The following is a 144,179-nucleotide window of genomic DNA, read 5'->3' as shown; positions in this document are numbered from 1 at the left end:
TAACCCCTTATTGTGACTCTACTGTAATACAAGCGTTACCCGTCTTTGAGTCTGCTCCAGGAAATCGTGTGTGATTTATGCGACGCTGTAAAATAATCTTGCTAATAAAAAAACAAAAATGAAGTTTGATGCTCCAGACATCTGTGCGGTGCCCAGTCTGACTTCTTCTCCAGCCTGCTGACAAGCTAATCCTTCCCCTCTCATTTCAGCTTCTCCTCAAATCGTGGCTTAGCTTTTCATCAAGCTGGGCCGGCTGATGCTAATGAGCTTGGCATTTTCTGAGCCGCAACACTGAAAAATGTACACTCACTGCGCAGAGGTAATATATTTGCATGGAGAGATGACGGCTCGGTTTTTGTTGAAGTTGTATTAGCCTTCTTAAAGATTAGATTTCCCCCGTGGATGTGCAAACTGCTAATGGATTGAGTAACCGGCAATAAAAGCATCTATTAATCTAAAAGGAGATAAGTAATTGCAGCTATTTTTGGAGCATATTGAAGTGCCACAATGCAACACAAGCGGCCGTGTCTGTGCATCCGTCTTCTGTTTCTTCCTTTTTTCACCCTCTGAGTGCTGCTCTTAGATAAACCCAGCATGTATTGTATAAGCGCGATTTGTCTCTGCGTTTCCCAGCCAGGGCAGAGTGTGGCAGCTGGCGCCTCTGCTACGGTGCTGAGCAGTAGCGATGGCCTAAGCTGTGCTGATGGATGGTTTGGCTGCAGGCCGCCAGGCGCTGGTGCCTCGCCTCGGCTCCCAACAGCACAGCGCGACCTTTTAGCCCAGGGGTATGGCTTAGGATGTGGCTATTAGAGCAGACCGCAAGATTTCACAAGCTCATTATAGACAAGCATTGTACACACACAAAAAAAAACAAAAAAAAACATGCAGTGCCACATACGTGCGCCCAAACAAAGTGGCCACTTAGGAATGTGAGTCTGCGAGCATAGAAAGAGTCGGCGCTACAGGACCATGAGGTTGGACACTGTCGCCATGGTGTCCTCGCAAAGATTTAGAGGAAATTTGCGGGGTTTTTCCATACTGAGACAATTATAGAAGAGTGTCCTAGAAGAAGAAGATCAGCAGCAGCGTCGCTCCGCAGGCAGAACAGGGTTTTAGGGACTCTACCAGGTGCGCTGTCAGATTCGGTGTCTGTTAATTATGTTACTCTGTGTAAGTAGAGCTTGTAATTTTGTTTACTTCCGACGAGCGCAATCACAGATTCTTGCTTAAGTAGGAGAAAAGGATTTTTATCTTCGCAGAAAAGCAAAAGGGACACTTTAGGTCACTGTCACTGAAGTGCTTGAATGAGCTTGAAAGGACAGAATATCCTTACAGTAGTATTATTTCAAATGGCAGCTGTTTGGTTTTGTAAACCCAAATTAATTTGTTGTTATTTGGTGTATTTATAGTGTGTTTAGCAATTACCATACCTCATTAAACACAGATATAGTGTGTGTTCTCCACACACATTATTCCCAAAGCACATGTGATACAATAGCATGAATGTCACTAGAGAGCAGAGAGTGGAGGCTTGGCCTGGAAACACAGCGCACCAGAGCAATTAAGGGCTTAGTGTTTTGCTCAAGGAGACTCTGAGAAGAGTTGACACTTGCTGGGGAACCGGGACAACTTTCAACATGAAGCCCATCCCCGTTATATACTGTATATACAGTATGCCATGCACTTTATATCAAACAAGTTTGGTGAAAGACTTTGCAAGGATACAGAAACAATCAGTCAAGCTCATATTCAGACTTACAGCCAATGTGTGACCAGTTATTGTGTGTGCACCTCACCTGCTCAGTGCAACAGACGTTTTTACGTTTGAAAAGAAATAGACGATTGTTTTGAATTACTGACATTGGCAGTGTTTTGGTGACAGACGGTACACGGTGGAGCTGTAAAACATAACCGTCGTAGTCAGGTTCACAATGTGCTGCCACAGCTCCTCCTGTCCTGTCCTGTCCGGGTGGAATTTGGGTAGAATTCCTTATCCTGTGCAGTCTAATGGAGTTGTTAATGGAACAGAAGATCAGCGGGCATCACAGACAAAGCTTCCACTGGCCAAGGACCTGTCGGGTGCAACCACAGGTGATCTGCATCACATGCCTTCCCCTCACGCCCCAGTCAGATCCGTCTCCTCAACGGAGATTTGTTCCCTTCTCTAGTTTCCTGCACTTGCTATGTAATTCACAATGCACCACGTACAGGCGAATGCAGATGAGGGAATAACTGGCCAATGTGCTTAATTGAAGTTATGCCCAAAACACATGTAAGAACAATTCAGAGCGTAAACCCTGTGCAAACTCACTCTGCTGTGTCTTGCCCAGGTAAACACCTGCGTGTAGACCAGTGGCGCTGGGGATCAAATGCCTGACCTTTAAGTTAAAAGACAACACACTCTACCACAGAGCCACAGTTATACCAAACCTGATTAAAGACTGAAATATATCAGGTGTCTCAATCAGGCTTTGGGGCGAGGCCGCTTATCTCCAATGAAGGTCAATCTTAGCGCTTCAGCATACCAAGACATTATGGACAATGCTATGCTTCCATGCTTTGTGGCAACGGTTTGAGGAAGGCCCTTTTCTATTCCAACATGACTGTGCCCCAGTGCACAAAGCAAGGACGATAAAGACATGTTTTGACAAGGTTGGTGTGGAAGAACTTGACCTCAACCCCATCGAGCACCGTTGGGATGAACTGGAACAGAGACTGAGGCAGGCCTTTCTCGTCCGACATCTGTGTTTGACCTCGTAAATGCTCCCATAGAAACACTACAAAATCTTGAGGAAAGTCTTCCAAGAAGAGTGGAAGCTGTTATAGCTGCCATATTAGAGTCCTGTACAGTATGTATTTGAAGTACCACCTGAGAAAATATTGAGCTCTTGAACTAAAACCATTATCAGCAACGTTAAAATACCAGTGGTGTAAATAGTTTCAAGCAAAGTCAGCGACGGACTTTTCACAGGAGGCTGATTTATTCCCAATAAGATCGTTTGCTCTTTCATCATTCTCCTCTTCCTCATGTACTTCACACACTGGTGTATTGAAATGAGATTAAGATGGAGCAAGAGATAAGGGGACTCTAATTCTGGTCTAAATTCCTCAACTGTACATACCCTGGTTTATTCCATAAGAACGGCATTTCTGATTTTCCTCCAGGTACCACTAGAGGAAGCTTGCGTACCACTGGTGGAATACGTATCACAGTTTGAGAACCATGGGTCTAGAATGTTTATTATGCAAATGCACGACTTGCATTTACACATTGTGCCTTTGACTGAAAAGTAAATCTAACAGGAGCACAAACACTTCTGATCTCGGTGCACTTTTCTTTTTTTTTTTGGCACTTTTGACTGAAGGTCTTTTATTTCCTTTTACAGTTATGAAGTCTAGTCGACAAGTCCCAAGCGGCTCAGGACAGTCAATCCAAACGTTTCACAGTGGGGACAAATCAAAGTGGAGTGTTGATGCATTGTGGGTGGAAAGAAAAGAAAAAAAAGGTAACGAATCTGCAGTAAAGTTGCTTACAAGCTCAAAAGTGTGTAGATTATTCTCTGGCTCCTCTCCAAACTGTCACTCTGCTCTTTGTTGTCTTACCCAGCTGTAATGAGAAACACTCAGCAACGGCCACCCCCTGAGTCCAGTTAGCGTTTTGATTTATTGAAATCCACTGCTGGTCTCTGCTGAGTCACCAGCTCTGTGGTGGAAGCCAGACTGATACTTCGCCGTGCCTGCCCCTGCTTTTACTCTACACACTGTCAGATTTTTTTTTTTTTCCTTTTCCCCCCTCAGGAGGCAACAGTGCAGTCATTCATCTAGAAATAAACCACAATGGACAGTGGACATTTTAGCGGTGCGGCTGATGCATATCCCTCAGATATAATTACACTCACAAATCCACTGCGATTTTCAGGTTCAAAGAAAGCGAATTACAGATAATATTTTAAGATTTAACATATCTTTCAGGTGTTATTTTTCATCATAAGGCACCGGCTGACGTGAGTCCAGCTGTTGAGCAAAAGTCATTGCATTTCCACCTGGAAAACGTCTCTTGTGGAGTCATTGTGAGCCGTCAAATATTGCAGTGGAATGTGACTAAAAATACAAAGGCAAAGTGCATGAAGACCCGCTGAGAAGCCCGCTCTCCTGTGAAGTGCTTTCATTTGCAACAGGGATTTAGAGTCAAAAGGCTACATTCAGTGGGAATGGAGTGTGACGTTCAAGGCGAGCCGAGAGAAGCAGAGGTGACACGTTCACAATGACTTTTGCACGGGTTCACGACAAGTCTCATAAGTCAATCGTTTAAGTAACATTCCGGAGTCAAGCGTGAATTCAGTGTTTCTCGTACCTTGTCCAAACTGCACAGACATGACTGTAAATATTATTAAAACTTCAATTTCATTTGTTTTTTTTAAATGATCAGAAGGAGCGCTAATTCAACCCAAAGGGCCTTATCCATTATGAAAATCACATTCAATGCGAATACAAGGAAATGCAAATATGAGTACATTTGATCAATTATGGATTTCCAGTCAACATGTGATTAAGAGTTTGCTGAGCAAGCGAGCACACTTTTCTCTTTCTGTTTTCAATTATTCATGACAGTTTGATGTCATGTCTTTTGATATGATTTTTGAAATAAGTGAATAATTAAAGCTGCCATGACAGAAATCCGTCATTCCTTAATGCAGCCTCAGGAAACTCTTGCATGGGGGTTCACGTCGAGTCTCATAAATCAAACTTAAAACAAAATTCTGTTTCCGTAAACCCTCGACATGACCATAAAACTTTACTCAATATAATATAATTTACTCATATAATGGATAAATAATTTTGTGTTTGATAGCATGTATATATCATCTATTTTGCAGAAATAACATTAGAATCTGGTGTAATTCAACAACTAATACAGTTAAATGTAAATATACCCTTTATTAATTATACAATAAACTCAATATACATATAAAGTCTATAGGTTAGACTGTGCTATTCTTTGTTCAGGTAAAATTAAACTTCATGACGTCTTTTTTTTTTTACAACTTTGTACCAAGAATGATAAAATAAGGCCACAGTTCCAGGCCACAGAATCTCAAATTATATCTAAATGTAGCTTCAAAATCTGACACACTTCACTCACGCAGCTGTCATCTGTCATTCTGCTGTAGATTCTGTCAAACCCGTGCCACAGGTGGTCTCAGTCATGCATTGTGGTTTTTTGAGTCCAAATCCTGAAGTAAAATATTGGCAGTAACTCAACCACCATCCGGTAATAATAGTTTCTCCAGTCGTTATAAAAGAGTTGAATGTAAGAAAAGTCTAAAGAAACGTAGCCTCTTCTCACATAAATGCTCTTTTCTTGTGTAATCCTTTATAATTCCATAGTGTGTTTTCCCCTAACTGGACTTAACTCTTGTTGATGGCTCAGCCTGTGCCGTGTTTTAGTTCATAAAAGCCGCAGCGGTGAGATTGATGCTTCTATCATGTTGCTGCTGCAAGAGTGAAAAGAAGATAATTTCCTCAGCTTATCTTTTCTTGTCTGTTATGTTTCAATGTTCACCACAGTGCAAGTCCTGGCAAAGACTTCTACGTTCAGAAGTCTTATCAGTGCTTCCTGTTCAGCCGCGCTGGGCCTTTGTAGAGAAATCTCTGTGTGGCTCTTCCACTTGCTCCATCTTCCTGTAGCCTGAATCTCTGCGACATTGATGATAATCGGCCCAACCTTCGATCGGCGCCAGCGCCATCCAAATCCAAAAACCCCACATTAACATCTCCTGTTCCGTGAATCCTCAAATGATTATTAATCGTTTTGAGACGAGATCCTTCAAAGTCGTCATTTTGTTAACCTTCATTTGTCAAAGACTCCCCGCGCTGATCCGGACTATTATTCATTGTTGAGGACGGGAAGATGAGTGGTTCACAATCAAGTGTTGCAGAGTTAAGGAACTCTTTGTGATTGATGGCAGTTTTTCATTAATGGTAAAATAATAATGGCGCAGCATGCCACAGGGATGCTTGACAAGCAAGCATTCAGGAAAGATGAATTCATTTCAGTTTTTTTTCCCACTGAAAACGTCTATGATCCACACTGTTTCCTCTTTCCTCACTCATGTAGAGTGTTTCCTCTTTGTCCTTGAAAAAGTTTTACGACCTTTTACTGATGATCTGTGCGTGAGCACAAAACCAAAATCAGGGGAAGATACAGAATAATTGTGTGGGTTTTTTGTGTTTTTTTAACCAATTGAAAGAAATTTGGTACGTCCAAGTTCAATCATGATGGAGCCTTTATTCCTCCTACTGAATAAAACAAAGCTGGTTGTCCAAAACATTAAACTCTGCAACTAAACAGGGCGTAAACTCCCCAAATGCAAGCTGTATTTTTCTTTAAATGCAGTGATAAAAGTAAATTGGCCAAAAAAAAAAAAAAAGAGAGATAATTTACCATCAACAAACAAACGTGTAAAGATATAGACACCTGGCTGCATTAACTGTTGAAATACTCGAGAGAAAGTGTTCATGAAGCAGTTCATTAAAACCTGATTACACACTGAATCATGCAAGGGCTTGTGTGTGTGTGTGTGTGTGTGTCTGTGTTTCTACACAGACAATCAGTAAACATCCCATAAAACCTCAACATGTGCTTGTAAATCATGGGCTTTCGCATCAGTGTGATTTGATTAAATCCCACGGAGAATTCATTAAGATATGTAGTGTGGCGGTGGTTCGTTCCAAACTATGCAAATGAGTATAAACTCAGGTGTTATTTCTCCATTTTCTATCACGACTATTAACAATAGTTGACTCTAATCTGAATTTACATTTTTAATCTAATCAGGGTGAGAGATTAACCTGCGTCTGCAAACTTGAAAATATTTTAGAAGGCTTCCATGTTTAAACTTTTAGCACCATATAGGAGTATTTTGTTGAAAAAGTTGAAAATCCATTCACCTTCATTGTGTTGATGCTTTTTCCTCACAGCAGACATTTTGTCCAGTCATTAGTGGGAGAAGCAGAAGTGTAATTAATAATATGAATAACAAGCGTGCTGCTTCTTTGTCATGGTTTACTGGAACTCTTGATGGAACTAAGCCATCATTACGGGGATGAGACGCAGCCAAAGACAGACTACAGCGGGGGAGATAAATCAAACATAACTGTTGAGGTCACCGCGGCTAAAGACTTGTGGTTTTTATGCTTTTCCCCCCCCCCCCATATTGTATGTACAAATACAAGTTTATGAAATAAATGATGCGAAATATGCAGCTAAAGCCCCTTTTCCACTAGCGCGCCTCGCCTCGCCCTTGGCACAGCACGGTTATTTTGCGTTTCCATTTGCGATAGTACCTGGTACTTGGTACTTAAAAGACTTAACAATCCTGAAAACGTGGATTCATCTCCAACAACAAGCAAGGGAATGTCTAAAATCTCACCATTTAACAGTCTGGTGTATTTAGCGACAGCACAAACCTTGCCGCTGTATTTCAGTCCAGTGACTGTCAGACAGGAAGTACTGAACTCATCTTTTTAATGAACTGATTCTGATGATTCAGTTACACTGAAAACAACTGCTTTACAAGTCACTAGTTTGTGTGTGTGTGTCACATGTAAAACAAAGTCACTGCAGTTTCATGCAGCCGTGCAGTGATGACTCCGCCCACATTGAGTAGGTACTATATTGTAATGGAAAACCAACCAAACCGCGTAGAGTCGAGGCGAGGCGAGCTGGGACCATGTAGTGGAAACACGGCCTAAGGCTTCAGTAAGTTTCTGACCAACATGTTACAGGTGTATCATGGTCATTTTATTTATTTATTTTTTTGCTTGATTTCACTATGATTGAAATGGTATTCCGGTCTCGTTTGTTGTATTCATGATAGGTTTGTAAACTGCCTAATTTTACAGGATTATTAGAAAAACACTGGTTCAGACTCGCCTCGAATCATTCACAACTGCACAATTGTTGAGCAAATCAGACCTCTGAATTTAGCCCCTGGCACAACGCCGGTATTTAGATGACATAATAGCGAGTCATTACGACTTTTATATCCATTGTGAGGTTTGCCGGTTCCAGTTCAAAAAGCGTTCCATCAAAGTCAGCCCTTCTTCAGTATAGCTGCTCTCAGCACGGAGCTAAAATGTATGATACTTGATATTGTCATGAAAAGTCTGTCAAGAATAAGTGTCTGGGATACAGTTTAATTTCCATCGCCGTTCATCACTGACACTCCTCATTATTCTCTCCGTGAAAAACAACTTATATCTTCAATGATCGGGAAGAGGGAAATCACGACAAAGCAGTTCACAATCTCTCGTTCCCGGCGAATCCGCTGTCCTGCTACAGAGCCGCTAATGAGGCATTACTTTTTAAAGAGGAGAAATGTGAAAGCCCTCGAAGTTCCCGCAACTTTACATGGAGTTCAGTGTGTGCCTTTCATCAGGGCACGATCAACAACAGAAGCACAGCTGGGGGTAAAGCAAATAGTAATGCGTGCGCCGGGAGGAATCGCAGCGCGGAATACAAACGAGCGGCGAGGCCAGAGACTTGTGAAAGAACAGAGGTTGAACCAAATCTGTTTCAATTATGTTCAGAAAGGTCAACTGTTGTGATGACAGATTGTTAAACATGCAGCGAGAGTCTACATTATTAATAATCCATACGCTGATAGACCGGGCATTGGGTGCATGTTAATTGTTGAAATAAAGCGCAGTGTGTGCAGCTCGGTCGGGAACACCAACCCTCCCTCGGGCACCTCGAGTTCTGGATGTTTTTTTTGTTCTACGACACTTTAAAGCCCTTCAACTCTTGCCTGGTGAAGCTCCACCAATTATTTTGACTTGACTTGACATGTGGGTCAAATCTTGTCTGGAAAAAAAAAAAAAAAAAAAAAAAAAGGATCTCGGTGCAGTGGAGGCACTGAGAACGAGGGAGAGAATGATGGGCTGTACGAGGAAACGTGGCTGTCAGTACATTTCATGTCACATCTGATATAAATTTGCTGATTATATAACAATATCTTGTCTAATGTTTTGTTTTCTTTCCTTCCCTTTTCTCTTCGCTGTGCCTCGTTTTGTCTTGAACTTGTTTGTTTATTTGTTGTTTTTCCGCTGAACATTCCATCTGATCTCCATCGTGCTCTCTTTGCCTCCTCTTCTCCGTCTTCCTTCGCTGGCAGATCTAATTTCAAGACAAATACGAACGGAATTGGACTCATTGGTTTATGAGTAAAGTTGGGAAGCACTAATTAGATGCGGACTAAGCCTCTTGTGCGAGGCATATAGAGTAGATTTGGAAGCATAATTAATATTCATGTAGTTAGCGTATATAAGCTACAAATCCCTGATGAGCACCGGGCGCAGTGTTCTTGTCACAAGCAGCTGTTTATGCAGAGAAATAAGTGGGAAAAGGAGCCACAGTCAGCATTTACTGCTTCATTATAGTGCTTAAAAAACAAAACTCAGATTACGTGCAGCTACTTATGTGTAAATAGAGGGAGAGTGTGTGTCACAGATGATTTAGATTTTCAGATCAGGCTTTTTAATGCAGCAAATCAGTTTAATGAACAAAACAAAAACCACACTGTAGCTATTAAAGGTATGATGTGCTTGAATATATGAGCAACTCATCTTGGCCCTAGTAAAACTTTAAAGTTCCATTTTGAATACAATTGTGTTTAATTTGTTTGTTTAATTTTGATTCAGTTTATTATTATTATTGTTGTTATTATTATTATTTCCTTTGGCAAGTGAAGTGTTGTGTTTGATTTCCCCAGATCATTTGTTGCCTTTCTTCCTCCTTGGGTCACATGACAAAGCACATTTATTTGTAATTTGCGCAGCACCTTAGGTGTTTGATGTGCTTTAAAGAAAGAATGGCTCACAAAGAAACATACATATAAAATGTAGAGTGGGAGCAAATACAGAAAGTAAAACCATATGATTGTAAGTTTAAGTGCTAAACTTTTGATAAACAGCACTTACATATAGACCAGGCAAAGAGGATAAGGAATAAATGTCCTTAAATGGTAATTTGCCATGGGAATAATACACAACTCCTTATATGGACATCCTGAGGGTGGTGTTTATAGGTCACATATTCAGGCAAAAAAAAGCAGTGATTTAAAGTAGCAATAATTGTTCAGACGTCACAAAATATATAATATACATTTTTTTATTTTATTTTTGTTCATAAAAATGACGTATTTCCAATTGTCACAAATTCAATCAGATTTTGAACATTTTGAGTACTTTTTGCTCCGGCGTGTTTATATAATTGGTGATTTTTTCTTCGTTTTTTATCAGATTGTCTAGGTTTTGCTGAAAAAAAAGGATATAAGACACATATTGCACATTCTTATATCCTCTGTATATACTGTATATGTTTAAACATGGAAAAAAGCATCCCAAAATGCTCTGAGTTAGGGTTAAACATCACATTTTCTTAACCAACTTGGGGTTATTCGTTCACTTGGTGTGACACAGTGGACCAAACAGTTAATTAATTCTTTTAAAAAACTCATTTTCGATGAACATTTTGCCAAAAAGATCTGTGCGCCACATTTCTGTTGAACACAATCTCATCACCAATGCAATAGGAGGGTGTGTGCAACATCGAGATAAGTGCAATATGTGCTCACGTGTAACGTCGACTGCCGGATAATAGCGTTTTATTAATTTATCGATTGTGATGTATCAGCACCGCCGAGCCCGCAGCGAACGTCCACATGGGGACGATAAGGCGCATCGTATCGATCATGTGGGACATGAGAAAAGTGAACACATTAAAAATAAATTACAAATAACACAAAGGGGAATGTGGAATCAACCCTGTCTCATTTTTACAGAGCCTACATCTTGATTGTTTTCAGCATTTGAATTCACGCCGTGTCGGTACAGATGGATTCTCGTGGTGCTGCAGAAACGCTGCAGCGTCGAGGGCCGTGCCTCATAAATCCAACAGACTCGTGGTACACAGCTCAGGCTGGAAGCCACACAACTGGGGTGCAAGCATCACATGCCAAATGCACCCAACAAAAACAGAAAAAAAACATTCACTAGCACTAAGAGGTTAAATAGAGAGAGAGACAATATCAGGCAAGAACCCCTGGAGTTCCTTCTGGCCCGTGGAAGACCTGCGTGGCAGCCAAAGCACTATTGGACGCAGGGAAGCTTTTTTCTCGCACTATCAGGTTCTGCAGCATCGGATTATGAAGGATGTCCGTGGTTTGTACCTTGGCTGCTGCGCGAGCGCTTCCTCCAGAAACACCTGTACCAATAAATGAAAGACCTTCTCGTTTGGCTGAAGACCACGTAACCTTGGAAACGAGTCTATGGACAAAAACACATTCACAGCATATACAAATTACCTCCTTTTACACCTTAAAATCTTCTTTTTTTTCAATTTAAAACCTTTGGGGACTCTGTTATTTATGTTATTTGTCCGTTTTGTGTCCTGTTAGTCCAATGCTAAATGGGTTTATTCGCCTTAGTTTTACTACTATTTGTTAAGGATTGTGTTTGAATGAATTTAATTCTTTTTTTAACTGTAACCTTGTTATCCTGATTCTTATTCTGACTCTCTCCATTTCTGTGCTGGCGATGAGCAGCGGGTGTTGCACACTGGATGTTTTCTGAAATAAACAATAATCTTGTGATTTTTTTTTTTGTGTTATTTTTCATATCCAAGGAGAGGTTGTTGTCGTTGTTTCGGCCAGCTGCTCCACATCCTCTGCAAGGACTGTCGTTGTTCCCGGGGTTCCAGCGATGTGAGATTTGACTTCAGCCCATCTTTATATCAAAAGCAGACTGGTATCAAACAGTGATACACTCAGGAATCAGCTGGGCTACACAAGGCCGTCCAACCCAAACAACAAACATTCACTCGCACGCCTGGTACCGAATGCATGAAACATGCAGATATGAGCCAAGAAGAGATACACTTTAACTGCTTTCTTGAAAAACAGTGTCGCTCCACTCAGCTATGAAATTAAAAGTAAACTCGTCTAATGAACCACTTTTGTTTCCAAATTTTAAATTACTGTAGACACTACTGGCACAGTGGAAGTATGTTTTCCTTAAGTTTCACCCGTGAATGCACAAACACTGCTGTGGGACGTTGCTTTTACCACATTGTGTTGTGTGTTAATCAGATGACGCAGTGAGTATTGTGAGTATTTATCACACAATAAATTGAACAGCTGAAAAAGTCCACTCTTAAGTCTTAAGCATTCAAAATACAAACATATTTTCAAAGGAGACACTTGATTCCGTCCACCCATCATCTACCACTTCACCCTATAAGAGCAAAATGTATTATTCGGCCTTCTTTAAATTAGAAAATCACATTCCTAAAAGCACAAGCATAACAGACGCAACTGTGTGTAACCCTAGCACCCATAATTTGTCTGCAGAGTGTTCCTCATTATATCTTTGCTGAACCTAACCGAACTGGGGCAGAGGACCGACTCTAGGTATCAGCCGAGGAAAGCACCGGACATCTTGACCTGACATCTCTCTCCCTTATCCCCCATTTCTCCAAAACAGATATTAGATATACCATAACTATGGGATTCACCAGTTCTCCTCAGATCTGAACTGTTTCCAATAAAGCTTTTCAACTTAACTCATCCCTGACTCCAGAAACTAAGTCCATCGCAGGGCCAACACACAGAAATAAACAACCATTCACATTTACCTACATGCACTGTATTTGTATTTACTACTGGACTAGCTGCCAGGGAGGGAATAATCCCCCAAATGTCAAACTTTTTCAAACGAATAACACAGTATTTGTCAACAAAGATGCTTAATGTCACGTCAGGTTTGCTCTGTGTAGCTTTACTGCAATACGATGGACAGGCATTTATACTTCCCTCAGCTGGGCACAATTCCTAATTCCCATTTTCAGCCAAGATCATTTTTCTTTTCCAGCAACACAGCGGCATCAGGGGCAGCAAATCAAAGGCGACAAAGACTTATGCAGAGGTCTTTAATATATCAAAATCAAAGACACCCCGGTATGTTTTTTTTCCCCCCCCTCGACACTTGCCGACAGACACAGAAATGGAAAACATACAAGCTCTGAATACCTAATCATGCCCCATACGTTTGCGTAAATGGCCTTGAAAGTGCCAAGGACAAATTGACAATTTCAGGTGATTTTTCTCGCAAAGTCCACTGCAGACAACCGCGTTACATAATCTCATATTGTGCAGGGGTGTTCTGTTGTGCAGCTCCCTTCGCTTTCATGACCACGGATAAAAGAGAACCTCCGTGTTCTGTTGAGCAGACATAATTGTTTTCCAGATTTAATTAGGAAATAGATTGTTGGATTGTCGATTGTGAGATGGCTCTGACTTCACTTGGCAGAGACGAGAACATGGCACCGCACGTTGTCCACACTGTGAACATCCTGCAGACTTGACACTTGCCCAAAACAATTCTGTTGAACAAAAACACTGTGATTACACCATTTTTAACAAAAAATAAATAAAAATAAAACAATAGTCTACATCGAAATATGTTTCTGAAAACAGGGCATCAACCTGCGGAGGAGAGGCAACAGAGCCAAAGCTTTTTCTGCTTTATTCAGTTAGGACTCTGCTTGTGTACATTTAAGTAAAAGTGCAATTAAAGACTCATGTAAAAGTAAAAAGTACCACATTAACTTGAGTAAAGGTAATGAGTAAGAACCCTGCAGATGACGCCACTGAAAACACTATTATCATATGAATTATTAGAGTGTCGTTGTTATTAATAATTACCATCAGCGACACAGTAATGTAATGAGTGATAAATGGCAAAGAAGAAAAAATACTATCTGCAGTTTTGCAGAGTTTTTTATCGGTGTTTCTTCACCCGTGCTTAGCTCGTGTTGATCTGGGTTGAGGTCCAACATTAGCGGCCCACATTGACCGGATCACTGGACCGGTTTCCCTCTCAATGCCTCAGTGTGACTATGTAGTAACACAAGGTATAATAGAAATCCTGTGGAGTAGATACAACAGAGCTTTGCTAAGTAAAAAGTACCATGAAGATGTACCACTGGTGTTTGGACACGTATAGTTCTTCCTTCTTTTTTATGGAGAAAATAATGACAATAATAACAACAGGAATTGGCCATCCAAAATAACCACATCAATTTCTAAGTGACAGTAAAACCAAGTTCGCTGATGAAGTTTTAGCCACACGCATTTTAGCCGCAACAGATGGACCAATTTCATGCTCCTGTGATTAAATGATGTGGTTATGAATTTGCAAAAAGGGAAACAAAAAAAAAAAAAAAGCTAATAAGATGTCCACCGTTAGAAATCCAAATCACTCGTGTCCCTCTATCTCCACCATATGCTCAAACGTGCAATTAAATAAAACCACAGAGAACAGCGATGGCACTCGGCGGTACAGCGGTGCTGCTGCATGCAAACAAATTAACTGTCATATACTTATGTTAATTAATTAAACCAAAGGGCACGGTCAGTGCACAGTGCAATCAACCTGCCTCTGTTCCCCTCTGATTCCTGCGCTGTCACGGCCGGGAGAGTCCGGCTCCTCTGTGGTGAAAAGGTCATCCTGTGTCAGTCTCTGTGGATGTCACTGAAATGGAAATATCCACGTGTGAAGTGATAATTACACCTGACTGCTGTTAACAAGGGCGGCACGATTTGACGCGGACTCCTCCTCCTCCTCCTCCTCGTCATCATCATCATCCTCTTCTTCTTCTTTTTAAGGGTCACATGATAATTACCAAGGTTAATTTGCACGTTTGTTTGCACGCGTGTGATCTAAACGCACAGTATGTAATTTCTGCTGCTCGTGAATCTCTTAATCAAAACAATAACAAAAGACCTCGTTTGAAGACAGCGGGAAGCAGCATGGGATCGGGGGAATTATCGCCTTGTCTCATTTGCAGGGAGAGCAACGGTCCATTTCTATATATTTAAAAAGAGTTGGAGACAATATGGCTTGTAGGAGTTAAAAGTATTGTTTTTATACTGTTATTTAAAAACCAAAACCATTGTCTCCATGTAGTGGCTGTGGGTAGGAGGATAATTCCTTTTACGTCAGAATTCGTGGGAACTGGGAGTGACGTCACCTCCAAAGTTGACTGCCTTCCAGTTGAGAAGTTGGAAAAGAAGTGAGGAAGTGGGAACTCTGTCCTGAGGGGGTGTTCCAGCTGAAACTGGAACGCACCAAAAAAAGCAAGGGAGGCTGTCTGGAGGGAGGTGGACGGACCAGAGCAGCAAAAACTATCAGACTATCTCAAGTCCTCAAGGCCTGCTGATGAGATAAGTCCTGTTTAATTCATTTGAATCGAATCCTTACTTTAGCTTGCCTTACCTTTTTTGTTTCTAATAAATAATGCTTCATTCGTTACCCCCCTGCACATTTCATTCTTCTGGAGCTAGTTTTGCCCCACATATTATTTTCTCTCTGTCACCATTGTGAATAATTCAAATGTAACTTTAAGAATAACCGCCGCAGGCTAATGTAAGTGCACTACTCAACAAAATATGTAATGTAAATCTCGTCATTTTTTTATTTTTTTTTTGTGCAGAAATGTTACATATTATACATTTAACAAACCTGAAATGGCCCCTGTGAAATAAAATCTTTATTGTCTTCTTCCCTGTGTGTGTGTGTTTTTTTTTTTTTTTTCTCATCTGGGTTAGGTTGGAGTCCGTGACACTGTTTACCTCCATTTTCAAGGCCAATTATTTTGTTCGCGAAAATGTAACAAGGTGAGATACTTTTCCCTCGGTCCTTGTCAACAACTGAGCACGGTTAATTAATGCAGAGGCCAACATTTACCATAACACTCCTCTTTCTTGTTACTGTGTTCTCCGTGGCGGTACGATGATCTGCCAAGTAGCAAACCGGAGTCTCTCGTCTCCTCGTCTCCTCGTCTCCACGTCTCTTCGACTGTCTGCGAATGTCTGGACCTTTGGCCTCTTGTTTACCTCTCTTGACAAGATGTCAAAATGATTGGTAGTTGAATGAATATGGAACACCTGTAATTTGATCGCATTTCACAGGCAGACGACAGTGAAGAGAGAGCGGGCCTTGGCTCGCATGAGAATTACAAATGCTGACTATTGTTTTGGATGAGAACGACGTAAGCGATTCCGCTCCGGTACAATACAAGTCAGCGAGCAAACAGACAAACAACCAAATGCAGTGAACAAGGGCACAGCTTGAAAAGAAAAAAACAAACCCAAGACCTTTAAAGTAAATTGCACTGGGATTTCTGGTGAGAATCAATGACTCCAGCTGGGAAGCGGTAACAAGACCTTGAAAGTAAACATTAATAAATAAAGACTTAGCCTGAGTTTACTTTGGTTCAAGGAGAACTATAACAACAACAAAATACTTTTTTGATTATTGTCATAATCAAACGAGGGCTGCAGCTAATGACTATTTTGATTGTTGACTATAAATCATTTATTAAAACAATTAAAGAATTAACCTTAAAAACTCAAGTGATTCCCTTTGTGTTCATCAGAAGACAACAACGTGTTGTTATGTTGCTGTAATGGAGGACAAGAACTATAGTTAAAATCTGTCCTCCTGTGGGGACAATCACATCACCACAAAGTCTGAAAAGCCATTTGTGGAAGTGGAAGTGTTTCTGGTTCTGCTCCATAGATGGCAAAGTAACAAAATAAATCTGCAGACTAAGCTGTTAGCTTAGCTGTTAGCGCCAGTCTGTCACATTGTAACACTTTGTCACTGTCAGCAGAGACGGGTAAAAAGCAAGATGACAAAAAAACGAAAAAAAACTAATTTTCTCCAGCTCCACGTTGTGAAAACAAAATGCACACTGACATAACTGATGATTATTGTCAATTCCGATTTGTTGGCAACTGATTTTTGTCACTCAGTGCGTTCACATGCACAGTTTAATCGAGCTAAGGCCGTAGTCCGACTAAGACAGGCCATCAGACAACTTGCAGAGTCTGAGTATACATACGGAGGAGAAAATCAATTTATTGGCCGTGTACGTCTGACTCCACCTCTGTAGGTGGCGCTGTATCTCTCTATTGGCTAGTGCGCATTGAATCAGTTTCCCGTTGACCTTTACGTCAGCGAACGGTGAGATGGATCGTGCTGTGGTCCGACTAAGTATACATGCAGTATATGAATAGCATTATCCAGGCATGTTAGTCTGACTAAGACTAGCTTGATGTTAGTCAGACTAACGTGTTTACGCGACATTAACTGAATTGTTGTCTTAGTCCGATTAAAATCTGACTTCTAACATGCATGTAAACGCACTGATTGATGGCTAATCGTATTAGCTAATAAAACTAATAATTGCATCCCTAAATTGAAGAGTTGTCTACTCTGCATTTTCTTTGTCGATTCCTTTGTTGACTCCTTCACATTTGACTCATAATGTGGGAGAACAATGGGATAATAATTGCCAACCAATTCTTCCTGCCAATAATCCACTTTAAACTCACGACTCAACCACACAGGGTTCTTCCTAACGTTAGTATTAGCTCACAGAGCTCTGAGCACCTACAGCCTAAATTGGAGATGAGGAGTGAGACCACACAGTTTTCATAACTTCACACCTCTCCAACTTCACAATGTCCGATTTCCATTTTCACAACTCAACAACAGAGAAATAACTTGGAATTGATCAGATTTCTCTCTTCTCCCTGTGGAGCCACGAGAGCTTTTAAACCCCATTTTTTGTCCATTACTGAGCAGAACTGCCCAAGTAAACTAACTTAGACGCATAAAATCGAGTTCCTCTTTCAAGCCCAAACAAACCCTGTTTGTTTCCTGCAATATCCTGTAATTGTTTAGACGTACAGTAATTGCCTCTTTATATAGCCCAGCTGTCATGGTTACTGGCAGCATCCGCCATTACTGGACATTAATATACTCCGGGGATTCACATTTGCCGATTTGTAAACAGGCTTTAAAATACAGACCCTACAGTACATATCAAAGCAAAAAAAAAAAAAAAAACAAGTGACAACACCATATTGTGAAGGTGGAATCTGTGTTTTAGTCTTATCAAACTTTCACGGCATACAAATTAGACCAAAGTTTGCACGAGTAAAATACACTTTGGACAAAGTCGATTGGATACCGTGTGTGTGACCTTCTCAAAGTCAGATTCAATTTAACATAAAAATGGACCTGCACATGAATATATTATAATTCAACACTTAAACTGAAAATATACATGTATATCTCCTGAGACTTATTACTAATCAGCATGATATAATAATATCACAGCCAAGTTCCACATAAAAGGCTTTGCTCTGTTTTCCCCGTCTTAAAGAAATCATTTTGGATAATGAATCAAGAGCTCATGCTCCAAACGGTGATCCATCAAGATCAGTTTTTTTATTTTTTTTTGACATTGATGAACGTGGCTCCTGACATACAAATGAAAGTCAGAAAGACACCGTGTCATCTAAACTTTGGACATCCGAATGGTTGCAATGCAGATCCCTCCTCACTCTGTTGATAAAGCTATCATTGAAAAAAGAAACATCCAGCAGAGCAACATTGTGTTATATTATGAGCATCCTCTTCTTATAATGAGATGCTTTCATTATGAGATTATGTGCAGGGAATCTCATACGATGCAGCTGAAGGTTAGTCAGAAGAGAAATACAGTGGAGAATGCTATTCTGAAAAGAATAATGCAGCAAATTCCACTTTGCTTCACTCTCTGATAGACCAGACAAAGTCCTTTTGTCGCGTCCACATACTAATGACAATCCCATTAAATACTGTATTGCTTAGCGAGAACTCATTGCGTGTTAGATCTGAAAGAGAGACTTGACAACTCAATCATTGGTCTTGTCCTGTTTTGTACTGTACTGCTTTCAAACATGAAGCGTTGAGATGATTAACGAAGAAATCAAATGGAAAGTGTCGTGATTCTCGCCCGGTGGTGTCATCGCCTGTGTCAGAGATGTTTCAAATATTCAAGTCTTCTTGTGACAATGCATTTTTTATGATCAACTGCTAACCTCAGTAATGAACCCTGTGACTGCCTCACAATAACAGCTATGCTTCATTACCTTCACTTACATCCTGCTATGTTACCAGGGGCGGCGCAACAGGATAGGTAAGGCACGCAATTGCCAGGGGCCCCTAGCTGATGAGGGGTCCCCTTTACCCCGAGAACAGCTGAATAAATATGCAATGGCAAGATGAACAATAAGTGAGTGTTGAATTTGAATTTTGCCTTCCTGCATGAGCATCCTTGATTAAAAGGAATGAGGGGGGGAAAAAGGAAAGGAATCTAGCCATTTTTGCAATATGCTGTTTTTGTTGTTACTATAGTCGACACACCAAGAGGGAGTTTGCAATGAAGGAGCCTATTATTCTGTTTGGACCTTTTGTTGTTCTGTTTTCTTTACACTATAGGCTTTTAGTTCTCAGTCTGGTTTTCAGTTCCTTGTTTCCTGTTTTTTCTTGTGTGTACCTTGTCCATTTTGACTTCCTGTCCTGTCTTCCCTGATTGCCCTGCCCTAATGTGTTTCACCTGTGTCCTGTTTGTCACACCTGTGTTTGATTGTGCCCGCCTCCAGAGTGCATTTAGTCTGTGCTCCTCATGGGTTCATATTGGTTGGTTTATTTGGTAGTTTACTTCACATTTCAGTTGTGTTTCTGCTCCATGTTCTTTTTACATCTTTTTGTCTTTTTAAATCTGGGGTTTGGGTCCTCCTCCTCTGTTATTCAAAGTATTTGATATCATAATGTGTCTTTCAAACAAAGTAAAAAGTAAAGTATTTCTGTACAAGCAGACACAAAAACAGCCTGTTCCTAACCAATCCAACTGCTGCACGTCTTCCTAATAATAAAAGAAGGCGACAGCTGCAGCTCATCCCGTCCATTGTGACCTCACTAACCCCAACAAGTGGAGGACATTATACGGACCCATAAATCACTGCACTGGCCTCAAATGTCATAGGATACATTTTAAAATGCTATTATACTCGTCTATAAAGCATCAAAGAGCCTCAGTTCTAAATATATCTCTCATCAGCCTGTATGTGATAAAACTCTCAGACCCCTCAGGTCACGCAGGACAGGTTCATTCAGTGTCACCAGAGTCACAACCAAAGCAAGGTGAAATAGTTTTTTTTTACTTATTTTCTTCTTTTTTTTGTTGACTTCTGATATATTCATTGAACTGTTCTCATTTTTGGGGGTCACCACAGCAGTTTGTCTTTGCTGTCTACAGTTTTCATTCCTTCCAGAAGCAATCCTCTCCACATTTATCCATGTTTGTGACCGCCACCAATACATTCTGTACATTCTACTATAGTATTCTGTTCTTTTCACAGCAAATAACTGCGTGTACTACTTTTACCTCCATATAAGAAACTATTTATTTGTTATATGGAGTGAAGAAACCCGGAAAACATTCACATTTACAGTGGATTAGCGTCCTAGATACTGTATTTTCCCTGTAGATTACTGTATAATCTTTAAGGTGAATTATTATACTGTGATTTAGCAGCTTTCCCAGGTTGCAGGTTACAGCTCCTATACTTCTTGTGTATTACTACTACTACTACTGTGTTCACGCTTCTTGTGTTCCAATGGTGTATTTTATTTCACAGAAATAGCAATGCCACACAGTATAATACTGAACTTTAGTAGCATGTTCCTGTTTAAATACTGTATTTAACTGTGTAAAATGAACTTTTAAAAAATGATTTCAAAGTAATTTGCTATAATGGCCACACCTTTTAACAATAGAGCACAAAAATATGGTAAGTTATCACAGTTAAAACTGTGATAGTGATGTGATTTATTGTGACATTTGCAGTTAAAGACTGTGAAATAATTTACAGTTCACTTTTGCAGCCCCAGTGTGTGGACTCTGATGTATTATTTTAATATGTCTCCATACCACTTTGAACTATATAGTCGTACAAAAACAGCGTTGTATAAATAACCTCGCCTCGCTAAGTGAGCGAAGGCTACATTAGCTTTAACACGAGCATAAAACAACCAAATCTGTTGCTGAGTCGGAAATGAAGCAACTGGCGTTTTGAAGAATGCATGAAATAATTGAGACGTTCACGTGTTTTCTGCGGTTCTGCAGTCTAGTCTCGTCTTATTAAATGAAATAAACCTTCAACAATAGGCCCAACAACTCCCGTTTTTTTTTTTTTTTTTCAGGCGTAGCAGTTAATTCTTTGCAGACTGACTGATGATCATGTCAGTAAACCTGCCTCGGGTCCCAACAGACCGCTGTGTGTCAGTCAGCTTGGATGGAGTGCAGCCATTTGCAGGGACAAAGGGAAGCAGGAAAATGAATGTTACAGGAAAAAAACTCAGGGGAGATCCATTTATTTGTGTCTGATCATTGAAATGCACTGGCTGACATTCTCCCACCTGACCCTGCCCACACATAAGCACATTTCCAACATTTAAAATATGCATAATGGCGAAAAAAAAAAAAAAAAAAAAAACCTCCATTCAGTTATTATACTAAATCCACATTCCGGTGCTGATAAAAGCAAACACGGGCAACAGAAAATGGCTTTTCGAGTGTATTTTCATTCTGAATTATTAGATATAATCCTTTCCACCTAAAGCTCGAGATTTGTAAATGTAACCCATTTATACCGCTGTAATGAGCATAAAATCCACTTACACTTTGTGTTTGCAGACTCCATTTAATTTAGATTGAAATATCCTGCATGGTTTCCAGAGACTTCTCGACAGAATAGTAATTAAAGAATATAAATCCTTTTGTTGCTTTAATACATTGAATTAATTCAGTTTTTGTGTGCGTGTGCCCACAGAGTCCAATGCGCTAATGCCAAGTAATGTAGGCCTCACCTGATTGTGACCGAACAATATATAAAAGTAGAAAAGGGGAATATTGAAATGGAGCATTTTTGAAATGTATTACTAACATCTGTCTATCACCATCAGAGATGTACACATTCTGATACACATACCTAGATTGTGGCACACAGTCTATAAATAATGTAGGTACTAACGTGTATCGCTTAACGAAGGTCAAGAGGAAATGCTACACAAGTGCTTCACAAGTGTGGAAAGACTCAGGAAGCCTCCATGTTTTTTAGCCTTTGCCTCTGTTTGGCTCTTTATAGCCAAAGGCAATGTGTGGTCCTTCCACTGTGCTGTACTAATGAGGATATCATAATAGGCAACGAAGCTTGGCTCCGTATTTTAATTCATTAGTAAGTCCACCATTGGGAAATTCACAGAGGTTTACATTTACTGCAGAATCAAATGGAAAAATATGTTTTTCTGTTGTCGTCTTCGGTCAGACCGACTCTGCTCCACCGTATCAAGGAAGAGTTCGTACGAGTGATGTGTGTTTTGGTGTAAACACAGACAGCATCTCCCATGTTTACAGTCACATGTATAAATAATGTTGAAAGCTACATGAATTCTTTATTTACCTGTACGTCTCCTACTGTCAGTGCTTTCCAATGCACACGGTTAGACTTCTCTGTTTAGTTCCGCTCCTGTCTTACTGTCCTTGTATACCACAGGGTTACCACGGGTCCTTGAAAATCTATGAACGTTTTGGAAAATTGCCCTAAATAGACATGGGTCATTGAAAGTGCTTGAATTTTATGCAAGAAAGAAGTTAAGTTGATATTCAGGTAAATGCAGAACACATATTGAGTCGTCATCACTGGCGGTGTTGTGGTCACTGTCCACTGTCTCTCTCCGCTGTTGACGTGAGATTCTATGCAGAACAATGAGCGAGTAAAGTTAAGCAAGAGAGAGCAAATGCCGTGATGCTCTCTGGTTCACCAAAGAAAATTACAAAGATTGATTTGCCCAACATCCCACTTGTCCAGATGCAGAGCCTTGAATTTGAGGGAATTGGTCCTGGAAAGTCCTTGAATTTGATGTCAACCAACCCTGATACCAGTACTAGTGGGGAATCGGTTTATTGAAGTGTGTCAAACTCTGCTACACTACTGTAGGTGGAAATATTGCTCCTTTAAAACCCAGACAGTGCCATTAATCCAATGACAACATATATTATATATATTGGCTGCAAAACTACCGATAAAACTCTTTTAATGTTGAGTTTACTTGTTCAACTTTAATAGTAGTTAAAGAACTCTCTACCAGGCAATCTAAAACTTTTTTAATAAAAAGCCATGAATGATTTAAAAGAAGAGAAATAACAGCCACATATTTTAACCTCTGTACCCCGGGAGTTTCGGAAGCACTGACTGCCACCGACTGTTTTCCTCTCTTTTGTTGAAACTTGTTGGCATGGAGTTAAATCGTCACCCCCCCCAGTCGATATTCCTGCTAAATACTGGCGTTTACCTCCACAAGCACAGGCGTCACATCATCATGCTGAGTCATGTGGCCCGGCGGCACAATTACACGCTTTGCTGTGAGACTGGGTTTCCCTTTCAGCTTGTTGGTATAACCCTGATTTCTGGATGGTAGCGTTCTCTGGGTTATACACAGGTTACAGGGTTTTTCTTTATTTCTCTCTCCTTCACATGTGCAACTTCAACTGTTTCCCCCGTGAACATGGGCAGGTAGGAACCAAAAGCAAGAGGAATGTACATGAACATCAAATCAACAATCATGCATTATCTCCAGGCTCTTTACATACATAGTAAGTCAGAATAGTCTCAGAATAGTATTCAGAAAGTACAGAAATTAACATTTTTGTAAAAAATTACAGATTACCATACAGTGGCTTCATAATATCTAATTCTTTGTGCTGACTCAGCATGTACAACATGTACAAATTGTTTGGATTTTGCACTAGTTGGGATTGTGAAACCGGTTTGGCGCTGTCAAAAGTTTTCTAACGTAATTGTCTGACATTGACATTGATATGATTGAGAACATTTTCAATCAAACTAATTGGGCTGCAAATAATTATTTCCATAACTTACTATTAATCTACTGAATATTTTATTCTAAATGTCAGAAAATGTTGATCAGTGTTTCCCAAACCTGAAAATAATGATGTGATGACTGCCCACAAATGTATTTGTCATATAGAGCAAGGAAACCAGGAAATATTAATATAAGAAGCTGAAAATTCATATAACTTGTTTTATATATTAAAAAAATGCACTCATGCTAGTTGGTTGATTATCAAAGTATCAAAGACAATTAATTTAATGAGTCATTCAGAAGTTGATCTGAAGCCAACTGACTTGTTTGTGAGAAACAAATCCTGCATTAGTCATAGTTTATCATGTGGGATTGGATTAGGTGTATTTAGGCTGGCTGTGGCCTAATTGTGTCATTTTGTTTGCCACCTTTGCTCTGCCCACGTGTTGGAACCCAACTCCCTCTATTTACCGTCCAAATTCTTTCGAGTCAGACCTTTTGCAGCGTCGCCAATCACCTCGCTGACAGTGAGTCAGGTCATGAACACCCTCAGGCATCGATAATTACACTCTGACTTGTCGTGCGCAGCAACACTCTGACTGTCAAGCGAATTTTATGGGTGTGAAGACCAACATGCTGTGACACTGTTGACATATCACACCAAATGAGGTAAAAAAAAATAAATAAATAAAGATCAGTGTGTTTCTAAAACAGCTTAACACACACTGATGGCTAAGTGAAAGAGGTAAACACAATCAGTGATAAAGCTGCTAGATTTAGCTGCAGGCCAACTTTGATCACTGTTATTGGACACCTAATGTTTCCTTCAGAGACCGTAAAGCATTTTACATTGTGCCTCCCAGAGGCTTGGATGTGATCTGAAAAGTAAATTAAATTAGACAGTGCTTAAGGTAGAAACAGTGCACCGGCCGCAGTTATGATGAATGAATGGTGACAGTTGTCTCTGGCGCTGTGTGTGTTACAGGAACTTGTACCGAATTCCGTCTGACAACTGCAGTCAGACGCTAATGCATCAATAACGCATTATTACTTTCCTGTCTGGCGCAATTGGCAACAACCTATATTTCTCAGGTGTATTTATTTAACAAATGACAGGGGGAGGAAGTGGTTTTTACCGGGGGATGAGTGTAAGTGCAATGAAGTCAACGTGACCTATAAAAAGCTGAGGAACAAACGCGGTAAATAAACATGCATGGTGACTTTTAAAGAGCTGAGGTGTCATCAGGCAAATGGAGTAAGGAGTGAAAGCATTTTTGTTTCGGGACCGCGGACAGAGACGAAAAACTTCAGGGAAATTATAATGCCTATTTATTTTTGGAAATAGTGCTTGATGTTCTTTCAGTTTGGAGTCATGAATACTGTGTCTAGACTGTGTGCACTCAGTCTGTTGTATTTTGTTAAAGAACTACTCAATATTCTGTGTACTTATATATACCACCTGACCACAGTATCCTCATACTGTAAAAGTGCCCAAATAGTTAAAAATGTCTTACTGGCATGGACAAAGCTGGAACTGACAATATAACATAAGTAACAACAGATTCAGAACTGCAAGCTAAAGGTTATACTACCTTCTTTGTTTTTGTTCTGAAGCATATTCAGCACCATGGACAGGTACCATTAATTTTCTTTTTATGTCTAATGATAAATTAACAATGTGTTTTGACAATGCATGTCACTATTTCAGTTTTTAAAATTTGACATTGTCATTATCATTGTTTATGTGATTCACTACTCCCTCAAAACCTAATACCCCTAATACGTCTTTGTTTACATGGCAATGGACCAGTCCTTGAGAGAGATAGATAGATAGATAGATAGATAGATAGATAGATAGATAGATAGATAGATAATCACTACAAACTAAACACATATGATTGTTTGTACTCATCCTGCTTCAGCACCATGGACAGCACTGTCATGTGACTCCTGATGCTGTGTATCACATTATGCATCAGCACCACGGACAGCGCTTCATGATATCACTGATACTAACTGTATATGTATGCATGTACCAGTATCGTGCTTCAGCACCACGGACAGTGATTCCTGATGTCATTGATACTGGCTGTACAGTCAGTGCATGCTGCTTCAGCACCACGGACAGAGCTCTGTGGTATCACTAGTGTTTACTGTTACTGTTGGCATGCTTGCATTCCCTCACACAGCATTCTGTTTCAGGACCATGGACAGTTGTGATGCGACCTTAACGGAATGACACGATTCGTGCTTCGGGATGCGTGCTATTCCGAGGGCGATGCAGTTTCTTAAACTGTTGTACGTAACCCCCCCCCCCGCTCTCCATTTTTTTAACCACCACCCTCCTCCGCCTCCTTTACCTCCTCCACCCCCAACCCGTCCCCCTAATTTCTCATAAGAGGGGAAACATGCGGCGTATAAAAAGCCTCGCGTCTCCTTCCACACTCATCAAATGGACGCGTGTGTGCGTGGATGTGGAAGCTGCCGTGACGCTGCCACCGAGTGAGTGAGTGAGCGAGCGAGCGCCGTATCTTTAAAACAGAAAAAGAGAGCGAGAGAGAGAGAAGAACACAAAAACACACACAAGCAGCTCAGTCATAACTGTGGGATGATAAGGACTCCACCAACACCACCTCTTTTGACTTTTGGAGCGAGCTAAGCCGTTAGGAGAGCGCTCAGCGTCAGCTGTTCAACACTGGGCTCTTATTGCTGGAAGCCGGGGCTGAATCAGTCACATGACAGAACCGGAGGCTGAGATCTAGAGAGAAAAGGCACAGCATTTCGGCTCGCACCGCCATACTGTATTTTGAGCCATATCACATTTTTATTGCAACATTTTACTCCCGCTCGGTGAGTACATTTCCACTGGCTTTTTTTGTAAGCATATTTTTGTCTTTTTAATTGCCCCCTCCTTTTTTTTATTTTTCCTCCTTTTGCTGGTGTTTGAATTGAGCGTTGACATGGTGGTTTTGAGCGTTTTTCCACATCCCAGGCTTCAAGTTTTTAGCATGCAGTTATTCTGATCGAGAGTGCCAAGAGGGTAAACGGGTACCTTGTCGGTCTTGAGGAGGCTTTTCCTTGCTTGCAGTTTTGTTTCGAGGGTCGAAACCAAGCAGGTTTTGTCAGTGTTGAGATTTTTCACAACATTTATTGGTGGTTTTGGAAGATTTTTGTTTTTATTTTTAATTTTTGTGTTTGTTTTCTGTCGACTTTTGCTGTTGCTATGCTTTGGTTTGCATTTTGCAGTGTTGTTTGTTGCCTTTCGAGTTTTGTGATTTTGATGTCTCGGTGAATCTCACCGGTCGAATCCTTGCTTTTACTTTGTTCCTCTTTTCTTTGTGAGAAAATGAGCAAAACAAACCGGAGTCATTTTTGACGTGACGTTTTAACGTGATACTTTTCTTGCAGCCGATCTCACAGGTTTGTTGTTTTTTTTCTTTTTTGTGTTCATCTCTCTCTGTCTTTCTTTTTTTCCCGATCTCATTATACTTTTGCTGGTGTATTTGCTGGAGTATTTTTGGATGGTGTTTTTTTTTCTTTTTTTCTTTTTTTTTTTTAACTAGATGATGCTGGGTGGACGAGGGGAGTTTTGATTCTTGGGGCAGTTCAATGCGTTTTTGTTTTCTGTATCAACGAGGATGAACAGACATTTTCCCTTTTGCAGGTAGGCTCTTATGACGAGAGTGGACCAAAAAAAAATGACACGTTTGTGTTTATTTACAATAAAGAATAAGGTGACAGAACATATGCACCTGTGGCTGACCTGTTATTGCTCATTAGAGAGGCTGTATTTCCACCTTATGTGATCAACCTATGCGCAATTCTTCATTAAAACTGCTCAAGAGCAAGGAATTGAAATCAAACACCCAAAGGCTGCTTTGGTCACTTGTGAGTTCAACAACCTTTACGCCATCGCAGCAGCAGCAGCTGGTGAATGAATGTAAGTAGCTACATTCAGGTCCCTGTGGAAGGATGCACTCTTACAACTTAAATGATTTCCCACACATAAAGTAACCCAAGCTCCATCCATATATCGACTCAGACAAGCAGAAATAACCATATCCACGCCTGCAGCCAATGTCTTTAAACTGCAGTGGCTTACATGTGCTTTAGAATGTGTGGGGGAAATAACAATTAGGGGGAAAAAAAGTCAAATCTAAGTGCCTCACTTATTGATTCATCGATGAAATCTTATTTTGTGCTGCATGCAATTACAAACTTGCAATCAGTCAATAGAATACTGTATTATGTGTCTTGTTATACTGCTGTGTGACATGCACAGACCTTATATTCATTCGTTTATACAGACCTGAGTCATTTTAGACTCTTTCTCCACTAAACTGAATCATCTCTCTGTGTTGTTTCAATATTAGCTTCTCTCTTTTAATTAAAGAGTTCAGCTCGTGCACCCGGATCCCGTTACTCTGCTTCGTTTCAATCCATATGTATCAAGTTTAAGGGAACACAGTCGTATTTCAGCCCTATAAAATATTTGAGGCTGGACCATTAAGTGTGAGTAAAAGGCTGTTAAGTCGCGGTGTCATTAAAGAGGCTGCCATCAAAGATCAGAATCAGTGCAATTTACTGTAATGTGGTGAGATGGACTATCACCACAGACATTTTTAATAAAAGGCAAACTAATTAGGGCAATTGAGGTTCCACATTTTATCATGTATTGAGAAGCTGTTAACAGGCATTGATTTCCCTGTCTACTGCTAAATCTACACGGGCCATAAAGCAGACGCAGATGAAAAAGCCACGCGGGGGGAGTTTGAATGTTTATTTTAAAAAGCTGTGAGACAATTAGGAAACAATAACGCGGGGTCCAATCGTGGAGGCGTCTTTACAGTCAGCGTTTTGTGGTATTTACAGTACCGCAGGGATGAGTTCAGGAGAACATGCGACTTTATCGGTGAGTCTGTAGGTTATTAAGGAGAGAAGTAAAGGCATTCAATCCAGCAATTAGATTCCGATGTCAGGAGTGTTACAATAGGGTAAGCAAGGAAGACAGGCAATCGACAGGGGACCCAATCTGAAAGGCGGCCCCCTGAGATAACTTGGTACAAGAGCAATTATGGGAAAACTTTCCTACATTTAATAAACTCCCCCCTAATAAGGCTGGCGTGTCTTCCAAAAGCGTCATAATGTCATTATTTCTGTATAAATTAATAATAAGACGGCAGTGTGGGTGAGATTTTATGTCAAGATAAATATGCAGAAAAGGGGTTGGATGTCAGGTCAGTGCTGACAACAGGTAGTGCATCAGTAGTGGAGCTCCAGTCTGGAGCATGAGTGTATATACAAATGGACATATAGTCTTTTGTTTTGCAGTGTAAAGCCTATAGGAAATAACATATCACTAGGGAATGACTCAGCTTCAGTTAACAATTTTCTGGGGAGAAAATTGTCTCAATCCCCAGATTCAGGGCTTCTTCAATAGAACATAATGTTGATTTTGCACACTATGTTGTGGTTGACAGCTGTTGTCATTCAAACTGAAGACAATTCCATTTTTAAATAAAGTCTACGTTCTGAATAAAAAGAAGAAACAAACATGTTTAAGTTTTAATTACAACGTGCTACTTTATAAATACAAACAAACCTCTGTGACATACAAAACACCGTCAATGCTAATCAAGCCTTGTCAGTATAGCAGTGTTACGATCATGTGTCACCTGGGCAACATTCCAGTGCTGCATTTCATGACAGATGGCGGCGACGTTGCACTATAGTGAAGTAAACAACAAACAACAACAACAACAGTTATTCCTCGTCTCCACCCAGCCCTGTGCTGCTGCTGTATATACACAAACACTCCCTCAGTCAGGTCTGACAGTTATTGTTCTCAGATGAAGCATACAACAAGTGCAAACAGAGACAGAATAGTAACATCAACAACATTAACCCTTATATCATGTCAAACTTGACCAGTTTTGACAGCAGTAAAAGTCATTCATTTGGTCTGAAATGTGATGTCCTTCAGTAAATATTACATTTTTAAACCCAATCATAATGGCATGAAATACAATCAGACTACTGCTCATTCAGTCAGAAACCAAGACGTTTTCACGTTTCAATCAATCAAACATTTCCCCTCCTGCTTCTCCAAACCTCAGTGTGCTGCATCACAACACACCAACAGCACACCTTCTCGCCCCGGAGTCGAGAGGTGTTTCTGCCACAGCATGAGGCTCCCGGACGTCTCTCCTGCCGAGCGGTGTGATAGCTTCTATTACGTCCTGCGGTGTTGCGTCTCCCCTCCAGGCATGGTTTCCTGTTATCTGGGCCAAAACAGACTGGCACAGGAGATGCACGGTGAAATATGATACACTCACGCGTGGCTATACGTCTGCTGCCATGAATAAAACATCACGCGGGGACAAGTCGTACACACTTTTCACATGCGTGCGTGCAATGGCGTGGGGGGGACTCGTCTGAGTGCTATCTGTGTTTACACCGGTGCTTTCACTGGAATCTACTCATGAACAACACTTTCGGCATGGCTGAGCTGCACGAACGGAAGCATAATTAACGTGCCGCGCGTCGTATCTGCCACACACGTGATGTGTAATTATCCGTGGATGTTGTTTTTAGCACGTACTGTATATAGACGCACGCGAGAGACACATATGCGCCTTTAACAGGCCGCTTCCTCTGCGTAGATTAGTCAAATGAGCCCATGCTGCATGCTGTTCAGACCAAAATAAGAGGGAGAGAGATACGACAACCGACATCACACCTCAGTCAGAACAGTAGGAAAGGAGAGTGAAAGATATTTCGACTGAAAGTACTTAAGGGTTCTAAGCGTTCTATCACATATGTACACACACACGTGGACAGTTTTTTGTGGTAAAATGGCCTTTTATGACCTGATTAAGTAAAGCCAAAAGGCCAGCTGGTCAGTTTTAACTTTACACTCAAATTAACGCTGTAGATCAGTGTAACTAATCAAAGGCACAGCTTGACGTAAAGGAAAAAAAAAAAACATGGTTTCCTTATTATTTCTCCTGTAGCTACAGTGCTGTGTAAAAAATAGTTCAGTTCATCATTAGAATTCAACCAGAAAATACAATAAATATGTGCGCGGCAATACCTAGATACTTTAACTTCAGAAAGTGTTTAGTATTTAAGTCATTAGTGTGTCTTCCTCTCTTTCACTTAGCAAACAATAGCAGGGTCTGACTCTCTTAAACCTGGAGTTGCAACGTTAATTAATGTCACTGGTAACACCTGCTGTATCTTTGTCCTGAAAGTGATAATCACGTATTAGTGCATGTAATTATATAATGCATATATGCAAGTATCTGCTTTTCTTGCAACATTCTTACTGAAACGTAACATTAATCATCATTGTGTGACTCCTGATACCCACTTTCTTAATCCATGTTTGTGATGACAAACAGAAAAACTGTTCTGCAGCGTCATCCGTCAATATACATATATATATATGATTATGTTTCCATCCGAATGAATGGAAAAGTGCACTCTCCTCTCTCCCTGCTCTCTTTCCTCTTCAACAGACAAACAGCTCACCTTTTTTTGCTAAGACTCGTTCCGGTGAAAGAAGCGTTAAGCACTTTACTGTCCTTTTCTGAGCTGTTAATTTGATAAGTGAGCGGATCTAACACTTCATATTCTGGGCAATTAAACCCATATTTGAAGAATAGGGTCAGGCTGAATGACTTTCCAGTGTCTATTATGCGAGTCATTTGAGTTACTGTGCGTCACCTAAATGAGCCTCATACAATGACATGCGGGGGACCTCGGTGTCATTTTTAAGGTTTTCGACTATGTTGTGCTTTCGCTGTGTTTCATTAACCCTTGATCTTAAATCATTGTGCCAATAGGAGCCAATGAGAGAAGTTAGAAATCAGTGCATTTAGAGTAAATGACAAGACTTCATTTTGACCTTTGAGTAGAAAACGAGAGTTGGTGTGTGTGTGTGTGTGTGCAAGTGTTTGTGTAAAAGATAAACTCACAGCAGTGTCAGTACAGTCCAAAAAACGGATAAATTAAGCCCCAATCGCGGCCAATTTTTCTCCTTATCAGAAGCAAACAAGTTCACACAGGAATTACTTTTTCTATTTTTAGAAGAAATACGGTTCGGGCTGATAAGGCGGAACCTGAACCTGCAGAGAACGATGGATTTCAGATGTCCCCACATCTGACTTTGGCAGAGATCTACTGAAACTGTTTACTAAAGGGAGAGTTTAAAGTCGTTTCATTATTTTGTCAGCTCAGTGTTTAGATATTGATCCAACAAACTCAATCCGGGCCAGACCTTTTTATTTTCAAGTCCAGTTAACATATCAAAATCTATACAACAGTGGCATCACAGAGGATCCAGGATGGATTCAGATTGGCAGCTCCTGGGGTTGTTTCCCCCCCACATTCTCCTGCCATTTTATTTTATTTGTGATCTGTCATTGTGACTCATTGTTGTATCACACTTAGCTTTTCTTTGGCGTATCACATGGTTGTTTTTTTTCCATCCGTCTGCACAGAGTCATTGCTGAAGTTGAAGCGGGAAAATGACTGTACTAAAGATGACTTGCTGCTTTTTGATAAAAAAAATATACATATATGCAGATTTGTGGCAATAACACTGAGATGTTTTGGCAGAAACCAACGATATTGCCACAACGACGATGTAATAAAAACTTGCATAAAAGGAGCATAAGTGAACATAACTTTGTGATAAAACAACATGGGGTTGGACGGGAGGACAAATTATACTTTTACGCACTTGGACTCATTATCAACAAACTTTATCTTTCTTGTTGTACTTTTTTAACCTCTTCACCTTTGTTGCCTCATACCTGTGTGTTCCCAAACTTTCTTTTTAAAGACACACTTTTTAAAGAGAGTCCAATGCATTGGTAAACAAATCATTAACTACAACTTAAGTGTGTGTGTGTTATTTAAAAATATACAGACAAATTGTGCAAATTTGTTTGTGGACACCCCAAAAATCTGTTCTATGACCCATCCGTGGGCTCTGACCCATTCTTTGGGAATCACTGTTTTTGATTAGCTCACTAAAATGTCTCTCGTACTCTTTTTCCATCATTCAGTATAAGCTTTAAGACTAAGATAAGTAGGAAATCCTTGACAAACAACTCTTAGAGTTCTACTATTTAGAGTATAAAAAAAACACTTTTCCTTGTCATATGCTGTGAAACTTTGCCTTTATCTCTCTGAAATATACAACAAGCCCCAAACACACAGCACAACATGTACCGTCAGACACAAACACATCTGTAATTACCAAAAGAACAATTAAAAACGTAATTAATGAGAAAGATCAAATATGAAAACAACACGATGGGTCTAGGGGTCAATTCGCTGATCTTAAAACTGCTTGTCCTTGAAATTAGATTATCGCGGAAACAACCTACATGGCAAACACTTAATTTAACATTGAGATGCAAAGCGAGCGCAACTGGCAATTTAGAAGTGACCCGGGCACGATGATAATAAGTGTAGGAACTGTGTGCATAAGAAACATCTAATATATTGGATCATTTCGGTTTGATGCTTCATAATTCTTAATGGCAGTTAGTGCACGGGGACAATCACTGAGTGTATTTTAAAAATAGAAAGTCAGAACACAGTGTCACTCATGAGGGAGACGCAGGCTCAGACAGACAGCCACTTAGATGCCTGCTTTGCAGATATCTGGTGTTTGCGAGAGAGAAGTTACGGAAATAAAAACAGAGGCAGAGGAGCAGCACGAGGAGCTTCCAGAGCAGGTGTCGTCAGAGGCCTCCAGATACTGCAGAGAAGCAGCGGAGCAGATAATGTCCTGTTTAGATTACCTCAGGGAGGCCGATTACAGAGGAGCATCCTCATCTGGGTCAGATCCAGGCTGGTTCTGCAGGGATCAGCTGTTCTCACTGACGTCCCACTGGCCTCAGCTGTCTGTCACCTGCTCAGGACCAGTGTGGCTCCACTGACAGCGACACCACAACAGTCTCAACAGACATGAAACACTGTGCTGTACACTGACAACTGGCCTGAAAGGTTTATTGGCATCCTAAACATTGTTTGACTACAGATGCGTTTCAGAAGCACAGTAGAGTTATTTCATCTTAATGCAGTTTTGAAGGGAGCTGGAAGGACATACAGTACAGTTGATATGACGCGCAAAGGGAGGAGAAGAAGGAGGCAATGACGTGACATTACCATGGATTACAACTACTGTAAAACACCAAAGAAGAAATGGCAAAAGGTGGCCTCCTGGCAGCCTCACTTTTTGACTTTGCAACAACAAGCATTAACTTCAACTTCCAAATGACCATAAAGAGACTCAGACTGGCTCCAAAAAGACACAAAGGGACTACAATGGGCAGAGAAATGACTGCAACGTTGCTGTAATGAGATTCACCATGACTCCAAAGAGACGCCAATTGGCTGCAAAGAGACTGAAGTAGAAATGCAGAATTTTTGACTTTTTTTTTCCAATATCATGATACCGATTTGGAGTGATTGTAACTGATTTTCTCACTGCACCTGACTGCAGCTCTCATTAGTCTCTTCTGTAGTCAAATTAACATAATATTTTGCATTCTCATGTCGCAGCAGATGCAGATATAAGAGTCAACAAAGTGGCAGCCTATTCTGCTGTTTCGTCATTATCGACGGGGAAGTTGGCATGTTTGAAGACATTTGCTTACACATTTTACTGTACAAAGAGACACAGACTAACTACAAAGAGATGTAAAGTGACGACAAAATGACAACGAGGAGACAAAGCGACTACAAAGAGATGTAAAGTGACGACAAAGAAACACAAATCTCCAATGACATAATGAAAAAAAAAAAAAACCTGAAAGATGTATAAAGCGACTACAAAGAGATGTAAAGTGACCACAAAATGACAACGAGGAGACAAAGCGACTACAAAGAGATGTAAAGTGACCACAAAATGACAACGAGGAGACAAAGCGACTACAAAGAGATGCAAACAGACCACGGACCGACGTGAAGTGACTAACGAGATGCAGACCGATGACAAAAGTCAAGCGAAGTCACCGCAACTCGCAAATTCACCTCAAAAGAGACACAAACTGAATGCAAAACGGTTACAAACTGATACAAACTCCACACAAAGTTATGCAAAGCGACTACAGAGTGATACAAATGGGTAACGAAGCAAAGCAACATTACAAGGTTACTTCAAAGAGACACAAATGTAATACAAAGAGGCGACATTTGAATCCGGCTGTGTTTCTTTAGGTTCTCTGAGTCTTATTACATGCCTTTGCACGGACATTCATGAGGCAGAGATTTAAAGTTTAAAAATCAGAGATCCTAGCCTGCACTTCACTTCAAAGAGTAGAAGGTTGGTTGGTTTGAGCAGCTCCGCACAGTTATTGCTCCTGATACCAAACCCTAATCCACCCATAGATTTCGAATACTGGGGGTGAGACGCTCCCTTTATTGCATTACAGTGTTTTTAAGGTGCTTTATTCTGATAAATCGAGTGTACTTACATTAATGTCCTGCCGGTGCTCTCCATTTAATGAGGGAAATTAAAGTGACTGTGGAAAGTATCCTTACCCTTGTGCATATTTATCTAGGTATTGATTTAATTTAAAAGGCATTAAACAAACATTCTGGCAATCCATTCCCACAGAATGATAACGACAGAGCAGCAGAAACCAGAAAAAAAAAGTGTGGAATAGAGAAGACTCGACGTCCTGTTCTTGCACTCCATATGTAAATATGTAATATATAACATACTGTATATCAAACTCGGAGTGGATATATCAAGGGGATGGAACCTGGAGCTGAGAGAAAAGAGAGATATTTCAACACTGAGGCATCTTGACTCACATACTCATGAGGATCATGACCTCAATTTTCCGTGTCTGCCACCGGGAAAGCACAGGTGCACTCAAGTATAGAGGGCTAGCCGGCTAGCCAGCTAGCTATTGAGTTTGTGTACCCCCGAGGGCAAAAACATGTCCAGCGAGCAAACCTTTTATGTTTCTCTCCACAAACGGTTCACTCACCGGGAGTCGGGGACAGACAGGGTTGGTGATGGTGAAAATGTATTCCGCTCCACATTCAAACTCTGATTGAGCCTGACAGGGAATCCTTAACTGACTGCAGCATATGGACAGACTTGAGGCTTTTTCATTTAGAGCATTTTACTTGTAGTCGCTTAAATGCTGCCTGCCTTCGTGGACTTTCGTAAACTCATACCAAGCTGGAAAAAAGTAACCCAGCATCCACCATTTTCTGTCTTTATAAACTTTCATTACCATTTCATCTTTTGGTTTATCACAACATTCTTCTCCAGAGGGTCACGCTGGCTTAGATAAAGGAGATAAAGGGCAACACAATTGAATAATGACAACACAATCTCAAATGGATCTTTAAAGGTGATATATGTAGAAAATTTATTATATTAAAGCATAAAATGACGACGACGTGTCATCAGAGATTAAGGGAACGTTTTAAATTGAAATACTGGCTTCACTGATAACAGCTATTATATTCACAAAATACATTTTCATCTGCGGGCTGCAAACTGTGTTTATGTTTTATTTTGGCATGCTGGACTGTGGCGCCAGATACCAGGTAACCCTTTTAGCACTTTAAACCACGGCGACAGCAGTTGGAAATGCGGAATGATTCTGAAACTAAAAAGCCTCAGGACCCCTCTCATAAATAGAGATGAAAAACGATTGTCTGCGGTGGCTATGTGTTAATAATATATTATAGACGGATAAAAAATGACTGTGACTGACATGTCAGTGTGGATACTTTTCCGTCAAGAAAGGCAGCAAAACAGGGAACTTCATCCAAGGTCATTTAATGCTTCTTCTCTCTCTCTTTGTCACTTTGTCTATGGATATTTATCATAAATACTGTTATTATCGTCACCTTGTGATATTGTGATAATTCTCATGATGACAGGACACTTTCAAGCTCCACCTGTTGCTGAAGTGCAAAAAATACCCATTCATAACGTGTCTATGAAAATAAAACAAAGGGACAGAGATGTATGTGTTTGTGCAGCATCTTATTTACAGTATGTAATTTGCCAAATCTGTCAACCTTCCTTATGAACCACAGTCATTCAATGTTTTCGATTGGGATTGCAGTATATTGTTATGCAATAGAATGAGGTGTAACATGTAATATTCAAGAATCATCCTTAACAAAAACACCTGAGTTGAAAACAGAGCAGGAAAAAGAGTTTGATGTAACAAGACACCCAGAGTGAAAGAGCAGCGGTGAACGATCACTTTAATTTATTTTAGTGGTAACAGGTTAACTTATATGGACAATGCACGGCCTGCAGCTTTCAAAAAAGAAGCTGTGCCATGTCCATTCATTCATCGTCGACCGCTTTATCCTCCACATGAGCATTGTGGGGAACGTGGAGCCAATCCCAGCTGACACAGAAAGCTGGAGTAAACCCTGGACGTCACAGGGCCAACACACACACAACCATTCACTCACTTCAGTTTTTGGACTGTGGGAGGAAACTGGATTACTCTGGGAAAACCCATGTGCACAAGGGGAGAACATGCAAAGGCCCCTCGGCCAGACGGGGATACAAACAGGCGACTGTCTTGCTGCGAGGCAACAGTGCTAGCCACTACTCTGCCGTGTGACCTAGTTAAGCCACGTTTTGTCAGAAGATGCAGCAGTAGAAAATGTAAATATTCTATCACCATTTGCGGAAACTGATTTTAGTCATCGTATATCAAGTGTAATTGGTCAATGGTCAAGCTGCTGCATCACGTGTATCTAAGGCAGTGATTCCCAAACCCAAACCCGATTAGCCCAAACAAATTTGCCACATTTTCCAACCTTTTAGTAAAGATGCATGCGTACGTTTTAAATAACATCCATGAAATGGAGTTGTAATTACTGAGCGTCTCTAGGTAATTATTTGTTTACCAGTTCAAAATGATTATGTGCCACAGAAATGGCTCTAAATTAGTCGCAAAAATTATGCACAATTCTGCTCTGGTCCCAGTTGATACTGAGATTTGGGTCATGATTGTTTGCCATCTTTACAAAGTGGGTCCCCACACAGAAAGTTTGGGAATCTTAATTTGTATAATGTTTTATTTTATTGCGGGTCGAATAAAGCTGGTCCATGTTGCCTACATGTTGTTTACAGAAAATTCCACCTGCGTTGTTTGTGTGTAGGGTCGCTTGTTTGGCGGACTGAGATTGGCAGATGTCCATCTGATTATGCACATAGACAAAAAAAACTTGTATCTCTACTCTCCCGCATGCTCACGGGTAAAAATAGAACCGCCATCATTTAATCCCCCACTTAGCCGCAAAAAGCAGTCGTCTCCTGAAACATTAATAAGCTTGTTGACATCTTGCAGTGAGCCACAGTATATCAGGTGGCGTTGTGCAAATAAGGCTTCATTCTTCATATTGATTTTTTTTTTCCACCAGGTTTTGACATCAGAGGAAATCAAGGAGTTCACTGCTGTTTGTTCTTGCTGATACTGCGCAGCGATTACAGCCTTTATTTCTGTTTTCATCCACTTTTTTCTAGTAAACATCGTGAGACATCGCCCATTGCCCGGCGACATCTTATCGCCGGGCAAAGGCAGGACTCCTGGTTTCTGCCTTGTTAATTTAAAACCTCACCTTTCATTTAATATAAAGCACCCCGTAAACATTGAGTGGCCCAGTCATGTATTATCGGAGGGTGGTGAGTTGACTTCATGACAGATACAGATGAAGATCTGAGCGTACCGGAGGACAAATTCAAAATCATCCAGGGTTGTAACTGAGACGCTAAACCTGAAGTTGTCAATGTTTTAGCCCAAGTCGTCAAGGTCGGGTCTAATAATGTTTTTCCACGAAATAGTACTGCCTCGGCTGGGCTCACCTTGCCTCAGCTCGACTCTACAAGATTTTGGTTGTTTTTTTACAATATAGTACTTCCTCAACGTGGGCGGAGTCATCACAGCGCGGCTGCATGAAACTGCCGTGACTTTGTTTTACATACAACACACAAACTAGTGACTAATGACTTGTAAAGCAATTGTTTTCAGTGTAACTGAATCATTAGAATCAATAAAAAAGATTAGTTCCTCCATGACCAGAGCACAGACACAGTCACTGAACTGAAATACAGCGGCAGGGTTTGTGATGCAACAGACTCCCCTGTTAAATAATGAGATTTTAGACATTTCCTTGCTATATGTTGGAGATTAAACCACGTTTTGATGACGTAGTAAAGAAAGTACCAGGTACTATCGCTAATGGAAAAGCAAAATAACCGTGCCACGCTGTGCTGAGGCGAGTCATGTTGCGCTAGTGGAAACACGCCATAAGTCGAGTTCCAAGGTGGCCTACAGTGCTCCACTTATATCACATAAAAACATAAGAAATAGCATTTAATCACTGCGGGGCGACTCCACTGGTTTGAAAGGGAAAAATTAGCTTCCACTTTTCACTTGATCTATAACAAAAGTAAACAGTTTCCTTAAGAGTTAATGGTCTAAATCGCTAGTTTAAGCTCTCCTTTAGGTCCATTTTGTAAATAGCCTTACCATTTAGAGGAATACGGATGGTAGACACGGCACATATGAGTGGACACCAGCGTGATTGACAGCTGGTGTCATCAAATAGATGCAGGTCAAATCACAACTTTGACTTGAACCTAAAAGTCACAAGTCCCTGAAAATCATCTCATCTAAGTGTTCGCAATAAAGCATCCTGTTGATAGTGAGACTATTCCTCACTGTGCTGTTTTGGTGAAATGTGTACATACCTTCAGTTTATTCATTTCAGAATGTTGTTGAATGTTCATAGAAAATTCAATGAAATAATATCCGAGTAACATCTAGTGAAGCAGAAAAAAGGAGAAATAAAAGCTTCAAAGCAACATCCTTAAAAGCATTTTTGGGCACCTTTTTCCTGTTTTAACAAATCCTGATAAATAGTCACCACCACATAGCTACCATGGAGGCAAGGCTCTCGTATTATTATTTATTTTTATGTATTTTCACTTCCCTTGCCGCAGGGAACCAGCTGCAAAGAGAATCCTTTTTCTGTCAGTTGCTGACAAGTCAGTCGATGACAGTGAATATATTTGTCAGGAGTTGATGCAGAGTCCTTGTGAGCTGCATCATCGCAGCTCTGTGCTGCAGGTATAGAGCCCCAGTTTCTGTTTGCACTGCACCATTCATATGTGCTATAGGACATCTGCCGCTGTATCACAGTAAAAGACACCTGTCAGTGGCATCAGCGGGGAGTACAAACATAATTTAGCAATCAGGCAGACACATTACATATGTAAATGACATTAATTGCATACATCATTTAGACAGGGATTTCTTTCCAGTGAGCGTAATCAATGAATTAATTAGGTCAGTCAGTGCAGGTTGAAACAATTTGAAAAGCAATTTCAGTTTCCAATTAATGCCGGAGAGAGAATGAAACGAATGCAGGATGCAAACGTGCATGTGAGGGTGCAGGGGACGGCCACGCGTTAAAAGCCAAACCTGCAGCTGCCATTGTTTCCCCTGATTTATGGGTCAGAGGGAGAGTTTGCCGCGCTGAAGGCGTGTATGGATTTTGTAAGTATCTCAGGAAAACTATAGCAGCACTGTGGGGCTGAGCAGGGTCAGATGAAAGCCGAACACAGAGGAGACTTCATAACCATGCAAAAGACAAGGCAAAACAAATGGAGCCGCTGCACTCGGTGAATCATCTCACGTCACAGCTTGATATTGTGATCACAGAAATCTGAAGGGAGAGGATTGAGGTAAGATCAAAACAGGATAAAGTTGTTGTTTTTTAACTTTGTATTTATTTAAATGAATTTTTAAAAAAAAAGAAAACTACAACATAATGAAGGAGAAGTAACCCACAAAGGGCATGAAAACCAGCATTTTTCATTAAGCCTAAATGATCAAGTTTTCCAATAAAAACTAACATCAGCCTTGCACAATATTTAATAATAAAACCAATAAGTAAATCATGAATTAGGTACAGGAAAACAAGACATTTATATTATTTATCTGAAAAGTGTCAGATTCTGAAAGATTTCACCCAAAATACAATAAAATATTAAGTGTATTTACTATTTGATGCTAAACGGGTGGCTAAATGTAGCCTGATAATGGCATCAATAAGAAAACCCATATGTTATATATGGTTAACATTTTTAATAATGAACAAATGGTAAAACATTAGGAGACTGTAGATTACATTCAAAGCTACCAGCGAAACAGATCCGGTATACGCAAGTTCTAATCAGTTTACTGATGCAAAAATGTGGCTTGTGAAGCACATGTGTGTTAGTGCAGGAGCCCACAGATGAGACAGTGTGAAAAGACCCAGGCCTTCACCTATAGTTTCTTCACCTATAGCTTCACTTCATTCTCACTTTCCACCCACGCATCACTGCAGCCTCAGGGATCCCACCAGAAACCTCCAGAGACACGGATGTCTCATCCTTTCATTCTGTAATTACCTTCACTGCCGGGTCCTTCCAGCCTGATTATTTAGTTCTCTGTCTCTTTCACTTTATCTGCGCGTAAACCACCTCTTCTGTGCTATAGGTCAGGTCCAGGTGCTAACATCCAGCTCCAACATCCACTACAGCATCCAGGAACATCATCCTCTCTGTGCCGAATGATAACAAAGAGTTGAAACTCTATTTAGCCCAATATGGGTTCATTTTAGCGTCTGCTCATGGAGGAAAATCAATGACGACAAACAAATCCTAAGTGTTTAACTGCGTTGGATGTAATGAATTTATCACGGGGGGGATCCATACGGCAGCATATGGGAGATGCTTGTTGGTGAGCTGATGTAATTAATCAAGTTACATGTGAATGTTTTAGTGTGAAAACAAAGTTAGTTCTCATAGCTGGCAGCTGGGATTCATCTTTCACATTTCTTTTTTATTGTTGTTGGTTTTTTAAAAAGCAGTGCAACATCTGTCATTGTTGGGCCAAAATGTAATTCCAGCAACTGTGTATATGTATATACACACATATATATATATATATATACAGTATGTGTGTGTGTGTGTATATGAATGGAGTCTTACAGTTGTAAAAGTCCTGGTTCAAGCCTATGTCAGTTTATAGTCACACTGGTGTCCACTCCTATGATTGATGGCTGATTGTAGTGTCTATTTTCCTCAAAATGGAAACATCATTTACAAAATTGACTTCATATTCTATTGAAGAAGATCTGGAACTAGAGAAAATGTTTGCTGGTGTTTTGTAGACCTTATTCTTGAATGTGGGAAGTAACTAGGGGTTTGACTGATTTTGCTCTAGGTTCTCCAGTGTCCTCCCACAGTCTAAAATCATCCAATCCAATCCAAACTGCACTTTAAAACAACCACAGTGGACCAAAGTGCTGTTTACAGAATAATAAATAAAAGGCAGAATAAATAAAAATAAGAGGCATAAACATGCAGAGGTTAAATGAACACTCTAAATTGTGTGAATACAAGGGTGAATGGTTGTTTGTCTCTGCCCTACAATGGACTGGTGACCTGCCCAGGGCTCCGGGGACTGGCTCCAGCAACCGTCATGTGTGAGAAAATGAATGAAAACCAACAGACAAAGGGACAGAAATACCAAACCGCTCAAAAACAATGACAGAAAGTCTATAAATCAAGTGAAAACTAGAGGGTAAATTTCCCATAGACCTCCTTTCAAATTGACTTATTTTTAAAACTAGTGGATTTGCCCTCTAGTGGCCAACCCTTAGTTCAAGGAAAGTGTCCATTATTACATCTATATATCTATATATATACACCATCTATCGTCTATTGACAAAACAGAAACCAATTTGACTTCATCCCATTTTCATGCAAACACAAAAGAAACCATCTCTTTCTCTCTGTGCCGCTGCCTGTTTCACTCGCTCTCTGGCCTCAGCTGCCTCATCTAACCGGATTCCGTCTTTCTTTTGTGGCAAGCCCGGTCTTGCTCCCCTTTGATTCCGACGCGCAGATCCAGTGGCACAGGTGTCGGAAAGTTGAAAGTGGCTCGAGACGCCATTAAAGCCAGGTGTCGCGACAGGCTTTAGCGGCAGGGATGAAACGTTGAAGGTGACGCAGCCGCAATTCACAAGTTGCCCCGATCTATGTTTGGAGATGATGGAGGGAGAGCGTCGTGCTTCTTAAGTCTCTTTTGAAACCATTTATTTCTTTAGTTATGTTATATTTATTTCATGCAAAGTTATGAGTGGATACTAGAATGTATCAAAGTAAACCGCATGGTTTAAAGTGGTGGAAAATTAAGGCAAAGGTCACTGTGATAATGTTTGCACAGACACTCGTGCCTTAGTGGGAAAATTCCACAAAACCAAAGGAGCTGTTTTAAGCAATTTTCCATTCAGAGGCACTGCAGGAGTGAGCTGGCAGCTAATGGAAGGTCACTGCGTACAGTTCAGATAAGGGGATAAAGCACTGGCCATGAGCAGGGAAATTATACGATATCATAAGGTTTCATTGTCAGGGTGAATTTTAAATTGGAGCTTGATGATATAAAAAACACAGAGTTTCTGATTTTGGATCCGTTATCAGAGCTTTAGTGCTGCACTTAAATGTTTATTAGATTCCATATGAGCTGACACAATGCTGAGTAACACGACTCTGTTGTGTGTTTGTCAATATCGCAGGGTTTCGATGCAATGCTGCCTGATGATTAGCTTCATGTCACCACAGATACAGTAAAGGCGACAGCAGCACGACGACAGTAAACTGACTGAAAACACAGAAGTGCCAGTGAAGAAGTTTCAGACACAGCATATTCATAATCACATCTGTTCACACAGTCCAAACAGAGGCAGAATATTAACGTTAACAACAACCACAAATCACCAAATGTGATCCAATGCAGCTTTCAGGGCACTTTGGTTTATTGTGGCTTCTTCGCCAAAAGTTTGATTATCTCAGAAGCACGAGGGTAACTAACTGAACCAAATCTGCCCGACGGCCTTGCAGCACATCTAAAACTCATTAAATGTCATATTTTTTTATCCATAACCTTCACATTTGAAAGGGGATGCTGGGTTTATACAGGCAGTAACCTGAAAAGTAGATTTTAGTTGGATGAAATGAACATCTAGTATAGAGAAGATCTACTATAGAGGTGCTGTTATCTTCAGACCTGTTGTCTCCATGCTATGCCATAAGCTGCCGAGTAAATTAACATACAGACTGTGATGTGGCAGTAATTGTAAATGTGACAGTAGGAGGGGAAAGATTTGAAGAAACCGATTGTTTCCTCTTTAACGTGGTCACAAGAACCATCTGAATGATCCTTAAGAGTAGAGGTTTTAAAGCTTGAGAACATGAGAGGAATCATTTAGATCAACTGAAGGGTCATTACATTTTCTCCGGACACTTAATAGTCGGTTATTTTACCCAGAGCAGTGTTTTATTACCAAGAGCACATTCAAAAATGTACCACGAGGATTGAAAGGATTGGTTTGCCCTTATATAGCTAAACTATCTTCCTTGTAAGCATTAAATTAAAAATTGTATAGTTTTGACTAAATGTTCTCATTAAAAATACAAATCTATGACATAAGGAGACAAAACGGTTTAGATGTGTAATGTAAACTCAATGGATACATCTATTCCGGTCAAAAGCTTGAGTCAGTGGAGACATCATCAGCCTTTAAGAGCCTGGGATTTTACACTTGTAATTATATAGTTATATGATAATGATGATGATAATTGGGATTCCTGTATACTCATGTCAAGTACAGGACCTTTCAACGACTGAGACATAATGATGTGTTTTTAAAGTGGATTTAAATCAGCTGGTGTAAATTCATTTTGCCACAGTTCCACCTGTTGTTGTTGTTGTTGTTGTTGTTGTTATTCCCTCCACTGCTAGTCTTCTCATTCCTTCTCAGTGTATCCTGTGCTACACTTACATCACTGGTAAACAACCCCCAAGCTAGTTTTGCTTAGCTCTCTATAAACTCCAGCTCGGATGTTTTATTTACTAAGTCAAGTTTTTTTTTTTTAAAGATGTAAAACCGTCGAAATCAATAAATCTAATTATCTTTCATAATAAAGTCTATGTAGTTAGGTCAGTTTGTCCATTTCACTTCATGTCAATAAGTAGTGGTCATACAGAAGTCGTAAAACCCCCGATTCTGAATGGTCTCAGTCTGGCCGCCGATGTAATTAGAAATTAAAAAGCGATCAAGCGCTCCCGTTGTAACGCCCTTGTGTACAAATATGATTTGTGACAGATGACATGAGCTCAGATCGGTTTAGCGCACGAGTAAGCGTTACTGGGGACAGAGTGTGGGGGACACGGTGCACAGACAGGAGCACTAAGTCTGCATCAACATAATGACTCATAACACAGTCAGTCCACAAACTCATGCAGCAGCCGATTAGCTGCAAATAAGAACCCAGACAATTAGGTACTCTATATTAGTATGAACATTATTAGACAGACGTCACATTCAGAGAGAGTAAAAGATAAACCGAAGCAGTGACATCCCCTCTCTCACTTCTTCTTTGCACACTCTACTGTATGTACATTCTTTATAAGAACAACAGTAAAGTGGCTCGGATGGTCTGTGGAGATATTAGTAGGGTCCGGCTGGTCCATTCCCCAGTGGCAGTTGCCATAGCAACCAAGGTCGTAGCACAGACCCTACTCTCATGAAGATATGATAAACTGAGTCTGCAGATGGAGCAGTAAACAGTCATAATGCAGTTGCCCCTTCAGGGTCACAAAAGGCATATAATCTGCCCCGGGACAGTCATTAGCAAATGTATATATTGAGCCTCTCGTGGAAAAATATAATGGCACAAATAAACGGCTTCATTTTGTTTAGTCTCTCACTCAAAAACCATATTACAAGTGTACTGATGCATATTTTACAGCCCCGATTGAGGATTCTGTTTGTATTTCTCCAGCAAACTGAGATAAAAATGCCAAGTATTTTTTGCAGACTGTGCTGAGTCATGCCATCTCATGCAGGGAAGAGACACTAAAGGGCATCAGAAATAGTCCATGTCAGCTCTCAAGATGGCTTTCTCTGGCCTCGTTGTGCTCGCGAGTCTCGTCTCCTGGCTTGGCAGCGTGCCAGTGTCATAGTAAAATATTTGAACGTGTCATCATCTTACGTTTTTTGTTGTTGTTTTTTTTCCTGAAGAATCTGCTAAAGGCTCCTTCTTTGTGCACACACACACACACAGATAATTATTTTTAGACAGCCCCCGAGGCTGATTTTATTTTGAACGGTTTAATAAGTGTTGGGAAATATGTAGACTTTTGCAAAACTTTGCCGGGTTTCAGGCAGTGCCCCAGAAAAGGTCTGCGGAAATGAGTGGAGTGGGAGGAGAACTTAACCTTTCCCTGGGTTGACTGACACAGAGACAGAAGTGGCTTGATTGCAGCCATTGTGTACTCAGTATTGTGTTTGATTATAATGACACTGTTGTTTGCCGCATAAATATTTCATGGGCTCCTAACGTGGATTCTGAAAAGCCGGGGCTATTTCCGCCATCCCATATAGCTAAAAATGACCATATAAATACCAGAGGTGCAGACGTTACTGTGGTTTTATAATGTCTTTGTCTCCGCCTGAGCTTGTGGTCTCTCTCTCTCTCTCTCTCGCACCTTGGAAACCTCTGTATCTGTCGTTGCATGGTCTTTGCTGTACATTGGGATCTAATAAAAGTCTGATTTTTTTTTACTCCATACGACTTTTTAAGCACCAGTTTCATCAACTGACCTTTTAAGTGTGTTTGAAAAAGATGGTTTTCTGCAGTACTTTGTTGCCGATGTAGGAAATGTACCTGTAGCTGGGAACTGATGAGAACTTGTCTGACTTTAGTCCGATTAAAGGTTGCAATTGTGATTCCATATTTACCAGACACTGTACGGCTTCACTCATAAGTTGACACACACCTCCCCTCATCCTCCATTTCCACCTTAACCACCTTGCTTCCATTACACTCTTTTACATTTACTACTTATCGTTAAATTTCCTACTTTACTCATCTATGCGATATTTCAAAATCTAACCCTATATACAGTATGTGCGCCACGACATGGTTTGCGTAACGCCTTCATCAAGAGTGTACTCAAAGAAATAAAACATTGATTAAATTAATCCTATGTGCTTTTAAGCAAATCTCACCTAACAGTCTTGATTAAATGCTACATCATTCAATTACGTTGAATTTAATCAACGGCCCAATTACGGAGAGAAAAAAAAAAAAAGGGTAATTCACTTTCTCCAAAGATTCATTTGTGGTCTGATTACATGTCCTTACATTATACATTTAGACGTAAATCATAGCAGCTGTCAGCCCTAATATCAGCTGAAACATTCTATAAAAGGTACCTGGTAGATTGGATCAATAAAAAATTAGCTGATGTTCTATCAAAAGCAGCCACTTAGGTTGGGTATATACGCTAATCAATACGGAGCCGGTAATGGTGAGATTGAAAAATTAGAGTGGAAGAGGACGCCACTCTATTGTACAGTATTCAATGACATCACATGGGCCGTAGCCTTTTTTGGAGGAGTTATTGTGTGCTGTTGCCGGAGTAACAGAGTTATTTATTTATTTATTTACCCCAACGCTAATCCGAGAAATCACAGCCATCCTTGGTGGAAAGAAAATTAATTGAGCAAAAATGTGCACGTATACATACATATACTGCAGTGTATACATATTATTATTATTATTATTATTGTTGTTGTTGTCTTTTTCACCTTCACGTGAACACAGGGAAGCTCCAGCAGCCCGAGTGTCTACTTCTTCACTGTCGTTCAAAAAGAATTCTTTACACCATGCAACTAAAGATCTGTGTCTGCTGTACATGCATGTGTATAGTATATTTATATACATGTATGTACACACACTGTATTGTAAACATGACCCAGCAGCACAAGGCAGAGCACTTCAGCTCTCATATTGATTACCGGCAGAATGTAGCATCTGTAGACACAGTTGGGTTTTGATGAACACACGCCTCCCCCCCATGGACATTAGTGGGTAAACTCGGATGAACATTAACACCCTCCCCTTTCCTTCCCTTTATGGCACATTGTACAGTTCAATTTTTCATTTATTTTTTTCAAAACATCCCCAGAAAGAAGTGATTCATGTCATCCATTACGATATGAAGCAACTAAAGACAGGGATACAGCTGCTAGAAATGACCACAGGGTCTGGAATAGCTGCGGTTCGTGGGGTGCAGCATGGCGATGACTCACTGACGCATATGTTTGATATGAAGGAAGTATAATTTTAAAAATGTGTGCAATGACCTAGCTCGTTTAACTTCTCCCCAAATTTAGAAGGAAATACAGCAACAGTACAGTTTCAGTATTTGCTTAAATTTTCACAGAAATGACACCATAAATCTTAAATGACCATCACATTCAGACATGGAACACGAGCATGACATTTTATGTTATTAGTGCAAAACCTCAAATACGCCACATTGCAGCTTTCACATTTCACATGAACTGATTACATCTCAGTAATATATGGCAGTATATTCATTTAGGATGAGTCACCCTGCATATAATCACGCACAATACGGCATCTTTACAAGAAAAGCCAGATTAACCTCTTCATCTGTCTGTGTCAATTGTATTGATTCAAAGATGAACAGATCTTGGCTTGGAAAGAAGAAGGAAATGTGCTCCGAAAACCCACACATATCGAGACCAGCCGCTCTGAGGCTCTAACAATCCCGTTTGAGCACAAACTGGGCACAATCCAAGCCTTCCATCACTTCGCTTAGAACGAAAACAAATGCATAAATAAGAAAACAAGTTGAAAGGATGCACATCGCACTGGGTAAAAAAAAAAACGAGGTTAGCTCAAAATCATGAAACTAAATCACTTTTTCTAAAAGTAAAATGAACTAAAAAAGGTCGGTAAAGAGAACTAAGACAAGAATACTGTTGCCATAGTAAATTATTTTTTGAAGATAGATGCTCAGGGTAACATAGATAGAAATGTGATGCTAGAAAAACAAGGCAAAGGGCTAAAGAGGCCAAATACATACGGAATCGATCGTCATCCTGAAATGAAGGTTGGATATTGGTGCTGCACCAATAATCTGCTGTTTACAGCTCCAACAATGCCATAGAATCAATAGCTTGGCATGTTTCCATTTCACCTGCTGGCCCTAATCTCTTCAACTTGACCTGACAAAGTGACATTGTAAGGAAAAGGTGATGAACGCAAGCGAGCGGCCTCCATTACATCATCAACCAGCGGGGGGGGGGGGGGGGGGGTCAGAGGGTGAAATCCTCAGCCTGTCCTGCTGTGATAAAAATAATAATTTACTAGATTGTTGAAGCAACCCGCTGGCATCTTTATTTGTACTCGCTTAATATGTGCAACCCCAACTAAATTTATCTGTGAGCCTTGAAGATAGACAAGTGTGCAGAGGAAATTCTTTTATAGTGAAGAAACTAATAAACGTCCTTGACCAGTGATTCTGAGATGAGAGGCTGAGACGCTTGCGTCTTCATATAAATCTTTTCTTTTACAGGGTCACGGTTCAGCATTTGAAACAGACGCGAAAAATTTAAAGAATATAATTGAATCTTTAGGCTGTGAATTATAAACTTATAGGTCGTTTAAATACTGATGTATAACCATCAAATGTCTTATATTGTCTGGGCAGCAGCTTCAGTGATGGCATGAGGGTATTTATGTCCAAAACCATTGGCTGCATCATTGTGAACATTAGAGCTACTTGTAATTACAGCCAACAGAAATCGTTGGCTCCCAAGTGTCATTACTGGTGACTGCAGATGTTAGTATATATATTTAATCCAGCCATTATCTATGAAGCTTTTACTTTACGGGTCACAGAGGGGAGCAGGAGCCAATTCCAACTGATATTTGGAGAGAGGCAATGTACACTCTGGACAGGTCACCAGGCAACCACAGGGCTAACAATAAAGAGACACACACATATACACCTATGGTCAAATTTAGTCTCCAGCTAAAGCTGGGCATACAATGTGCAATTTAAGAATTCTAGGTGATTTTTGCTATTTTGTTTTCGCCGAATCAGCGGCCTGGATCTAGCGTCACCCGTATACCATTACTCTGGTACCCCGAGGGAAGGGTACCGAAAAATGGAACGGTTGGAGCCAGTTATTTTATTCCTAATGGAAACACAAAAAAACGCAACATACTTAGTTTAAACATGGTATAATTTAATATTGGACTAGCAAATTATCATTCATGATTAAAATGGTTCTATCCCTTGTCAGTAGGGGGTGCTGCGGAACCCTCAGCACACCACTTTACTACGCCCCTGATTGGGGAACTGATGCATCTCGACTCAGATAAGGACAGTATGGCTTGACCATTTTGCAGAAAGAATTACAGGTAATCCAAATACTTGATAGCTAACATTGACCAACGTGGCCTCCAGAGTTTCCTTCCAGCATTGCGTCACCATGGTTTCCAGGAGCTATCTTTGCCGATTTGTGCAGGTACAGTGAAGGAAGGAAGGGGATGATGCTGGGGAATCAAGTTGTGGGTCAACGTGTGATCAACGTGTGATCAAAAAAAATCTCTACACAGATAGACCCCTGGCTGAACAAAGGTTTGAACCAAGGAGCTTTTTTTATTGTGAGGAACAACCTCGCTACACTGCTGTGGTGCCCATTGGTATTCACATTGTTACCCCTCGAATCCCACCTGGATTATGCACTTAACAATACACTGAAAGTGAAAGAATTTCTCACCCTATTCCGCTTCATCTCTTGTGTATAACTCCCAAATACACTTCCGTGAATTGGCTGAATCATTAGTAGGACGAGGACTGAGTCATTATATGTCATCTGCATACTGAATAATGGAGTCGGTGCAAGTCGTTCTTTTCATTAAAATGTTCACTCCAGAAACACTTAAGTCTTTTTTTTTTCTTTTCTGTGTTATAATAAGTTGTTTCATAATCAAAACAGAGACATTTAAATTGCCTCTGGTATCTTTTTTCCCCCATCTTTGGGTCACTATGCTTTTCTTAAGATGTTATCTCCGGTGGCAGCAGTGTCAAAAAGCCTCCATTAACAAGAGTATACACTTGTTTTTGGACATTTTCTCACTTGTCTGAGGCACAGTTGCTGTGTGCCTTCCAGGTTTAACCACAGTGAAGCATTTCCCCCAAGTACCAGTCTTGTGTCTCCCCCCCACCCCCCCATTTCTACTGTTGTCTTGACAAAAGCGCTGCCGGTGTCTTAGGTAAGCTGGAGTCACATTTACTTACAGTCAGCGCTGACAGAGTCACAGTTGTTGCTCGGTGTATCCATGTGGCATACATCACGTTTTAACAAAGTGCAGCTCCACATCTCTGTCAGCAGTCATTAGAGAGCATCATGTTGTTGTCTCAGGAAGAAAACAGGAAACAGCTGCAGTTTGTGACTGCAGTGTTTGCTTTTTTCAAACGATATTTGTGAGTGATTGACATGGTGTTTACTTTGGATGACAGACAGTGACCTCATCACGTCCCAAACCAACGCGTCGTTGTTATTAATAATTTCCTGAAGCTGCTCGAAACAATATTTTGCATTAGAGAGAGCTTGGTGATTGTCCTCAACCATTAAACACAACAGGTCTGCTTTGAAATCAGGAAATTACCGTCGAAAAAGCTGTCAAGAAAATACAATTTTCCACACAATGATATTGAATTAAAGAAAAATGACCATGGTGAGTGACCCAAATTCACTTCAAGAAGAAAATTGTTACATTTTCACAAGTATTTAACTCATAATAACACTCACGTGTCTCTACATGTTCAACTTTACTGCTCTAACTGAAAAAAAATACCACCAGATTATTTAGTATTGACAACAATATTCAAGTGTGACACCATGAAAAACTTTTTGACTTGAATCCCAATTCTCCCAGTCCTTTACTGGAGTGTAGTTTCCTCCACCGAGGAGGTTAGGTTTTGATCGACATGGGTAAATTTGTCCTTTTTGATAGCAACTTCCTGTCTCCAGTTTTTAACAGATCATTCTGAATTATTTTGGGATGGGTAGGTGATCACCCAAGTGTGTTCCAATCGAATTCTGGTAAGAATCTACCTAATGATGTCAAGAAATCCTTATCTCTTGCAGGTGTTTGGTATGTCTATGCAGGATCAGACACTCTAGCATCAGACTAAGTTTCCAGATCTGATCCAGATTACGGCCGCATATCTGACATGTGAAGTCCCATTTAACAAGTTCAGTGACATTTTAACAGATAAGGATGATTTATGCCTATCTCATGAAAAGATTGTAATAGTGTTTAAGCCTTGGTGGAGGTCTGCACTCTCTGAGTGCTCTTGTTCTCCATGTGACTGCTCAGGTTGTCAGTATTCTTGCTTTCTCCCACAGTTCAAAGACATGCAGGCAGACATTCGGGTGAGGTGAATTGGAAACTTATGTGAGCGCGTACGATTATTTATCTCTATATTCAAGCCTCGTAATAGACCGCTGACTTGTCCGGGTGTACGTTACCTTTTTATCTCATGTAAGCTGTAATTGGCTGCAGCCTCCAACCCTCAAATGTGCCGCTAATATATGGATGGCGGAATGTTTTCTCCAAGTTCCATTATTTAACCACCCTCTTGATTCATTTATTTGGCTGAGACCCTCCAACAACAAAACCTCATCACCTTTTAATAACAGTACTTTTTCACTGGAAGCAACGCTCTGCATGTTGAGTCAGACTGTGTGTGCTGTTGGTTTATGATGTCGGGGCTATCAATAATGATTTAACATGAAGAGGAGCAGAGGTGATGGAGAGGCAAACATCAGCCCTGTCTTCTCTCCCCTCAGAGAGATGTGAGGCAGTAAACACTGAGCCGCCCGCAGCCCTGTTCATACATATTATTGGGTTAGCGATGAGGGGAACCCAGGCTTAATCCTGCTCAACTCTGCAAGGCAAAGCGGGGAATCAGCTCACAGTGACAGCGTGACAGTGTTTATAGTTTTATTAAAGTGAATTCATAACTTCACAACGAGACAAATGACACCGTGTGATGAGCGGGAATTAGATTTTTAGGTGATTTATTTTGTGGCCGTTGTGGGATTACAGAACACTACATCAAGGGAGAGAATCCACCGGGGAAGCTTCTTATTGTGTAATACTTGTTATTACTCCTCCAGGGCTGTAAAATTAGCATGATTCACTCATCCATTAAAAAAAAGCTGTTTATCAATGTGCTTTAAATTCTCTGAGATTTGTGTGGTGAGTCAAAAGTGGCCCCGTCTGTCATCGCGCGATTCTTTTTGATCATTTTTGTGACCTTGCCGCACTCGCCCTCCTCCACAGTCGCCCTCCTCTGCCACGGCGGTTAACTCACATGACGACTCATCCGGCGCTCTATCAGCATTAATAATACAATCTGACAGATATTGTATAAGGCTTAGTACGAGGTGTCACTCACAGCAACAAACAAGTGGGGAAATGGATGATGTGATGAGGCGTGAGTGGGAGACGGAGACAAGGAGGGGAGGGATCAAAGGTTTAGCGGTTCACTGCACCTCAAGTTATTTTAGCATTTGACAGACTCTGAGCCTCTAATCCTCTTGGAGAAGATTTCGTGCGTCTCTGTTTTCCCCCGGCGGTCAACAGCGTTTCCTCTCTAGATACTTTCACTTAAAGTCATTTCCATTGAGATTGTGAAGATGCGTTGCCTTTTAAGGGAGCATGAGAGATAGTTGTCATGCCATGAGACGGCGTTAGCTCGGCTGAAAAGCAGCACAGATGGTGTTTCCTATTTAAAGGTGGCTGGTCAACCTTTAAAGGCACGTTCCCCTCAAAATAACCCATGCCATGTATTACCCTCGGGAGGACGGAAGCATCCATCTCTGGCTATACTGTGTCATTATGTGGTCTGCCTTTTGCACGGCACTTTAACAATGTCATGCGATGATGTGCAATAACAGTCATTTATAAAAATGCCTGAAATCTTTCTTGATCTAATAATAATAATAATAATAGAAGGAAAAGAATGCATTTGTTTTCATATAAGAATAACAAGGATGGAGCACCTTTGCAGGGAAGCTTTGACATTGACTCATTTCCAGTGTCCAAATTTTTAACTCCATCAGAAATGATGAGTGGTCTACACACACAGTGGTCTACATATACATAACAAATACACAGTATACAAATACACAAATATGAAAATACAGCTGAATAAAGTATTTATAACCACCTAAAATCTGTAAAAAGAGTGTGTTTCTAGCTTCCAAAGTGACCAGATTTGTATGTGCAAAACAGATTGCGTTATCAAATAGAAATATGACGTAATCTCTAAAACAATCCAATCTTTGTTCAGCCATAATACATTCCCAGATATTTACAACTGTTGTCTGGTAACTTCTGAGCCATATTTGTGTAACAATCATTCCAAAGAAGTTAGTATCATCTTCTCCTCATAACTAATGTCTTATTTTGAAAGAGGAAAAACAACAACAACAACAACTTCAAGTGCAATAATAATAATATCCCTGCTCTCCTGAACTCAGCATCTGAGATGCAATTTTTTTCTTCTTCTCATGTCTATTTTTGTTTATTGTTTTTTGTGTGTGTGTGTGTGTGTGTGTGTGTGTGTGTGTCTCACGCAAGAGAAGTCTCTCCAGCTTTTGTGCACTGTTATGCATAAAGCTGTGTGCGCTGCGTGTGTTTCATTACTCATAAAAGGAGAAGATGTGACGGGGGCAGCAGACAGACTCCGTAATCCTCCTCCTGCTACACAAAAAGCCAGCACTGTCAAACTGTCAAAACTTCTCGTTCAAGGGTTGTGATGGGTCCAACATGTGAGGTTCTCCATCACCTTTATGTTGACGCTGTTTGTGCAGCCTCATCCGTTTGTGTGAGCTTCTGTGTGTGTGTGTGTGTGTGTGTGTACTTGCACTTGTCTTTATGTCTTTGTGAGGACATTTGTCTGAGCCCTACAACCTGAAAGTGCTTTTTAAGACCTGGTTTCAGGATTAGGGTTAGGCACTTAGTTAACACAGATGACACGTTTGCACAAGCGCACTTTGCATTACTGTAATTACGCGAATCAGCGTCTTTGTCTCCAGAGAGGAGAGACTTGGACAAACGCCTGTACATAGTTTCCATTTTTGGCTGTTTTTCGACATTGAGACAAAGACTCCAACAAATGTTATTTTAAATATGTGTTATACTGTCCAAATTTCAAATTGAATACACAAAATCTGGTGTTCATGTACAGCTACAGTTTGTTTTTTAAATGAAAACTTTTGTTTTTCTTCATTTTAAATCGTTAAAACAGTATTTTAACATGCAGTAAATTGTAAATAACTGCCAGATATGGACAGTTATTCTGGAAAAACTGTTATTCATAACATTTTATGGTTAAAGTAAGCAAAAACAGTCCAGACTGACTTTTTGAGGCTTATGGGTTAAGGCTTTATTTCCATGATGTGTCCTCACTAAGATATAAAAACAAGTTTTTGCGTGCGTGCAGATGTTCCCCTGTTGGCATATTTCGAGCGCGTCCACATTTTGAGTGTGCCTGCATGTTTCTGTGTGTATTAGTTTTAATACGCCTGCCCTTTTTTGACAGACCTCTCTGACAAACTCTGATCTACTTTACTGAGGTCTGCAGCTCTCGCATTGAACGTCAGCATAGACCTGATAAATGGAAATATGTCAGGGCATGAAGAGAAAAAATAAGAGCTACACTTCATGAAGCACGCTGAAGGCTTCATTGCGCCGGGAGGCCCTTGAGACTTTCGCTTGGGCTCTCGACTACCTTTTAAAAACCTGCAGCTGTGACTCACATTCACCGGGCGGCAGTAAGTGAGCTGTGGTTTGCAATGGGGGCGGAATTAGCGGCAATTACTACCTGCTGCAATTGTACAGCCAATTTGTTGCAGACAAAAAGGAGACGTATAAGGCGAGGTATCAGGCCCTTCATCAGGCTAATCTCATTGTCTCCGTGGCTCATCATCTTAATCCTGAATTATTTAGGTGTCAAACCAACGCCTTAAACCGGGCGGCTGACAGCAAATATTGAGACTGTTTTAATTCTATTTTACTGTTATGCTGCAAACGCTGTGCAATTAAAGGGGAATGAAATGAGGGGGCGTGATGAGGTGTCTATTTACAGACGCAAGAGGGTGGGAGCCATTTTTAATGGAGACAACATATGCAGCCAGCCAGTTTAATGAAGCTGCTGAACATCCCCTCCCCATATTTCAGACATGGTTTTTTTTTCATCAGTTTTTTATACCTCTTTTAGGTTATAATTTGCGTATGAATTAAAAACACACATTAGTGAGAATATTAGCCAGGTCATAGTCATAGCAACAACCCTGTAGTTTTAACATCATAATATGGTTGTTACCAGTTTTGGTGCAAACATTTTCATATGAAGGCGTTCCACCGATGGTGGCATCTGGTTCATTTTAATTACTAAGCTATTACCTAGATATCACACTGGGAATAACATGGTAATATTATCCTTATCACACTGCAATTGTTATTAGCAAGCAGGGAATTGTAATAGATGGTTTTAACTATCATACTATCAGTGTTACCAAATCATCAATTAATCCACCTCCGATAAACATATCGTTCATTAGATTATTTTATACGTTTCCATCCAGGCTTTCTTCTGCTCCTATTCATTTGGATTCATATATCACTGGGTTGAAACACGGCATATTAATGATTCAATGTTTATTTATTCAATACTTAAATCAAAGGGAAAGTTAGCGGGGTCCTAAATTTGAGGTTCTTTTCTACAGGAGGCTATTTCGATATGCACATTTTGAATTGAGGGAAATCAATCGAATTGAGCTCCTCCTTTTATCTTGAATCCGCTCAGGCTAAAACAAATGTATTTGCTTTCCACACATACACATCGTCTATTTCTCAGATCCATAAAAAACTAAAGGAATGGGGTGAAAATGTTCATTGATTTTTTTTTTTTTTTTTTGTTCTTGACTTATGAAAATCTGCCAATAAATTTACCAAGATTCACCACGGTGCAATGTGCTCAAACTTCTGAACTTGTGTTCTGCAAAGTGTTTATTATCTCTGTCTACTTTTAATTTATTGCTTTGGCGCACCGGTGCACAACCAGAGGGAACAAGCCTTAAAGCTGCAGGATCACTAGTAAAGTATTTGATTGCTGTGTTTCATCCCCTGGTGGCTCAATACTAACATTTTAGGTTCAATGTCCTGAGCTCTTCCCACCAGGCGAGCATGGACAGACAAGCATTCCTCATACAGGCAATTTCAACCTCACATGACCGATAACCTGACTCTCTGCTTATATTCTCTGCAGTGCAGGCAGTTACAGATGCTGGTCACCTATCAATAGTCACCTTTCAGACCAAATATCCCCCAAGCCTCAAAAAAAGTATTCCAAAAGTTACAGAAATTGAGTTCTCTTTCAACAATCACTTGATGCTAAAAAGGTTACTGTGGAATTATTGACCAATAACACCCAAAATACAGTATATCGCCTACCCCAGCTTTAACAGAGATTTTTTTGGCATCTCACTGGCTGTACCACTGATCTTCAAGGGATAAGAACATAAAGACAGATCAGAAAATGATTTCAGCCACTGTGGGTCAAAGGATCCATCCATTGTGAACTGGTAGGAAATGAATAACTTGACAGTTGCAGGAAAAGAGAAAAAAGCTGCAGAAAATGATGGTTCTCCACATAGTGTTGTACCCTAATGTTTTGCCTCAACATCTAATGGTATCCGTTTGACTGATTGGTTCCGTGGCAGGTGTAATTACCAAATGTCTTCAGCCTGAGTTTCTGCGCTCCACACACGCGAGGGACAGACTTTGTCTCAATTAGCTTTTTTCGTTTTATCTCCTCTCGCTTTCTCTGCACCTCACACCTCAGTGACACTGACAAGGATGTTTGCACCAGCAATACACAGCGACACTATCAGTTCAATCCTTGGCATGTCTTTGAAGATTAGTCACCGAACCATAAAGAAGCTATTGAATTGTTGGGGATCCTTTGAAGTTTCTCATGCTATCCCCCCCACCCCATACTATGTCATTGCATTACACATAAATACGTTTGAACATTTATCCAGCAAATGAGCAGAGTGAGGAGTCACAGGTAGGAACATAACATGGTGGAGATTCAGATCATCAAAGTCTAAATGGGAAGGGGTTCAAACTGTACACTACAGGTCCCTTTACACAGACTTGTCAATGAAGTTTGCAGTTATTGGCATTTCTTTCTGTGTAAGCACCACTAGAATGAGAATGATGACAATACTTCCCTGTAGTCATCTTCCCATGTTACTTTTTTGACATGATAGTATTTGATTGAGAGATGGTTTGAAAGTCTGGTGGTATGAAAGGATGTAAAGGTCCAGTGTGTAATAAATGGGCCTCATGCATGGGTCAAGAAAACTTGTTTAAACCCAAGTTTCTTTCTTCTTTTTTTTTTCTTGTGCATGACTAATAGGATTGTGTTTAATTGGCCAATCGGTCAAATGCCTCCCCAATGCATGCAGGTTTTTATCGACTTTGACTCAGTCGGCATTGGCATTGGCATTGGTGGGAACACAAGATCTGGGTAAACATGCTAATTTCTTTATCCCCGGTCATTATATAGCCATTAAAAATGAATGTTTCTAGCAAACCTTACTTTGTACAAATTGGGACAGTGCTCAGTATTTTTTTTCAATCATCAATTGGGTCAAAGAGCAGTGGAAAGAAAGTAAAATATTCAAAATAATACTGCCACTACCTATCTCCATTCCACTCCATTTTCTTTCATGTCGCATAATAAGCGCCAGCATCAAAATAGAAAACACATTGGGGATGAAATGTATGTGTATGTGAGAAATGTTGAGGCAAGATGGCAGCCTTGCCTAAACTACATGTAAACGCAACAGAAACCCAATAATTGTTATTTCAAATCCCTCAGACAACTATACAAACATACTTGTGGGTATAGTACATTCAATTTCTGCCAATAAACCCCTTCTAAATATTACACACTGGATTTATCTTCCACCGGTTCTGAGATGTTTATTTCATGTGGGCAACGATGAAAGACCAGAATTAAGTTCTCATCCATTTTGCACTTGGCATACAAACTGATTATGAATAAAAGTGAAAGTGACATTGGAAACAGGAAAACCTTGCCCGTTGAAGCCCGACAGCCACAAAAAGCAGAGCATTGGCCAAATTTTCTTGGCCGCATCCAAGTGTGTGTAGGCTGAGTTTCCCTGGCTGGTTACCGCAATTTGAAATCAATGAATTTCTGCTGACGTGATTGATTGTGTTGCCCGCGGTGCGAGCATATGGTCGAGAGTGCCTGCTCTTCACAGCAGATAGAGCGCCTCGCCGCGTGCCCATGTCACACCACCTACACAGACAGATTTAAACCTGAGGAGGGTGATGGACAAGCGTGCCGCCATAAAACAGTGTCGGAGCCAGGCAGTGTCATATGGGCAAAGGCGACTGCTGCAGGATGAGGCCTCTCCTGGCACGCAGGTCATTTCAAGGCTACAGATGGTCAACTAGAGCCTCTGTGCAGCACCAACAGAGGCGAAATGGTGCCAAACTCTCCCTCACAAACCCCTGAAACTTGCCACAAAAGCAGAAGACGACACTGAATTCATATGCATACCCCACAACAAGAGCATAAAATTGGAGGGGGGGAGGGGAAAGCTTATTTTGATGACATTATTTTCTGCATAGTAATTCCATAAACGAAACCGGTGGATTTTTAAGGTCATTTATATTCCACTGAGCTGCTGCCAAGCCTGTGAAGCCAAAAAATTGCTTGTCATCCTTTTACAATACAGACTATTGAGCACAGCGTGGCTTGCCGAGATGCCCATAAATAAGAAATATCCCTCTGCAAACTAATAATTGTGACGAGCTGAGAACAAGATTAAACGAAATGTCCGCTCGACTCTGACAACATGCGCCGCTGTTTGGAGACACGGCTGCTGTAAATATGGGAGCGCGAGCAGCAGTTGGTGTTCTCATCACTTTTGAAGGTGTTTCTAATGCAGAATATGGACGGGGGGGTTTTATACTCCCCTGCAGAGTAAATGTTAACAAACGCTAATTTGCCCCCATTAAAAATGTGTCCCAGCTGCAGCTGCACAACTAATGGTGACACATTTTAGACTTAATATGGAGAGCAGAACAGTCAGTGGCCATATTACAGCATTCCTTTACTATACTTTGACATGCACAAGCCTTTTTTGGTTTCAGTTACATCATGTCATTTTGTTTTTCTGTTACTCCTCTTTATGTGAGATTTAATGAAAGAATGTGCCCATGGTGACGAACCCATCGCCTTACTCTGCCAGCTCTGCTCTGTGGAGCTTTATGGCATCTTCCAGGTAATAGGTTTGGTTTTACGTGCAACTTAACTGTTTTGGTTGACTATTACTGCTCCCATCAGTGTTATCTCTGGATGCAGGAGGCGACAAATCAAAAAGTTAGTGACAAACTGGTGAATACATTGAGCTTGTAGCAGCTAAGTCGGCTTAAATGTTCCTTCTTTGCACTTAAGAAATACAGGTATATGTGACTGATTACATAACTTAGCATACAATTTGAACGTATGGAAACATTTCAATGTTAATTTACATTTTAATCCATAGAAGAAGTGAAGTTTAATACACTTTCCACTCCTATTTTTTTTTTTTTTTTAATTTTGCTCTCCATCAAGTTTTGGGGGGAAAAAATACTTTGCATATAAAACATCTGCTAAGTACATAAAACATGATGTATCACCATGGCAACAAAGTAATTAGGCTCAGTGCCACTTGACCTTGAGTGTATTTTAAGTACTGTTCTGCTGCGTGTACTGAAGTGACAGATTTCAAAAATGTTTCCACCATTGCCGAGGTGCATTTATGCTGGGTTTTGTCCTGAAAAGAGTTTTTTTTCCCCGACGTGCTCATAAACACCCTGATTGCATTCGGTAAATCAGAAACAGATGCAATTTGTCTGCCCTCCCGCTTTGAGACGACGGGTATACGTCTCTCTGTGCCGCGTGCTAGAGAAAGCTTTTAAATATCCTGCGGTGCTGTGTTCCATCGTGGAGAGGAAGCTTTCAAAACAATCGTGCCAAGTGGGTTTTACATCATAAAACACCCCAGTGCTATCCTTACCAAAAATCAAATTGGATTAAGAGCAGACAGAGATTGATCTATTCTGCACTCGACAGCTCGCTGTGTTTGACCAGATTAGTTTCAACTCTGTGCAGTTGCATACTGCCCCAGAAAGAAATGAAATCTCGTCATTGCAGCTGAAGTGTTTCCCTGTCCATCACAAACAGCCGACTCCCCCGCCCCCCCGGACATAACAAATTCCAGTCATATATCATCTCATGTTTGCTGTGCTCCTGCAACACAGCAGTTTCTTCCACCACATATTGTCCATTTCCCCACTGCAGGTGAATGAGGGCCCATGGAGGAATGGCTTCATTTGCATTTTGGCTAATTGCTTCACGCTTTTAGTGAAATAGTCAATACATTTTCTGAAAACGGAGCCCGGAGCTGCAGGGCACAGAGCTACTGTTTTGTAGGTGGATTTCTGCAGTTGCGAGGGGAAAAGGCCCTGCTGTGGTGCTGTAGTCAGAAAAGATGTAAGAGGCAAATATGGTGTTGATTTTCTCCAAAGGCATAAGCATCCTCACAAATACGAGGAAAACAGAGTGTATAGTGTCTTGCAGCAGTGAAAGCAAGTTAAAGAAAAATAGTATGAATAAAGCTTTGGAAATTTTGTGAATATGAAAACATTTAAATTGGATTCATTTACACTATGATGGACAGACATTATCTTTACCTGAGGCACGAGACCAGAGGTCAAAAAGTCACATGATGCTCACCAAGAAATGCATCAATGAAGACAATGACATGCAATTGTTCCCTTTTAAAACAATGGAGGTAAAACAAATGGTGGTATTGAGCCAAAACAAAACAGAACTGCACAACAGATGAACCTTCGGCTCAGTCTTGGATATTGATGTTCGATCTGAAGTCTTTCTCCTCGCTTCCTGCTCTATCCATCCTCACTAAGTAAAGAAAAAAATGAAAAGGAGAACCCCCACCTGCAAACACATGCATGTTGATATTAGCAGTATTCTTCCTAAACAAGCATGCAAGCAAATCAGTGGACTCACACTGTTGTGTTTGACGGTGGCTGCCAGCAACGATGCTTGAGACTCTTAGACAAACACCCTTGTCTAAGAGCTCAGTTTGTGTTTTGTGGTGTTCGGGATATACGATTGGCTGGCTCCTGTGATGATATATTTGCAGTTGAAAAGTTCTAAACCTCCGCTGGTGCAACGCAAGCAAAGAGAAGGACCCACATTGCAGTTCAGCAACGCTTGATGCCGCCCGATTCTGGACACACACCTCCGCCGTGGAAGTGTGAATCGGACATTAGAGCTCCGGGGGTCCTCAGAGCCGTAAAAGCACACACCTTTTATACATCATACTTCACATCGTGAGGGAAACAAAGGACATCAAGAGATTCAACATTGCACAGAATAAATAACGTGTACTGATGAATTGTAGTATTAAATAGAAGTAATGTGTAAATGTTCCATCCACTGTTCCTTCCATCTTTTATGCTTTTACCCTTGGCTGGCAAAATAAGAGTTGTTCTTTCTCCTTTATCGAGCCTCATGTTGGAACATCAGCAAACTACTCACAGAGTTCAATTGCAACCCAACTATGTGCAATGCCCTGACTTATGAAGGTGAAAGGCAGCAAATGATTGAGGGGGCAAAATTAGGTTTGTCCATCTACAGTATCTTGAAATCTCTACTCATTTTTCAAGAGGAAGTGGAAAGTACTATATTGCATATCAATGCTCTGTGCTTTGCTTTTTTTCTGCTGTTAATATTGAATTAACTCTCATTCAGCCTTAAAAATCTGACAAATTCTGATTGCAGTTTGTCCTTGTGGCGCAGAATAGCTTCAGTCTGAGGACATGATTCACAAAAGTGCACCAATTCATGGCTGGCTGCTCTGCAGTCTACAATGCAAATAGAGGCATTGATTCACAAACACTGGGAATTTTTCTTCTTCTCTTTTTTTTCTCCCCCTCAATTGTTGCCGCTGCTTTCTCAGACACGGAGACACATCTTGAGACACGATAAAAATGGAAGGAATCCATGAAGCAATTATTTCACCTCAGCAGTACATGGCAGCAACACCGGGGAAAAAAGGTGTATCGGGCTACCTTTCTGTGTTCTGTTTGAGTGCGCAGCTTCTCCAACCGTTCCTCAGCACGTCAAGCTGCCTTGGCAACAATCAGAGCAGAGTGGCTGAAGCATGGCGAAGAAAAATGTACAGTGGTGGATTGGTGGGAAATTACGAAAGGAATCAATTCAATGAGTTCTCTCCCTCTGTGGAAAATGTCTATAAATCAGGCAGATGGCCAGTCCCAAACAACCACCTTTTAAGAGGCTGTCGACAAAGGCACAATGCATCACAGAGCAAGGGAGAACTCAGTAATATGGCTACTTCTGCCCCACAGTAAATCCCTTGTATTTTCCCTTTACCAGGACAATCCAAACACAGCAGTGTCGTTAGCCACACAACCTCTGTGTTTCCTCTGCTGACCTGATCCATATTTCTTTAATATTGGTGCGAGATTGTTTAAAGTGCTGTTTTAAAGGTAAAAACATGCCAGGATTTCAGGTTATGCCCCCAAAAAAAGAAAAAAAAGCTAAGTGTTTCATTTCAAAAAGGAGACGCCCACCTTTTGAAAAATATGACACCTGCTCTGACACAAACACGCTGTCACCAACATGGAAATGAAGACTTCTACCGTCCTCTGCTCTGACAAGACGCTGAGTGTAGCGGCTGTAATCGCTTTCTTTAAAGATCACGTTTTAATATCCGCTCCTCATTCTTCATATTTGTTTTAAAAGAAGCTTGCAGGTGGCTGTTTCATTTTCTTTGATAAACAAACTCAGTCCACTAAACGATTATTTTTGCAAATGACACCACTGGGAACCGTCCCTTCTAGGGTTGTTTTCCCATGTTTGTACTCCTGACGCTATCACCTCACGGGATGGGATGCTAAATGGAGGCTGTAAATAAACTAAAAGGCAAGGTCAGCAGGAAAACCACTGATGGAATAAATTAGTGTCCTGGTCTAAAGAAAATAAACGAGGAGACAACTTGAAATATAACAGTAGGAGCAGTAAAAGGGCTCCGTTGCCGCTACCCACTCCAGATTAATCTGACAAGAGAAGCAATCTAACACTTCTCCACTGATTTGTCATGTTCCCAGTGACCTGTCCACGCACATCAATACAGGACGGATGTCAGATTGTGGGTTTAAACCGACATTAGGTGGTTATTGTGGAGCTCATTTTAGTTAGCACATGTATGTATACGTGTGTATGTGTGTGTGTGTGTGTGTGTGTGCGCCAGCGCCACATTAATTTTCACTGTCTGGTGCTGATAAATGTCAAGGTCACTTGAGAGATGGCGAGCAGCAGTTAATTCCCACACACACACCCACGTACATACAGCACACACTGTGCTCTGATGCACTGTAAACAATGAACCCATAGGAGTCATGAATCACCATGCACCTGTAGTGGGTGTTGAATAATTGCGGGAGAAAGTGAATAGCAGCAGACCTCAATGATGTCATGCAAAAAAACAGATGCTGCCACGTGGAATAATGTGTTTATCCACGGATGAGCAGCTGAACGTCTTGCATGATCACAGTCTCAGGTATAATGGCTGTCTGACAGCGTCTCTCTCTGCCCCTGTAAATGAAGGAGCCGCTGTCGTGTTTACGGATGACTGGTCTGTTTCCTGCTTTTTCTACTGTCGGTACAGAACAAGCAACTTTACAATGAAATGTAGCCATCACTCGCCTTGTGAATCACACCCTCTCACTGCATTTTAGACGTAATCTCATGCCACGCTGTAATTAGCAGAACGAGCCCATTATGATATAGCACTTCACAGGAAAAACTGAATCATGTAATTATGAAGATACTGAGGCCACACAGTAGCACCAGCCTCTTGCAAGGAAAAATTAAGTTGGATTGAGGGGTGGGGGGCTTTCAGTGTGACAATGTGTATGTGTGAATATGTGTGTGTGTACACACAATATTCTGACATCAGTGTTACCTTGGTTACTAATCCTATTTACCGAGGATTGGATCCATTATTCAGGTTCTTCGTCTCAAAGCAGTTGTTATCACCATGTGTCAGGGACAGCGACTCAAAGGAAGCAAATATTGAATATTCACTGTTTTCTTCACAATATATGACAGCTTTTAGCACAATAAGTGTAATCCTTTTTTGGAATATAAACAGTAATGTAAACTTGGTTTTCTACAGGTGTAAATTTAAAGAATTTGCTTTCACTAAAGCGAAAAATCAATAAGAAAGGCAATGAAAACCTTACCCTCCTACCTATTTATGACATATTTGAGTTGTTTGATAGTGCATCCTTTCCTTGGGTATAATTTCCTCCAAATTGCAGCCAATCATCTTTTATGAAAACTGACATACAGGCTATAAAGGAAGGTCTCTTAAATAATAATTGCACTAGAGCCCCACAAAGGCCAATAAGCAGTAATAACTGACCAAACGATAAAGTCTGACTGAAACTGTGAACCACACATTCTGCAATCCTTGAAACAGCACACAAAGCAGCAGGGATGCAACAATATGGGTATTGAGATAACAAAGCTCTCGCACAAAGCAGAGAAAACTGTTGTGACTGTCACATATTGTCGCTCAGTATAATTCTTTCACTCAGCTTTCCATTGGTAGAATTCCAGCCATGCAGAAAATGTGGATTATAAATAAAGAGTTGACTGCATGATCAGTGATGTTAAAAGAGTTTGATAAAGTGAACACAAGAAGTGTATTTCCATAAGAAAATGATTGATCTTAATGTGTTTAAGGAGCCCCGAAGTATTCAGTGGTTGATATAAATACTGTATGTAATCAAGTATGGTGGAATAATATGAATATTAGATTATAGGACATAATATTTTATTCATGTGAAATGGTATTTTATCACTTTTATGATTTCATTTTATAATTTTTAGAATAGCCCTTTTGAAATGCCAGTTTTTATTTCATAATGGCATTTCTACGAAGGGCAATTTTATTTAATGGTGTCAGTTTTCATAATAAAGACGCTGTCATTCTTGATCCCACTATTTAGGCAATGACACACTCCCAGGTTTTATTGACTGAAAGCTGGCTACCCCACTAGCCTGTATTTCATTTGCACTGTACTTGCATAAAATAGTTGTATTGTCTGAAAATACATGATTTACATGTTATCTCACAGGAACTAGCATGCTAAACACCATACAGTAGCAGCTGTGAGTTCCTGTAGCCCACCTTGCCAACTAATGCTAATTAGTAACAAAGCTCAGCAAAGTACCTCAGCAGACATAGCCTTACTCTTTAGGCAGTCACAGGCTCCCAGGCTTTGCTCACAACAGGCTGGCTAACCTGTTAGCCCATAGTGTAACAAATAGTTGTTTAAACTAGAATGACATTTTAGACAGGAACACAGGAACTAGCATGCTAAAAATCATGTGGTAGCAGCTGTTACTTCCTGTAGCCTGCATTGCCACCTAACGAGCTGATTTGCTAGCACACTTGTTTGGTTAGAAAATATCGCAGCAGACTTCACAGGTTCAGTTGTGTTAATCAAAACAAATATCAATACTACTCTGTTTTCATTTGAAAATTGTGTTTTCAGTTAAACATCAGTGGTAAAAAGTCAATATTGTTTTTTTTTATTTCCTTACACTGGTGACAAGGTGAAAGTAAGTTTTAACGGGGCTTTTCATTCACAGCTGATAAGAACCAATCAAGAGGTGAATGTGAGTAATGATGTCAACCTTTTTAAAAGTCTGATTTATATTCATATGCCGCTCCACAGTTTAAAGCCTAAAATGCAGAGGGGTAATGTGGACAGCAGGTGTGTCCAGAGCATAATGTACTTGTTTTTTAAATGAAAATGTAATAGTATGGATTTAGCCAAAGACTTACAACAGATCTGAAGAGCTAAAACCCATTAAGCGGTAACAGCTAAGATAGTGAGCCATTGGTTTGGCCTGCGGTGAGTCTGGGAGCAGATAAATTAAATACCATTTCACTATGAATAAGAATTGATTATTTCATGGTGCACTCATGTATCTTACTTTGTGTTAATGTATTTTATAATATCTTGTACCAACTGAAGTAACACTTTGGGGTTCTGTAGTGTTTCCTTTAGAGGCAGAATTACTTGGAGTTGGCCTGTCCAAACCTCTAAAGTCCTGTCCCCCTCATCTGTGTGTCCCAGGAGGGCAACTGGAAGAGAATGACTGGTAAAATCCAGACGAGCAACGTGACCAACAAGAATGACCCACGTTCCCTCAACTCCAGAGTCTTTATTGGCAACCTCAACACAGCCATTGTCAAGAAGACTGACATAGAGGTCATCTTCGCCAAGTACGGCAAAATTGTGGGTTGTTCCGTACACAAGGGCTACGCCTTCGTGCAGTACGTGAATGAGAGGAATGCCCGGGCAGCTGTGGCAGGAGAAAATACCCGTATCATCGCTGGACAGCCCCTTGGTGAGTCTTCTTTCTTTTTTTCCTTTTATCATGAAAAAGTTGTGTTTTGCTTTCATTTGAAATGCCATTAGGAAACCATGAAGTGCAAGTAAGATACAGTATGTGGCAGCCCACAAAAAACTTTCCCCTTGAAATTGAATCGAGAATGTTTCATTAAAGCCTTGTCTTTGCTGAAGGAATGTATTGTCTCTCTCGGGAGCACAAAATGCCTTGAGCAACTTTGAGACTTTTAGTTTTGGAAATCCCTTGGCTCCAAAAACGCTGAAGTGTCTGTGTTTGTTGTCACGATGTTTCGGAGAAAATCCCTATAGAATCTGTTTTTGATCCACTGGCAAATTTAAGCACAGTTTGATGTTAACATTTACCAGACAGCAACTTGCAGAAAGTATGTCAAAGTTCTTGTGACAAGTAACTTAGAGTAGAGTAGAATTAGCCAAGCGGCACTGGATGCTGCTACTATTTACTGTGCAGACACTGCATCTTTGCTTTGCTTGTGGCCTGGAGGCAAAAAAAAAATCTGTGAGAATGAAAGATGTGATTCACATGGTACCTTTATAGACAATTTGAGGAAATTTTGACAAAAGTTTATTCAGGATCTGACTCAAAACCCTGAAGCCACCTTTTTAAGTTTGAATGCAGAATCAGTCCTACCTGCAAAAGACATTGTCTTGGGCCTTGGTCTCACGGCTTTCAAAACATACTTTGAAATTATGTGGCTTGGTAATTATGCTTGCTGTTTGAACTGGTTTCTGTGTTGGGAGTACAAAAATCACAGCATATCATTACAATAGATAAGATGGCTCATCAAAGAAAGCACTGCAGTGAGGTGGATATTGTTTTCTAACATGCATACACAGGGTTTAACTGTTTTTTGACCAGTGGGAATGTGTTCAATTGGCATTCACTCCTGAGTCATCGGCTTCAGCGCTGATTAGCATTGGTGAGAACACAGGACCTGAGTGGATGTGTTAGTTTCTTCTTCGTTGGAACTCTTTTTTGGCAGCAATGCAGAACCTTGTGTCATTTTCAGTGCAACACTTTGAAGCCCATTCATCTTCTACCATAGCCATGAATGTTTGTAGTGAAACTTACTTTTTACAACTTTGTACAGCTCGAAATCCTTTTTTATTTCATCATTCAGATCAATTGGAAGATGGAAGGGACCAAAGTCAAAGTGTTTCAATACGGGACCGTACAGGTTAAACTCTGCACCACGGTGACTTGCAAATGATGATAACAACCCCCCTAAGGGCACATATGAAGTATGGTCAGGAACTGGAATTGTATTATGTGAATGTGGAATATTTACGAGTTTGATATTTGGCATGGAGGCTCTGACCTTTTCACTTTCCATGAGGATAAATCAAGCTCAGCAGAGCAAAAATTTGGCACTGGTGATAAAAAACTCCCTTCCTAAGGGAGCATACACTCGGAGCCCACAAGTGGACACTGGGGTAAAGGTGCAACAGACTGAAGAATGTTTGATGTCTTAAATTAGGGAACATGGGAGTCTAGCTTTGCATAATCACCATTGGGGAGTGACAATAATAACCTCCCCCCTCCAGAGGTGACATGAAATCAATGATTTAAGGCCTGTATTTAATTTTGGCATCTTTGCTCTGACCCCGTCACTTCCCACAAGGAATGGGACAGACACTAATAATTTCCCCCCTGCGGGACCGTTGACTCAACAGAGTGGAACGTGTGCAGTGTTTTCAACCAGGGAATGTGGGAGTCAGAGGAGGCGTGCTACTTACAGAGTGACATAGAAAACAACATTTGAATGAGGAAACACAGCGGATTGTTATGGAAATGTCGAAGACAGAGTTGATGGTTCTATCATCTATCAATAAGTCAGAGACTACAGGTAGACACTGTTGCAGTGTTTCAGTCAGGGAACATGGGGTCAACTACAAAGTGGAGATTGGGGAGGGAGGGAGAATAGCTCAGGAACTGGACTGAATGTTATAGTAAATAATGAAGTATGTTTATAGTGCTGATATTTGGCATCCAGATGCTGATGTCTCAAGATTCCTAAGCAGGGATTTGGAGGGTAATGGTCAACAAAAGGGAGGATTTAACATTAGTTTAGATATATCTTATTATCTGTTGATTTTAATGACATTTCACATAAAAACTGGCCTTTATTGACACATAATGCAGGAAATATAGGAAATACAGGAAATATGGTAACACTTTAGGATGAGAGTATATGAAAAATCATGCATTAATTCATGAATTACCTGATGAACTATCAGTAATTCACATGTATTACATGCCTTACTTAATGGCAGCACATGACATTAATTAATGCATTAAGTAAGGTATTGGAATAATCATGACTTATGAGTTATTAATGATGACTTTATAGGCAAATCTGTCACTTATAAGAACATAGGTATGAACATTTTTACCAACATGTGAATGTGGAATCTACTCTATGTGATCATGTGACCTGTGGATGGGTGTCATTTTCTAAAAAGACTGTATCAGACGGATATTTAATTGGTAGATTTTGTTGTGCTGTGCCATTGCTGTTTTTGGTCTTTCTTGTAAAGCTTGAAGGTGTGTTTGTTGTCATTATCTGGCTGTAATGTGAACCCATTCATCCATTTTCTACTGCTTTGTCACTGAGGTAGCTGGAGCCCATCCCAGCTGACATAGGGTGAAAAGCAGGGCACACCATGGACAGGTCGCCAGTTCATCACAGGGCAAACAAACAGAGACTAACAACCATTCACTCTTACATTCACACCTACACTAAATTCAGAGTGCCCAATTAACCTAATCCCCAAACTGCATGTTTTTGGGCTGTAGGAGGAAGCTGGAATACTTTGATAGACCCCAAGCACACATGGGGAGAACTCCACACAGAATGGCCCTTGATCGAGCAGGGATCTGTGCCTTGCTGTGAGGCAACAACGTTAGCACCACCACTGCAGTATCAATCATAACATACAGTACAATTCCAATAGCACGTCCCTGAAGAATGGAGCTTTACTTCTACTTGGTAGTTAATTTCTGTGGAGGTGTCTGACTCCAGAGTTGGCAAAACACCCTCAGACTTGCATATTCCCACCACCAAGTTTCACTCTCAATTTGACACACTGCAGTATCGTTCGACTCCTTACGCACACACCCTTCAGTTGCTGCCATAAATCTCAAACACTGTGTCTGCACTGCAGAAACTGGTGCTCATTCTCAAAGACCATAGTGAAGGGACATCATTCTCTTTATAGTTCTTTTGAGTTTTGTGTTATGTATTAAGCAAAAACCAGAGTGTGTGAATTTCAGACTGTAGCTAAACCTGCTCTGTTAGTGTGTATCATGTTATTAAACTGTGATCAGCATGGTGTAAGTAACATGTCTTTTTTGGTGCACACAGAAAGTGATTTGTTTTTTGTCAAGACAGACAGAAGCAACCGACACACTGGACTAGTAATGCGAGACGGCTGCAAAACATTCAGAAGTGAATTTTACAAAAATCAGGAAAAGGGAAAAATGCTTGCTCTGCTGCTGTATACACACAAACGCCCCCTCAGTCAGCTCTGATAGTATTGTTTGACAGAGACTGATGACGGATGCAGTGTACAAAAAATGTGACGTTGTTTATGTTCACGAAGACCAAACAGAGGCAGAATTATAACAAGGAAAAAAAAAAAAAGTCACACACTGCAGCTTTAAGTAAATTTCATATCGGCAATGAAGCTACTTTTTTTTTTATCTCCTAGGGACCTAAGCTTGATTAATGATCTGCTGATGGCGTGATCACTTTTATTTTACCTAATCGTGTTTTGGTCCAGTTTCTGCAAAGCATTTTAGAGTTCCATGCACTGCCCCCTCACAAACTTTAAGTCTAGTCATGATGTGATGCCGAGAAAGCCCCGCTGTGCCTAGAATAACAATTTGACTCCTGACACGTTCACTTAGTTGTGATGCCACTTCCCCCCCCTCAACTATCCCTATCCTACTTAGTAAGCAATGATCTACGAGAAACATGTTTCCAGCACATCATTGCTTTCTAAATAGCAGCTTATAGGCTCAGCCTTATTTATAATAGATGAACACTGGCTGCAAATTTAGTGACCTGAATAAGCCTTTGATGAGTGGATCAAAACTCACCTGAGTTTCAACAAAAAGAATGTTTCAGTGGAAAGAAGGCATCGCTGTTGCTGATCTAGTATGAATGCAGAATCATAAAGGGGGTAGTTTTCTGTAGTGGCGTTGTAGGTACATGACAGGTATGAGCTTATGCAGTAAAATATGGCAATAAGTAAGTAGTGTTATTTTGTGACATAAATGTTTAAAACCCTTCATTTATAATACCAAGCAAAAATCACAGATTAAAGCAGGAGTAAACCAGCAACTCCCATTTACTGTTAGCTGCAAGTGCTGTTTTTTTTTTTAATGGAGCACAGTCACCTGTATGTAAATACCTCATACATTGAAAATCCTTAACTATAGCAATAAAAACACAAAACACAGCATCTATCTGTTTCTGAATCTTCAAACTTCCCTAATTATTTACACGTTTATGTGGAAATGTTCTGACATTTCCTCTAAAAGTGACTTTATCATGTGGTTTTATGAAAAGTAATTCAACCATATACACTATTTGTCCCTAACTTAACACTTTTTCATCAAAACATAAACAAGAGCAAGTGATGATGATCTCTGCCTGATTAATGGTGGCTAATGTTTTTTTGTGTGCTTTAGGCCTTTCATAGTTTGATATTATGGATGCAGTAATCAGTGGATATGCAGAAAAACATCATCATTTATTAACACAGCTGAAATGATCTTGGTGCACTCTACCATAGCCAAAATGATATTTTTCGTGATTTATTTGTGACTTTTCCACATACTTGACTAGCTTCACATGTGAGTGCTAGACTTGGAGAAAGCAAATATAATTGAAAGTATTTTCATCACTTCTGTGCTCATTTCAATACATCTCTAACTGACAATTAAGGACACCCTTATGTTAACATGGTGGAGAAATGAATCAGCCTCGCATAATGATTTGGAGTTGAGGAATGACCTCCGCACAGGATCTGCCTCTCTGTTCAAAAACATTTCATTAAAGCCCTATTACCTGCAGGCTGATTGCACCTCAATTTCATTCTGGAGATCACATCTGTAGTAAGCTAATTTTGCTGTGTCGCTGGAGGATTTGCATTCATATATATATGCTGCTCGTTGCCGCTGTTTACCAAGACTATAGAAGGAGCACAACATGTTTTTATTTCAGAAAGCATGATTCTCTGCTGGCAGTGGTCGCCAGAAAAGAGGTCAGTGGAATAATCACATCATGCCGCCACTGCACGGATCCAATTCAGCAGCTCAGACGCGCTGGTGATGACTAATCTCTGCACTCAGTGATACACAAAGGTCAGAGGTCATAGCCTGTCACCACCCCAGAAGATGAGACTGTCACTGTGTGTGTGTGTGTGTCTGTGTGGATGGAACACATACTGCACTGCCATTTTCTCCTCCTATATGATAAACGGTGCTCTATTATCCCAGTGACTGTGAACAGGAGATCATGTGAACACATCCAGGACTGAAGACATTTCTTCCTTTGAAAACATAGCACATGAACACAGATGCCATCAATATTTAGTGTTACAGTGCAAACGTGAACAGCCCATGGTGCTACTGCAGCATTTAAACCACACTAGTTGTTAACAATTTGAAACAATGCGGTTAATAAATCATCAAGGCCCTCAAAATCCAAGACATAAATAATTAATTTCCTTAATTTATTATTCTTGCATTCGCAAATCATAGTTCATTATTTTTGATGGATAGATCAATAGTAAGGCTTCAACCAAAAACGATGATGTTTTCCAAAATAGAGCAGATTTTGTGCCTAAACCTTATGACATGTTTACTATCATCTCAAATATCTAATTTATTAACTAATTTATAAACTAAACACCATATGCATGTCTGTAAACATGTAACTAGTAAATAGCAATTGTGAGTTCATACATCTGTGGTTTGTAAAACTTCATACACATATTGTACATATGATCCTGGCAATTGAGTTGATTCTGGAACTACATTTAGCATTTAAATGGAGCACATACTCAAATCCTGCTTAAAATGAATGTTTATTATAAGTGGGACACAGCATCACAATCTCTCTAACTTCAGTTTTAATTTCACTAAAATCACAACAAGTGTTGCAGCCATTTGAGGCCAGCTGTTGTGCTGTGGCATAACTCAAGTGAGGCACACATTTCTCTGTGTTTCTCTTCCTTCTGGCTAAAAGCAGATTGGGGGGAATCCCTTGTGACACGGTGACATGATGATTGCTGGCATCTATGCATCTGAAATGCATCGGAGCTGGGCTCCTGCTCCGCCCGCTGAGATGTATCTGCTGTATGTCGGTGGCCCGACTCTTCAGTGGACTCAGTGGGCTGCTATGGAGACAAAGAGTGACAGGTTTTCTTTTATTTTTTATTTACTTTGCCCTGAGCTGTCCTAGCATGCCCCAGGCCTCCATTTTATCGTGCTGAGTCTCCAAATCTGTACAGTACAAGCCTGGTGTTTTGAGTTATATATATGTATATATATATATATATATATACATATATATTTATATGTATATATATAATTATATGTATAAAGTGACCCCAAAATTACAGGCACTGATCCACCATGATGGCTGGAGTAAACAACACAGGGTAATGTCACGTGTAATCACCTGACTTAGGCAGCTTTTTCAGTTCCCCTACTGTTTTTAAGCAAAGTAACAATTAACATAAATATTGATAGTGGTATCGTTTGATGAGATTCTCATTTTAATACAGGTTTTTGCTACCTAGCCCTAATCCTCTCAAGTGTTTTGCGCGTGGTAGGATCAGTTGCAATACATGTTTGTTTGTTTTTTGTTTTCTCATCTATAAACCTAGTTTATTATCCTTTATGTGCCACTGTGTGCGTATGTGTATCTGCCTGGGGGCAGCAGAGGCATGTGATTGGCAGGTGGTGATTGAAGCCCACATGGAAAAGGACTATAAAAGAATAGCATCCCAATTTTTTTTTTCTATGAAGATACAAGCTACTGTGCAAACTGGGAGTACAGAGAGAGGAGAAAAAGGACGGCAGAGAGAGGTTAATGGCAAAGAGAGGGCAAACTAACTACACCTCTGGAGTGTCCGCCTCGTAGCAGCACACCTGATAATCTCCCTTCTGTTGACTCCTGTTCTGGGTATCCTGACCCTCCCTGAAGAGATCTGCGCTCCCTTCCACCTGGAAGTTTCATGGTGAAGGTCCATCACATTACAATATTAATGACCACACTGAAGGATAATGTGTGATGGATCACCAATCATACTGCCTCCAAATGGCATTGGCAAGAGTTAGGAACATAAATAATAAAGTGATTTAGATGCAAAATCCATCCTAAGCGGATTACAAAGGCAGTGGCACTGCAATCAATCGTCATTTTGGGCCAACATGATGCATAGCAAGCAGCACGAGATAGAGAATCTGAACTATCCTGGGAAGAAGGGGAAGGACTGGTGGAGGGAGAACTTGGCTACAAACACACCTAATGGGTTTGTGTATATTGTATGTGTGGATCCGTTCTAAGATGTCGGTCAAAAGGGGGAATATATCAGCATTTAAAAACATCTAATAAGGTAAAAATCAGAACACTTGCTTGAAACATGGTTAATTGATAAATGTTGTTGTTGTGCAGAACGTTTTGCCAAAGTTTCGCCAAAAATCTGCAACAGGGACATCTTTTCTCATCAATTCAAATGGGTAAATGTGATCCCCCCCGAGAGCATCACCTGCCTGCCCAGTCATTTTTCCTCCTTGACGTGCAGAAACATGCATCAAACTATTCACTCTACATCTCGGCACCAACTCACACCTGCCCTTTTTGTCAAAGCCCTGCCTCGAAACACTGGAAGTTATTGTCTGGGAGTTTAAAGTGGGAGTTGAGATTGCACTTTCCCCATGTTTTTTTCTCTCATCTTTGCACCAGCAGTTCACAGGCATGATATAAGAGCCAATCATTCCATGTGGTCCAAATTAATTAGTTGTGTTTATAATAGAAATAGGAGATACTGCAGACATTGGATGGTTTTGCTTTTTTGTCTTTGGAACATGAATTTCACCACATGTGATAAAAGGAAACTAAATACAGACCGATTCTCTATGTAAAAAATAGTGATTATGAAATGTTGGACTCCTCCTTTACCTTTTCCAACTGCATTAGAGAACCACAGTGACCTTTTCATACCATTTGTAGGTTTAGACATCAGGTTTATGTAAGGGGAGCTGTTCTTCATTAATTTAGTGAGCCGCTGCTTCAAAGAACGAAACATACGTCCGTATTATAAGGCTATAAAAAACAATTTTAAAGCAGTTTTACACGTACAAACAATTCTGCCAATTAATCCTCCACCCTGTTCCTTTAATATTGTTTCTCACTGGTTTTCACCACTGCCCTAAATCTGGTAACATCAATTGAAGGAATGTGTTCCAGACAAACACGACAGTGTCGAGCACAATGCAGAAGTCAGCGGCACCTCCTCACAGACGTCAGCGAGCGCCTTCAACATGCCGAAATATCACAGGCTTAACATTATTAGTGAAAACACATTGAGGATGTTTTCCTTTTATGTCTCTCCAAACCAATACTCCTGCATCTCCGCCGCATGCTCTTATAATTCTCTGTATCACTCAATATTAGTATTCACAGGCTTGTTCTCTGGCTTTGAAGTTTCCACAGATAATTCCAGCAATGTCTACAATAACTGCACAGCTCAGTAACTGGAGCACGCCAGGTTCGTAGGCATGAACAGTCATGAGCGGGAGGCCCTCATGGGAATTGCAACTATACTGTAGGTGGGCCAATTCCTCTTCGTCTTCTGGCTCGAACCATGCCAACACTAACCGCATAAGGCTTCCTCTGTGTCCTCCATGTCTGTGTGTTTGCGTCTGAGCCTGTGAGAGTATTCAGTGTCTCATGAGCATGTGCAAGTGTTCTTGTATGTGGGCTTAAGTGTGCCGCAAATGTTGGAAAATTCAGATTTGCGACAAGGATTTACGAAATGAGCCAACAACTCTCTCACTGTTGGGGTTTTTTTGTTGTTGTTTTTAAATACGGTTAAATCTGTTTCTCTCCCTTTGTTCTCTCTGCCTTGTCCTAGTCCCATTCTTTCCCTTTTCCCCTCCATATCTTTCCTCGTCCTTGCGGGTGATTAGAATGCACCATGGTTGTCCGTCTCCTCCCTCATTAGTCACACTCTGAGAGACTGGGCCGGACGTTGAATGCACAGTTGGCCTGACCCAGCGCTCGACAAAAGCATCCATAACACCGTGCACACACACAGCAGTGGCTCTCAGTCATGTAATAACAACTAGGATGAAGCCAAGCCGAGGATTTTTCCGAGCTGTAATGAATTCAGAATGTAAGAACGTGTTTCTTTTGTGGAAACAACACTGGAGAAATGTAAAGATTGCCATTGTGCACTTAATAGGCTTCAATAAAACCGCCACCACACCAGAAACGCAGCCAGGATCTCTTTTTATTTCCTTCTCCCTGTCTGTCCCTTTTCTCTATCTCCCTCCTTCTTTCATACATACTGACAAATGCTTTAGCGGGGCATGAGCCTCAGTGTGGACAAAGTGAGATGGATTACTGTGTGGATTTTGGCAGGGAAGACTGCAGCTAATTCTCTGATTAGAAACCTGGGAGCAGAGGAGGAGAATCAGAGTCAGCACTCTGGGCTCCAGAAAGCTCTGTGCATCTGTGTGTGTGTGTGTGTGTGTGCTTATGCTCGTATGTAGAAGTGAGCCATTATAATTATATACTGTGCGATACACTGCAGATTATTATATGAGTGTCATGAGAGGTAACTTGACTGTCTCCCTTTGAATGGACAGTAGCACACGTACATTTAATACAGTACGGTGTAAAAATCTTGGGCCTCGTCTGGCTTTGTTGTTGGCCATGAACTCTTTTTGTGTAGGACCGTCTTGCGGTTTTCTTGACAAAGTCTTATGTCAGACTTCTTTCAGAGTTTTCCTTTTGTGTATTTCTTTGCCCATACACGGCCTCTAACATTCAGGTCTGGACTGTGTGTAAGTCGGTGTTTTATCAGCTGTTCTTCCTTTTTAAAATATGATTTCAATGCATTGGCAATGAGCTCGGGATCATTGTCATTCTGAGAAATAAAACCATTCCCCATTCATCCGCTTTACAGGGGGAATAATTTAAATTTCTTTTATAACCGCTTGAATGCCACATCTTGAGCATCCATTTGATGTCTGATTTCTCTTTGAGAGGAGCCTCGCTGATGGAAAAATTATGATTGTGTGTCAAATTATGTGATCTTTGGCATTCTGAATGGAATAATGTGATTGAAAGTTGGCCTTAATTAGCAAGCTTTCAGTGAGCTATACTTGTGTATGTAATGCTCAGGCATTTCTTGAATAATAATAAATGAATAGTGACATTATAGGCTTCGTTTTAGCAGCAGTCTTTGTGGATATGAAATACCGGGACCAGTACAGATGACATTAAAATTTCTGCATACACATTTCCTGCTTACATTCTTTTAAAAAAGATTGAGAAATAATCATATAGTCATCGTCGCATTGCTAAAACAACAAATATAATAGTGGCTGAAGACTTTCTCACCATACTGAGTATTATATTCTGTACAAAAAAAAAATCACTCATGCATGATTTAGAGCACCTTGCTGGTTGTTTGGCAGTTTGCATTTTTTATCCTAATGCAACAGCCAATGTGTCAAAGTGCCCTTGAGCAAAACAAAGAAAACTGCATCCTCAGCAGCGCTCAAACTGAAAAATGTCATATCAACCCGATAACGACCCGATCCTCCTGAGTCTATAGCGGATTTGTGCAGATTCCATAATGCACAAAGGTAAAGTCAATTATCGAGATGTTACTGTGAATTCCAGATGAGACACGCTCAAGAAAATTCCTTAAAATACATCTAAAAGCTGAAAATCTATATTACCAAACTTTTATATCTTCATGTAGACTTCTCCTGATTTTATTTTTGATTAATTTGCCTTTTAAGTTGTTGTTTTTTTTCTCTTGGTGTTCTGTGAAAGCAATTGTAACTTAAAAACAGCAACAAAAACCAAATCTCGCACGGATGAAAATTTGCTAATTAGAAACGAATCAAAGTATAAACACAACACAGTGTTTATGAAAGCTGAGCCGCAGCCCTGCGTCACGTCTCAGCAAGAAAGAGTGAGCAAAGAAAGTTGTAACGTAGCAACACATTGTCTTGCGGTGCATTGGCTGATTGTTTCTGAATATTTCACCTTGTGGAAAGGGAGAGGGTTTACTACTTCACTATTCACCCCTCTGTATCTCGTCACATGACCAGCCTCCTCCTCCTCTAATGAGGATCCCTGAGGCTTCTGTCCTTTTCTGTTAACTGGTAACAGTCAGTGAATAAACTGATTGGAGCCCGGTGTGAGACGAACAGTTGGGGACAGTGGGAAACAGGATTAGCTTGAAGCCTAAGAAGCATGTGCTCATGAACACCCATCTACAGAGGGAAGGAAAGAGTGAGAGGACTTGGCTTTGGCGCAATGGAGGAGAACAGATGATCGCTCTCGCTGTATAATCAGAGACGTCTGTAGAGTTTACAAGTGCAGGCTCACATTGAAGGCATGGAGATGTATGGGCATTAGGGATGTGGCACTTTCTTCATTTATTTATTTAATTGTTTATTTTCGCAGGGACAGTGCACAATTAAATGTAATTGTGCCGGAGTTAGTTTACATCTGTTGTTACCTGACAATAAAACAGTATTACCATTTTAACCAGAATTAAAGTAAAGTTTGTGAGGGGGGGGGGGGGGGGGGGGGGTAGAGTGCCACTTACTTGGAAAACTTGAAAACGGCAAATTTACCAGGATGAGCATTTCAGTTCGCTACCATCAGGCCACAGAGGAACTCCTACAAAACAACATTCCATTATCCATGGCCCGTTCTCAATTAAGGACTGCTTTGACTTTTATTTCCTCTTCTTATTCCATTGATTTCCGTGCAAATTGCACTTTCATGCAATTTACTTTTTTTCTGTTTGTGTGATGTGTCTGTGATTTGTCTTCTCGTCTCATCCTGGTGCCAAAAAAAGTTTGGCACTCATGTTTGTTTGATCTATATTTGCTGAAAGTGAATAGGTTGTTCAATAACATCTGTAATTATTGTGATCCAAGTTAGAAATATAAGTTATTTTATACATTTGTAAGATGGATTGGGCCAATCCATTTGGGCATTTCTTAAAACACAATGAGGGAGTGTAAAGGGCAGAAAGACTTAAAACATTTCAGTTGTTCTTATAATGAAAGGTTTTGTTTGTACCAGTCAAACAAAACAAAATACATTGGTTTCAGTATAAGCTTTGGGGTAAATTGACATTTTAAAAATGTGTATCTGCCCAGAATTGTTGTGCATTGTTGATTTAAATTATAGCAGTAAAACGTACCAGTGCAATACAGTCAATATGGAAGACTTCCCGTTGTGATTCAAAAACATTAAAGCATTCAACTAAATTGGTGCTTTCACACTCACATTTTCTCAGTGATGTGTATCTAGTGTTTATAAGGCCTTTGTTGGGGATTAGTGTCTGTGCAGATGCTCTGCTGTGAGATAATACTTCAACGAGACGACTGTGTGCATGTTTGTGCCACGCAGGTGAGCAGCCAATCGCAGTAACGGAATGACACCGCAGTGCGACCTTTTTGCACACAGCGTCGGCTAAACCTTTCCTAACTGACTCGACACAGACTCCTGGAGAAGGAACTCTGCCCTTTCACACATATCATATCACACATAATCTTTGATCCAGTCAGTCAAGTCTGTCTCTTAATTCATACCATAATTGTCGACGTGAACCTCAGGGCTGAACGACAAAAGAGAATTTTCAGGCGGTAAAAGGTGACGTATTGTGTGAGTAATGGCTCGTGACTCGTAATTACAAATGCAGTGATAATTACTGGGACCCCCGTAGGGTTCCTGCAGACCGGCACTCACAGGGTACTGCAGCGTAACCTCTCCGACTCCCCCCTGTTTAGCACAAATTAAGAATCACTGTGACAAACTCACTGGGGAGTTTGCCCACTGAATGAAGATGGACACTATAAACAGCCCATAACCTCGCCTGCAGCCATGTCTAGCTCTCTCATGTGTTCACATTTCCTCTCACATACAGTATCCTTATTTGACTTTGCATTTTTTTCCTCATGCCACACTCATACAAGGCTTCGTCACCAATTAGGCGGCAAAGCTGTGGACCTGTGAATCGGCGTATCTAGTTGTCGGAGCAAAAACCGGACTCACGATGGGTCCCCAGCCTCAGGATCCAGTGTCCGGTAAAGGTCACACACCGAGCATGATGGCGGTTAACTACCTCAAGTTTATTGCACTCAACACTCTGCATTAGCTGCAGCCAGGAGAAACTTCTGTGTCACCATCCAGACGCAGTTTATAGACAGGCCCTAACCACCTCAAGGTACTTTTAGCACAGTTTAAAGCAGCGGCGCATGACAAATATGGCCACTTGTCCTTCTTAAGCCCCAAATCTGTCCTATTCTGGAGGAGTGGAGGGATTATTCTACAGCTGAGGTGGCAAAACATGGTATTTCTTGCAGTCCATTTTCTTTCAGTCTCTCTTATCTGAAATCTTATTTTCAAACCCAGCTTCTTCTCCTCTGTCTGTATCTCCTCATGTAGCTGCTATAGATTTAATTAGAGGACATCAGTGTGTTGATAACGTCTATCTTGACCGACTCTATGATTTAAGAATTTTTTTTTTCATAGTCAGTGACTACTTCATGAAGACACCGAACTGTTTGCTCACTTTGTGAAACTCACTTTGGGTAAAAATTTGTTTTTTACAGCCAAAGCGATAAAAAGCAGCGCGCTGCACTAAGATGACAGGGTGGCCGAACGTCGATTGCAGCTGTTATGGGAGAGGAATCGTAGCGCACAGCTGTCTGCTCTATGCCTCCAAGAGAGAAAATAAGCAAACATGAGCTTTATACGCACAGAAAGAGGCTGACTTCAGTAAACAGCAGGTGGTAAGAAGTGCGTTCCTGACCTTGACAACTCCTTATGGCTTGTTCACACTTGCTTATTAGCCTGTAGCCTCATTGCAGCACGGTGAAGCGGTAAACAAGTAGCAAAAGTGATCGTTATATTAAAGCAGGAATTTTGCACACGGATACACAAACAGGATGACTCGAATTAAATGTGATACATACAGGATTATTGAGTACTAAGTGTGATTTCACATCAGTACCATTGAGTGTTTTAGCGTACTGTTATGTTAGCAGAAGTAAAACATGCATAGTCTTATGGTGCGCTCCAGTTGTAGTCGGAAGTCCCAGTTTTGGAGTTGATCCGAGTTGGGGGCTAAGATGGATGACACTCTTTCTGGTATGTGTAGGCCACCGTAGTTCCATTACATGCTCTGTTTGTCCTCTATTTGTTACAATCTTTTCTTGTCCCAGTATTCAAGCACGAGCAGGGAACTGATTTATTGAATGACAGATGTCTGCCTCCACTTCACTAGGTGGCAGTATGCCCCCTTTTACTTTGTCAAGCACTTTTGTGGTTGACATTTTTCGCCACAGACCAAAACAACTTAACCTGGTGGCTAGTTGAGTGCCATTCCGTGTCTCTCCATACATTTCCTCATTAGTCCAAACATGCACCAGTCTGGATTTCACCTGTTTTTTTCTCGCTCTTATCTTCTGTGTAGCAGCTTCTTCTATTATTTCCAGGTCGAGGCCTGGGAGCAGGAAATGTGGAACATATGCAGAGGGCCTTCGGCCAGTTTCAGTCTGGTTGAACTTATACTTGGAATAGTAATTAGACTCCCAGTCGCATTATCTGAGTTTGGTAGTCTAGCTTTGAGACACTGTTGCATCACAGCAAGAAGGTTGCTGCTTTTTCTGTGTAGAGTTTGTATGTTCTCCCTGTGTGTGCATGGGATTTTTCCCAGGTACTGATGCAGAGGTTAATTTGAGTGAATGGTTGTTTTCTCTGTGTTGGCTCTGTGATAGACTTGCAACCTGTTCAGGACTTACCACGCCTTTGGTCCAATGTCAGCTGGGATTGGCACCAGCAGCCCTGTGACATGTGGGGGATAAAGCAGTAGATGATGAATAAATGTATGTTAAAAGACCAGTTTTAGTCAGACTACCACAATAATGTTTTTTTTTCCCCCAACATTATGTAAACATACTGATTCATTTCTACACACTGGACCTTTGAAGGTGCCGTCTGTGGTGTCATGTTTTGGCTTACTTTGGGCTAACTTCCTGTCTGTTGCTGTCATTAGCATTCCTCCTGCCTCCTCCCTGCAAGCCCATATCTATGTGGCTTGCAGGAGGTGGGGGGATTTATCCACAAACAAACGGCTAAACCTCATGAGCATAGAGGTTCGTGTCACTGACCAAACACTCCAGATCAGAGATAGTTGTCAGAAAATAGAGCTATTTAACACGTATTTTTACTTAAGCCTTTCTCTGACAGCAGCTTGAAGTGTGCCTCTGTAGTCGATGAGTTCAGGGACTTGAGCTCTAAAGTGTTTCACGGGTTTTCTCCATGACTTACCTGTGTGACAGAATTATTAATGAGACGTGTCTGTATTTATGCAGCTCATCTAACAGGGGAAGATGGGCTGCCTTCATTACTTTGAGTTGCTCCAGTCGTCCTGTCACATGAAATGGGAGCCTCGGCTGAGACGGGCGCTTGTTATAACAAGGGGGGGGGGGGGGGGTTTCATTGAGCGTTAATTCGGTTTGAAATGAATGTCAGCCTCATTGCCTCATATGTGAAGTGAGTGAAGCTCACAGAATCAGGAGAGTGTGTCTGCAGAGTCAGGCTGGTTGTCTTTACAGTGGATGTTGAGCGCCACACTGTGGTGCTTCACAGTTATTACCACCTGTGACACAAACACTGCCTGTGTGTGTATGAAGAGGCAGCCTTGACACTTTCAGTTACATTGTAACATTGAGCTGGGATTTCAGCTTTTCTTTATTAAAAGAAAAAAAAAAAACACAATTCCACTAAGTGAATTGAATAACTGGATTAAGTTCTGGGGTTTTTGTCAGCAGTTGAGAGGAGCAGGATCCACTCAGCACAATATTAATAGCCTCGTCCCTCACGATCAAAAACTGTGAGCATGTCACAATTTAAACGCTATTGGATTTTACACAAATCACGTTGAAGGACTGGAGGCTGCCTACATGTACAGTAGTTTCTGATCCTAATTTACTTAATGCATTATCTGTCTGTGGTGATATGAGCAGTTGCAGTTTCCTGAAGTAAATCCACATTATGTTATATCACTTTATTATATTAGTAACGCTGTATTTTTTGCACTGTTCCTCAACACTGTCAAAACACACGTCTGTAAAATACACAAGTGCAATAATCCTTTTCCACTGCACTTTATCATGCTATGTTCTGCAGTGAAAGGTTTGTGTTGAATATTATATGTATATGTATATATATATATATATATATATATATATATATATATATATATACATATCTTCATAATAATTATTTTATATTCTCGTTTTCATCATTTTGTTTTTACCTCATACACTATGTGGGTTTATGTGATGATATCTCACTAATATACTTTTAAGGACAAGTTTCAGTCTAATGGAGATTTAGATTTCATGTTAAACTGAGTTTCTTTGGTGTAAATGAAAGAAATCCCCCCCACTTACATATAAAATATTGGATTAATAAGCGATAAAATGCTCATTAATCAGTTTAGTACACACTCTGGGGGCCTTTGCTGCTCCGGCATGTTCTGTAGTCAGTATGCCCCATAACTTATGGCGAGTAAAGAACATCTGGTATAAAATGTGCTCCAAATGAAATAAATCTGCTAATTTTGCACTAAAACCTTCATTGGAACCTCATTGGAGTGATACAACTTTTCTGTTTGCCTTGTCTATGTTATGTTCACGTTGTTGTTTCTCTTCTATATTAAATAAAAAACAATGTTTAAAATAAACAAGTGATAAAAAAATCAGCAGAATAAATAAAATCATCAGCTTAACAAGACGATATGAAGGAGATAAGAATTTGGCACATGGACCCTATGGTGTACAAAGTGGGGAAATGCAGAATTAAACCTCAAATAAAATCAGGGAATGCTTTTTGACAAAACTTTAGGATCGTCTGTATCATGTTTAATATGCAATGAGTGGATTTTGCTGCATTATATGTTGTCTTTCTACATTCCGTCTAACTGATGGAAGTATAATTGAATGTGTTTAATGTGAGTATTAGGTCTGTGCATGTTCACTGGTCTCACAATCTGATTTGAGTCGATTACAGTTAATGCCGCTGCAGTTTATTATCAAGCAAAGTTACACAGCTATAACTATAGAATTGAAATCTACTGTAATGCAACATCTCTCTTTGGTCAAAACAAATCATCGGGCAACGCTTGTCACTGTAGCTCTACTACACCCCAGAAGACATAATAATCTATGTACGGGGTCTTTCTAACCTCTGTCACCCTCAGCGGTTTGTTTTATCTCTGCTGATGAACGAGCGCGGCGCTGATATCGTCTGAGCTAAATTAGATTTGGCATCCTTTAATGCCTGTGCGAACAGCGATTGCCATTAGCTCAACGTTTGAATATCTCTTAATGTGATTCTTTGCACTCTGCTGACCCTGAGAGATGGAGAGAGGAGAGAGGGAACACAGACAGAGAAAGAGAAGGAGAAGACAGAAAAGCGGGGGATAACAAAAGAACAGAAGCAGATGCCGGAGTGAACGAAATAAAAGTCAGCTCTTACTTAACAGGATGTCAGCCGGATTCATGGAAATCGTGACTAAATCGGGGGCAAATTAAAGAAGTCAGATTAGTTTATTTCTGTCAAAGCCTTAGGATATAATCCCTTTACGTGTGTGCTTCTTAAGGATTTCACTTCAAAGACAATGACAAACGTTCAATAAACGACTTACTTTTTATGATCCCCACTGCTTTCTGCATGACAAACATTGTGTACTGAACTCAGTAACATCCTGAAAGCAGGATGTTAGGTCTTGGTTTTTGCCGCCGATAATCCTATTTGCATGTTTTCAAACAGCGTACTTAATCTCAAACTGCTCCAGAAATCCAAGGCCATTTCCATATGACTTCATATTTGGTCTGTAATAAACTCTCTGTCATTGTGTGCATCTGTTCTTGTTAGGACACTGCAGTGACTTTCATTCATTTGGACAAAGTCATAAACTTATCTTGTTCCTCTGAAATTAGTTTCTGCCTCTTTAGGACCAGGTTTTGGTCTCCATGAGGACTTCTGGTCCTGACAAGGTCAGTGTTTGTACCAGAAAAGGTCCTAAGGAGGTAAGAAATACAAGTATACACACACACACACACACACACAAACGAGTTATATTTAAATTGAGGATGTAGGCAAAACATCAGGTGACGAATTTAGTCCAAGGCATGCTGAGATAATCAGTCTCCTGCTAACGGCTGACTATTACACACTTGTTCAGCCCTAGATCCTGATTAAGCTCTAAATATATTAGTGCAGCAAACAAGGACTGTTGTTTCTGACATCATCGTCAACACTGAATGTGCAATGACAAGAAATGTTTCAAATGTCAGGAGGAGGAGGAGGAGGAGGAGGAGAAATTAAAACCATGTTCTGGGTATCTCACAGTTCTTTACAGACTGATGTAGAAAAATAATAGTAAAATAACTTATCATAATCGTAATAATGACAATGACAAATGACAAAGTGCCTCAAAATCAAAAGGGAAAACATTAAAATATCAAAATCAAGGCAATAAAAAAAAGTAACAACAATAAATCCTGGCCATGTTGAGATGTATTGCTTATTTTATATCCTATTCTATTTGACACCTGTCTACCTCTCACCCTTTTGCTGCTGTAACAAGTGGATTTGAGATCAGTGAAGTCTAATCTAATTTAATCTAATCTAATCTAATCTAATCTCTCTATATGTATTTGAATGTATAAGGTAGGTCTGAAACAGTCTGTCTCTCTGATAAAGTTTAAAAAAAGAAAACCCAACACAGGTGAAATGTATTTTTAATTTTCTTGACGTCAATGTTCTTTCAGCTGTTGTGGCGCTTGCTCTCCACTAGAGGGTGTCATTTGCCTTCTCAGGTTTTGGTTGCAGTCAGACATGTAACCAGGGGGAGACTTGTGTTAAAAATACTCTCAGACATCATTTGCAGGATGTTTTTTATCTGCTTTTTTCAACTATTTTTCACAGCTGATTTAAAAAATAAAAATAAAAAAAAAAGATCTATGAGGACAGAACTCCTTTCAGTATATAAGGCTAATTGACATGAGAAAAACAGCACTGTACAATTTGTAAAACGTGTGTTATGGTTCATTGACTTGGACTTAATCCAATGAAATGAGCTGTTCTGGCTTTTTACTTGCAAAGAGAGACACTTTTGCTGTAGCAGAGCGTTAAGCAGTCACAGCAGATACACTTGCAGTATCTCGATGCCAAAAGCACTGCCTGTCTAATGAGCTACGAGAGGCTGTAAGTCATAGGCCAATGAGATGAGATAGCTCCAGCAGATTTATATCCATCATGTGGAAAATCTCCCCCCTGGGCGTCGACTGCATCCCTCCATCTCTGCAGTAAATGAGGATCATTTGTTAACAGGCAGTGTGTTTCAAATGCAATAGCAGAGATTGCCTGGGACTGCAGTGCACTTTAGATTAGCTTGATGCATGTGTGTCCTCTCGGAAGCTTTTTTCGCATCATAACGGAAGAGTGATGACATGTTTGACTTGATGTGGTTCCCCTGGAAAATAAGGTTTTTCCAAAATTGTCACATCCAAGCTATGTCAATCTTCTGCATGCTAACTGGTTTATCTGGATTTATGTGGTGAAAGCTGGGGGGCAAGGGAAATGATGGTGGCTGATTATAGGAGAGGATGTGAGGCAGTGATGGATGTCACCGTCCAAATTTGACTGCATTGTCCTTTGGAAAGATAAAAGTTTATAGGTGATTCCTCACATAGAAATATTGTGGGATAAATCCATAAGACTTTATTCTAAAGTAAAGGATTTTTTGGCAGTGGATGCTGTGAGCGCAGTGCAGACATCTTAGCAGCATTTAGGCCTTGTCCACATGTAGGTGTTTTTTGTTTTTTTTTAAATGTTTTCCTCCTCTGGTTCATCCACATTAAAATAATTTAAAAAAAAACACTCTTAAGTGCTGTCAGGTGCATGCCAAGTCAACAGGTGGCGATATAACCTCTCCTGTAAAACCCAGACGAGAGCTAGACCAGTTCCATTATAGGCAAACAATCCCCATTTACACATAAACACATAAACACTGTGAAAAGACATGGTCATAAATGTCACCCTGGCAGTGTTTTCATCAAATAATAATAATAATTAAATACTTTATTTATGCGGCAATTTTCTTACCAAACGTTACAAGGTGTCTTGCCTGTTAAGAATAAGCAATGAGTAAACACTGGGCATTAGTGGAAAGAAAAAACGTCCTTTTAATGTGAAGAATCCTTTGACAGAACCAAAAGGACGTACGGGGGAAAGGAAAAAAGACAGAAGGAGGAACGAGGAGGAATGACAAACAGAGACAGAGCAAATCAACAATCAAACAGTGCATGTTGAATAAAAATAAAATAGGAGGAGAGAGAAAGAGGGAACATGAACCAAGAGCAAAGCAACAAAACAATACAACAATAAAAGGGTTTCTGGCCCAATCGTGGTGCAGGATCGAGACACAGGCAACCTAGAGCAGACAGCCTGCACAATAACACGAAAGAGGAGGACAGAAAATAGGTGGGAGACAAGAGAGGAGGACAGAGACAGTGAGCGACTGGGAGCAGGAGTATATGAGATTGATGTCTGTGTTTACTGACCTAATCCATAGTTTACATATGTATGAAAAACCAAAACACACGGAAAAAAACATAGCAACTAAATAACACAGTAAACACACAACACAAGGTCACAGAAAATCATATATTGTCATGGTTTTTTTAAGTTGTGGTCACAGGTTTCTTTGTTAAGCAGGAGCCATTGGCTGCACCGGTGCTGTTTTACCACAGCTGAGGACAATCAGCCTGCTGTGAGCTTATATAGAAGCCTGAGCGCGTCTGGGTTGTGCGTCTCCTGAGAGACAACACCTTCAAAAATGACTGTGTCTGTTTTAGAAATGTGTTTCTCCTTTTGTCCACTCTGTCCAATGACTCTCAGTTTTTGGTTCTTTTTTGTTGTTGTTGTTCATCTGTAATTCTGGGAGAATTAGTGGGTGGCTGTGGGGGGGAGTTTAATTCCCACTCGACAGCCTTTTTATTTTTTGCAGTGTTGTTAGTTTCCCAAACGGCAACCACTGACCTTGAGGTTTTGTTTTCCTGGGGAAAACATAACACTTGTCACATGATGAATGTAGGTGCATATTTTTAGTCTCCATTAACTCCTGAGGAGAATATCTGACTCTGGAGCCGATCAATCATACAGCACGAGTGCAGCACCCATTCAGTATGTGCCTGTTTTTGTGTATATTTATGTATTTTCTACAAATAGCTCTTGTGTATCGCATGGTCAAAGCCGACACTGCACATACTGGTGCCCCTTAGTAAGTCACCTGCCTGTCAAACGACCCATAATGCAATTAACAAACCGATGTTTCTTAAGATTTTTGGGTAGATGTCTCACTCTTTGGAGTATTAGGGCCAAACTGAAGCGTTGGGAGCATTTTGTGAAGTTTTATTTTGGTTTGGGCTTCACAAATAAAGAAATACTTAATATTTGGCACATCAGCACCGTATTTTCTTCAGCATCAGATAAGATTGTGCAAGAAACCGAGTCTTGTTTGGAAGAAAGAATCACACAGACTTGAAGAAAATCATCTCTTTTGTGGAATGGAGGAGGAAATGTATTTATTAATAGTTGGAATACGTTGGCTTGTGATAAAAAAGAATCTCAACATTACGACTTTATTCTCTGAAGTTTTCCTATTCAGTTTGGCCCTAATACTCTGTCGTACTTTGGTGCTGAACAAGCAGTGCACAGAAAGTCATTTTCTCTCAGCTGGGGAAAAAAGGGGTGAAAATTAATGCCTCAAAGTTTGACTGAAAAACCAAATCGATAAAGCAAACGATGTCAGAAAGTTTTGCAAAGCTGCTGTCAGGCTCATCCTTTTGTAGTGTCGAGGTAATGATTATAGACAAGATACTTTAAAAGCCTCATGGACACAGGATCATTAACATTTTTGTTCGAGCCAACGCACCCAAAAACATCTGCCTGTGCATGTTTGTGTTCTTTTTTTAGAGAATCTTCTCATCCAGATAGCCAGTGACTCGACTCATGCAGATGGAGGAAGTTATGAAATATTCAGTTTAAAACTTAAGCAAATGTTTCCCCTGCAGCTTTTAACATCTAATGGGAAACATAATGATTATTTGCAGAAAGAAGCAACATCATTTCCACTTACCACTGTTTCACAAAAGGGCATTTAAGTAGAAAAGAAAAGCTCCATTTTTCTCACAAAGAAAAGGAGAAACTAATTAATAAGTATTAAAAAAAAAGAGCTTTGTACTAAGTGAGGGAATTAAATACAGCTGGTCCTTTGTCTTATATTTCTCATTTGGGGCGTAATAGGTTAGAAAATTAATTATATGATGAGAGATGCTAATTAGAATTGATGTTGTGCAATTTTGCTCGTGCACTTCCAATGACTTGAGCCTCTTTGTTGTACTAATCCATCATGAACAGCAGATGTCCTCGCAATGCTGTTTCATACAGATTTGCTCAAGGCTATTCTGACTTCTGTTTTTTCTGTTAATCATCCATAAAAATTGAGTTTTGGAAGAAACACTTTAATTCCAGTGGCAAAAGGCTATTTTTTTTTTCTTTCTTTTAAACTTAATTTGACCTGCCGCCCAGCATACAATCGCATCTGCAACGTTGATTCATTTTAACTGCCAGTTTCCACAAAATCCGCAGCGAGGCATTTCTTTCTCCAAGTTTCAAAGTAGAAACAAAGATCATTTGCTATTCTGGAGAAGCTCTTTCACAGATATTGATTTAAATCCTGCTACTTCCGTGCAGTTCGCTGTCCACCACACATTCAATCTGCCCAGAAAAAAAACACACAATATTAATATAATCATGTGGAATGAAGTGAACAGAATCACCACCCATGCCGCTTCCTCTTCCTGGTCTCCTTAGCAACATGGTTCCCTTTGCAAGTAAGATGAGATGCACCTTTATTGAAGTGTGCAGAGGTTGTGGCTGGAGAAGGATGTTGTTCATCTGCCAGTGGTGTAAGATAGTAATCAGGCAGAGTATTGCTGTGGAGCGCAGCCACCTCCTGTGGTGGAGAGAGGAACCTCTTTACCGTGTGAAGGTCACACACAAACGCACACACAGAGTCCTCGATTGTGTCCTCTTTCAAAGGTTATATTGACAGAACATTAAAAAAGTGTGAACTGTGAATTAACTTCTTCCCCATGTGGAAAGCCGTGCTAAATTTGAGGAATACAAATTGCAAACGCCCGGACGACAAAGTGACGACTCATTCAGTCCTCCACCATTTTGATGCAGACTTTCTCGGCATTCGTCCACACGCTCCCGTTTTCGCACTTACAGGTCAAAAATGACAAATGGTCGCCATACTTTGCTGATCAGGAACTCTCCTCATGTGTGCCGTCTACACTTGTTGTTGAGTGCTAATTAAAGTAAAACACTGCTGTGCCTGTGAGTGCGTTACAGCCAATAAAACTTTGCTGTAAACTGGCCTTGTTTTGACACGCTCATCTTGAGTGGTGACCTTTTTATGTACAGTCTGACTAGAAATGAGCTAGCAGGTTTGACTGATTATTGAATATTTAAAAAAGATATTCAATTATTAATCTTGTGTGGGCTCCGCTAATGCCAACGTGTCATTGGGCAAGACACTTAATGATTACATGTCATTTTTTGATGATTATGTCAGATTTTAATGATGAGTATGAGTATGAAAGAAACTGATACTGATAAAGATCCTGCGCTGCATATAGATGTGCTGTGTGAAAGTGTGAGTGAATGGGTGAACAGCAAAACTTAAGTGTAAAGTGGTCGTCAATGGTCATCAAGACTGGAAACACGCCCTATAAATACACACCATGTACCATTTACACGTCTAAAAATGTGCTAATATGCTTTTTAATGTATTTTTTGTATTGTATTTTTAATGTGCATTGATTTCACTTGCCCATATACATTTTTACTTACAGGCCAATAAAATACTGTAAAGATATTACTCGATCATGGGCTTAGGATATCAGGCATTTTTTTCTTTTCACACATTATATTACAATTTCTGTGTGTCTTTGTTGTGGTTCTATTTAGGTCATTCTACATTATAATCCATCCCAGTATTTAGTCGAGTTATATGTTGTTTGCACTGCATTTGATTGATAAACCAATCAAATGTGTTATTTTGATCTTCAATTACAGTCCAAAAGTTTTAATTGATATATGTTGCTCATTTCCGAAGATACCATCAGCATTTTGTGGGAAGGGGTTACATTTGTGGGATATCCATGCAGAACCATTCTCCTCATGTGAACTGAGTGAAGAAGATGTGATCAGAATTCAGAGGACAGAATATTCCACTGTTGCTTTAAGCAGACCACATTTGTCCTTCTGCCTCTTGTTCTCTGTATTTGTAAAGTCTGATTGGCACTGCGCTCGTATTCGTTTGGCTCCATTCACCGGCACCACCACGACCCTCCCCCCCCCTCGTCTGTGAGCTTGGTATGATCCTCTCTCCCCCTCTCTCTCTCTCTCTCCCCGTGTATGTGTGCGGAGCTAATTTTCGTTTGCAGTCAGAAAGTCTCGCAGCTCTTCACTCCCTGTCGCTCTCTGTTTCTGTCTGCGTTACGCACCTGGACGAGAACCTGACCGCGCGCAAAGCTGGACCGCTACATTATGACCATGTACAAAGGGAAGCGTCGCAACCATCGATGTAAGTTTGCGTCATTTCTGCTCCAGGAAACGCTGAGGACGTTAATGTACTTATTTTCGTTTTAAATGCTGATGTGGAATCAAGTTGCAAACATTAAGCTGTGGTGGGTGCAGGCTTATTGAAGCTATATAAAATCATTTGGGTTTTTTTTTTTGTCACTCTCAGACACAGTTTAGTGTTGTCAAAGTACATTTATTTGTATTAATTGTTCAGTGGAGAACTAATGGTGACCAATAGGAAGTCGGATCACCTGCTGCGCACTGATCTGGTACAAATCTTTTGTATCAAGCAGCTCCTCAAAGAAAAGCCACATCCCTGCTGCACCTGCTCGGTTTCTTCATGCAAAATGTTCTTTCTGCTCATGAGAACATGAGTCATTTTGGGGGGCGGTTAGTTATAAATGAATATATAATTATGTCCTCCTAAAAATACAGTTTCTTACCAGTTCTTGTTAATCTCATATTCTCCTTTAATTACTCCAGTCATGTGTAGTTGGACAGGATTTAGTCATTGTGAAGGATTTAGGTTGAACATTGAGATAATACTATTGAGACAATTTGCTAGGCAACTGTTAGAACAATTAGTTTATTTTATTGCAAAACAATCTTTATCTTTATCTAATTTGAATATCTGTGATTTAAAGGATTGTGGGTCAAACATAAAATCAATTACTACACATTATTAGTCGTAAAATAAAGATACTATTTGATTAATCAGGGATTTAACCATGCACCTGATTGTAACAGTTTAGTATAATCTGCAATTGCGGCCTGATAACAGTGTAATACTGATGGCCTTCTGTGGCTCAGCCTGTTAGAATATTTAAAGCATATGGATATTACACTCCATGAATATGCAAAAGAGCCTTTTCTGCTCAGATTAAAAAAACATGAAGACATTAGAAATGCAAGACGTCTCCTCGCTCGTGTAGGTATATAAAATCAGGGGCTGACTAATTGGGCTAACTTGTTGGCACAATAATCCGCAGGTTCACGTATTCGTGTCTCCCTTCCTGTCTCCGCCAACTGTACATCTGCAAGCTGTTTTATAACGGTGTGGATATGCAGCTTGGGCACAGCTAGACACTCGGCACAGAGGAGTCACTGTCACGAAACAGGGCAGGAGAAGAAATTCAGGTCTCAGCCAAAGAGCGAGAAAGGAGACAGTGGGGGAAAAAAAAACAAAAAACCCAACACTATATCTCTGCATGGGCTCAAATTAGTGAAGATGTTGAGCTTGTTAAAACTATTGTGCTGCAATGTGTCTGCCAGCTATTAGTCCTTAGAGACAGGAAGAGACTGTAAGTGGCTGCAGTTGCTGCTGAGGTGTTTTGTCTCAAACTTTCGAAAGAAGGGAGAAGTAGTTATCGGTGTGTTGCTGTTGCACTTTAAGAGACAGGTCATCAGATGCACTTTCAGGTCCAGCTCCTTAAACTATGTGTAACAGATTTTTCACTATTAGAAATATTTGGATAATTACAACAAGTGCTGCCACAAATATGTTCTGACATTTTACAGACCAAAATGCTAATGGAGCAATCAAGGAAAAAGATCAATTATGAAAAGGATGGTTAGTTGCTGCCCTAGTCCTGACAGACATTAATAAATACAGTCTGACACAAAGAGAAGGATGGGGTCTTTAGCTCTCATAATAATGGAATTTAAAAGTCTAGTGTGGGAGAATTGGCGACCTCCAGTGGTGACACTGCAGATTGCAACAAAAGCTCACGCTTCCTCTCCCCAAGTGTTGGGAAACTGCTGTTATTAACACACGTGACAGTGTGTCTTGTGTGTCTTTCTACCATAAGTTAGTACGTCGTTAGGTTGTTTTTTTTAATGTAACATATAGTGCAGGTTCAGCAGTGTTCACAGAGCGTGAAGAGCTTTGTGTAGGTGTAACCTTTTGAAATAGGTTAGCCTGAGAGTGTCGAAAATAATTCATGGGAAAATGGCCAGAATTCTCAGCTCCATTGCAGACGATGACTTCATTTCAAGACTTAGTTGTACGTGTTTATCTGGATTTGTTGGTATTTTCTGCAGCAGTGTGAAGATTTAGAGCCTCTTTTTGGTGTAAAACTACGTTGTCAAACACCGGTGGCTTCAAGAAATGCTCACTTGGTCGAATGCTGTTATTGATATTGATAGATAAAATTTATCTCTGACAGTGGGTCTTGTGTGTCTTTTTTACCAGCAGTGAGTGTGTGTGGGGGGCGGGGGGGGTTAGCTTTTCTTTCTCCAGCAACACAGAGTGCAGCTTCAGCAATGTTCTCACAGTGAATGTGTGAGTGACACATGAGCTGTGAAGTGCTTTGTGTAGGTGTAACTTTTGGAATAAGTAAGAGCCTGAGAGTGTTGAAATTATTTGTTTCCTGGCGAAAGCGGCTCATTTTGTGAGATGTGCTCCAAGCAACGTTGCTGCAATAGAAATGAGCAAAGCTTCTATTAACTGTGTGAATGAATTGAAATTAATGAGAAAAGGTCACCTTTGTTGCAGTAAATCCCTGGGCAAGGGTGGGAAATGTATCTTTGTTTCTTCACATTGTTTCTGTAACGAGGTGAACCCTGTAACACCGAGCATGTTTTTTGTGTTCTTGTCTTGTTGTAATTAATGTGATTAGGAGGTGAAAATGCTTCTTTTTTCTTTTCATTTCTTGACAGCCATGAGCGTGAGATGGAGTATTTGAGTTTAAAATGAAGTCCATAAATATTTAAGATCTTGCAGCTCCGGAATCTTTGGGAGATTAAATGGGGTTCCAGCCCTCTGCACCACCGGGATCTGGTTTCTCTGTGTTGTGACGTGCGTTTCTCCATGCAGCGTGTCTAATTGTGTGATTACACTTTCGAAGACTGGTAATGAAAATTGATCATACAAAGAATCTACTCCATGCAGCTTCATTTTAGCCTTGTTTTCTGTGCTGCAGATGTTTGTTTGTGCGTTGATGGTTAAGGAAAGGGTGTGGGGAGGGGGGGCATAAGAGGCAAGCTGCCAGATGTCCTCCATGTATCTTAAACCACATGTCAAGGGCAGTTGTGTGTGATTGTGTGAATGACTCCGTGTGTGTGGGTTTTTTTTTTCTGCTCTTCATTTCAACTCGGCTCCAATTTACCCCCTGATCTGAGAAAGAATACAAACCCTGTGCAGAGCAAACCTTGGTTAAGCTGCAGGAATCTACCGCTCCGCTTCGTATAAATAAACCATGAGCAATTACAGAATATAGACCATTCCTGATGCTTGAGATTAAAGATGCACTCGTCCGATACAAAGCTTTGGAAATCAATCTAAAATGAAAAGCAATCAGACAACAAGACAATCCTGAAAAACTAAGTATGTTATAATTCTTAGTACTTGTGACATTTGTGTGACGAGAACACGTCTGCCATTCTCCAGCATTCATGCGTGACAGTAAGCTAAATGAAGAGAACAGCAAAACAGTCAGGAGTAATTGAGCTAAATTCATAGTAGGGGTGGGAATTGCCAGAGACACCACGATACATTACATCACCATATTTAAGTCACGATACGATATATCATGATATATCTAGTGAGCGTGAGCACCTGACACCATCTGGTTATAGTCCCCTGACTGCATGGTGTAATTATGTAGAAAAGTCAGTGTTCATATTGACGCACTTTAACCTGTGCATTCCCTACATTATTCCTTCTGCCCCTGAGATTTGGCGTTTTCGCAGTGACTCGATTTGAGACACAAAGGAACTGAGCTGTTCCGTATTCACAACGATAAAGAGAAGAGCAGTATCTACACACAAAGGTGCTCATTGACTTGTCTTGACACAACACTTGCTCGGAGGGAAAGTACCTGTGTACTGGCACTGCTATACGATCAAACAGAAATGCCAGGGACAAGACATCTGTGTGTTGTCCCTTTTGTGAGGAATCGGTTTCTTCTTTTTTTATAGATATAGAATATGTGTCACACAGCTTGAGCAGTATGTTTTTGAAGTGGCTTTGTCAGATACGTGTATCAGTATCTCTGGATACTAAGGTGAGCTGATATGATACGGTATTGGTGTCAATCCAATACTGGCCAAAATTAAAAATCCAATATGATCAGTAAAGCCTAAATATGACGTAAATGTTTCACTCCAACACAGAAACAATGAGAGTGAGGACTGCAAATGTCTGCCATGCAGTTTGAGCTTTGTGTTTTCATCTGTCATAAATTAGGGCTGGGTAAAATATCAATACTATATCTATATCGTGACAAGATATGGTCTTAGATTGTCCTATTGTATAAAGTATCTGTGATGACTTAATAATCACTGTATTTATTATACAGATTAGTGAAATACACCAAATATTTTATATAGATTAAAGAATACATATTTATTTACTACTTAATATTTTAAAGTCACTATGTAAATAGTTCTTTGTTCAAGTTTGACCATATTGTTTCTAACACATAATTTAACACTAAAATAATACAGATCATAAAGAGTACAGTAGATATACAGAGTATTATCACTCTCATTTGAGAAGCACAAACCTCAAATCTCAAAAAGAAAACTTTTCATAAACCCAGAGAAACAACCTGTGTGTGTGCATAGAGATATTATTTATAAGCGATATAGCCCGGCCTTATCGTAAATGCATCAGCACAAATGTATTATTAGCCGCTAAGTTAAACAGGGGTGACTACATTGGATTGATATCGTATCAGTAGCAATTCAAGGGTCCGATAACGGTATCGCATCAGACTCAAACTGGTCATCCCGAGTAGACTCTCACGCCTATGATATCGGCATCAGACGTGAAAAAGAGTCCATTCCAGATGCTTGAGTTGCCACCGGCTGCTACAGTTAAATTTTTCACCTCCTCTGCCTCCGCCAAACTTCTTTTCCACCCGGACTTCAACTCTGAAAATGTGGCTCCATCTGTCAGAAAGGACCTAATGAGATTCCTCTATCGATGATGAAATAATGTGACAGACTTGTCACAAGATGTCGCTCCCCCCCTCCCTAGAGGAGCCCTCATCTCTACCAGCAGCAGCAGCTCAAGTCGCATTTATTGGAGCAAAGGCTGTTTGGACTCTGGCCATGAGAAGCCCCAGTCAGTACGACACAAAGACAGGCATTCAGCGACACACACACACGCGCGGTGAAATGTGCACATGTATGAGCCCTGACAAAGCACTAATACAGTCACTCAGTAGGTGACACCGTATTATCCACATTCTTGTGTGCGATAAGCTTTTCTCAGCGAGGGGATTTTTTTTTTTGCAGAATAGCTGATTTTGTTGCTATCGCAATGAAGCAGAATATTTACAGGAACAGGCTTTGGTGAATGGTGGCATATTCATACTGTATCTCATGTGCAGAGTCGCCTGATAAGACTTGCAGTGGTTGAGCATTCTGAAAAATGGAGAAGAATAACATCTGTCAGTTGTCATGGCAAAGACAATAATTATAGAACTTGTATTTTAGTCACTGTCCTATCGCCGTGCCTCCCTCTCACACGCAGAGACAAGTGACATGGGTTTGCACACTGTCACATTTCTCTCAATCAGTGTTTCTCTTTATTTTTCTGGTTTCAACTATTGTCGTGTAATTTCTGCCACTAGAGGTCATTCATTTAAAACCATAACAAAATGTCTAGTTTAATGTTGGGAAGCAGCATGGGATCATGGGAATTGTCTTGTTTTGTTCCCCTTGTGCATTTGTGCTTTTTGGTGGCAGAATGTGCAGCAAATGGCAATTTGATCCATCATTGATAAACACACTAGCTAAAGAGTAGTACAGAATATTTTCTTGCTCTTCCTGCTTTTTACGTCTGTAAGTAAAACTGATGACATCATTCAAAAACAACTAAAAAGAAATTGTTACCTTCATTAGAAATACACAGTTCTATTGAGTGTTGGAAACATTTTGGCTAATGTAAGTACTATATAACGATAGTCTCATAATGTAATACAGTAATGTTATATATTATATCTTTACATGAAATATAAGTGGGATGTTACAGCTGCATCATGTCCAATATCTCTGTTGTAACTTGAACATAAAGGACCGGAGTGTAAGAATTGGTGACAGACAGGCAAATTGTAACAAATGGCAGACTCTTCTGCTCACTCCTCCCTTTCCCAACGTCATCAGGAGACTATCATGGCCGTCACATACCATGTCATTCTTCTTTGTTTGCGGCGCAAGCTTCTGCTGCAAAAACGGGAAGTGCATGCTCTGGAGGATTTGTGCATTCGGGCTGTATGGCTGCACAAGATGGCCTCCGGAAACCAATGCTAAGATACCTAAAAAAAAAAAAGAACCTTATTCTAAGGCTATATAAACCAACTCATTTTTATTGTAAAGGAACTTATATGAACATACTCATGGCCAGAATATGTACATTTTTGCCAATAAACCCTTCTAAATTTTACACACTGGACCTTTTGAAAGGAGTCTAATTTCAGCAGTGAGGAAATTCAAACCCTGATTATGAGCAGCTGTCATGACTGGACTGAGTCTCTGAGGAGACACTTGGTGTAAATGCTTGTGTTTGTTTTCATGCCAGGCTCGTCCACCGCTAAGCTCCCTCACTGCTCGCCATGTTCATCCATCCGGCCGGCCAAATCGTCTGCTTTTTGAAGTGTATCATTGTTGACTCATGGGAGACGGCTCACTGGGTTTTACAGGTCACACAGAGGGATGTGATCTCAAACCGATGCCAGGCTTCTTTTTTTTTTATCTGTTCTGCCAGTGCCTGAAGGGGTCGGGGATTATGAGCTGATCCCCTTTGGAGTTTGGTCCACGGAGCTGCAGAGAGCCACTGAGGCAGGGCAGCAGACTGAGAGTCACACTTGAGCGTTAACAGAGAGAGATGCTCCAGCTCTGTAATGGTCTTTTGTAGTCACTTAAAAAAAAATCTGCTCTGCTGCATGAAGAGTGGAGGGATCGAAGAGGGATGTGAATTTTGAGGATTTTGTCAAAGTTGACAAGAAAGCATTTGTTCAACTTTATTTATGCTAATCCTTCGAATATATTCGGAAATACCTCCCTTGACAATATTTGTTTTAGCTCTTACTATTACAGAATCTATGAGCTATAAGATCAAGGCAGTAGTAGCGTTATTTTAGATGTTCATTATTGCAGAGCCGGCAAAAAAGAAGAAGAGAAACCACAAGGAAGATAAGCTTTTACAACAGTGAGGATAAATCGGTAGACAATGGATGGATGGATGTTTACTGTGGTGTCATAGAAATCTGTACTCGGCAACTGTGGGTGGAGTTCTGTAGAGAAAAAAAGCAAAGAAGTGACCAGACAGTTCCGCTTTACTTTGTCACAGTCATCTTTTATCGGCTTTCTCGCGTACTCTTGCAGGGTTTGCGATAATATTGAATACTTCTAGGAACGCTTCTAGGCTGTATACTTTGAAATTAGGCTTTCAAAGTTCAATGGGGTGAATGGTACTGGAAGATTCATTAATATTTCCTGTTCACAATTGTCAGATTGTCTACTTTATTTTACTAACAGCCCAAAACTGAATTAATAAAATTTAAAAAAGTTTATCAAATAATAAATGACAGCATCAAATCTTCATGTTTTATGAAGTTCAACCAGTGATGTATTTCTCATTAAAGATACTTTTATATTGTACATGAAAGAGAAACTAAATAGACATGGATATTTGTTCTGAGGAATCTAAATGTATTCCTTTTATTCCAATTAGACACCAGACAAATCAAAGTACTTGCATACTTCCAGTATGTCAAAAGAGTTTTTTAGTGCTGCCTGCAAAGGTCTAAGATCTGGACAAGTGGGCAAATTCGAAAGATACTTTAATTTAAAAGGAAGGGGGGAATCAATTTTATATCCAAGATTTGATTGCACTCGTCACTTGAATAAAAGGTTTCATGAAATGAATTTAATATACTTGATGCACTTTAATGGATAAGCTTTAGTGGAGGCTAAAATCTCTGGAAAAATGTAGAGACTCACCTCACCTTGAACTTTGATTCATGGTTCTCCTGTTTGATGTTTGGTCTCCAAAGATTCTGCATTTGTACCTTTTATACCTTTTGTAATGCAGATTTCCTCCCTCAGTCTCCACGACACTTGTTTTCTGTGTACCGTATTTTCCGCACTATAAGGCGCACCTAAAAACCTCAAATTTTCTCAAAAGCCGACAGTGCGCCGTATAATCCGGTGCGCCTTATATATGGACCAATACGGTAAGCAGCCGCTGACTTCATTTTCCCCCGTAGAAGAAGAAGCGCGCGGTACATGCTGGGATATATGACTGCGCGAGGCGCCGTTTCATTCATTTGTGTGTTTACGTACAAACCCCAAAATGGCTCCTACTAAGAGACACGCCTACGACGCAGAGTTCAAACTCAAGGCGATCAGTCACGCAGTAGAACACGGGAATAGAGCAGCAGCCAGAGAATTTAACGTTAACGAATCAATGGTGCGGAAGTGGAGGAAGCAAGAAGACGACCTGCGCCAAGTAAAGAAAACTAAACGGAGTTTCCGAGGGAACAAGGCGAGATGGCTACCGTTGGAGGACAAACTCGAACAGTGGGTTGTTGAACAGAGAGCAGCAAGTAGAAGTGTCAGTACAATCACTATTCGAATGAAGGCAACAGCGCTAGCAAGCGAACTTAACATTAACGATTTTAAAGGCGGTCCTTCTTGGTGCTTTCGGTTCATGAAAAGACGTAATCTCTCCGTCCGCACACGGACTACCGTTTCACAGCAACTGCCAAAAGACTACCAAGAAAAGCTGGCCACTTTCCTCGCATATTGCAAAAACAACATTACTGAAAAAAAGATCCGGCCAGAGCACATCACCAACATGGACGAGGTTCCACTCACCTTCGATATTCCTGTGAACCGCACTGTGGATAAAACGGGAGCACGCACGGTAAATGTTCGCACCACAGGGAATGAGAAGTCCTCCTTCACTGTGGTTCTCGCTTGCCAGGCTAATGGCCATAAACTTCCACCCATGGTTATTTTCAAGAGGAAGACCTTGCCAAAAGAAAACTTTCCAGCCGGCGTCGTCATCAAAGCTAACTCGAAGGGATGGATGGATGAAGAAAAGATGAGCGAGTGGTTGAGAGAAATTTACGCGAAGAGGCCGGGTGGCTTTTTTCACACAGCTCCGTCCCTATTGATCTACGACTCCATGCGCTCCCACATCACAGATGGTGTCAAAAAACAAGTGAAGCACACTAATTCAATACTCGCCGTCATTCCGGGTGGATTGACAAAAGAACTCCAGCCGCTAGATATTGGTGTCAACAGGGCATTCAAAGCTAGACTGCGAACTGCGTGGGAACAGTGGATGACAGAAGGCGAACACACGTTCACCAAGACAGGGAGACAGCGCCGGACGACATACGCCACTATCTGCCAGTGGATCGTAAATGCCTGGGCTGATATACCAGTCTCAACTGTGGTCCGAGCTTTCAGGAAGGCAGGAATTGTCACTGAACTGCTGGACAACAGCAGCGACACTGACTCGATTAGTGACGACGCCGACGAGACGGAGCCGGGCATGTTGGATCCCGTATTCGCCCAACTGTTTAATTCAGACACTGAAGAAGAAGAATTCGAGGGATTCGCGGATGAGGAATAACTTGATAAAGTGAGCTTTACATGTTTATTTTGTGTGTTGTGTTGTGTGACATTAACGTTTGAGCAACGTTGAGTTATTTATATATTGTTATTGCTTTGCACTATTTCGAGTGTTACTATATTGTGATAGCACTAACGTTTGATTTACCGTAACAGTATCAGACTGTTTTTTACGTGTTTATTGAATCCAGGAAAAGTTCCCCTCCACTATGTGATATAAATGTTGCACTACATGTTATACCCTGCTGTTGTTAAAAGATAAACGAAATACCACATCACATAAAACAGCTGTTTATTCATGTTGGGAGTAAACGGAGTTGTCAGAACGCTGGTTTGTAATCTATAAATAAAGTTTGACTGACCTATCTGACTGTTTTGTTGACATTCCCTTTAGCGCAGCTCCATCTAATGAATGCATAACGTAACCCCAGCCTCTACTGTAGCGTCTATTCTATGCGCCTTATAATGCAGTGCGCCTTATATATGGACAAAGTTTTAAAATAGGCCATTCATTGAAGGTGCGCCTTATAATCCGGTGCGCCTTATAGTGCGGAAAATACGGTAATTAGACCGGTCCGCTGCATTAGTCTACCGGGAACTCTGCCTTTGTTCAGAGGTGTTCATAAACGAGTTTCTTTTCTGCTGACACGTCAAGGTAAACTCTTATTTTAGTTTTAAAGGACTGCAGCGTCTTCTGATCAGAGTGATTCAGCGGGGAGCTGGAAGGCCTTTGTGGAAATGAAAACCTGTCGGTGCGCACACTAAGAATGTGCTGTGATCGCATATATGATTGAAATTCACTCTGAGATTTTGATGAAATCTGTCAATTAAGTTGCCCGTCTGTTTGTTCAATATAGTTTTTTACGGTCAAATGTGAAACCCGTATCTGGCATTTTATGACTCCTCACACCTGCCAGGGCTTTGCCTGCAGGTCATGATGTACGATTTTTGGTATTAGATGCGACATTCCCTTCACCTCAGACCTTCTGTCTGCCTCACAGACTTGTCCAGATTCACAATTCATTGAGGAGTTTGCATCAGAGGCTGCCAAGCTGAGGCAAGAGTGGAGACAAATTTTCCCCAATCCCCCTACCTGTCCCTTCTGCACATCCATTACCTGCATGATTCAGCCTCCTCGCTCTTTTCTTTCCTCTTTGCCCACGTCTCTGCTGCTGAAGAACAATTTGCTTGATTAGTTACTTTGTTCAATTAATTAGGACATCAGGGAATTTGGCGCCAGAGTTTTTTGTTCCGCGAGGAGATGATCGGCAGCTCCCTTTGCGTCGCGCTCGCTCATTCTTTCTCTTTCCTGTCGTTGCCTTTGAATATTTATCTCATCAAATAGACGGTTGGCGTTTGAAGTTGGAGTGGAGAAATAAATTACTTTTGAATGGGGGAAAAAGTTGCTAATGTGTTGCAGAGCCATCAGCTCTGGTCTGTGTGGAGTTTCCGATAAAGGAATGGGAACACATTTCTCATTCTTTGAAGGTCCTCGCTGATGCGCCCGAAAGGTATTTTACTGCAGTCAATCACCTGGTCGCTGTGCTGCTCATCTGCGAAATGACTCAAAAGGAGACACCACAGCTTATAATGTAATGAGGAGAAAAGGCTTTTTTGTACTTTGATAGTGACAAGGATGTTTGAGTTTGACAGGACTAGCCTGGGAATTGAATATCACAGATTTGATCCCTTTGACATCACTGGCTTTAAGTGAAATTTCTCTCAGTGATATAATTAATATGTAATGGGCCTTTTGGACCATGCAATGATATTAACCCTTTAACACCTAACCCTCAAAATGTCCGCCTGGACTTTTTTTTGCTTATTTTAACCATAAAAGGACCAGGGAATGTTCTGTAACAAAGTGTTTTTGTCCATTTTTCCTGAATAACTTCCAATATCTGGAAGTTATTTACAATTTCCTGCATGTTAAAATACAATTCAACAATTTCAAAGGAAGGAAAACAAAAAGTTTTTTTTAGAAAAACAATCCAGTTGCAAATGAACAACTCAATGTGCAAAAACAGGCCAAAAAATAAAAACCACTGTCTCTTCTCTGGCGACAAAGGCGCTGATTCTCCGGGTTTCTGAAACAGCATGAGTGAAATTATCGTAATAACCACATGTTGGTTTTGACGTGTAACGTCTCAGCTTTCAGAAACAGTTGGAAGTTTTCCAAAAGCACAAACCATCAGTAATGCAAAGTGCACTTACTGACGCACTTGTGTTAGCGATACACTCGGTGTTAAAGGTTAACAATTTATGTCAGGGTCATCACTTTAAAAATTGCAAAATGGTGTTGATAGCCTTTTTAGCAGGTTCAACCAGGTTCAAAAATCCCTGCTATGCAAATGTTAGTATAAAAGAAGCATACAGATCTTCAGATGTGTCACTTTTTATGCTGATGAAACCCATCAAAGGCTTTGAAAGGTTAGTTAAATTACTGTTATTGCACAAATGGAAAATATGTGAGAATAATTATTGATAATATCTCAAAAGTTGCTATTCATCAAATACGGTATTGATTAATTATCTTGGTCTTCTCTCTCAAAGATGTAGCATCGGAGTCCAGACATATTTAGGGCCGACAGCTGACTCGTGACAACTGTTAATTACAGCTTGTTCGCGGCCAGACAGCAGGCGTCCAAACGGGTCACCACTCAACCCACAAAACCAGCTGTGCTTTGGTTGCAGTCTCCTCTCTCTTGTTTTTCTGCCTTTCAGATGGTGAAACTCAAAATGAGGGCAAGAAACACGTGTGGGTTTTGATTCCTGCTTGAGATGCTCAGCCTGGTTTTTTTTTCGCCAAGAACCGCAGTTTGCAACGGACTACATTTATGGATGTGGCTTGACGAATGTTTGAATAATATTCTTTATCAATACATTTGACAAGAAAGCAAAACGGCAGCTTGCGAAAGCTGTGAGATTGAATTCAGCGAAACAGAGAAATTGATTTTTAAGAAAGCTGCCCTTCTGTCTATCCTCTATCATCCTCTACCCACACTAATGCAATGAGCCTCTTTGGCTCACCCAGACACAATCTATCCTTCTCACACTCTTCCTGACCTTGTGGTGACCCCTGCTATCCATACCTGCTTGCTCTCCTCTGAAGCCTTGGGGTATTAGGTAGGTTTCACTTCTCTGTCTGCGAGAGAGAGAAGAGGAAAAGGTTGACCATGTCTTTGAGGAAGAAACAGAGAGACAGAAACACCTTTTACACAGCGGGATCAAGGTGGAAGTGTTGTGCCCTGTTTCCCCCTCAGAGTTATATAGAACATTTGCATAAAAGTGGAGAAAAAGGTCTATGGAATAACAAGTATGAAACATGAGAAGGCACATAATTGGCTGAAAGCCTCTTAGCCACGTTTCCAAAGGGAAAAGCCAAAAATAGTCAGCTAGTGTCATTACATTTCAAGCAAATGTGTGATAACCATATGTATTATAATATTTAAAAGAATGTTTTATCAGTGATAACAGTGATTAAAGGTGTAAAAGGATATTTTAAGGCTCCATGAACCAAATTGTTTTGAAATTAAAGCAGTTTTATACTTACACAAACATACTTTTGGGTAGTATGTTTAATTTCTGCGTATAAATGTTACACTCTGGATCTTTGAAGCCAGAAGCAGATGTAGATGTCTCCTGAGTAGGGCCTACTGCAATTTTTAAATCGCAGGAGGCACAATAGTTCTTAAAGCTAAAGGGTGTGTTAAATTACTATTTTTAGATTCAATATTGTCTTGAAAATGAAAATAATTATTTAAAAATGACCATTCCCTCAAATATCACAAATCATATCGCAATCACAATTTCAGTCAAAATAGTCACAATTAAATATTTATTAAAAATCGTTCTACCCTACTCCTTGAAGGACATTTGTGTAAAAAAATAAATCCTGACATTGACTCCTAAATCCTGGACACAGCACATTATCTGAAATCATAGACTTGGTTTAGTTCCGTGTAAACAATCATTGGAAGCATTCATGCAGATTCTTCCCCTGGGGACAAATAAAGTTCTTTGACTTTGAATCTCTTAACAGCAGTACAAATGGGTGAGGAGGCGAGATGGATTAGAGTCTGATTTGTTGTGGCCTCTTGCTCATACATATTCCTCGCAAGAAAATTAGGGTCTCCTTATGTTTTTGGGTCCTTTTGCTTTCCACTGGAGTGTTTTCCTGCCTCCCAGTGATTCCCCTGCAATGTGTCACCATATGGCTCAGTTTACAGCCTTTGATTTTACTCAAAGCCACAACTTTCATTGAGCTGCTGCTATTCATCCCTCACTAATGAAAAGAAGGGCGAAGCAAGACTTGCAGGGTATTCATCGGCAGCACAGGTGATGCTCGGCACCAAAATATCTTATAATGAACCCCCTCCGCTCACACACATACGCAGGAAAGAAATATGTGATGCTGGAGAGAGAGTGACGGATGGCGATGTGGGATTAGATATCATGCCATGTGCAAGAAAAAGGGAGGTGGGTGATGGAGGGAGGGAAAGCGAGATGGATGGAGAGAGAGAAAATTATGTTGAGGGATAAGAGAACAGGAAATGTGAGAAATGTAAGGGAACAAATGTGACCAATAAAACACATGGGCAGGCTCCTTCAGGGAGTCTCTGATCCTTGTTTTTATTTGACAGTGGGGCACAGGTTTGTCTGCACTGATTACCTATGCTCCATGCCTCCTGAACAATTTATTTTCTCCCAATTCCTCAGCCAATAACAATTCTACCTGAAATATTTATTCATACATGGGCCGTGTGTCTCCCTCTCCATCCACAGTCACTCAGTCTCACCCCCATCTCTACGAGAAAACACAGTATGAGCTCCAAAAAATTGCCCATAAATAATTTCCAGAGGCTTCAAAATTCAAAGTCGCATCAAGTGTACATTCTTGCAGCACTGAGGTCGCGACCTCTTTGTAAAAAAGTTCTCTCCGCTGCACACACCGAGCCGCGCTTCAGACCGTAAAAAGCTGCTGAAACATGTTCAGCACCACGGACAGCTCCACTCCTCGTTCATGTCTGACCCAGCCGCAGAAAGAAGGGAAAATAAAACATAAAAAAATAGTCTGAATCCCTGAGAAAGGGAAGGAATAACTGACAAACACTGAAGAGTTCTGGCCGTGGACCCTGTATGCAGTTCTCAGTGCTGTAATGATACAGCTTGAAGGTGCATAACAGATGAACGTTAATAGTTATTAGCATTTGTTTTTTGTTTTTTTTAACACAAACACAATACAGGATAGTAAAACATGCCAGCGTATAAAAGCTGTAGCCCTGATTGTTCTTCAGCTGCTGCCTCCAGTAAACCAGCAGCAGACGATCAATGCTTGCAGAGGCAAATAATAACAGAGTTATCAATGTAGCTTGCTGTTAGCCTATTAACAGCCAGAAGAGGAGCCTTAAAACCAATCTAAATGCTTCTTAGTAGATGAAGTTTCAATTATTTACAGATTAATTTGAAACAGAAGAGTTGATTAATTGGGTAAATTATTGTTTCAATCAACTTCATCTTTTGAACCAGGCTGATCTTGACATACTCTTCATTTTAAATGCTCCAGTATAATTAAAGGTAACTAAAACAAAATCATCCATCAGCACACAATGAGCAAAACCATTATTAATTAAGCATCATTATAAAAACGAGTCGATATTAATTTGTAATCAAGTAAAAGACACAAATACATAGTGCATTTAAATTGAATTTAAATCGGTTTCATGAAGCTGTTACTGTGTTGCTTATTCACAGACTTAAGGGAAATTCTGTGTTTCTTACTGTCATGTTACCTACCTTTTTGAAGTTGAAATTATTTGGACGAAGCACTGAAGACATTAACAAATATATGGGCATGGATGTGTCAGACAGACTTATATTTTAAGTAAGCTCTGAGATGATGATTATTCTTACTGTGAACCTGTAGTGAGTTTGTCAGAGAAGAGAAATATAACTCTTGTTGTAATTGACATCTAAGGGGGAGATTCACGTCCCTACTTACCATATATACTAACATGTTCCGTCATAAATACAGATACCCACACACACTGGTACATCCTGCAGCTCTGGCTTAAAAAAAGTCTTTATTTTAGCATGTGTGAGCAGTTAGTACGCAAGCAGACCGGGGTTTAATCCTAATTCTAACGAGAGCAGCCTCTGGGAGATGAGGCAACAGTTGGCCAGGAGCTTATTTTCACCCCAGTGCGAATCTACTCCAGGGCTGCTTCCACATGTTTGGTGTGTGTGTGTGTGTGTGGGGGGGGGGGGCATGACAGATGCAGAAATTAGTTAAGCATATGTGTCTCGCTGGAAGGAACAAAATGATAGACTATGTGGCAGCATAGCAGCACAACCCTTTTTCAGAAAGTGCATTTTAATTGATGCGAGAAGCTCTTATTCACTGAGGTTTGGGTTTATTTTCACAAGGACATCTTGTTGACTGATAAATTGTTCTTCGCCGCCGTTCTGCTAGTTATTAATTGGTCTTTCTCTGTGCACTTTACTTATTTTAAGCAAAGACGGGATCGCAAAAGGTTGAGCGAAATCCAAGGAAATCAGTTTTTAAGAAGCAGGTGATGGTGTTTTTACTTGGTCTGACAAACCTTGACAATAGTAATTGCCCACCTCAGGTCTGATCTCAAAGACAGATGTGGATGGTAGTTTAAATACTATCTAACCCTTAGTATTTTTCTCTGGCACTCAACTGTTGTTATAACTTCATGCGTGCATTAGTGTGTGACTGTTTCTGTCCAATATATTATATATATATATATATATATATCTCATTATGTAATATTGACCAAACCCGACGTGTCCTGCATTTTTTATTTTATTTTTTGTCCGAACTCAACCCAAACCAACACAGTGAGACTAAGCTAGTCTGAGTGAACCCAACCGAGGCTGCCAGTGATCTGGTTGTCATTAAAAAAAGGAACCAATCACAAACCGCTGGTGCAATAGATGCAGACTTAACCCGGTGACGACAGAGAAAGCAATGTCTGGCAGCTTTTGAATAGCAGCTGTCTTTCAATTTGGCTTGCTTCACAGAGCTTCCCGGGGCGACATAGTCATCGCTCCCTAGAAAACTGCATACGTCATCCAGATCATTGGCCTGAGTGGTTGTAGGTCTATCCAGTTGCATACAGAGGCCTTTTTGTATATATGTGCGTTAGTTACGCCTCTTGTTAGTGGGAGGTGACTTCACCCTTTTCAGACTCCTATTCAATCTCAAATGAGATTGAGGTGCAGTCTGGTGTTAGTCACTACTCACCCCATGAACACATGCATGCAAGTCACACAACTGATGAGTTACAACCAGCAGAGTGTGAGTGTAATAAAATGTCACTCAACATTAATAACAGTCAGTTATTCATTAACATTTGTTGAAGTGGAACTGCTGATAACTATTTACATACTTCAACCACCGTGATGTATTTTGAGTTGTTGTGGAGGAAAAGTTTGCCATGCCTACTTCTCGTTACCGTAACTCCTAGACCGTTTGTGATATCTAGAAGATTAAAAAACTATGGACTGGCGATCTGTCCAGGGTGTGACCCCGCCTTTCACCCTATGTCAGCTGAGATTGGCACAGCACCCATTGCGACCCTCATGTGGAGGATAAAGCAGTAGAAGATGGATGGGCTTTGCGCCCATAGACTTGTCATGACAGTAGCCCCTCAGGACTCCTGTGGAACAACTGTCCAATCACAGACAAGGTGACACCAGTGTGTCACACCTTTGTGACATCAGCTTCTCAGTACCGTAATTCCTAAACGAATGAATAACTGCCAGATATCGAAAGTTGAAGTTATCCCGGAAAAAGGGACAGAAGCACTTACTCATTTAACATTTTATGACAATTCTACAGCCATATAATCTAAATAAATCCAGACAGCCTGATTATCGTGATGGTCGTAAAAGGATTAACAGGCTTCGATAGTGGATGTTGCGTTCAATGTGTTGTTGTAAATAGTAAACCCCAGTTGTCATCTGTTTATTAAATACCTATTCCATATTTTTAATCAACCCTATTTTAACCTATGTTTCTCTAAAAGAACTTGAAATGACCTTGTCATTATGGGGATTTTTGTCCAAACATACAACATAGACATACTCGTGTGTGTGCATCTGTGGAGTGTTTCCTCGATGTCTGGGAGCTCATTTTGACCCACTGGCTCCTCTCCTAACAGGCGCTCAGTCTGTGCAGAAAAAATATTCAAGGACCTTGCAACACCCTTGGCAATTCACAGACAGCAATATTTGAAAGATTCTGCATCAACTGCAACTGGTTTGATCTCAGATCTCTACATCCGATGGTAGCTACTTCTTTTTTTTTTCACACAGAGATTGAACAGATGTTTATAAATTAAAGCTTCCCCAGCTCCCGGCTTCTCTCTGTACTTATTCTTTTTCACTGCTCTTGTGCGTTCAAGGATCCTCTCCTGCTTCCATTTTGCAGCCTTCACACTGCCTGATAACTGGCTCTTGCGATGCTCCCCGACATTAGAGTATGTGTCCTCCAGTGCTGCAGCTTTGTGTGCTGCATATTTAAATGTCGCGTTAAAAGGTTCAGTTCCACTGTGGAAACAGTGCTTCAGGAGATGTTTTACTCTCTTTAATATGAAGCACTGCTTTTATGCCGTCTTGTGTTTGGGTGCTGCTTTGAGCTGTGTGCAGTAACATCACTGTCGCTCTGGGCGAGGATTTTATGAAGGTTTCGCTTTCATTGAACACTCCACACTCAACCATACATTGAATGAAATTATCAAATACATCATATTTTTATTTAAAAAAAGCAAATAATGGTGACTGAATTTAACCTTCTATTTGCTGATATTAAGTAGTATATAATAGTTATTTTCAAACTGTAAGCATTTCTGTAAGTGTACGTAGTCGTCTTTGTATGTGTTCATTAAATGTTCAGTGCCTGTTAAATTTGAAGGATCATTCCTCTATTATTTCCAAATTTGAATAAGCAAATACTTCACATTCACTGCTATTTGATAATTTTCTGGGTTTTTTTCTGTTCTATTTTTGTTGCCAGTTAACGGAAATGCAGTATATGTTGTAAACTGTTCGTTTAGTAAAAAATACTAGTTAATAGGTTGACAGTGTCATGTGGCAATGCTCCATCTTGTTTTGAATGTATTATAAGTATAAATATTTAACTTAAGCTTGACTCTTATTAAAAAAAAGTATATTACAAATCAAATTACAGTCTCAATATCGGTCAAAGAAATATAGATTTTACTCAAATCTTCAACTAGAATTGCAAAATAAGTAATTACATCAAGTGTATATGGTATAAACTACAAATTTATATCCAAATTCTGATGGTGGAATTTAGTGGAATTTAAATTCAAATATTTTATTTTTTTTCCATTATGGTTATGTCTCAAGTACTTCTTTCATGTGTCATGAACGATATTGCAGCCTTTATTAATTTCTGTAGTATCAAAATATATATATATATATAGATATATATATATATATATATATAACTTTAAAATACACTGTTAAATTTCAATATTCCCTTTGTGTTTGTTTCTACAGACATAAACATGGCGGGTGAGCCCAAGCCATACAGGCCTAAAGCGGGCAACAAGCGGCCGCTGTCAGCCGTTTACAGGTAAGACTCGTCCTGTATAAAACTGCTGCTGTTATAAATAATGAACTCTCCTCCAAATCCTGCTGCTGTAAATGTACAGACAGATTTAGATCCTTATTTGTTTCTCTTTAATTGAGTTTGTCCAGCGCTCACCACATCTCTCTCAGCCTTGACTGGAGACTGTTCGGCACGGGCCGGTGAAGCTCAAAGGAGATGTGCTTGTTGCAAGCATCATTAAGCATTAACCTGATTTTCTGCCCGTACACATCTGGTCACAGCCAGATCAAAGCGGCGTTTGTTTACTGCAGTCTAATGTGACGCGCTTCTCCTCTTCTCTGTTTACTCTGATAGTTCCTCCGTCAGAAAATTAATAACCATACCAATTCAGTCTTTTCTGATATGTGCATTTTATGCTACTAATTTGTTCGTATGTGCATTGTGTTGTAATCCCTAATTTGCATTCCATAGCTGGAGCTGAAAACAACCGCAATGTAACATAGTAATTATGGACCTGTAACAGAACATTTCTCTTAATTGGAATGCTAATGCATTAGTACTAATTAAAATTCCTGTGTAGCACACAGCTCAAAACAGCTCCTTTTCTTTGTTTTTGAATTCTAAATTATTCGTCAACCTTAGCATGTCCTTTCCTCTGTAATATTTTTTTTTTGCTCTGCAGGGTCTGAGAAATTTTTAAAGGAGATTTTTCTCTTTTATTCTCAGACTGAATATTTTCCTTCTGAAACTTTGCCTTCTTCTTTGTTGAGCTGTGGTCTTTGCATCCCAGCGTGGCTTAGGCTCACTGCCCAACCTGCAGTGAGCTTTAGAGGGTGTCCAATCGAGTCAAAACAGCTTTGGCTTGATCTGCTTACTTCTGACAGGTCGAAAATGCCTCCTCTTTATGCAACCTGTTTTTGTCTCTCTCTCTCGTAGTGGATATGAATTTGATTATGAGTACTACAGGGACGACTTCTACAACAGGTATGTGTCATTCACGTCACGTCAAAAATGTGGCATGTCACAAGAAAACTGTTGACCCTAAACTGTTGCTACACCTGAAAATGTGCTCTGTACTTAAAAAACAAAATGCTTATTATGACGCGTGGGAATATACTTGCTTTTAGCTTTGCAATTGTGTACACTTCAAGGTTGTTCTGTAAATCCTGCATCCATTTTTGGAATTGTTGTGCATGTCCTTAAGGCCCTGGTATTCTTCCGCACACATGCCGCACCTACCGAACTGCGAAGTCGCAGACCCTGGTATACTTGTGCGTCAGGGGCCTGTAGTATCCCACTTCACCATCGGGTGGCGGTACAAGTCTGGACGCAGGGAATAGGTCACATTCCTACCAAAGAAGAAGTGAACAATGCTGCAGCTCCCTCTGACACGTCTGGTTCACAGATGAAAGGCCCGACGGGCAGGGGGAGTCGGGGTGTCAGCCGGTTCGAGGGTCGCCAGGTCAAGGCTCGGATGACTATCCTTGGCAACCTTAGCGGAAGTTCAGTTTGCACATGCACTGTCTACGCACACCCAATGTGCTCTTTGAGCACTGTTCCAAAATCGGGGCTGCGCGTTGCAGTGTAGTTCTGAATGGCTGTACACAAATGGTTACACAGTACAGCAAGTACATCACTGGTTGGATTGTATAATGCGGTTATTACGGTAATTTCACTTGCGCTCTTGCAGGAAGCCGGAGAATCAGCGTCTTTGTCACCACAGAGGAGAGAGTTGGAAAATCATACATAGTTTCCATTTTTTGGCCTGTTTTTGGACATTTTCTTAATTTTAAATTGTTAATACACTATTAACATGCAGTAAATTGTAAATAACAATTAGTTATTAGTAACATTTTCTGGCAATTTTTATGGTTAAAATAAGCAAAAAGAAAAATAGAGGTCCAGATGGACATTTTGAGGCTTAGGTGTTAAAGAGTAAAATAGTTTTTAGTTTTCAGTTTTGCAATTCATCTTTAAATCACTATAGTCACTCAATTTAAATTCTCTCTTTTTTATCAGACATTTTTAATTAAGTCTGTGGACTTAAATGACTGGTGTCAACACATGAACCACCCACAATCACTCTGGGGGTTATTTTATTATCACATGTCTGGTTATGGTTACTACACTCTGATTGGAAAATACCAACAACAATATTGAGTTCAAGGGATTTGCAGAATGTGAGTGGGAGCTCTCTCTTAAGATTTAAACTCTTCATTAAACGTTGGCCTTGTCAGAGATGATTCATTAACCTTCCCTCAGAGGCGCCTTCAACGAGTCAAATTGTCAAAATGGCTGGCTGAACACACACACACACACACACACACACACACACACACCATGTCGTTGTTTCTCTCGTTCATCTGCCAGTGATAAGAGTGATTATCCACTGAGCCACTTTCTAAATGTCAGACTTGTTGAGAGCCATGACACATGTCTGCTGTTGCAGTCAGAGCTGACACCTTCATTTGACATTTAGCACCTTCTACTTTTTATCCTCTTCTCTTTCAAAGGACCTGCGAGGGGATTACTTGCATGTGTGTAATACCCTTGATAATTGTATATAAAAGTGGCAAAGAGTTTTATGGCAAATTATTATCTGGCTTTTGTACATGCACGGCAAAATAATCCAAGATTCTCACTCTTTATGACATCAATGTCTTTAAGTATGGTGAATATTCCTTCGAATTTTAAGAGTTTTAAAGCAAATTCAGTGGTCCATTCCTTTTCAACTCATCAATTGACATATCCTGATCTTTCTAAATATCTGACACATAGAAGGAACATCAGAGAGGTCAAATTATTAAAGTTTTCCTCATGTAGCTAAACTGTCCCTCAATAAAGTGTTTGAAAATATACCTATATCTTGTAGGTGCTATCTGGATTGCTCCGTCTTTTATTTATTTTCTGTTATGCATTGCTGTTCCATGTAATTGTTGTCTACAAAAACACATTATATTACTCTTTGTGAATCATGTGTAATCATTGTTGGTCTTTCTGCCTCCTATCATATATTGTCAATTTTTATTTTTTTGGTGTATTTTATTGTGCAAAATAAATGGAATCAAATGAAAATACTGGAAAAACATAACAGGCTGTAAAAAGAAGTGATAGTGAAATAAACAGGGAAAAACCTTTCAGTTTGTTTCTCACGCTACAATACCTTTTATTGAAAACAGTGACTTATGAAAAACAATGTGAGAGGTGATGTGTAGTGTAATAGCTTTTTTTTTTTCCTTTTCTTGAGGCTTTTTGACTACCATGGCAGAGTGGCCCCCCCACCCAGAGCTGTGATCCCCCTCAAACGCTCGAGGGTGCTCACTCCCTCCTCCCGCCGTGGGAAGACCTCCTTCCCCATCAAAACATCTTCCTCCTCCTCTTCTTCATCCTCCAGACCTCCCACATCCTCCTGTGGGCCCAAATGTACGTACAATCGCTTGTCTTGTTGATTACACTGGACGAGTTTGATTTAGTTTTTCCCCTTGTTTTTTATTCACAAGTACAAATCATTCACACTGAGTGCAAAACATATATAAACCAGAAACAAACAAACACAACAACAAAAAAGGTCATCATAGTCTCATAGTGTGATGTATTGTTTTGGAAAGGTTGGGTGTCTTTCTAGGGGGAGAAAATGTGAATTTGCTTCTTTGATTTTGTTACTTCTCATGAATATTTTGACCTGGGTATTTTCATCCAATTCCACCTCCAGATCATTGACCCTCATCTTTAATAGGGCTGGGAAAGAAGAATAACCTCCTGTTGACAAATAATTCTCAAACATTGCTCATTAATCCTTTTTTTTTTTTCATTTCTAAGAACACAACGACTCACACAAGTCCAGTTGCCCATTGCTAACCCCTGAAGATTATGTTTTTCAAACTAAAAACTGGATATGGAATGAAAAATCTCAAAACCGTGGTGGTGACATGACTCAGTTGTGCTTGCTTTAAAAAAAAAAATCCATCTAACTCACTCCAGCAGCTCGGAGAACACGCTGCATCGCAGTGTAGAGGGAAAACACTAAATCACAAACACAAATATAATCTTAGCTTTGTGTGCAGCAGTCATTGAGTAAACAGCATTACTCCCATCACACAGGATCCATCTGGATCTCATTTGGTCGTCTGATTATCTGGAGAGGCATTAAAACATGCTAAAATGTAATTAATGTGAGATTGGGGGCATCTCAGCGGAGCTGTGGTCAGCTGTGTTTTTCTAAACATTAGTCTCCAGCTGCAGCCTATGTAATTGGCTACAGTGTGTGTTTGCATTGTTGCCTGTCTAGACCAGTGTTATCAGCATGAGCAGCTTGGTAAGGTCTGTCAGGAGGACACAGTTACGTTTAGTATAACAGAGAAAAAGTGGTAAGAAAAAAAGCCCGTCTCCCATCCTCTTTCTGGACAGAGTCAATGAATCTCTCGCCCCTGTCTAAACACTGTTGCTGCATATTTCGGAGAGTAATTCTCCTCTGCCAGGACCATGAAAAATCACTGTTTGAAGAAGCTTTGGCCGAGATAGATTGGGCAACAAAATAAGGTTAGCTTGTCCAAACAACAGGGCCAGTCACTGTTGGGCATTCTGAGCTACTTGGGCTGTGTATGAGTAACAACTGAGGGGAAAATAAAGATCCAGCTGTCACACGACTGGAAAATGAAGATGGATAGATTTTTATTGAAAGACTTTGACACAAGCGTTATTGGGAAAGAACACAAGTTCATTTTTAAAACTTGTGCAGTTTGTATTTAGTTACTCTAGTGTGAACAGTTCTCTGAATATTACATTGCTAGTACTTAATGGACACAGTATGTCATCTACACACTGCTCACATTTAAGTGCTGGACTATGTCCCCGTAAAGATGATGTGTCCCCATTATATGGGTGTGTAGACACATCTACGTCTCCACAATGTAGGAGTAACACAACCACAGATAGCCTCACATCTCTTTACTAGTTTACAACTAAATGTGTATGGAAATAAAAAGGTCAAGGGCAAAAAAACTATGCACGGTTTTATCAGGACTGCAGAGTTGTGGTAATGACTCAGTTGTCCACAGGGGGACAACTGTTCTACTAGTTCTAATTCAAACTGATGCTGAATTAGTCTAGACTGTATGTAATCTATACATATATGGATGTAGTCTTCTGGGTTCTTCCTGAGGCCAAATAGATGGTGTAAAAATATTGAATAGTGATGCCGCTGGTTGCTAAAGATCAACGTTTGAATGGAGGTCTATGGTAAAATCCACCAACTTCTCACTCGATTTATTATGTCAGTAAACAATTTCCTGTTCAAAACTAATGGTCTGAATCACTAGTTTCAGTTCGTCAGGAGAACACTGCGTTGGTTTTGTAAAACCGAGGAGAAAGCACGGCACATATGAATTTCTTGACGCAGAAACTGTCATGATTGAGTCCTCAAAATTGGAGTAAGCTCTGCAACCTGAAGACTATGCCCATTTGCCCATGTACATTTCCTAAAAGTACACAATAAACCATCTAATTAATATTAGATGGGAGAGACTGCATGGAGCATTAAAGCATGTTGAAATAAAAAATAAGATATGCGCGTGTGTTTATAAATGTTCTTAGTGGTGATGCAGGAGTGCATGAAAAAGCAATAAAGGATACAATAAAAGTAAAGAAATAGTGCTTTCCTTCTATTTGTGTATTAAGATTTGTCCCCAAATCCCCCACAGAGTAAATATCTCCAGCTTGTCATCATTTTGACATCAGCATCGCCAGCTCCAAAAACCTTTGTCCGGTTTAATCTTCATAGACCAGTGATGGAGGAGATCCTCACTTTCTTTAAACCAAAAATGTCGACACGAGCTCCTAAATTTAGATCCACTTCTCATTCCCTAAATCTTCCCTGACGCACATTGAATAGACAATAGCATTTTCTTCTTGTTTCCCCGTCCCTAGATGCTGTGTTGATGAAACCACTGGATTAGGATTTGTGTGCTTTTCTCTCTCTGCAGCTTATGTGACTGATAGCACAAAAGGCCTGGAGGCGGGCGATAAATTAGAAACTGTTCCGCACTTTCTTATCATCAAAGGACAACTAGTAAGCTGCCCACTGTGAGCGCAGATAATTTCGGAATAAGGAAGTGAGTGTGTACGAGTGTGCGTTCATGGACGTTGTCTTGTACACACAGAACCAGGTGAAGCTGAGAAGGGAAGATAGAGGCAGTTCCGTGTGTCCCACATATCGCAGTTTATACACCGCTTTCTCCTCTTTTCCCTTCACAAAGGTTGATTTTGTGTATCTCTTTACCTTTTAGGATTGATGGCTGATTTTCCAGATACACAAACTTCACTTGTAATGACGCCATTATAACATTATAAACCCCTATTTTTATCTGTTCCATATGCACATTAATCAGCCGGCTTCTTTCTTTAAAGAAGAACGTGTAGAGTCTGCAATGGCTCATACCTACAGTCGAGGCAGCACGTGTTTTGTTTGTCAGAATGAATTTCAGTGAAAGATTAAAATGTCCCTATGGGCACTCTAGTTTAGAACAGGCTAATATGTCATGCCTTTTTATCATGCACTGACATCTGCTCCAATTGTAGATGTTTATGTATTATGCATCAATGTAGCTCATGCATAGTAGTCGTTCAGATATGAGGAGGAGGCTCTGCATTATGATGTGGCGTGGGTGTCAATATCCACAGAGAAACTAAGGTAAAGTGCCGCATGCAGACATGATACCAAAACAACTAGTGTTTTGATTCCGTGCATGTCTCTGCTTCTTGATTTTCCTGGCTGAGGCTTTTTCAGGAAGTCGTGGGTTTATTTTTCGAGCACTCATGCGTCCTCTCTCCATCCCTGACAGAGCACGATAGGTGTCAAAGAGAATTTTATGTTCTCTTCTCAACTTTTGGTGTCTGGCTCTCCCCTCCATACCCGAAAAAAAAAACAGACATATTTCAGCTGCCAAGTGTTAAGGAATGAGATTATCTTATTACTTTACAGTCCAAAGTCTTTTAATCTCCTCAGTGCATGCTGCTAAGCCAGATCGTATTAACGTCCTTCAGATGAAAAACATTTTTATTTTCAGCAGATGTTATTTGCATATAACATCAAACTTCAGACTCCGACTTTGACATGATCTGGTTAAACTTAATTTACCCAAACCTCACATATTTAATGTAGAGTGAAGATCACACTGAGACTGATGCAATGTGGCAAGAGGAAAAGCAATTATTAATAAGGGAGTAAACCGAGGCTTTTTCTGTATGTTTTTTTGAGGGAGAGAGAGGTTCTAGTTAATTTAATGTTGAACTGACAATACACACCACTGGTTACGTGACACTTTTCACTCAGTGTTTGCCAATAGGTTTTTTCCTTTTTAAATGTTTACCTAAAATAATTATATAAAGGCTGCATATGGAAATACTCTGTGATGATGTGAGACAAAGACACACAAGAGAGGTGTAGAAGAGAATGCAGTCAGGGGTGGGGTGAGTGGAGACGAGTGTCAGGGCAGATGTGTGACAGGAGCATAGCAGCAAAAGTGAAAGGCGAAGGTCGATAAGACAGTAGTGAGGCCAGCTGTGACGTATGGCATGGAGACAGTGGCACTGTGTGAAAGACGGGAGGCAGAGCTGAAGATGCTGAGCGTTTCATTGGCAGTGACCAGGATGGACGGGATTAGAAATGAGCATATTCGAGTGACAGCTCAGGTTGAACAGTTCGGAAATGAAGCACGAGAGTCAAGGTTGAGATGGTTTGGTCCCGTGCGGAGGAGGGACAGCGTTTATATTGGACAAAGGATGTTGAAAATGGAGGAGAAAGAAAAGAGGAAGGCCATAGAGAAGATTCATATGTGTTGTGAAAGAGGACATGAGGACAGTTGGTGTAACAGAAAGGGACACAATGGAGAGGATAAGATGGAGGCAGATGATCCGCTGTGGCGACCGTTAAAGGGAGAAGCCGAAAGAAAAATAACTAAATTAGTACTTCCTTTTAGTTGAGTAATAATAATGATTCCTTTTCACTTGGAACAGTGAATGTTCGTGTTGTAATATTACTCTGTGTAAACATCTCATCCCAGCTGTAAGATATTGGCAGTGTTGCACAGAGTGGTGGGCGTAAGCCTTGTACTAATCCTCAAATTGAAAGCAGCGGGTCCCCAGTTTCAGCTGGGTAACTTTGCATTCGGACGGACTGAAATCTTTCTTTTTCCTGGAGGAAAATGTGACTCACAGAGAGATGATTTGATATCCAGAATTAAAACCTGGGCACATTAGCAGACGGCAGCATGCAGCCTGTAATAAACTGTATTAGACAGTCGGTAGAATGAGTTTGCAAATGACAAACACAACCAGGGGTGGGGAACATGTTTTTCCAGAGGGGCTTCAGTTTTTAACGAAATAATAATCATTAAAGGCCATCTTTATATGCAACATGCACAGCTTTTTTCTAAGTAAAAGTGCTGTAAATTTAATTTAGTTTCTTTTAGTTAAACTGATGCCACAAAACTGTTTGGTGTGTAGGCCTATTCGCAGTAACTGTGAGTACAATTCCTGAGCATTGTACAACTGACAATTGTGAAATATAATAATATGTAGATGTCCGCTAACAACTTCAGCCTTCTATGTGGAGGCTCTCGGCTCCAACGCTAATGCGCTAAATGAAGCCAGAGAACATCAGTCCAGACACAGCCAAAACAGTCGCTGTAAGTGAGGGAACGTGGCCCAGGAGAATGTCAATGTTGCCAGGTTTATTATTACGAGATTTACGGCCCTTCTCTACAATGGAGTCCATTGATTTAAGTAGAGGAGCCTGTGCTCTTTTGGTGAGTTAAGAAGTACAATCATCCTCACAGTGTTCAGGCGTCCTCAGCATTAAATTATAGAAAAGTATCAATAAGAGTACTTATGTATCTGTTTCTGTGTGGGTGAGCAGTGTCAATATAAATGATAAAATACTATAATAGCAACCGATTCCTAACCAAAGGTAGCTGTAAATGAAGTCATTCTGTGTCTGTTTTTGTTTCTGTGTCTCAGCAGTGAAGACGGACCAGCTTCAGACTATTAAGCGGGAGCTGACTCAGATTAAGATGAAGATCGACTCTTTACTGGGACGTCTGGAGAAGATTGAGAAGCAGCAGAGAGTCGAATCTGGTGAGGAGCAGGAACGCGGCATGAGGGAAGGGGAAGAAGGGGGTGGGGGAGCACATCGACCACAGAGGGAGGGGAAATTAAGAGCATGCACTGGCCATACGTCTTAGTGACATTGAGGGAGATAAGAGCAGCAGAGCTCTCTGTCATATCAGCAAACAGGCGTCAACGCCACGCTGACTCAGTGTATATAAGGGGTTTTATAGATGCCCGGCGCTACACGACAGTCTCAGATTGTTGTCAAGGTCACAAAGACTTTGCCTCAAGTGTTCTATTTTCCTTCAGACAATAGTTGGATTTCTTAAAAGTGAGGATAAGTTCTCAAACAGAACAGTAAAAAAAACACCAGTTGACTTGTGAAAGCATGAAAAACAGAGAAGATGGGAAATCAGTGGCATTCGACGTGTACTTTATCAGCTTTAAATCAAACTAGACTTTTGGGAAATTAAAAATTAATATAATAAGACATAATAAATTAAATGTAATCCTTGAACTAGATATTAGCCAAAATTAAAACCCCTGGGAGTGTTGAATGACACACAGAGTGAATTTAAGACCGTAAGGGAAAATGGAATGGAATGTAAAAGTGATGAATTTAGTTCTCAGACATGATGTGAATTCTTTTTGGTTATAAATTAAATTATAAAAAACACAGCATACCAATGTGTTCCATTTCACACAATATGCTCCAACACAATTGAAATGGTATATGCTAAAGCCGATAATAGATGAATTATCTCAGAATATCTGCGATATTAAAGTCCAACAAATGTCGAGCCCTCCAATTATTTTACATTTTAATTCACACTGTGGTAAAAACTGAAATGTAATTTTCTTACTCTACATATTTTAAAGATACACAACCTTTTTTAATCAAACTTTAAATGTCCCTCAACATTAAAAGGCTGAACAGAATCATGAAGGCTTTTAATCTTAAATGTTTCTGAATACACAATGTCTTAAAAAAAAATGTTGAAAGTGAACGTGAACAACACGACGAGTCGTTTATTTGTAGATTCATCATTTTATGGATCTGCTTCACAAATTAAAATAAAAAAAAAGGGGAGGACAAAATGAAGCTAAATACATAAACATTAGACTGCGGATCCAGGTGAGCTGAAGACAAGAACTCCCGCAGGCACAGTTGCTGGGTCTTTTAGCTAATAGCAAATGTATTGTACAGCTGGCACATCGGCCGCCTTGGTCCACTGGTCAAATTTATCTGAAGTGCACTGGACAAAAATTCACTTTGCGTTCTGACTGAACACACCTCAGTAGTTTCTCCAAAGTGCTCCTTCATTCCCCTCAATTTAACACCGGGTGGACTTCCAGAAACATTTATCTACACTTTAGCTTCAGAGTAGTGAGACATCTTCTGCTACTTTATTATTATGTCCAGGTTAGTTTAGAGGACCAGCTTGGTGCTTTGGCGACAACAAACGGTTCTACATTATCCAAAGAAAACCATCGGTGTGATCGTAATGACTTTGTTTGCATGGACACAGGTAATCGGAATAAAAGCCTGACTTCCTGGTTTGGGTTATCACATGTCTTTGTAAAAAATAACTGGAAATGGATAGAAACATAACAGGAGGGAGAGAAAAAAAAGGGGGCTAAAGCCAACAAAGATTTATTATTAGAGACTTTAAAAGATCTCCGGATTGTAGGGCAGTAAAATTAATGTGTTTGGATTGATGTAAATGTCCTCCTGCCCTTTTCCCCCCTTTTTATTGAACGCCGGAACTGAATGAACTGCTGAGCCTGTAGCGCCGTTTAGAAGAACAGACGAAACAAAATTATTGTTTGAAGAACAGGATGTACGAGAAAAAAAAAAAAAGGCTAATAAACGGAAATGAAAGTCACAGACGGGAGAGACGAGGGACATTAAATTGATGTTGCACAGTGAGGAGACGAGTAGAGGAGGAAATATCGAGGGCAAGCAGCAATTTTCAATAAAGGAGGAACTCAAGCTTCTTCTCTTTCTATTCAACCTTTTTTTTTACATCTGTGAAAACATTTCAAGGCACTTGAAAGTTTTTTAAAATAACCCTAAATAGACATCAATAGTCATTGAAAGTGCTTTTATTTTGTTTAAGAAAGAAGTTAAGTTTATATTTAGGTAAATGCTTGTTTGTTACGCCGCCACCTACTGTTTCATGCCCTGCATTGCTTGATGGACGTAGGCCTACGCAGGACAAACGTCGTGTTGTAATTACTAGCAGTGTTGTGGACACTGTCCATTGTATCTCTCCGCCGTTGATGTGAGATTCCGTGCAGAAAAATTGAGCGAGTAAAGTTAAGCAAGAGAGAGCAATTGACACGATGCCTGGGAAATGAAAATTCTAAGATCTGTGGCTCACAAACAAACATTACAAAGACTGACTTTGACCAAAACCCTAAGGGCAATCACTTGTCCAGATGCAGAGTGTGCTGCAAATCAATAAAAGTGGACATACAAGTTTGCCCTCCCAACTTAAGCAGTGTCAGCACACTTGATCGTTGTATTTAAGGGAATTGGTTCTGGAAAGTCCTTCGAAAAGTCCTTGAATTGTTATGAACCACCAATGTTGTGTATTAACAACATCGCCCGTGTCTCACTCAGAGTCTCAGAGAAAGTATGAGGACAACTGCGACTCCCTGCATGAGGAGTCCGTGTCAGAGACGGCAGAAAACTCCGGGGAGGAAGCCGGGGACGGAGCGCTGGACGTGGAGGCGGGAGAGATGACCGATGGATGCGAGGACGACTACGACGAGGAGGGCGGCCACCATCTGGTAAGAGAAACGGCTGACAGGGCTGACAGCTAGCGAGGAAGAGAGAGAGAGAGAGAGGCACTTTGGGGAGCTCTCAAGTGGGCGCACGCTCTTTGCTTTCGGAAAGTAAATTTTTCAGAATTATTCATGGCCACAGATCTCACAGAGTGCGGCTTCACATGAGTGAATGGCGCCCGGACTGACAGTTTCTCCCCATCGACCCCGGCTCAAACTGGAAATGTGGCTCTTTATAAGCCCAGGCTCGCGCTCTTGCACACACTTTTAGGCCACAATCAAAGCCAAGGGCTTAAGACACTGGTATGTGATGGAGCTTACCATGTTGAATGTAGGACAAGGAAGAGAAGGATTGTCACATTTCTCCAAGATCATTTTGATATTACATCAATTTACAACAGGGTGAACGGCCTGAGCAGGTCTGCGTCACCTGTATTGACATAATGGAACGTCTGGATTTGGGTCGATGCCAAAAGAAGAACTACAAAATTTTCAAATTTACGTCACACATCACAGCCCCCACTGCAGATCGCTTTTCACACCATCACCACACCATCAAAATAATAAAGGACCAGTGAGTAGTATTTAGTGCCATCTAGGGGGGAAGATGCATATTGCAACCAATTGAAACCCCCAGTACAATACGGCATCCACCATGGAATTGGAAGAAAATAAAAACACAGCAGCTCTTCATTTTCAAGTGATCGTCAACATCGTTTTAAATATTTGTATTTTATTTCTGTTCATGGAAACATTTCACACACTGGACCTTTAACCACTTTATATTCTATTGCCAGTTTGTAGCAGATTTGGGGAACAATTAATATCTTTGCATTCTCAATTTAAAACCCTTAGAAATCAAAAAGATATTAAATTTTGAACAGATCCTTGATGAACACCTGATTTCCACTCATGTGTTGTTAGTGATGAAGGTTCTCTGGTCAGAAAATACGATTCTGCTTTGTTGCATTTACACAAACTCCTTTATGCCGTGCTGTTTACATTTCTGCTGAACTCATAGAAATAACAACCCTAATAACAATAATGTGTATCATTAGAGCTTCAACAATGAACTATCGCCATCAATTAAACCAAAGACATTTTCTTTTTTATTTCACATTATATTTTTTTTCAGGTTCAAGTGGTGCCATCCGAGAGTTCAGCTGAGGCCGCGTGGCCATGCTTTTGTCCCGTTGTGCTTTATTTATTAGCCTTTAATCGCATCAGCATGGGCTCGGTCTCCTTGATGAGAGCCTTGTGTCCTCGCTAATGGAGGAGATTATTGTTCGGAGAAAACTGCTGAAAGAGATTTATTTGTTTCTCTGAAGGTCACACTGATCACGGGGCGGGATAATGTACCCGCGAAAATAAAACACCTCTGCCGAACATACTGACCTTTGGCGGGAGATTAAATCCATGTCCACTTTAAAAGCGCGCTGTGTTTTTCTCTCTGCTCTGCTTTTCAGATAGAGAACCATGTATCAGATATTGACAACTGAGATCAGGTAAGAGCTCTATTTCTATTCCAAGTGTCCGTCTGTGTTCTGTGATACGGCGACGCATTACTTCTTCATTAACTGGCGTGACCAGCGAGCTGTGTCTCGAGCGTCTCTGAACATTCTTTAATCATGAGCGTCATGACAATTGAAGGTCCAGCTCCACTGAAGGGCAGCTAATGTCAAATTCAACAGTGGGAGCGACAACGATATTCCACTGGGCCAAAACTGCCCATAAACAGCATTCATCTCATTGTGTGGAAGGAGGTATGGAGAGCGAGACCTGAGGTAAAAAAGTTTCCCGCCTCTCGTCTCTCGGCGTGCGGGTAATGACGCGGCCACATCATCCGTTAGCTCGGCACTGCCCAGCTTTTCATAGCAGGAATAATGTCGCTACGCCGAGTTAAGCTCTGTTACAGTTTTCATTATCTAACAGATCCAAGTGCATACTTTTAAGCCTTGGTTTGATGTAGTGTTTTTGCTATAGTTGTTTTTTGTTGGGTGTTAATCATCTTTTTAAGGAAAAATTATTTCATCATGTCGAAAATGTAGTCAAGCTTGAAACTTGAGAGAATGAAGTTCACTGATGCTCTGGTTTTTATTATCTGGTCTAGTTTTAGTATTACGCTCATCGTGTGACCTGCATGTGTTTTATTATGTGTGGACCACAGTGTGAGGATTTTAATCATGTTGCATGAACATAAAGTCGCACTAAAGGAAAGATTGCTGATTTTCAAGTAGGATTTTTTGACCACACTTTTTTTTTCATCTATAAATGCACAAGTATTGCTACTTTCATTGGACCCTTTAACAAAATGGTGAATGGTAAATGTAGTACATGACAAATTCTCTAATGTTTACAATTCATTATAATTTTTTGATCAAACAACACAAGCTACAGTAGAGCTAGATATCCTACTGCTTTCTAAGCTAAGCTAATTACATCCCACGACAGTAAAGCTTCAAATTTTTGTAGGCGTAAAAAAATATTAATAAGTCAATCAGAAGCATTTAACCCATAAATCCATGACGGCAAATCTTTAAACAAAAGGTCATCATTCGTGCGATTGCGGTTAATTCTTCATCTGTAGAAAACAGATTTATCTGGGTTATGGGTTAACCGTTCTAGAAGAAGAAGCATTATGATTCAGTTTGACTTCAATAATTGATTAACTGTGTCCATTTGTCAAATCATAAATAATTTTTTACCATCCATTATCCATGTTGACAGCTTGTGTACTGCTAGGAAATGTTCACAACAAACAGATAAACTTAAACTAAACTACATGTTACTTTCTTGTAATTCCCTCATTTGCTTTTCCACAACTCTTTTTCATCGTATGCTTTTAAAAACATGACTGGTTCTTCCTGATGTTGTGGGGAATATGTTTCTTTTTAGTGTTTTGCTTGTGAGTGCAGCAAGGATAAAAAAAAACATTTAGAAGAACCTCAAAAAATCATGTCCAGAAGGATTAGAGAGGCAGTTCTGGTTATAGCAACACTTCTGCATTTCCCTTGATACATTTCTGGGGCCATTTAAAATGGAACAGGCTTTAAAATTCAACTTAATCCCCATCTGATTATAAACAGCCAGCGTGTTAGAGGAAGGAAACGCCATTTTATAATTGTGTGTTTGGTTGTTTATCGTCAGATTTCTCTTTTTATCACTGCAGGGTGAGCGAGTGGAAACCTCTGTAAGAATTCATCATCACCTTCAGGAGACAGAACAAAGGGTCTCTGAGGGATCAAGACACCCATTTCTGGATTATAAATTGTGTGTTCAGGAGATGCTGAATCACATTTAGGTTCCCCAACTGTGCAGCACAAACCTGACTGTGATTTGCTCTCCCCCAGAAAATGTATTCAAGATCCATTTTAATGCATTTGGCCTGAGTCGACCCACCTGGATATATCTGTGCAACGTCTATTTCATTGCAAGAGGCTGACGGTATCATCCTGGTCCTGGTGATCCTGGTCCTGAAAAACCACAAAACAAAAAAAAAAAAGAAGGACGTAAATGGACTTGAACATTGACGATGTTGATCATTTTATTGTTGCTTTTCTGAAAATGTGTTTGCGCTGTAATGTTTTATTTCATTTTTTTCCAGTGAATTTCTGTTATTGCTCAAGCATCACATGAATAAACGACGGTCAGAACAACCAGAGAAAAGTACGAAACGTCGTTGCTGCCTCGTTTGGAGTCCATTCATATTGTACATACAGCCGGTAGCTGAGAGCATGACTTTTTCTCTTGCTTTATCCATTTATCACACAGACGCCCTGCAGGACTGTACCATCACATATTCCCGCTCCTGCCAAGTTTCAGAGGCAGAAAGGGCTTCCTGTGGTAGAAAGCCAACGCTGGCACCGGCCTCCTGCCAGGAAGCCTTACCCTAGAGTCTCAGTGGCCTCCTCCCTGCTCGCGCTGTGCATCCCAACATAGATTGCTGCTGCTCCAAATGAGCCAACGCCCCTTTCTTCTCCTCTCTCTCCATCACTCTGTCTCTCTCTCTCTGAAGTCTGCAGTGATTTTTTATTTTATGTAGCTCAAATAGATGCAGGAGCAAAAGAAAGCATTTTTAAATATATTTGTAGGAATCTTCTTGTTTTGGCTTCTCCCTTTCGGGGTCGCTGACAGCGGATCGTCTGCCTCCATTTGTCCTCTTCTTCTCTTCATGTCCTCCTTTGCAACATCCATGAACCTTCTCTGTTGTCCTTTTGCTCCGGCAGCTCCATCTTCAACATCCACATGTGACCAAACCATCTCAACCTTGCTTCTCTTACTCTGTCTCCAAAACCGTTCAACCTGAGCTGTCCCCCAAATTCTAATTCTGGTTCACTCCCAACGAAAATCTCAACATCTTCAGCTCTGCCACCTGTCTCCCATAAGCCATACATCATAGCAGGTCTTACGACCATGTTGTAGACCTTCACTGAGTTTGATGTTGGGAAGCAGCATTGGATCATGGGAACTGTTGTCTCATTGTGCAGCGAATGGCAATGGGTTCTGGTTATTACTGACAAATACACACGATAAGACGATTAAAGAACACGACAACACAAAGCTGAAGCTGAAAACAGATGTGGAATAGTACAGAAGTCAATATCATTGTTACTGTACAAGCTGACACTCGTTTGGTGCAGTTTTCTATCGGTGGTAAGTTCACGATTTCTGCCACTTCTCATGATGTTCATGTTCGCGTGGAGCTGCTCACGCATCAACGTTTAATTAGTGGCTCAACCTGCAGCTGAGCAATTATAATTAACCCGACGATAATTAAATTGCCACAAATTGGATTGCGTCACAGGTGATTGGGTGTCGGCGTGTTCTGCTGTTCATTATTCACATCATGTTCGGTTCTTTTTTTTCCACGGCGGAGGAGGTACTGTACTTGTCAAGAGCTAATACAAACCAGGTGTTTTGAATGCTGATGATGTTGTACTGTAAAAAAAAAAAAAAAAAAAGAGGAATGAATCAAATTAAGAGCTTTCCGAACACTTTTGAAGAACAAACATTATCTGTCTGCCACTATTTTTAGTTTCTTCAGTGGCGCTGAAGCATCGCTGGACAATTAGGTCACGTCATGTGCAGTGCGTCACAACTTATTTGCTTTTCACTGATTTTATGGTCATTTCTACAGTATTTATAAATAGAAGAAGAAGAAGAAGAAGAAGCACTGTATTTGCTATTAGTCCATTCCCTATTAAACACTTCCAGGAACTTATTTAACTCTGTTGTTCTGTGTCGCCAACTCAAAATCCTTATGAAACTCCTCCTCAACAAATACGCTCAAAAGATCCTGAACCTCGTCGGCCGTCCAATTGTCATACATCCTTTTCATTTGCTCCATATTTTTGAAATGACCGATAGCGAAATGAACAAGTTCTTCTTTTGAAGGTCTTGTTTAAAAGTTGCAAGCAAACATCTAAATTGACTAATATAACATTTTTATAGTCTATTCTGGTACTTTTCAGGATGTATTACTCAAATTGGAGAAATAAAACTCTTCGCTTTTTAAGTATCTCCACTTGTATCCCCACAATTCAGTCAAGGTTACATCAATCACATCTATTGAAACATTTAGCAGCACTTTCAGCTTTTAAGAAAAAAGATAAAGGATCTCTCAATACAATATTATTTGACCCTCAGCAGTTAGAAACGGTTCCCAGGAAAATTGCATCAATACCCCAGTGATCTCTAACATTTCAGTGCTTTTATCATCTTACACAAAAGCCACACTGTTTGTTTTATTTGCACAAAAGCTTTGAAAATAAAACCACGGTCTCTCGAGTTTGAGTAAAAAAAAAAAAAAAAGAAGAAGGAAATGTCACCTTGCACAATTTCATGAAAACATGGTCACACCTTCTCTGTGCTGGCAAAAGAAATACAAAAAAAAATTACATTCAATAAAGTAAAAATACTGACTGTCCTGCAGCTCATTCAAAATAAATGTCTGGTGAATGATGATAACGTGTAATATTTAGCACTATTTTTGTATCCAAAAACATGTTTAAGGGAAATGGCTCTGCTACATGTTTATCTTTTTTGCTGGTAGCCTGTTGAACAGTATGGTGACGTGTATTTTGCAAAAAAAATTAAGAAAAAAAAACCCTCATTGCTTTTAAATGTTGTTATTTGTCCCGGGTCACGTTAAAAGCATCTCTTTTCAGTTCACACTGTAAATAGTCTTTATCGCGTTTATTTCTGTCACAAATAGAATTTAAAAGAGGCGTTTTATTGATTTTGAAATGTTGCTGAAATACTATATTGACAGTTTGTTCGGATGATTGAGGGTTTTGACCAAAATCGTGGAGCCCGTAGAGGTGTGTGTATCTGACAACTGTTGTATAGAAATGTACATTTTTTTGTAAAGATATTTTTATCAAGAGGCATGTTTACCGTACCTTTGTATTTTCTGTTCACGTATGAAAACAAAAAACGGCATATTACAACTGTTGTAAAGCTAGAAAACCCATTGTCGTACTTATTTGTGTTCTTATCAGTCAATAAAAATGTTTGTGTCGCACATTTAACAAGTCAAACGTTTCAGCGATGGAGACTTTTATTTTACAAATAAACATGGCGCACAAATGCAGACATGATAATTGCTTACAGATGGTATGTAAATATTTGGTGGAACACATTGATACACGCCACTTAAAAACCCATTCATCACCACGCCATCTTCTTTCAATGCACACTTCTCATTTAATCATGATTTATATAGTTGATTATGTGGCGCATGTGCCACGGTTGTCATCAGAATGGCACTTTAACAAGTTGTGCCACTCTGTGTTTGAATACATGTCAAATTAGCGTCAGTCAGCAGTAACAACAGCCGCTTGTCATCTTGTTTTTCACAAATGTCAACGCTGATGGCCTGTAAACAGCGCCGTGTACACTCGGCTGGGAGTTTTTCTGTCCACCCGCTGTTGATTAACATGAGTTTGTCTCAAAGTTTGTGACAATTAGGAACACATCAATCTGTCAAGTGCCATTATTTCCCAAAGACATGACTGTTTGCTGTTCTCGCTGTCCTTGTTTTGTTTTGTTTTTTAATTTAACCAATGTCTTGGTAGTTTGTCACATCACTGTACCTCACACAGTCAATTTGCTGCATGATCAGCAACATCGCCACTATCTTAAAACCCCTTATCAACAGCTCATGCCCCTGTTGCTTCAGGGAACACGGCTTCATATGTTGATAAAGAGTAGATTCCATTTTCTGATTCAGAAAGGAAACTATTTATTTATTTATTTATGTTTGTGAATTTACAAAATAAGATTTAGGGGAAAACATAACTTAACAATTTAACATTCAATATGCCATATGAACCTAATTAATTTACTTGTGATATAGGAAAGATATGTATTATATAATATGCTGTAGCAACCTAATTCATCTAATTTACAGGTGATATAGGTGAGATATTTATTATAATGTGGCATTAAAATACCACGATATGTCATCACAGATTGAAGAAATACTTTGTTGCCCTTAAGGCATTTTATTGCACATATTTGTATTTTTCTTTTTGTAGAAAATTTGGTTATGATGATTTATGTTCCCAAATCGTAACTGCATAGTTTTTGGCATTTCCAACAATTAATATTTTTACAAAGTAGGCATTTTTTTAAACCATTTTTTTTTTAATACTGACATCACTTCCTGTTTCAGCCTATTTATGGTGATGGCACTTCCTGTTTGGCTGCAGGAAGAGCGGCCATGAGACATGTCCAGAAATGTTTGATCCGGTAAAACGTCGTATGAGAGAGTGTGGAAAATTGGTGAATTCAATATATGAAATGTTAGAAGTGATATTTACGCAAAATAAATGTTTATTTGTCGCGGTAAATTTTGTTTATGTCTGTATTTGGGTATTTAGGTTCTGTATCGCTCAGAATTTCTGACGCGCTTTTTTTCCGGCGCTTTAAAGCAGACACACTTTCAATGTCCACAATAGGTAATGTATGTGCATGAACACAATTTAACCCCTTGTATACCTGCAGTGTCACATTTCAGTATTTTTTAAATATCTGGCAACCAGCACCTGCAATGTTTTCTGTCTCTATTTTAAGCTTTTTAACACATACTGTACTACCTTTAACATTAACTCAATAGTATAGTCATGATATTTAATACGGAGGTTTTAAAGTCGAGTTTTCAGTGGCTTTTAAGTTTTAAGTGCAGCTCTCAGAAATATAATATAATGGCTGATCCATTTTTAAACTTCACAGTGAGACTGTGAAATGTCACAGTTGGGAGGAACAGTGTGAGCTGCAGGTAAACAATGATGTCGACTGAAATGTCGGTAAGAAAAGGTCCGCTAACCTCACCTGAAATGTTGAGTTATGACACATGTCCACATGAAAACTAGTGTTTTGAAAGAACATCTCAAAACACCGCCAACCTGCTCTTGAATTTGCTGTCACACATCTCTGTTGTGTATTTCATATATAATACAGCTTTAGAGTCATTTTGGGGTGTTGTGTGTATATATGAAGACATTTATTAAAACAGTGCCTTGTTTAGGAAACTTTCTGGAAAAAATGTTTTATCTTTTAGAGGGTTTAAATTCTTTGAACTGCTCAGAGAAAAAAGAAAAAATAACAGTTCCGACTTTGAAGCTAATCATTTCAGTGTTGTAACCTGCCTGAGCTCAGCAGCAGGGACTTTGTGTCTTATTACCTCCTTGTTAGATTACAACACTAATGTCCTTGAAAGGTTTCCGTGTGTCACTCGCTCTCTGTTGGAGGCTCAGTAAAGGTAGGTGGGCAGCGACAGATGGTCCATTTAAAGCCCCCTCCATTTATCCACAGTAAAAGCTAATGCAGTAAGGTTAATGAGAGCCAGCGTCAGCGCCACACACACACAATTAACCTGCTGTATCACATCCACCCTGCCAGTCCTCGGCGTGAGCGAACACAGATGTTGTCGGTGTGTACGAGGGAGACATTTCACCTCTGCTTTAATACACTTACCCGTTTCTATGGAGATGAACCTCTCCTTTTGGAAAGAGAAAAAACAAATAATCAGCAATGACATTCACCCTTAGGATGAAAGGGACTGAAGAGTTGCTTCCACTGGAGATGTCAAGTTTAATGTTGATTTTTTTTGCTGTGGCTGGTGTTGGTGACTACATTGATTTAGAAAGGCAGGCAACGTTTTTTTTTTTCGAATTTAAACAAATTTATTACTCCGTGCACGTGTGGGAGCCGACAGATTCAATTCAGAAAATGGAACTTGTCATCCTCCATTAGGGGAGCAAATGATGTGAGAATCTAGCTCAGTGCTTTTGCTTGTGTACAGATTTGCATCTTTAAATTATCCTACCACTGCACACGGATGCAGTGGCAGACAAAATAAACATGATTTCAAGCCAGATTTTCGTCTTATATTATTTTACTGAATATACTATGTAATACAAGATTATCCTTTATTAGTTCCATAATGGGGGATTATGCAATTTTACAGCAGGAGACGTAGTAAAAAATGCATTGAAAACACCAGGAATTATAGGAAACGTAGAAAAACAACATGGCATATTGTGCCTCGAGTAGACGGCACATAAGGAATTAGTGTATATATTCTCATTTACAGTTAAATATAAAGTCTAAAAGCCCCCGCTGTATTCCAAAAGTTGACGATGTGAGAGCCTTTGCTTTATTGCAAACATTAATTTCCACAGCTCGCTGCACAAATCGCAATTAACATTTATATTATATTAGCTCGAGGGTGCATGGTGAGCATGTTTTGCAGGTTTGATTTGAAAAGTGTTGAAACGAATTTGCACATGTTGCCAATAATCGGAGTTATCCTGGGTTTTCAATCTCCATAATGAAATCAGCAGAAGTCACAGCAGCAGCAGCAGCAGTGAAGCATGACCCGCAGAAGTGTTATCACGTCCAATACCACGCTTATCCTTTAGCTGCTCTCAGTGGAGACACTCGGCGTCGTCGTGTCGTCAAATATAGAGCTGATCTTCTCTTTCAGACGTTCGACAGTAACGCACATGGAAAGAGGATTTGAATGCTCCAGTGCCGGTTTATTCCGACACTCTTCTATCCCAGTGGGACGATATTACATTGATTTGGATACAGTGGAGAACAATCACTCCCCCAGCGTGTGTTGCAAAAGCCATCAAGAAACATCCATCAGCTGGGTCATTTGAAGCCAGATTCACATCACAGTGATGTACTGTGTTGGGTGTAGGTGTGATGGGAGAGCGGCTTGAGTCATAAAGGTTAATCCTGTTGGATTTAAGTCAGAAATAGACAACCGTAACGTATGTGAGGTGTGGATTTGCAGTTTCAGCACAGATAAAATGTCGCGCGAGAACTGAAAGTCCAAAAAAGAGTGAGTAGCACTTTCACGGCCACTTTCAGTAAACTGAGACATGAGAATATAAAGTAGACTTCAGAGAGGAGGATTAGATGACCTCATTAAGACAATCATTGACAATTTACACATAGTGGTTTGTTGTATTTCAAACTGTCACTCACTGATACTATATTGTATGTTGCATCCGGTCTTCTTCCAAGTCTTTTAGGTAACAATTTCTTCTCTGTTGGTGTAGTTTTCTTGTTTTATTTGTATATTTTCAAAAGATTTCAACAATCTTGGAGAATCTTGTTGAAAAATAATAATATCAGACATTTGAGGGGATACATTTACAACATTTTTGTCTGTAGTCTTTAGCCCACATTTTAAATCTGCAGTACACCTCTGAGCCACAAGAGGGAGCTGAAGTTTTCTACAGTTTCTGCTGTAATAATCCACGATCCAGCGACCAATGGATGTTTTTTTTTTTAACCTTCATCCTGTGTTTGGTCGAATCTGACCTATTTTAGAACTTCCATAAATCATAAATATCGTGATTTTTCTACTTATTACTTAGTATCTGAACAAATAAAATTACTGATCACCATAGTTGTTGAACGTGGAGTTATTATTTCCCATATTTTTGGTGTTCCACATCCGCAACCAAACGGTTTCTTTGCACCTTGCAGTTACATGTGTTATCCTCTAGTATACTTCATTGTTTAGTAGTAAATAAAATGATGTATAAGAGCAGCTGCAGCTTTAGAACAGTCTGTTCTAATGTGACTGCTGACCAACCACTGCTTTTTAATGAAAAACAAATGTCGAGCTAAAGCAACAGGCTCCCGATTAAGTTGTATCATAAAACATTAAGGAGCCAGCAGGAAAACTAGGAAAGAGGTGAAACGTATCACCTACAGTGGGGGATCTAAGTAATCCTCATTACCTTTGCAACCATGTGAGCTGTTATCCCTGCAGTTCTGCTGTAATTGTTCTGAATCAATAAATCACTCTAATCCAGAGAAAAAGTTCTCAGTCACACTCAGGGCGCCGTGACCTTACGAGATATACAAGACGCATTTATCTGTGTTTCTGAATCTGGGACGTGAGGGTGAGACAGACAGACAGACAGACAGACAGACAGACAGACAGACAGACAGACGGACTGACACGGGGAGATAAAGAGAGAAGATCATTTTCGACTCGTCTCTTTTGAAGCAGCAGGACTTCTTTGCAGCACGTCTCAAGGTGTCACTCCACAGCCAAATCCCTTCCTTTGTACTTTGCCCATGGTGAGGTCGAGCAGGTTGGAGGACAGCCCGAGGATAACAACATTAACACTTCCAGCAACCCTCAGGCCATGTTTTCACGAGGGATGGGCATTTCAAGAGAGAGCAGCATGCGCTTTTCTTCAAGCTTTTACTCTGACGATATTGTGCGAAATCAAATTCACTGAGAAAAATGCGATTGTGAGTAGAGCTACTGTTGCAAAGTCTGATTCAAGCTCATTGCTTTATTCATCTTGCACCACTTTATACTCCACAGGGTCACAGGGGGGCGCTGGTACCAATCCCAGCTGACATGGGGTGAAAGGCGACCTGGTGACCTGTCCATCACAGGGACACAGAGACAAACAAGGACTGATAAAAATGTAAATTTTAAGCTCTATCAGTGAAAAACATTGGACATTTCTAAGTGAATGGATTGTTGGTAACATAGCGTATGTACAACAAATTGAATAAATGTAATAATGATTGATTAACTGATCAACATTTTCTAATCAAACAACAAATCAAATATCCACACTCATCCATAGTTTCCCTCCCGGCTCATAACGTCTGTACGCTGTGTGAGAAGTGCCATACCTTTTTTGTGGATACAGGCTCCTAATGGAAATATGTTATTATGCGCCTCAATGGGAAAATGATAGTGTAGTCACGTTATAATTACGGGCAGTAAATGTGTAGAGAACAATCCCTCAGGTTTCCGTCGCTCCAATTATGCTCTTGAGAGGCCGCTGTCTGTTCATTCACAACCGAAAATTATTGTCATTTCGGTCCCAGCTGTCATAATTATCATTTACATTGTGACAAGGCATTCAAATGCTGTGAGCAGGGTAAAATTGTATTTCTAAATGGGGGGGGGGGGCGTGTGCAGCCGGCACTCAAACACTATGGATTTTTACAGAGAAAGTGGTGATTTGAGTATTTGGTTGCCTGGATGCAGAGTAGAAAAAAAAGAAATTACTTTATTACAAGATTGAGTGCTGCATTCAACATTCAGCTCAAGTGAAATGTAAGTACAGTGTTATTAGTGAAATTAAAGCATGAAAATAGGCTTTTTAATGATGATAAGTGCATGAGCGGGATTTTACTTTTTCCGAGGCGTGGCAGTGCATGTTTGATCTACTTGATATATACAATTACTGGGTATAATCAACTCGTTCACAACCTGGGGCTCAGGTCACCCCCGAAGAGTCAAATTATGACATTAATATTGTAGAGAATATGAAAAAAACTAGTCTAGGATTACACATTTATGTCCATATTTCATGCTACTTTCAGAGATATTCCATGTTTTATATAATAATTCTGGTCAAAAACTGAAAATGAATAACAGTTTGGGGTAACTGTGCCCTCTAAAAAAAAGCCTGGGAACTTTCTGAACCTAAATATACGACATCCACACCCACGTGTCTTCTCTGTCTCGCTCTCTTGATCTCTATTTTATGTCAGACAACTCATTTCTGTCATTTTCTATGTTTGCAGCATGAACGTCTTCACCTTGTCAAGATGTGTTTCTACAATGAGGACGCACAATCACTACTGTGTCTCACTTCTCTAGATGAGGGCTTATTCTCACCTCACCTTCAAAAGTGTCTGCTGGGAAATTCGATCTTCAGTGGAAAATATTTAAACTACTTCATGTTAAGTATAACCAGGTCTTACAAAAGGAAACTGTTTTTGGTCCATACTCCATCCACTTATACAGAGGAAACTGCGTCATGTTGTGTGTTTGTTTACAGGCGAAAGCTGCTTTTCAACAAGTGGTTGAGTGCAGTTTCAGCGCGGCTGCCATGAATCCTCTCACCTTTGACGGCAGGAAGTGACCATTTTCTGTGGACTGTCCAAAAGACTGCACCGTGTTCAGCGCCACCCCTTAGAGACCAGACCGGCGTGGTAGGTTTCCCAACCATAGGGCGCTAAAAGTGGTACGGTACGGATTTTGTTACCATTTACATTTGACAATGGAAGCACAAATAATTGTGTCACGTACAAAACTACCTTTTGGAAACGAGTGCCAACCAGTCACGTCGTCCATGTTAACAAACTAAAGTGACGATACTGGCTGTCAATGACACTGATGTCCACTCATATGTGTCGTACTTCATCGCTTTCCTCCTCGAAACATAATTTACAAAAATTGACATCATGCTATATTGAAGACCTGGAACTAGCTATTGAAGACCATTAACTCCTCGAGAAAATGTTTACTACATCGGAAATCCAAGTAAGAACTCATTTTCCCATAGACTTGTGGCTATTTCATATATGGCTACGGAGAGGTTAGCTTCAGGAGGGGAACCTGGAGACATCTTCCATTTTTTAATATACAGTCTATGAGAAGAAATGGTAAAATAAGCTACAAATCTGTGTATGTTGTGCTTATTTCTTTATACCATGAAAAGAAAACAATACACTGTGTTTCAGTGAGGGGCATTTTTCTGAACACATTATCTGTATATACATATATATAAAACCGTACATCACAGACAATCTTATCTTACAGTGTTCTCTGCACTGTGTGTCATGTACAGATGGATGATTCCCACCTGTGTACGGGCCTTGCATGTTCATCACACTTTTCCCGACTTTTTCTGCTAAGAGGAGAAAAATAAAATGAATTTTCCTTCATCCATTCCAGCCTCATTCCAAGGCCAAATTGACTATTGATCCCCTGTCTTTTTGTCTATTAAGGGAGAGCCTTGCATGCCAAAATCGGTCACCGCTGTGCCAGCTGCCCATATCTCAATGCTGATTGATTCTGTGAAAGCTGTGTCCAGCCGGGCTAAACCGAAGGTTGATGGGAGTGGGGGATGAGAGGAATTGTCTGAGGTTGCTGTAAGCCCAGCAGTCCATGATCAGTGGAGCGGGAACCACACAGACTAATCTTTCTTGCCTCGTTTCTTCGGCTCAGCGTTGGCGCAGCCTCTCTGTGTCTCTGCCATGAGCAGAAAAGGAAATGGACACAGAGAGGAAGGTTATTCTATTCATCCATTTGGAGAGAACTTGATGCAATCAATACCGGCATAGTGGAATGACGGAGCAGCGGCCAAGGCGGTGCAAAGACTTAGGCTTTCCTTTTGTATGAAGAGGTAGAAGAAAGGAAAACCCCTACTGTGACCCAGTGTGGGAACAACAGTTGAGCTGATTTCTCTTTTTTTCTCTGACAGAAAGTTTTCAGCTCTGCCTTGTGGCTGTTGCTGCTTTAGTTTCCAAAAAAAAAAAAAAATACATCCATCCCAATTTAAGGTGTCACAGTCTTTGCAGAGGAACTGCAAAAGGTCCTGACTGATGCTAATGAGATGAAATCTAATTTCAGGATTAGTATTTCATTAATTACTCGGATACAGAAGCGTAAAACGGAATGAGCGCGCGGATTTATTTGATGTGATGTGATAATGTGATTGTTAATTTGACACGACTCCATTAGTGGGGGAAGACACGCGAGTAAGTCACATAGCCAGAGGTGGATTTTAATCATAGAGCACATAAACAGCTGCTTGTTAGCACATATATATATATATATATATATATATATATATATATATATCGAATCAGCCAATCGCACGACAGCAACCACTCGTTACAAAAGAACACCATCTCTGAAAGTACATCGCATTGAGCCTCGAAGCAGATGTCTTGTGTACCTAATAAATTGGCCCCTGAGTGTAAATAAATGCTATTATTGTATCTGTGTCAAGCAAGTCTCAACTTGTAATGCCTTCACTGTTCTAACTCTCGTTTAATTTATGTAGTCATTAAACTTTATTTTTTTATTTTTTTTAGGAGTTTGGTCTCAGTCGTGGCTACACTGCCCCCATGTGCTTTCTGCTGGTACTGCTTTTGCTCTGTTTAGTTTGTATTTTGTAAGATAAAGACATGGGTGAGTGAAAAGTGGGGTTTCTTCTGTTGTTGAAACATGTTTTCAAGGGTAATCATGTGGGATTGTCTGTGAATTACGTTTCCCTTGAATAAATAATATGGAACATTCCGAGTTTGTTCTTTTCTTAACATTCAAAATGTATATTTATTTATTTTTGCTTTTCAGAACCACTGAAAGAAAACACTTTGATGGCAAGAAAATGGAGTAGACTACTGTCCATCTGTTGGCTACGACAGCTTTTGGAACATTTTTCAAGTCTGTTAGTTCTTTAAAGGTACAGTAAGTGACATTTAGGAAGGGTTATTGGCAGAATGTGAATATACAGTTGTTCAGTTTTCATGATCTTACAATAAGACTCTTATATGTAGGAAAGGCTTTAGGCTTTAGGGGCTTGCTTTACAGAGGCTGCCATTTTTGCACCGTCATGAAATCAAAGAATGACATTCTTTCAGGTCCAGGAAGGCCACCGTACGTCTCTGATGCACTGCCAAAAAAAAGAAAGTCTCCCTGTTGCTAATTTTTACACAATGGACTTTCCTTAAATGTCATAAAAAGAAAGGTGCTACCAACACACAAAAAAGGTTTCTGTTGTTCTGGGTTTTGCAACATGTCGGACAAAAGAAGTTCATTGTTGTTCAGTGATGGTTTGCCCTTCGAAGCGAAAGGGCTGTTTCTGAAATGTCAAATGAAATGGTGCAACCTTTGAAAAGGTTAGACATAACAAGGGAAGCACTAATGTACAAACCCTGCAATGACTGTCAATCAGTGTGTCCCCAAAACAGGATTAACCTCCCAGCAAACTGGCAGAAATATAATAAAGACATCGGAGTGGGAGCTGATCTTAACTTAAGCCTGATGAGGTTTAATCCTGATGACAGCGTTAATGTCTGCTCCGCAGTATCAATAAATCATAAGTTCCACTGAGAGCGGCTGCGGAATTTGAATTTTATCTCCATGCATAATTTGATTTTCTCAAACAGCTGCTTGGGGTAATGTGGAGGACTTTATGAGGAGGAGGAGGTGGTGGAGCGAGCTCCAGAGAGTCCAACAATCCAGGAGATGGCTGACTCTACGTGGTGAGAGAGGCTCGTCTGATTTAATGACCGTCTAAAATGTAAGTATTTCCACGTGTGCTGGATTCTATGCAGACCCGATGGCTTTGACGTGACCACTGGGTCTGCATGTTAGCATCTTTCAGCTCTTTGTGTTGGTTTTATCACCTCCTCAGACAGATTTAACCCTTTCTCAGCAGTAACAGCAATTGTTTTTAATATGCTTTACATGCGTACACTGCTTCTGTTGCATACAGGCTTTATAAGGTATCAGTATTTAGACTATTTACTGTCACGAGTTCTCCTATACTTTGTAATATAACCTTTCTGTGTTTTGACAGAAAACTATGTTGCACCAGCATCTGTAGTAGACACATCATTCGTCACGATGAAAAGTTATCAAAAGGCCTTGCAGATTCAAAAGGGCGTGGCAACGATTTCGACCATTCGCCACGATACAGGAAGTGAGCGATCAGCTCAGAACTTTATATGTGACACGAGTGACCCAGCCAGAAATCATCGGACCATTTGCAAGGGTCCGCACAATGCTGCTTGCAGCTTTTATTCTATTCTAATTACAACTCTTGTCGTTTCAGAACCTGTATGGCAATCACTTCCGCTAGCGTCATTATCTCCTGCCCACCTGTGGCTCATTTCCCCAATTAGACAATACCACCTCTTTTCCACAGTTCTCTGCCACACTGTCTCGCATCTATCCTAACATTCTGCTCATCCTTTTTGGATTTTTCTGCCTGTGTATTTGGACAGCCTGACCTCTGTAAGTAAAATGATTGATCTGCACCATGCCTGCTTCTGTGTTGTGCTTTTTGGGTTCAAATCTTCTGAGACATGATTACTATTTACACTCACTTTCAAACACACACACACACACACACGCACGCACCAGTGTAGACACTGTATTATGTTGCAGTACGGACGATTCTTAATCAAATATTATTATTATTATTATTATTATTATTAATAATAATAATAATAATAATAATGATAACAATAATAATAGTAATAATAATAATGAATTAAAAAAAAGAAAAAAAAAGTTTCACTAACAAATGCCATGCTATTATATTACCATATATGCACACACACATTCATGTTTAAATTCCAGCCTTGTGATTGCAGATGTCGAAATGGTTTGTCTTGTGAACAGACGTGCCGTAAATCCTGTTGCATACAAATGTGTCTGTGAGGTCATTAATGTTATCGCAAATTGAAAATGGAACACAGATGTCTTTTCACACACTTCATTAGTTAGATTGCCTTCTGAGAACAACGCTGTGGATAGTGTGTCTGTGTGTCAACTTGTGTCAATAATAATAATTTTAAAGGGCTTTTTCAGGGACAAGACTTGGGTTTTAGGATTAGCATTAGAATTTGGATTATGTTAGGGTTAGGAGTGTCCTCACTAAGAATGCTGTTCAAGATTGTATGTGTGTGTGTGTGTGTGTGTGTTGATGAGTCACGTACTGTAAAAATAACTGCTGTGACTCTATGAGAGCACAGATGGATCGCTGGGAAGCACAGAGCCTCAGCCAGAGTGTGTGCTGTGTTCTTCAGTGTATGTTCAGCCTCCTTATTCTGTTGCATGTTCAGTGAAGATTTACACAGGAACATAATGAATCATCTGCACTGTGGAGACGATGCAGAATTAGAAGTCCTGTTCCTCCCGACATTTCAACTAAAGTGTTACACATGCTGCCACCTTGTTGTTATTGTCTTCATAAATATGCTTAGTTGCTTACTATGAATTTTTTGTCTCATTATGGACGACATGCTACACTATGCCTTTTTAAGTGATTTTGGACGACATGCTATACTATGTCTTTTGACTGATTTTGGACAGCATACTATGTCTTTTTTGACTGATTTTGGGCAACATACTATACTATGAGGGCCACACGGTGGTGTAGTGGTTAGCACTCTCGCCTTGCAGCGAGAAGACCCGGGTTCGAGCCCCGGTTGGAACAAGGGCCTTTCTGCATGGAGTTTGCATGTTCTCCCCGTGTGTGCGTGGGTTCTCTCCGGGTACTCCGGCTTCCTCCCACAGTCCAAAAACATGCAATGTGGGGATAGGTAAATTGGACACTCCAAATTGACCATAGGAGTGAGTGTGAGAGTGAATGGTTGTTTGTCTCTATCTGTGTGTGGCCCTGCGATGGACTGGCGAACTGTCCAGGGTGTACCCCGCCTATCGCCCGATGTAGCTGAGATTGGCACAGCACCCCCCGCGACCCTCTGGTTGAGGATAAAGCGGTAGATGATGACTGACTGACTGACTATACTATGACTTTGTTGCTGTCATTTTGGACGACATACTATACTACGACTTTTTTGACTGATTTTGGACGACATACTATTCTATGAATTTTTTTGTTGATTTTGGACGACATACTATACTATGACTTTTTTAGGTGATTTTGGACAACATACTATACTATGACTTTTTTGACTGATTTTGGGCAACATACTATACTATGACATTTTTGACTGATTTTGGACGACATACTATACTATGACTTTTTTGACTGATTTTGGGCAACATAATATACTATGACTTTTTTGACTGATTTTGGACGACATACTATACTATGACTTTTTTTGGTGATTTTGGACCACATACTATACTATGATTTTTTTGACTGATTTTGGACCACATGCTATACTATGACTTTTTTTACTGATTTTGGACGACATGCTATACCAGGACTTTTTGGTGACATTTTGGACAATATACTATACTATGACTTTTTTAGGTGATTTTGGACAACATACTGTACTATGACTTTTTTAGATGATTTTGGACGACATACTATACTATGACTTTTTTGACTGATTTTGGACGACATACTATTCTATGAATTTTTTGGTTGATTTTGGACGACATACTATACTATGACTTTTTTGACTGATTTTGGGCAACATACAATACTATGACATTTTTGACTGATTTTGGGCGACATACTATACTATGACTTTTTTGACTGATTTTGGGCAACATAATAAACTATGACTTTTTTGACTGATTTTGGACGACATACTATACGATGACTTTTTTTGGTGATTTTGGACAACATACTATACTATGACTTTTTTGACTGATTTTGGACGACATACTATACTATGACTTTTTTTGGTGATTTTGGACGACATACTATACTATGACTTTTTTGACTGATTTTGGACGACATACTATACTATGACTTTCTGCTGTCATTTTGGACATCATGCTATAGTATGACATTTTTTGAGTGATTTTGGACGACATACTATACTATGACTTTTTGCTGTCATTTTGAACGTCATACTATAGTATGACTTTTTTTGAGTGATTTTGGACGACATACTATACTATGACTTTTTGGTGTCATTTTGGACGACATACTATACTTTGACTTTTTTAGATAATTTTGGACGACATACTATACTATGACTTTTTTGACTGATTTTGGACGACATACTATTCTATGAATTTTTTTGTTGATTTTGGACGACATACTATACTATGACTTTTTTAGGTGATTTTGGACAACATACTATACTATGACTTTTTTGACTGATTTTGGGCAACATACAATACTATGACTTTTTTAGGTGATTTTGGACAACATACTATACTATGACTTTTTTGACTGATTTTGGACAACATAATAAACTATGACTTTTTTGACTGATTTTGGACGACATACTATACTATGACTTTTTTTGGTGATTTTGGAAAACATACTATACTATGACTTTTTTGAGTGATTTTGGGCAACATACAATACTATGACATTTTTGACTGATTTCGGACGACATGCTATACTATGACTTTTTTTTACTGATTTTGGACGACATGCTATACTATGACTTTTTTGAGTGATTTTGGACGACATACTATACTATGACTTTCTGCTGTCATTTTGGACATCATGCTATAGTATGACATTTTTTGAGTGATTTTGGACGACATACTATACTATGACTTTTTGCTGTCATTTTGGATGTCATACAATAGTATGACTATTTTTGAGTGATTTTGGACAACATACTATACTATGACTTTTTTGACTGATTTTGGACGACA

At 40.2% G+C, this 144,179-nt stretch overlaps 1 protein-coding gene across 5 annotated transcripts; it reads left to right on the top strand.

The window, feature by feature from the left end:
- The first annotated feature begins 26,288 nt into the window (after nt 1–26,288).
- LOC131462750 (RNA-binding Raly-like protein) lies at nt 26,289–130,098 on the top strand. 5 transcript variants are annotated; one of them, XM_058634269.1, is made up of 10 exons: nt 26,292–26,694; nt 27,408–27,508; nt 67,166–67,439; nt 111,613–111,688; nt 112,601–112,648; nt 114,912–115,087; nt 120,680–120,796; nt 123,396–123,565; nt 125,026–125,064; nt 126,729–130,098. In XM_058634269.1, the coding sequence occupies exons 3-9, from the start codon at nt 67,184–67,186 to the stop codon at nt 125,056–125,058; spliced, it is 876 nt and encodes a 291-aa protein (XP_058490252.1). In that variant the 5' UTR covers nt 26,292–26,694; nt 27,408–27,508; nt 67,166–67,183; the 3' UTR covers nt 125,059–125,064; nt 126,729–130,098. The 5 variants fall into 5 exon arrangements, with proteins under 5 accessions (XP_058490258.1, XP_058490252.1, XP_058490244.1 ...); XM_058634275.1 differs by having other exon boundaries at nt 26,289–27,508; nt 120,683–120,796; XM_058634261.1 differs by lacking the exon at nt 27,408–27,508.
- The last annotated feature ends 14,081 nt before the right edge of the window (nt 130,099–144,179 follow it).

This window comes from Solea solea, chromosome 1 (assembly GCF_958295425.1).
Source record: "Solea solea chromosome 1, fSolSol10.1, whole genome shotgun sequence".
In the NCBI taxonomy this organism is placed as follows: domain Eukaryota; kingdom Metazoa; phylum Chordata; class Actinopteri; order Pleuronectiformes; family Soleidae; genus Solea; species Solea solea.
Note: the sequence above shows the minus strand (reverse complement) of the source record. Positions and strands in the feature narration are given on the sequence as shown.

Coding starts and splice junctions, on each gene's coding strand:
- LOC131462750 (XM_058634261.1), top strand. CDS start 67,184: ATGACTGGTAAAATCCAGACGAGCAACGTGACCAACAAGAATGACCCA. Junction 111,689..112,600: donor CCGCTGTCAGCCGTTTACAG/GTAAGACTCGTC, acceptor TCTCTCTCGTAG/TGGATATGAATTTGATTATG. Junction 115,088..120,679: donor ATCCTCCTGTGGGCCCAAAT/GTACGTACAATC, acceptor TCTGTGTCTCAG/CAGTGAAGACGGACCAGCTT.